Source organism: Cuculus canorus, chromosome 3 (genome assembly GCF_017976375.1).
Source record: "Cuculus canorus isolate bCucCan1 chromosome 3, bCucCan1.pri, whole genome shotgun sequence".
In the NCBI taxonomy this organism is placed as follows: Eukaryota; Metazoa; Chordata; class Aves; order Cuculiformes; family Cuculidae; genus Cuculus; species Cuculus canorus.
Window position 1 is genome coordinate 21,759,577 of NC_071403.1, and position 144,179 is coordinate 21,903,755.

The following is a 144,179-nucleotide window of genomic DNA, read 5'->3' on the forward strand; positions in this document are numbered from 1 at the left end:
GGGTTACAGAAGGAAATAGGACATCATTGTTTGAATGTTTCAGAAATAATCAAAGCTAAGCAAAAAGAGGAAAATTCATGAAACAATAGATGTTTTTGGGGGTTGGTTAGGTACTTGAGAGGTTCATCCTTCCTTCCTTTCACGCAACTTCTCCATTATGGTTCTACACCCCAATAGTAGCTTTCTCCAAGCCTCCCCTAACCAAATATTCTTTTCTATTCATGTCTCCTAACTCTGTCACAGTACAAACAGCCCTTCGCCATTTTTTCTTTGCTTCTGCCATACTTCTTTGCTTCTGCCCTCACTTCTTTGCAGCCTCCACGCCAATACCACCAGCAACCCTAAGGTCCTTGGTCACTGGCAGGAGAGAAGCAGAGGTGAACGTGTCTGGTTGATGGCCCAAACACTGACCCTTGTGGAGGAGGTGGGCCCTTGCAGCTCTCACGGCTGCTGCAGTCCAAGGTGCATGTGGCAGCCAGGAGGCTGCGCAAAGGACTGATGGACGGGTGAAGGACAAGCAGTGGGTTCACAGCACGCCTCACTTCTGTCAGGGAAGGGGCTAAATCGATAAACACACAACAAATCAATGCTGGTAGGTTTTTTTTGGTAATGTGATCTTTTCCATTAGGATGCTCACCACTGCTCCATTAATAGTTCACATTCAGCTGCCAGTGCTGGGTGGTACCCAAGGCCTGAGGAAATTTAAAATTAAAAAAATATGGACTGCGATTGATCCAGCAAGTTGTGTAATCATATGATACAAGTGGGAGATTTTATTTTTGTAAGCCAAGTACCTTATTTTCTGAAGCCTGAGATACATTCACACCGTACAGAAGCATTATATTGCTTATAAAATTATCCAGTCCTTTTTATAATCTAGCATTAGTACAGTCTGTCCCATATAAGTCTTTTTAAGATGCACTCCACATTCGTATTGTGTACATAATTATTTCTCTTTGTTTTTCTCTTCTATTTGTTTCATCTGGTGTCTCCCTCTTTCCAGTGACGGATTGTCTGTACCTGCAGATGTAAACAGCCTAAACAGAGACATTTTGGTGGATGCCTTTTGAGGGTTTTTGGAACCAGGCTGTGCCTGTGGAGGAATGTAGGGGGGATTGGTGGACCCCTTGTCCTCTCTTGTGCAGAAGGAGAGAGGTGGCCAAAGGGCTGCCCGCCATGGCAACAAGGAAGGTCCAGAAAGCCTTTGCAAACACTTATTTTTGCAGGGAATCTGTCTCCAGGGAAAGAAGCTACTTTCTGCTCACAGGGAGTATACCCTTTTCCCAGAAGCAAGGGAAAACGTGACTCCATAGGCTGAGCTTTGTTACATGCTGCTGGTCAGCCAGACTGGCCCTGCCCACTGGTACCTGGCATCTGCTTGGCACCAGGGAGAGAAATCTCGCTGGGGTGACAGGCACATAAGCATGAGCTTTGGGGTCATCTCTTTCCCCTTTCCTCGAAGTGATCACCAAGCACTCCAAAGGTGGCAGCTGGATCTCCGAAGCTGGGTTTTGCAGGAATCCAAACAAGACTGTGGCAACTCCTAGACTAGGGAAGCTCAGAGCCCCGGGGAAGACAAAAACAGAAAGAAAGGCAGTAGAAATCAATGTCCTCTTTCCTGGCCAACCCATCCTTCCCTGCAGTCCTACTGTGAGGCTGTCAACTTTTGGGACCCTCCCGTGTCTCTCATCTACAGGTGAAGTCCCTGACTACCCACCTCCATTCCCTCCTAGCCCACCCGCGCTCTCCACCCCCCACAGGACTTGGTCCCTGTTGTCATTGCCAGACCCTGCTGCCCGCTCTCAGCCATACGTCTTCGCCTTACCTTTCACTCCAGGTGTTTCACCAGCTGAGCTGTTCTCAGAAAAGTCTATTTTTTCCCTTCCTGACTCCAGCTACAACTACCAGAAGAAAAAACCAAGCAGCTTTCTGCTCTGCCACCCAGCTATCCCTTTCAGCATAGAGCATAATAAGCACAGTGAAGTGCAGACAAACGCAATGCAACAGCCGCATCACCCCCCACAGCCAGTATCTGTTTATAGTGCCAAAATGAAACTGTCCTCATGCCTCAGAAAAGGAGGAGGTTGCTGAAAACCTTCAAACTCTGCAGATCTAGGCAAACATCCTTGTGTTGTCAGGTCCATGCTTCATGGACCTGCTCTTATATAGATAGGAAGCATCGAGAAAAATTAGCCTCTAGAAGCAAGGTAGCATCTTCAGAGATGTTCAGGATCACTGGCTTGATCCGAGCCTAGCTAGAACCGATGTGGGCTTGTCCCATGGGTTTATAAATTACTACTACACCTAGTTTTGAGGGAAATATGCAGCCATTCTCCAGAGAAGGCAACTCAGCCTTCAGTGACCTGGTCCTAAATGTTGCAAGGCAGAGAAGGGTCACCTCAACAGAAGGTGATATCCCAGGAAGGAGACTCCTGATTACATTTTGATTATAGTCCAGGGTTTTCTGACCTGGAAGGGAGGGCAGAGGGGACTTTCTAGCTTAAGCACAAGATCAGACTGACTGTTCAGGGTGAGGAAATCGAAGTTAGTGCACCCCTGTTGGTATCTGGGAAAAAGGATATATGATCTTAGCCTTGTGTGTACAGTTTGAATTAGTGAAGTAAGTACACGGTAAACCATCCCCTTCCTTGCAGCACTGTTTTTCTCCAAACAATGGAAAGCAGGAACTGGAAACTTGCTAGAATGATAAGGGGGGTGGAGGAGAGGCAAGGTCAGACATACTCTTGTTGCTGTCTCCCTAGCTCTAGACATACACTCCTTGCTTTTCTAAAAGCCAAGGAAGAACTTAGATACTTTATAAAGCTGTATTAGCTGTGTCACAACCCTGCCCTTTATACCTGGATGCATATGCCACGTAACTAAGGAAACAAAACACGCTGCAGATGCCTTGGTTTGAAATGTCTCTGCTGAGAGCCAGTTGAAACATAGGACTTCTCTTCCACAAGAAATTCTGACATTTGCAAAAGTTTGTTTCAGCAGAAAAATGAGTCATTTTAACCCCGAAAAGGAAAATCTGTGGGGAGGGAGGAAAAGGGAAAAAGATTGCTAGGAAAAATCAAACCATTCCTTTTTTTTCCCCCCCCACAATGATGAACAGAGGAACAGCTGCCTTGGTCTCCTGAGGATCTCCCCAGCCACGAGCTGAGCAGCCTCAAATCCCAGTGAACTGCTGCCTGCACTGGAGCTCCTGTGGATTTGTGCTTCCTGCAGCAGAACTAAGCCCCATCTGGGGCTGGAAGATGCTGTCCTCTCAGCAGCATCACCTCGAGTTGGCAGGGAAGCAACCCTGCCATAACCAGCCTGCTTCCACAGCCCAATTTCAGTTTTATATCCTTCTTGGTTTTTTGGGCAAAAGTTTGTTTTGCTGGAAAATGCCTTGTGAGCCTTCCTTGACACATTTGCATGTTACATAGTCACTTGTAGGTTTGCTATTTAAAAAAAAATTGTTATCTATCTGAAGGGAACGAAACAACCCCATCAATGCAAACTCTCACATGGTTGTGTCAAAGCTCTGAGCCTCACTCCTTGTCCGCGGAAGCAGGCCATGGTGACAGTACTTGTGTACGATGAAAGAAAGGGTACCAAGATGCTGGAAGAAACAACCCGTTAAGTTCACTGGCTCACTGCTCTGCCCAAAACGGCAACAGTTGAACACACAATACACTCAAAGATGATTAAGCTGGGAAGTGTAATGATATGTGAAACCAATTTTTATTAATACCAGATAGAAATGCACAGTCTTGTATGAGGGAGAGAAATCTCCATGCTCCAAGTAATGGAGATCAGAGCCCTAATGATCATTACACTACTAAAACTGTACACTAATACCACAGCAGGTCATGGGGGTCAGAGCAAATGCTTCTTTCTTTGTATTACATGCTTTTATGTCTTCATTTACTCCACCAATTCTCTCATTATTTCCTCCTCATCTACTATTCACAGGCATAATTTCTTTGGCTGACATTCCCCTCCTCTCTCACTAAGAGACAATCGATATTACATCATCTGCCTCACTGCAATGCCTCATACGCCATGAGATATGTTGGAGCAGGTTCCTCCGGGACTTGTTTTCCAGCTCTGCTCTCTCTGAATCAGTAAGGAAATAAGGATGCTCTACAAGGCACAGAGATGCAGCTGGAGTGCAGCCCAGGCAGCACATTGGCTACTGTTTCAACCTCACTGTCTGGGAGGCAGTTCCTGCCCACCAGAAATCCATATGCTGCCATTTGCTCTTATAGCTTGCCTTAATAGGTCATTAATGAGGAAAATAATGTAACAAATTAGTTGAGTCCATCCATTAATTAAAAAAGATCAATGGAGTTACTGGGGATTTACCCCAATCTAGCAAAGCAGAATCATTTCCTATTTGTCCCCCAGAAAATAAATAAATCTAATGATCATGCATGAGCCCTTACAGCCTCAGTACAGGAGCAGCAACACCTGCCCATCTTCGCTTGGTAAGTACATACCATTGGAGCGGCATGACCATTCTCACAGCTCTTTCTCGCACTGCTGTCTTGTAACAGGATTGTATGAAAGAGGGGCCTCTTGTAATTTTGAAATATATTGTCAGCTGGTTCAGGAGGGAGAACTCTACTTTTTTTTTCTGATGTCTTTTTTGCTCTTTTCATTTTATTTCCTGATTCAATACTGCCTACCTTCCCTTGCTCTTAACTAGTCTACATTTCCTACTTCTGGGCTGTCTGCAAAGGAAAGCTCTGAAATTTAATAAAAGCCTCTTAAGTGATTTGGGAGTGCGTAGGAGAAAGAGATATCTTTAAAAGCAAACATTATTGCTTGGGTGTACGTATAGCATAATAGGATTTTCTTCTTTGTGAATCTGAGCTGCTAATAAGACAATCTGAGATTAAGGAAGAATGGGAAGATTTTTATTTAGGTATCCATTTAAACTTGTTTTGGCTGTTTTCAGTGAAAAGTATGTCAAAAGATACCCCACGTCTTAATAAAATTAAGTTGGGGTTGCATTTTTTTTCAACAATTCATTGCAGAACACCTTCTCTCTTCCTTTGCCTGTGATTTTGGTTTTTCCTTCACTGAAGGAAATTTCTTTCATCCCTCTCCCATTTTTTTTTTTTTAATCCTCTAGGACCAGACTGCTTCTTTCTAGAGAATGACTGAGAGGAGTGTGAAAATGAGTCGCCCAAGTCTTACTCACAGTTTCCTCTGTGTTTGCCCTGCATTACTGGGACAGACCGAAGCTGTACAGATGAAAAGATGCCCACAAGCTACCCTGAGTAAGCTCCTGTTTAGGATCCTTTAGTGTGCTATGCTTTTTTCCTAAAACAGGACGCTCTTAGACCAGCAGCCCCTGTAAAAGACAAGCAATTTAATTATAGCAACAAGATAAAAGCAGAAATGGCTCTCAGACAAAACCTCTGACGATTAGATCAGAAGTGATGTGAAAGGACACCCACCGAGGAAGAAGGAATTCAGCACTGATAATGTGGGGCACTACCAGTCAGACCTCAGAATACAATTTCCTTGCGTTTTCCAAAAATAAAAAGCCTGGGAGCTCATATCAAAGGGACTCTTGTCTCTGTGTGGCACGTGTTTCTTCCTGTTTTTAGGCCCTCCCTTGCATCCAAGCCTGATCATGTTCTGATACAGTGAAGATAAAGTGTAAGAGAATAGTAGAAAATGCCATATTTTCAAACAGAGTTACTGCAGCATGTCAAAACTAGGGAGAATTGCGAGGAAGATCAGAAGGGTCTTGACACAGCAAGATAACCAAGCAACATTATGGCGAATGAAATGGAGTGTAAAAACTCCAGGAGGCAATGCAGAATAGAAGGAATAATTGACTGTAGTCACTCTGAGAAAAGAACATTTTGGTGTCTTGAAGGGAAGTGAAATGAAAATACCAGTCAGTGGTGGTTCAAAAAGAAGTTGGAGAGATGCTAAACTGTAAATGGAAATTGTTATTGGGTAATGCTGTTGTGATGATGTAAATAAATGGTGTGATCAGCCTTTAGATGCTGCATATATACGTTGTCATCAGATTTTGGGAATGGTGTAGCAGCAAACAGAAGAGAGCTCAATAAGGCTGCCAGAAAGGAAGGGACAGGGACAGACTTCCAAAGAGATTGAAAATATCAAAACCCCTTGGCACAGAGCAGAGATAACAAGAGAAAAGAAAAGAGAGAAGAGAAACATGAAAGCTCTCACTTATCTCTCCTCAAGCCTAAATACAGGAAGATGGAGAACTTGAAGAATGTAAAACCAAGCTGAAAAACAACTCTAATCCACCACACATATCACCTTGGGAATTCAATTGTCTTGTGGATATCCCAGAGGTTTCCTGCCCTTGGGGAGCATGTGGTCCAGGTGCTAGGCTCTGTAAGAAAGCCACATGTTCAGGGGTTTTCTGTTGTCACCTTACCTATGCAGCAGCATCCATCTCTGTCCTGCACCACTGCAGCTGAGGGCTCTGCATTTGTCCCCTTGCAGCCCAGAGCACAGCTCTGGACCTCTCTTGGAGGAGCAATACCCCGGGCAAACTTTGCCTGCAAGAGATCAGTGAAAGCACGCATCATGCTGGGTCAAGGTGAAGCTCATTGGCACAGAATCTATCAGCACCAGTGTAGGCGGGTGGCACAGGAAAACAGTGGAATGTGACCTTCAGACGGATTTCTTGAACCAGAGCAATTCCAAGGGAAGCACTGAGACCTGCAGAGATACACCAGGAAGCGGCAGCTCTCAGGAGTGCGGGTTTTGCAGTGCCAGCAGGGCTGGCAGGAACAGTGGCCACCCTCACTCCCTTGAAAGGCAGCCCTAGGAAGCACCAGTGACCAGGAGTGCAGTGAACAGGGTGAGCAAAGAGAGTGTGGCACATTAGCCAGGGCGTGTCATGGCAGTTTGTAATGAAGTGCACAAGGAAGGGCATGGAGGGAGAGTACCTCTCCAAATGGGGCATTTCACTGTTTGAGTGTGAGTCCTGAGGTACTCAGAACCTTGTGCCTGGCCACACTCTGTGGTCATTCGCATAGGTCAAGGACGCTCATCCTGGCTTCACCAGGGGCAAGTCTTGTATGACCAACTTAGTGGATTTCTATGATGGGGTAATCACAGCAGTGGACACAGGTAAACCAATGGATGTGTTCTATCTGGATTTCTGTAAAGCCTTTGACACAGTCTGCAACAACATCCTTCTCTCTAAATTGGAGAGACATGGATTTAATGGGTGTTTGATGGATAAGAAACTGACTGGATTGTTGTATTCAGAGAGTAGTGGTCAATGGCTTAAAGTCCAGATAGAAATCTGTGACAAGTGGTGTTGTTCAGGGGTTGTACTGGGACCACAGAATCATCATAGAATCATAGAATCACTGGGTTGGAAGGGACCCACTGGGTCATCGAGTCCAACTATTCCTAACATTCCCTAAACCATGCCCCTCAGCACCTCGTCCACCTGTCCCTTAAACACCTCCAGGGAAGGTGACTCAACCACCTCCCTGGGCAGCCTGTTCCAGTGCCTGATGACCCTTTCTGTGAAAAACTTCTTCCTAATGTCCAGCCTGAACCTTCCCTGTCGGAGCTTGAGGCCATTCCCCCTTGTCCTGTCCTCAGTCACTTAGGAGAAGAGGCCAGCACCCTCCACAACCTCCTTTCAGGTAGTTGTAGAGAGCAATAAGGTCTCCCCTCAGCCTCCTCTTCTCCAGGCTAAACAACCCCAGCTCTGTCAGCTGCTCCTCATAAGACTTGTTCTCCAGCCCCCTCACCAGCTTCGTTGCTCTTCTCTGGACACGCTCCAGAGCCTCGACATCCTTCTTGTGGTGAAGGGCCCAGAACTGAACACAGTACTCAAGGTGCGGTCTCACCAGTGCTGAGTACAGAGGGAGAATCACCTCCCTGGACCTGCTGGTCACACCATTTCTGATACAAGCCAAGATGCCATTGGCCTTCTTGGCCACCTGGGCACACTGCTGGCTCATGTTCAGTCAACTGTCAACCAACACCCCCGAGTCCTTCTCCTCTAGGCAGCTTTCTAGCCAAACTTCTCCTAGTCTGTAACACTGCATAGGGTTGTTGTGCCCCAAGTGCAGGACTCAGCATTTGGCCTTGTTCAACCTCATCCCATTGGTCTCAGCCCAGCGGTCCAGCCTGTTCAGATCCCTTTGCAGAGCCTCCCTACCCTCCAGCAGATCCACACTTCCACCCAGCTTAGTGTCATCTGCAAACTTGCTGAGGGTGCACTCAGTGCCTTCATCCAGGTCATTGATAAAGACACTGAACAGGACTGGACCCAGTACCGAGCCCTGGGGAACCCCAGTTGTAACTGGCCTCCAGCTGGAGTTAACTCCATTGACCACCACTCTCTGGGCCATCCAACCAGTTTTCAACCCAGGAGAGTGTGCGCCTGTCCAGGCCAGAGGCTGACAGTTTCTGAAGCAGAATGTTGTGACAAACTGTGTCGAAGGCTTTACTAAAGTCCAAGAACACTATATCAGTCTGTTTAATATCTTTACTGATGATATAGACAGTGATATTGAGTGCACCCTCAGCGAGTTTGAAGATGACACCAAGCTGAGTGGTGTAGTTGCCACACTGGAAGGACGGGAAGTCATCCAGAGGGACCTGGACAGGCTGGAGAAGTGGGCCTGTGAGAACCTCATGAGGTCCAACAAGGCCAAATACAAGGTCCTACACCTGGTTTGGGGCAAACCCTGATTTCAATACAGGATGGGGTCTGATGTGATTGAGAGCAGCCCTGCAGAGAAGGACTTTGGGGTGCTGGTTGGTGAGAAGCTTGTCCCTTCCAAACCAAACCATTCTGTGATTTTATGCTGTGGGAGAAAGGGGGAGGAAAAAAATCTCTACCACCTTTTTCTTAGCAGACTTTCCATAGTGTAGTTTTCTAAATGCAGTTTTACTGTCTTCCTTTCTCTTAAGGAGCAGGTAACTCACCTACCTGCCTGCTTCCTCCACCACAGATACTCCACTGTTGGAATTAATTTGCTGGTCTCCATTTCTCCAGCTACAGATGCCTTAAGCCTTTGAGCAGTTGTTTTAACTTCAGCAAAACCATTTGCAAAAGTGTGAACCACCGAAGTGAAGAAGAGTTTACCTATGATTTGCAGCAATTGCTCACATTTAAACTCTGGAGTGCATAGCTTTTTGAGCCAAAAAGATTTAGACGTTCTATATGCAGGATTGTTGCATTCTCCTAAAGCAATGAATGATTCATTCCAGTCGTGACTGAAAAGCTTAGGGCTTGCCTACAGTTGGAAATTTACCAAAATAGTTATTCTGGAAGAAGCCTTGGGGTAGCGGCTCTTCTTCTGGAATGAAAATGCCCACACAGCGTTTGATAACAATGTTGTTATTCTGCCACATTTGCTAGTGTTGACTTCCTTGTGTCAGAGGCTGCCGAGTGGGTTATCCTTGCTGTGGGATTTAAAACAGGGGGGTAAGAAAGTGTTTGTTTTGGTGTCTGAGCATAATAGTAGATCTGATCTGCAAATGTGTTTTTGAGACACCCATAAAACTAAATGGGTGGAAACAACATAGCAGATTATTAGCACCAAGGTCCTCTGCTGTACCGGAGGCGTAAAAGTGCAATGGAACTTATTTTATGACCTAATTTCTAGTTTAAGTTTTCCATCAGAGATTGCCTGGGACATAAGGACACATCGCTATAATTTAGTCATATTTCTTCCTGGTTTCATGTTACAGTTGCTACAAGAAAGATTTGGTTTGGCCCGTTCTACTTCTAAACACCCTCATTGAACCACATGCCCCTCAAAACTGATGCAGTACGGGGCCAGAATACGATCAGGCCAATGTACTTCTTCTCTGGGAACAAGAAATTTGGCAAGCCACTCAGATGCTTTATTTCCCAGCTTTTTCCCATAATGCTAGCCACGGAACTGAATCCAAACCCAGCAAGGCTTCTCTTTTCTGCAAATGTAAGGGCCATGTGTGTTGACATGGACCTTCAAGAGGGCTGCTGCCCAGTTGCACCCTGGGCTTTGTGGTACTGGTCTTCATGGGCACTTGGTTTCTCATTTTGGGACTTCCTCCAGGCTAGGTGAGCACCACATGCACGAAATGTTGCTCCAGAAAAAACATCTGTGCAACACCTCCAGGCCCCTGTCTTCCAGCCACATGGAGGCCTGCAAGGCTCGTGGTATTATACACGCCAAAACGTGAGACCTTCAACTCAGTGCAAAGTAATTTTGACCAATTCCGTTGGATGTGAGGCATGTGTGTGTGTATAGCAGTACTTTGTGGTTTTGTTAATGCCTAGCACTGCAGCTGCTAGGCAGTCTCTGCTGTTAAAAGAGCTCTTGCCCTTGGGATGGCTCTTGCCCTGTGGAAGAAAGACCTCCAGCACAACAAAGAAGGTAAGGATCAGCATTCCTGATCTTTCCACATTGAAAATGCATACTAACTAGTAAGACAAAAAAAAAAAAAAGCTTTTTGGTCGTAGAAATATGTGAAGAAAAGTGCCAGAAGGCACAATTCCTGCCTTCCACAGCCCCTTCCAGTTACCTCTGAAAGCCAGCTGCTCTTAGTGGCATGGCCAGATCTAGTCTCCAAGTGTCCCCCTTTCCATTTGGTGGACACACCAGAGCAGACACTGACTGCGGCAGGAATGAGAAATAAATAAAGTGTTTTACTACCTATGCAATAGCCTTTATTGTGTGGTTCGTAAAACATCCCCGTGGCCTAATATATGCCATAAAGGCAGTTTAGGCTCTTAATAGATAAACAAACATAAACAGCAATGCACAAGGCAGGATTTAAGACCATCCACAAACAGTTCATTTTCAGGCATTGTAAACTGGCAGGAACACATTCAAATCTATGCATATTTCTGGAGAAAGTATAACTGGGAAGGGAGCCTAGAACATCTCACATGTTTCTGCCCCAAGACAAATGTATTCTGGGCAAAGATTACCAAGGTAATGACTAAAAATTACATCCAGGCTTGGGAGGACTCTTTTTCCAGGTGGTGACAGGGACAGAAAATCTCTGTGAGCAGAGAAAGGGATGCAATGAAGGACTCAAAACCCTAAAAGTTGAGTACAGTTTTGCCTACATTTTCTGTTCCAAAGATTTTATGCAGGAGACGTAAAAAGGAACAAAAGATCTCCAAGCATGACCACACTTGTGGCTCCAGGCTTCACGTTTCTATGGGGCAGAGAGTGGGGCTGGAAGCAGGGCCAGCTCCATATTCCTGCAGGCAGCAGCTTACAGCAATGCAGCACGTGAGGAAGACAGTAAGGTCTGCACAAAGCATGCCATGGCATTCAAATGAAACAGCAGCAGGTCTGTTCTGCACCTACAGCACAGATACTCAAGTGGAACTGAATCCCATAGTCCCCAAAGCCTTTTGGCAGCACCACATCCTCAGGCATTGTGCACGGTACATTGCTTCGTAACTGCTTGAAGTAGCCCTGACTCTCAACAGCCCTTTCTACAAAGTGTAATTACTTTCTGTCTCCTCTGTCTTGCGAGGGCTGATGGCACAGCTGTAGCATTTGAAATGCAGAGCTGTGACTGGCCTGCTAACAGAGGACCGAATTCAGTCCCGGAATACTCAGGGAAAACTGTATACTTTTTAAAAGAAACACCACAGTTAGATTCGGGCATGGGACTCTTTAATGGCCAAAAGCAGAGACCGTTTATTCCTGCCCTGTTGTAGGGTCTCAGGAGTCACTACCGCGTGCCGTGAGGAAAACATGCCTTCCTCAGGCAGATGAAGGCAAGGAGGGTCTTATTTTCCAGATATATTTCAGCTGATTGGATTTATCTGTAAGCCAGATATGAGCATGATGAGAGAGAACTCGAGAGAGAAAATGAGATGCATTTTGCCAGTAAATTGTGAAAATTGAGATTTAACTTTTTATGCATGTGTTCATTCCAGGAGCCTGTATTATTTGAGTTAGTATTTTCCTAATCACCACTATTCTCTGTGTACCCTCCTTCAGATCATTACATTCCCGGGAATAATGATGCTGGCTCATGAATAGGCAGTTGCTTGTTTCCTCCTTCCTGTCTGGAGGAGGAAAAGGAGGAAGGTGCCTCAAGGATGCCTTTCCACTTCTGGAAAATGGTAGCTGGCAAATGTAGATGATGCTTTTTTTGTATTTATCCTTCAGGACACTCTAGGTAGAAAAGACTTAAAAAAACAACCTAGTACAGGCTTGCCTGCAAAGCTTAGGAGTGAGATGCGCTCAGGCTGAGTCCAGGATTCATCATGTTTCAGGAGCAACCATTTAACCTGAAGGGTGTCCCTGGTGGTACGTTGAGAAAGACTAGCCCATGGCTTACCAGAAGGGTGGGATAGAGGATTAATGGGTGATGAGCATGCTCTGAAGGGCTGGAAGACACAAATTGATTTCTCTCCAGTTAATAACCTGAGTAAAGCACCCGGATCCTGCCTGAGGAAGTCTGTGGGAGAGAGGCGGCAGTGCAGCGGTGGCCAAGAGGGATTTAAAACCACCCACGCCAGGAAGACTTTATTGATGTGTCAAAAAAAAGAAGTCTGCAGGCCCCTGAGCTGAGCTAGCAGTTCGCAGGGTAGCCCATGGCACTAGCATCAAAAAAAAGGCTGGGTGGTCAGCACAGTGGGAGGGCACAGAGGCTTAGTATTAACGGGGGTAATGCCTGGATCCCGAGGACCCCGTACCGTGCTTACTGGCCCGCAAGGACACAGCACCAAGGGCTTACCCTCCTTTCAGGCAGCAGACTGGGGAAAAGGAGCGTCTCTGCTCCTCACCAAGAGCAAGGCTGGACAGGCATTGGCTGATCCTAACCTGCTGCAAAGCATCTTGCCCCGGGAGTTGAGAGATCCCTCACAAAGGGTGATTTTATTTGCATTTGCTGTGCAGCCAGCCAGCCAATATGTGAGAATAATATTTTCTCTTTATTTGCAAGAACTGGTATACCGGGAGGTTTGACTCCAGCTTGCTTTGGTATTCCAATAGCAAGATATTAAAGATGTTATGTTTGTTATGTTAACAAGCTGTGGTGTTTGATATATTTTAAGGCTTACAATTTCTACAGTGCAGCATGAAGCTCTTTGTACTGAATGAAAAAATTAAAAAAAAGCAGTTGTCTCTCAGTGGTCTGTTTATGTATTTTTCTTTCAATCCTTTATTAAAGTGCTATTAAAAATAGGAAGTTACATAAAAGAACTTGTATTTCTTTACTGTAAGTATGCTGAATGGGTTTACCAACTCAATGAATGATTAAAATACATTTACTGACCTGTTTACCTCCCTGAAATTGATGTATGCTTTATATCCAAGCTTAATTTAATTCCCATATTAACATTATTATCTGTAAATACAAAGGGCATGAAGTCTCCCTTTAAGAGAGAGAAATAGATCAAATTGCTTGAAATGGTAGCAGATGTTATTTTTCTCAAAGAAATTCATTTAAATGAATTGCATAAAAACCTGCAGAAAGAATTGGGGAACTGAGCCTATGCTTCATGTAGAAAAATCAGTTTGTAGCAGTTATGTTCTGGAAACATGGTCTATTATAAAATAATTGAAAACTCCAGTTTCTGTAGGAAGGGGCCCATTTTTAAATGCAACTGATTTGCTGGTGGTGTACCCAATGGACTGAAAAACAGTTGAAAGCAAAGTCATTTCCCCAACCTGCAAAGAGTCCTGCCCTGATCTGAGAGACCATTTTCTGCCAGATGACTTTTAAGAATTTTTAAATCTATCCTTGACATTGCAAGGAGAAAATATGACTGCCCCAAGCACTCAGTCACAGCTTTATCAGCAGGTTGAATACTGCATTTCCATAGCAGAATTTCTTTCTCCCTGAACAACTAATATATCTTTCAATGCCATCCGCACAGATACATCCTGTGGTGGTTTTGCCAAGATGTCACCTCTGTTCAGGTGAATATTCAGCAGGCTCTGATTTTCTTATGTTTGTCCAATCTCAAACTGCAGTGATTGTTTTTTATGCCTGAAATGGTTTTGACAATGTTGCGTGCAACCTGGAAGAGTGGCAGGTCTTTGTACAATCAGCTTTTCCCTCTCCCTCTTCGCCAAGTATCTTAAATACGACTGCATCTCCAAGAGTGATTAATGCAATCAGAAATAAAGAAAAAAGAACTGTCTGGTCTGCAGGTTAAAAAAGAGGGGAGAAAGGACAACAAGTCAAAGCCAAACAGGTAAATGTTTTATTTTCCTTTCTATCATTGCTCGTATAATTTAACCTGACATTCAACCTGACAGGGAGGTAAAAGGCAGGAACATTGTGTGGTTGAGGAAAAGAAGACGAAGGAGCAGTTCTTTCTGTTTCCAAGAGACCTGACAATCCATCTCTACACTACCAGAGGAGACACCCCATCATCCTGCTTCCTGCTAGCTGGCTGTTTCAGATCTGTCCCTGTCTTTCTGCCTGGTACGTCTCTGTTTATTTGCTTTAAAAACTCATCACCCTAAGCAGAAGCAGAGTACACTCCAGGAATATCCTCTCTGTCACTGCTAAAACAGACTGATGAGAAATTCACCCCTTCTTGCCTAAGATCACTTTACCATCCCCTTATCATGACAGGCAGATCCAGCTTGTAAGCTCAGCTGTGTCAGTTTAGCAGTTTCTTCTTAACATCGGCACTTGTCAGGGAAATAGAAACCGCAGATTTCCTGGTGCTTACCACAGGAGAGACTCCTCCAGTAACCCAGCGGAGTCCCTCAGAAAAATCTCAGTATGGTAAGTGGGAGGTAGCCCACAGTTATTGCCCTCACTATGGGCAGGAAATGGTGGCAAAGAATCCAGTCCCAGAGAGGTAAGCAGGTATGGAAGATCCTTAAGACCCGACATTCCCAAAAGACAGCAAAGCAGACCTAAATAGCCTGTTCCCTGCAATGAAAAGCACATGCAGAGGGAGAAATCCTCAACAGCAATTCAACAGAGCAACAAAGCTCTGCTGATCTCAGTGAAGCTTCCCAGATCTGGCTCTCTCTTTTTTTTTTTTTTTTTTCCCCAATGTACACTCCTCACTATTTATAAAAGGAGACTTATTCTAGCACTATAAATCACTATAAAAGCCTATAGGAATAATTATTTTTTTTTCAGTAAGTCAGGCCATCATGATTCTGTGGCTGTGCCAAGCCATAGCTGGGTGTGTTTCACAGGACTGTGATGATGCCCCATTTGGAGGCTATTGAAAGGCACATAGGGCCTGCAGGGAAGGAGGGATCACGTCCATGTAGCCTGGTGCAGAGCCAAGCATGGCCATTCTTATTCCCTGCATCTACTCGTGCTGCCCTGGCCTGATGCAGCTCCACAGGGACTTACCTGCCACCCTCCTGAGACACTGTGCTTAATCTGCAAGCGATGGAGATACTTTGAAGGTTTACCCAGTCAAGAAAATACTAATGCCAGCACAGAGACTTACTAACAAAGTCCTCTGGTAAATCTGAGAGGGAGGGAGATGTATGAGGCAGGGGATAGCTGCCTGAGGTGGTTCCCTTTGCTACAACCTGAGACATCTGCAAGTGCCATCAAGTGGAGGTGGTGGAGGGTCAGAACCTCAGCAGTATGGTTTCAGCAGAGCCAGTGTGGAGTAAAGGACAATGGATGAGGAGGTCTTGGAGTTGGAGCCACAGTGAAGAGGTTTTCCACCCTCACCAGCTGTGGATGCCTGGTACCTCCAGTGACCTGAGGAGATCAAAGAGAGCAGGGACTCTATTTTTGTACCCTGGCAGTGATCTTCCCCGAAGATCTGCCCCTCTTCAGCTTTATAGTTATGGCTTTTGGAAATGGTGGGGAAAATTTCTCCCAGGGATAAGAGGGCTGGTGTCTTCTCTGTGTCTCTATGTGGGAGGTGAGGAGCAAGTTCCACCTCTGCAGGAAAGAACACTGGAGAAGCTATCCAGTAAGATCATCACAGGAAGGCGTTGCCTCTATGGTCACCATCAATGGACCTTCCAATAGGGACTGGGGAGGGATTTCCCATTCCTACTTTTGAGATTTGTAAAATCTGCAAGAGCTCGCTATGGGGGAGGAACAGCCAAAAACCTGCCAATCAGACATCCAGCAAATGCGGCTCCCACTCTTCTTGACTCAGCTGCTCAGGAATAGAAAAGGACTGACTACAAGGAGCATCTCTTAGGTCTCACTAAGGGCATATCTGTCAGGGAATATGTTGTCAACCCTAACAGTCTGAAGCACTGGCTGGATCTGGTTGTTGCACAGCAGCAGTAGCATACAATAGGGCAAGAGGTTAGAGAAGCAGTTTCTGTCTTAAAAAAGTGATATAATTTGACGACTCTGTTCAGAAATATGTGGGGTAGCACAAGATTGTGAGCTGTCATTTGTTTTCCCAGTGCATTTCGAACATAATCAATGAAAACAGCTTTGGAGTTCAACAGAGAGTTAAAAGTATTTTATTATATATGGCAATAAAGATACATCTTTAACATCTTGTCACATATTCAGAGGAGATAGCCTCAGCCTTGACTTTCATTCCAACAGCACCTCCCTCCCTAATGGCACATTCTCTTTGTTCACATTTTAAAACTGAAGTGCTTAACAGCAGCCAGAGCCCAGCAGAAGCAGTCGTTCAGCAATGGAGCATTTCAATCATAAGGAGAAAGCAATAAACAGGCTCAAGGATTTGAATAGAGAGAAAGAGACTAAAAGGAAAAAAAAAATAATCTTTTAATATAATTGAAAATAAGTTTACTGCTTTCTTCTCCTTGAAAATGGATTACCATATTTCAGAAAAAAAAATCTCGGACCCATTTCTCATGGTATTTTTCAGTCTTCTGGCTAGGAAATATGCCTCAACTTCAAGGTAGAGACTTGGAGGCAATATTGCATCTCATTCTACAGGACATACAAGTTAATTTGTTTTGTTCTCTAATTCCTGAACCCCAGGTGTGTTAAATAGGAGAGAAAGCAGTATTCCCAACTAATATGGATGCCCTGTATCTATTTTTCAAAAGCTTCTCAGTTCCTTGAAGGCTCAGCTTGAAAGACTTCTTCTAGCAAAGCCTGGATTTGAAGATGTGAGTGGTCTCATTGACTCTAGCAGAACTCCCACAGAATTCATCAGTGACTTTTGTGATTTGTTGGATTAAGGCTTTCATGGGATTACTGGGCTACAGACTTCAATGCCACTACATGTTCCTGAAAATTAGAAATTGCTCTCTTTTCCACTGGAGACAGCAGGACTCAGTATCTGGCAAGACCTGTTATGGAGGAACGTTATGTTCTCAAAGTCAGTGGTGCCACATGGACTCATCAGACTTTTCCCACCGCAGGTTGTTCTGCACATGCGCAACAATGAATTAACTTTTAGCTACAAAAACATAGTGTTTTTAGAAAAAAGAAGACTCTCACCCAGGTTCCCCATCCCCCTTCCCAGTATTCTGAGTCTTCCTTTCTTGGTTTTAGCACTGGCATCAGAACACATTTTTATTACTTTCTGAAAAGCTATGGCTGGCTTGGGTGAAATCTGTTACTTGTGCTGCCTGAGAAGAAATGCTCTGCAAATATTTAGTTTTTTTCTGACTTGCAACCCAACCAGTTCTGTGCTGAGTTTAGGGCTTGGAATAAAAATCTGACAGTGCTCAGTGTGGTCCTCAGTCAAAGGTAATTTTTGCTCCTGATTGGAAAGTGAAAATTCAGTATAGCCTCCACATGAACCTATAAACCACCACAGGCTTAGAAAGGAACTTTATGGACCTTTCAATCCACCTGGCTGCTGAGATAGACAAATATATAATTATACGTTTCCAAACAAGACAAGGCTTGTCTGTTTTGCTTATGAATCTCTTTCACATCTTCAGCTGTAACACAAACTCCTGAACTGGTGGAAGCTGTTGCTGAAGGAATGGCCTTATGCCAGTTTGTACCATCTGAGATGAGCTCCGTCCAGTACACATAATAGCAATTACAGTGCAGGGTGCGCTGTACATCTGACAAACTGAGCTGTGGCATAATCAATAAACTTAATTACCTATCACAGCCTGCCCACATAGTACACAATTTTAATTCAATTATAACTCCCCAAAAATGATACATAGCAGAGCAGATATATTTATCACTGAGGTCTAAATCAGCTGTGCGTGTCAAGGCTGACACTTAAAAATGAAGACGTTTATAGTTTCTGGAGCCCAAAGAAACCCACATAAAAAAGCACATTCTTTTCTTCTCAAAATAACTGAAAATGATCTGTCACTGATGGAGGATTCTCTGCCCAGACAATGAACCCAGAACCACAGTAAGTAGCACATGGCCTCCTCAGAGCCCTGAGCATAAATATCAACTCTCCCTCATACACACAGCAATGGGGGTAACTGCAGAATCATCTCCAATGAAGCAGCCAATAAACTCCCTGTTTCTCTATCTTCCCAGCCTCCAGGACACAGCAAGTAAGTAAGATGCCTCCAACAGGACCAGAAATGGTTCCCACAGCCTGCCTAGTGCAATACTAAAAATCAGAAACCTTGGTTACAGCTACCAAGTGCAAAAACTTTCCCCATGTGTCCTCACCGGAGAAATTCAATTGTTCATCTTTAGGGATCCTATTCATCTGTATGTCTCACCCTGCAGGTAAGCAAGTTTCAAAGAATGCCTTGTTTTTTAATGTTTGTGCAGGTTTTATCTCAAGGTGTGATTTAGGCAGTCCCTTCTCTTTTCTCTCCTAGCTCTCTCTCGCTGAAATCAGGAAGAGCTTTTCCCATCTCCTGCATGACTTGGGATGTGGGCGGGGAGGTGGGTTAGGTACTCTTGCTCTAAATATGTCTTTCCTATGACAAATGAACTGGGATGTTACACCCTGAGGAATAAAAAATGACTAGCTGGCAAGGGGCATAAAGCTAATAGCAGAAAAATTAGTCAGTGGATTTACTGCACAACTTAAAACCAACTGGGCGTCCTGGTCACTAAGGAAAGTCCTTTACTATTGTAGGCACCATGTCCCTTAATCACATTCACAAATGTATTCATGGCCTATTCATACCCTTTTGTTATTGTGCAAGTGCTGTCCGTCAGCTTAACAGCTGTTTTCCTTCCCTGATGTCTACCTCCAATATGTTTATAGGGAGCAATCAGATCCTTTGTTTTGCTTGCTTTCTTCTTCTAAGTGAGGCTGTCTGTTTTCTGTAGCGCATCCTTGGGGATATTCCAGCTGATTTTGTCTTCCATGAATGTGAGATACCAGGTTGGCATGGATGGATTGAGATTTTACTGGTGCCTTCTACACCAACATGGATCTTTCCCTCTCTCTTGTTCAAAATACTTGTCTTCTGAGTTGCTGACTGTTTTTTCGGAATCACACTAGAAGGTTACAATCACTCTTAAGTCAGGTTAGGTAGAAATCAGCCCATGCCATGTCTCCAGACACTTTCCATCTCAACTCCTGCTTAGGTCCTTTCAGAGGCTGTTTGTTTGAGATGCAGTCTTTTAAGGATGGGCCCATGCCCAAATTACAAATTTCAGCTTGCTTCTTTCTTCAGCCTTAGCCAAAGCCTATTTTAAAATCCATTTGGCCTCTCTGATCTGGAATCGGATCTCATTTGCTGATCCCAGTTATGTCTGTCTAGTGCTAGTGACTGCAATGCTGGATACATGGGAGCCTCCATCCGTCCTGGAAGGAGCCATGGCCAACCTACAGCAGGGGGAATCTAACAGGGCCTCTCCAACCTGCTTTGTCCTTTGCTTCTGGTATCTTAAATCAAGGCCACTCTTTGGCCAGATCCTACTCCCATAGAGTAGCTGAGGCTCACACAGTCCTCTTCCTCCATCTGTCCCTGCAGAGAGATGCCTTTTCCATATGGGACAGGCATATCTCATTTTTTCCTACTCCCAGTCTGACTTGGCTGTGGCAACGAGGGAACTCCAGCAGTCGTTTCAGGTGGAGACCTCCAAGCAGCACTTCTAGGAAACCTGGTCCAACACGCCACCAGCTGGGACAGCCAAAGGGCCCCTGAATAAATGAAGTTGAGAGAGGCTCTTTCCCTACAATCTCCATGTCTCCAGGACAGAGGTGCCAAACACCTGCTCTGTGGGCTCACTCCTTCAGGATGGTTTATGTGCTTTTATAAATTGGCTTTTTCTTCATCAAGGGAAAAAACTTTACTCCTGCTATGTATCAGCTGTGGCTGAGGCTTCAAGACTGTTTGTAGTCAAGCCACTAGGGCAAGACACAATTTTCTGCTTCCCCATTCTGCTAATTTTGACAAATAAACAGGCATGAAAGCTACAGATTGTCTTGGCTTCAGCAGGGTTTTACCTCAGCAATACTAGACACAGTGGCTGATGAAAGCAAACAGCATACCTTTCTCTTGCTTGCCAATCCTCTACTTCTGCAGAATCAGAGCTGTCATTAAAAATAAAAAGCAACTTTCTACCCTTTTTGATTACAAATTAACCCCCAAATGTGAGCCGAGCGTAACTGATGCTGTGCAGGCTTCCTGCTGCTCCTGGCAGCCTGAAACAATGGCTCGGAGAGGTGTGAAATCTGCTGCCCTTGTTAGTGCACCAGCAGTGCTAGCTGCGATAAGTCCAAGCCTGCCAGCATTATAATTTCACGTTATTGAGAGGAGTGTGAGTCGACGAGGAGCCAAAGGCCTACGGTGAATAGGGAGCCCTTGCAGGGAAAGAAAGGCAAATGGAAGAAAAAGAGCAGGGGTAGGTATCGGAGGGCTCAGTGTTGCCACCTCTTCTCTCACCCAGCTCCCTCAGGGGTCTCCATCTGTAGAGGGTCTCCTTCTCTTTGGTTACATATGGCCACTGGAGGAGACCTAGGGCTAATGATCGGTTACTATGTGTTTTCTCTGTTACTCTGCCTGCCTGGGGGTTTGCCCTCGCTCCCCAGTTCTTCTGACACCAGCAGCACACCTCCAGGGTTAGGATGAGGATTGATATTTATGGAATACCCCACAGAGAGGGGTCCAAAGACCTTCTGAAAGTGCACCTGTTGGCTCAGGCTCAGTCTTCCTCATTCTTTGTTGCTCAGAACCAATATGATGGGTGCAGACTAAGATCCAAACATAGCCATTGTCCTTTTTATATATTCTAAGAGATAGAAGAAGGAAAGACAGATCATACAGGGAAATCTAGAGAAGACTTCTACGGGTTGAGATTAGGTGATCTTTAAGGTCCCTTTCCGACCCAAACCACTCTATGATTCTATGATTTTATGATTTCTTTCATTTATTCATCTTTCACCTGTAGCAGGTAGTGAGGAAGGAGATGAAATCTAGGGGAAGATCTCTCTGGTGATAGATGAAAAGTAGGGGGGAAGTCCTCCTCTGTATTGCATGCTGCCTCAACAGAGGTACAAAGAAAGGAAATGAAAGGGGCAAGAGATGCTTTGAGGAGTTTATAGGAATTGGAGGAAAGTTGGAAAAAGGGAGATGTTGGAAAAAGGGAAGTGTTGGACTGCTGTGTTTGGAAAGATTTTGTGCTTGGACAATAGCAGGAAGACTTTTAAACAGAGTGAGAGAAACTAGCAGAAAGAGGATAAAGGAAGAGTGCAGATCAAAGTGAAGTTCAATGAAGCGTGTTTTGTCAGAAGGATTTTGGATGACAGGTTATGTGGTAGGGAGGCTGGAGAACATAAGAGACAATGGTGTGGAGCCTGGGATATCTAGTTTGAGATGCTATAAAGCCTGGAGGTATCTCTCACCTGACTTGGGACAGGAAGATTAAAAATCTGACCAATTGCAGAAAAATAAATATATTGGATGTGTGATGGGAGAGGGAAGAGTGAGATCTACCCACAGGCTAGTAGTCTGGTAACAGATGAAATGGTTGGGAGACATTAACCAGGTTTAAAAGAAATAATATGAAGAGATTTCTGCACATAAAACAGCCGGCACTTCTTCTCTCAGACACAAGGATATATTTATGGTGATTATGGTGGATGAGCAATGAATGTTCAGTTTTTATATTTTCTCTCCTGCCATCTATTCTGATTTGCAAATGATAGGCCAGCACTCTACTGATTACAGGATTATATGACTAACTTCCAGCAGAAAAAGAGAAATCTTTCTTTTTTTCTGCTTGAGATGGAAGCAAAATCATCAGCACTGAAGATTTGGCATCAGGGCTCTAGTTTATTTTCAGCTGAATATTGAGAATTCTGGGCAAACTCAGCACAGTACATCACATCCAGATCTTTTCATGTGAGACTCAGCAAGACTCATGCCACTGATGGAATAAAGGAGAACGTGGGAATTATTAATGCCAGCAGTTTTATGTGGTGCTTGGTATGTATCTTCCAGGAATAGTAGGCAACATTGTTGACATGCATTACAGTTTTATTTATTTTTCACTACTCAATCTGTTTTCAGATTTCATGAATCCCACTTGGTAAGACTGAGATGTGAGGCAGGATGATCTAGGGAGTGAAGGGGGAGGAATTCGCCTGTGTGCAGATATTCTGTGTAAGACATGTCTCGGCGTAAGACGTGCCTTGCTGTGATTTTCTGTGTGAGTCCTCATCCCAGGCGGAACTAGCATCTGCTGCTTCATTTGATATGTCTGCATCCTGTCCCAGAAGAATATGCATCATTTGGAAATCCCCCAGAGATCCTGAGGACAGCTTTATCCCTGCCTCTGACCCTGCTGGCCATTAGCCACTCACCTTGCTTTCCTTTTACTTTTCCATAAAACTACTCTTAATAACATTTTGAGCATCACATCTGTGCTATGGGGCTAAGCTTAATGATATCGGGAATATATGCTGAGATAAAATACAATTCCTGTGTGTGTCATGAGCCTGTGTATCATGGTTAGGGTTGGATGCAGGACCACAGCACCAGGCTTTTAGCTAGAAAAGTCTTTGCTCCTGGGTAACACATACAGTCCCAAGAGCATGGGATGAAGGAACTGGGGACAAGTGTGACTGACTCCTCAGGAGGGAGTATAAGTCAGGAGCTCGGGGTCAGAGCAGAAGGGGGAGCTGTCAGCCTTCGCAGTCCTTCTGATACATCGGTGGCAAATATTCAACTCCTTCACAAGTCCGGTGTGGTGATCAGGGTTTGTGCAGCTCCTGGAGAACTAAATGTTCCAGGTAAGTGCTATTATTAGGTGTCCTGCAAGCAGAGGAGCAGAACAAGCAAGCAGACAGATTTGTAACTTATAGATACTGAATTTGAAAAGTCAGGAAGAACAGAAATGACACAGACTGGGAAAAGAAGATGCTCCTGCACACACGGAACCTGCCCTGACAAAGACGTTCATATAGAGTGAGCAGAAACACAGAGTGACAGCAAGGTTTGAGCTTCGGCTTAAGAGGTTTGAATTTGAATCTGCAGAGAGCAGTCTTGCAGGAAAAGAAATGCTTTGGGATGCCACAGATCTGGCTCTTTTCCACCTGGGGAAAGAGTCACACCTAGGAAATCAGAAAAGATGCATGGGCGGCAGTGAATAAGGAGTCATTATTCACTGTTTCTCATAACACAGGATTGACGTTTCCCCTGAAACAAGCAGGCAGTGGATCTATTGCTCACTGTGTGTGTGCATTTTTTCACCCAGCTCATTGCTAAGTCACTGAATAGTCTTTAATAGGCATCACATTTAATACAAAATGATCCAGGTACAATCTGCTGTGGAAATAGATGAAGCAGAGCTCCCTGGAGCCTGGAAACCTTTGTCCGTGGAGGGAGCCCTCTGTGTGCCCTGTTTTGTATTCATAATGGACCTTTTGCAGGATAAACTCTGGTGTTCACCCCTGGCGTGCGTCAGAGTGAGAACGACTGGGAATAAAGAGGCAGAGTGAGCAATTCTGCTGGGCCTTTGGGAACTGTAGCTCCTGTGTGCTTTGAAGTAGCTCCTCTGATGCTCTACGCTCACATCAGATGTTGGCAGAGCTGGAACTAATCCAGGGCCACCTCCTCCCATGCTGCCCAAGCATCCTCAGTCTGCGTGTGTCACTGTAGAGAAACTGGCCTCTGGCAGGAAAAGGAGCAAGGTTACTTCCCTGCCTGAAAAAGACTTTTGGTAAAATAGAACCAAGTGAAGGATCCAGGCATCTGCCCTGCCTCGCAGTGACAAGCTCAGTTCTTAGTATAGTCCTGAGTTTGGACCTAAGTTTGGTCCTGAGCAGTCCTTAGATATCCTCCAGACCCTCACCCTTTTCTCCTGAGCTGCCTGGTGTTGAACATAGCTCCTGCATAAGCCGTTAATTAATCCAGAGGTACAATTTGGCCCCAGAGGAGCACAGCCTTGCGAGTGCGCCACAAATAGGGATAGCCCAAAAGGACTGGAGAAATTAAAGAAATTATCCCCTCCCCCCAGTGAGCCTTACAGCTGCTGCTGCCTGCTCAGCTGCTGCCCAGACAGCAGGCAGCAATGCCTGGGGGAGCTGAGGAGAGGGAGGGGAAGCTCCCCCAGTCCCTGGCTCTGAGAAGCTAGTGTGACTCAGGAGCATGTAGTCCAGCATGTTGTGCTACTCTGACTTGCACGCAAAAGCAGGACAGGGAGGCAGAAGTGCACCTTATGGGTTTGTTTAATGACCTGAAAGGCCTGCTGGCTGTCTAGCCTCTGTTTACGACAGGGATGCTGACTTCCATGCCTCATCAAGTGGGGCTCAGTGTTGTACCCCAAAGAGCTGCTGAAGGATCACAGAACAAAGCAAAAAATCCCGCTGGCCATCTGTAACCCTACAGTGCAATGCTCCCCAGTCCCCAGGCTTGGGGCTGTACGCACACACAGCCAAACCAGAGTCCTCGCAGTGGAGAGCAGAGATCCTCATCTTCTTCCTGCTCTTGGAAAGCTTCCCTAGGGACTGACTAAGGCTAATGGCAGAAAGCAATAATTACTACTGTTTAATCAGGACTGTTTTAGGATAAATTCTATTTAATGAGGATCCATTTTGCATGTAGCAGGTAATTAAAGGTGGCTTAAAGAAGAAAAAGAGGCGTGAGATTCTGAGCACAATGTTCTGAAGGGACAGGTGAAACAAAGACAAAAGCATGTATTTTGCTGAGTGTTTCCGTCACCACCTGGAAGGAAGAAAAATGAGTCCCTCTGCAATCCATGCCACTTCATCTTCCCCAAGATGGTGCTCTGTGTGTGTGTACATGTATGTGTGTGCAGCTACATCAGAGTGCTACACTCAAGCTCTGCAGGAGACCTCACGCCTCACTTGGCATCAAGTGGTGAAAGGCAGCGCAGTGACCAGAAAAACCTGCAGCCCACCATTTGCATACTCCAGGGATCACTGTGTGAATTAGAGAGGGATGAAATAACTGTGAATTGAGGGATTATCTCTATAACAGGACAAATGGATGAAAAAAAGAGAAGCCATTTCCAGTTTCATTATCCTTAATATCCAATGCACTGTTGTGTTTCCTTGCTTTCTTCTCTTTTTGCATTTTCTCCCCAGTTTAGGCTGTGCCAGCAGGTAAGCGATGCTCTGACTTTGGGGTAGGAAGGCAAGCTGTCTCTGGGACAGGCTTCCAAGATTTGTGTGCACAGCATGCCATTTCTGAACAAAAAGATGTCCTTCCTCATCAACAACAACAGTGGTATCTACTGACAGGGGAAGGGAAGAATTTCAGGGAAGACCATGGCTTAAACAATATGTAAATAAAAATGACACATTCAGATTTCACTCACCCTTGGAGCGCCCTCCTCCTGGCCCTGTCCTCCTGAGCCTTCCATATCTCTGGAGGGAACATCTTAAAACCACAAAAATAGACGTGTGAGAATGAGGAATGGCTGAAGTAATTTCAATTTCTCTTAGCTTACATTCTTAAGCAATCCCAGAGTCTTCCACCCCTCAGCAGCAAATAGCTCTGGAGGGTAGCTCATATCAGCTATCTTAGGTGTTTGTAGCTGGGGGAGATGACCAAGATGACCAAGACACCTGGAAGTGACTGTTTCCCTCTGTCAACACGATGAGGGAATGAGAATGACCAATGTAGATTAGACACTCAGGGAGAGATTCATCTGGCCAAACTTTAAAAGCCTGTATCATAACAACAACAGGCTGGACTGTCTTTATAGTTGATGGAGTTAAATCCACCTCTACATGTGATTCGCTGGATCTCTTTTAGATGTATTTTTTAGGATGAGATGTGCTTACGCATCAGAAGTGCCTGTTTCTCTTCATTGCCTATAAAGGAATCAGTATGACTAGCTCAGCTGTTGACGTGTGCACTGTAGGAATCTAAATTTGGTCAGATGAATCCCATTTCCAACTTTCAAATTGCTGAAGTTAGGTAACATGTATTCCACTGTGGGCATGTGCTAAATATTAGAATAGATGCTATTTTTTAATTCACCCTCTCCTTGCAAGACAACCACATCAGTAGGGTTATCTGTGGGAAGAGGAAACTGTGTGTGTCATTAAAATCAGAAGACATCCAAATTCTGTGCTTTTTTTTCTGGCACAGATTACCATGTGAGCTACAGCAGATTCCTTAATCCCTCTGTGTTTTAAGCTTTACCACTTTTCAATTTTCAAATGTTAGCTTACCATTTTGTCACTGAACATGCAGACAATACTTTTTAGCAGTTCGCTGTTCTGCTTTTTCCTCATAGCATTTTTATGTGAACATATAATTTTGTGTCCAGATTCATTACATTGTGATTGTTTGGCTTTTCCTCCTCCTCTGGGAATGGCTACACATTTCTTTCATAAATCTGAACTCTCAATCCTGAAGAATGGCACTAGTCTTTAATATCAGAACAGTACTCCACATTCGCTAGTTGTGAGAAGACTTTCATATTTTCTCTGTCTTCTAATTTTTCTATTTTCCTTGACTCTTCAGTTCATCGCTGATGTGTAGGGCAGTATGTTCTGTTCCAGAAGACGACTTGAGAACAAATGCCTGCCAGAGAAAAGGCTTTTATAATCTATTGTGTGCATGCCATTGTGATACTGACTAGTTTGACATCTATTTCTGCTTGGCTTACAGTTTCTTCAATGAAAGGTTCTTTCACTTTAGAGACTTGAGAGAGAACCATGGAGGGCAACCATTGCTTTCAAAGAGATACACACTCACCTCTTACCCCACATAGTAAAAATGTGACAAGGGATTTTGTGTTAGTGGTAAACATTAATTTAAAAAAAAATTGATGCTGTGTGGGGAGGCTCGTCACCATATTCAGATCATTCTGCCTAAGAGACTATATATTTTAAACAGGAGTAAACATGACCGCAAACACCAGCAAGATGTTTACCATCACTGAACAAAGGTATGGAGAAGCACTAACAGTTTCCTGAGGAGCTCACAACTCGCAGTGCAGCCTAAAGAGTTGCGGTAGCTGCCATGCGGCCAGAGTGAAACAGGTAGGGAGGGCACTGGGGCGTCTTGCTGAGGTCATGGGTGAATGGCTGGAGAGTATCTGAAGAGCTCAAGACAGACTTTGAAATAAATAGGAGTATTTTTCTAAAGAATGCACATGAAAGAGCCACAAACATGGAGAAAGTGTAGAACATGCACCCACAAAGACTAAATTTAAAAGATGTGCTTAGCAGGGAACACATGCATAGCATATGGATGCAGCTGACGGAAGAGCTGTTGGACTCCATTCAAGATACCACTCACATAGCAGATGAACCGTCATAAATTTAAGCTACACATGTCACATCCTTACTGCTAAGGTTCCCTTTAGTCATGTGTGAATGCAGTTTAGTTGTTGGATCCTGGCTCGCAAGCTAACTTAGTTGCTCCCTGAGTGTATAAGTGTGGTGAGCAGAGCACATAATATAGAGAGATCCTCAGCTGTTCACTACCTTTCATGAGTTATTAGCCTGTGGGCTTTTTGCAGCCCCTACCTTGGCATTTGTTAGTCCCGGCACTTGCTGCCTAATGGGTGTCGCATTCTGTCCTTTTGCTCTTCAGCTGCTCACTGACTGACAGGCCAACTTCTTTTACCATTTGCTTTGATACATTTTTTCGTATTAAGCTCCTTGAGCTGATTAAAAGCCTTCCAAGATTATATCATTGCCAAGCTTTCTACACGTGCACACACACGCACAAAGGCAATCGTTTGGAAAAGGAAGACAAATAATAAAACCTATTCTGAATCTCTGCAATTAGGATGCCAGTAGCTGAGCCTCTGTCCTCTGGCCAATTTTTTTATATTACTGAGCCAGTCCATGTTTCTGATGGATATGTAAAGATGCCAGGTTATTATTCTTCGGTGATTACTTTCAGCTATCAATGTCTTTTAATCCAAAACACAATATACTGACAAAGCCGGTAGAACAGGTAAACATTTACAGTGAAAAAAATCAGTCCTTCTTTCACTTCTATGCAGCACTGAAGTTTTTAGAGATTCCTCACAGCTGCTTGCAAGGAATTAAAGTTTTAGATTTGCACTGTCCTTTTGGAACCTAATTTTAAAAGCAGCTGCCAACAGTGCCTTAATTTGAATCCAATATGCCCTCTGAGTTAGATTCACAATAAAGAAAACATTCATTTCAGTTCCAAAACATGCTCTATCACGCATTCCTACTGCCCCTTTTGCATATCCATTTGACTCAAGGCAATAGCAGCATGGTATTTAAGGGCCTATTACAGTTTGGTAATTCACACAATACTTTAACAGGGAGATGAAGACTGAATGACCTTAAACCTTGTTAGGATAAGAAAAATATCCAGTCTTAAGCATTCACTGGAAGAATTTGAAGGGAAGTCTCGCATCTTTCTTGGTAGCAAAGCTTTTTAACATCATGCCTAACACTCAGATTTTGTGGATAAAGAAAATTGGAACTAAATTTTCTGGGCTTTCAGGTTTCTTTTTCTCTAATGCATTCAAAGGAACTAAAAATTCAAATATATTCTCTCTTTTTTTAAAATTAAGGGTTAAGCAGAATACTGATATTTGTCACTAATGAATCTATATTATGGTAGCAGCCGGTGATACAACTCTGTGATGGCAGTTTCTTTTAGATTTGGGGATGTATGGTAGAAACACAGATGCAGAGGCAGTCGTATGATTTGGGGCTGTATAGCAGAAACACAGATGCAGAGGCATCTGTGATATGATTTAGGGGATAACCTACTGTTTGATGACACTTTAGCTTGTGTAGGATTTAGAGGTTTCTTTGGTGGCAGGTTTTGTTGCTGATATTGCTGTAATTGACTTGTGGTAAAGAGGTAATGAAGAGAAATGGCATGAACATGAATGTCAGTTGGAATGGAAAGCATAGGAAAGAAAAATTATTACTGAGCTGAGAAAGAACAGCAGTGTTTTGGGTCTATTTTAATATATTATACAGAGGTGACTATTAATACCTCTGTGAATATGGAGATTTTCCCCAAATCTAAAATGCATCATGGAAAGAACTGCACCTTTCAGAAAGAGAGGGGGACTGATGGGCAGAATAAGCCGGAACCATTCTGCAAGAAATGACATGTTCAGTGTCATAATTTATTCATCTAAACAGAAACAGTGAAGCTAAGAAATGAAAGGTCAAAAATGCAGAAGTTAGATATTTTGACTAAGCCATGCACTTGAAGAGCAGTGGGTTGTGGCCAAAGATAAGTCTGAAAGATGACCTGAACCAGTTAATATTTTAAATTAACTTCAGGGAGCTAAAATTGCTGCAATGAAAGACAATGGGAGAGAGAATGTTGATGTTAAAAGAAAACAAGCTTTTGGACAAGTATTATTATGATGAAAAGGCCAAAATTTAGATGAGATTAGGGAAGATGGAGTCAAAGTAACACACCTGTGATACCAGAGAAAGACAGGAAGAAGGCAGAGTTTCATGTAGAGGGAAACCAAGCAACAGTTTAGGCATCCTCAGTTTAAGATTACAACCGTGCAATAAGGTCAGAAAGAAAATCAAAGGTGTGGTTTTCATTAGAGGTCTGGATTTGCGAGGCACACCTGAAACTTCTCAGTTCAAATGAGCTAAAGGGGCTCGGCACTTGAGACTGCAGGAAATGGGCCAGAAGGTCAGGTGCTTGTTGGACTTTTGTAACCACCAGAAGTACAAGGGGACCATGACAAAGTGAAGGAAAGCTGAAAATTGATAAAGAAATATGTCACAAACCCCTCAAAGTGAAAAGGGTTTCAAGAGCAAAATGACAGAGAAGTTTGAAAAGGAGGTGGAAGATATACCAACATGCTGAGGCATTGTATTTGTCTGCATCTAGCTAGTCATAAACTTGTTTTTGCATCACGTGTAGAAACTCTGCACCTCAATAATTTTTACTTTATTTTAAATTAAATTAACCAAGATGTGCCAGCATAGGATTTATAATATTTCCATCTGCCTGGAATTTCAGACTTGCAAGCCCTTAAAAAGAAGAAAACATCTTGTATTATATTTTCTAAGCAGACAAAATGTTCTTCATTTTTTCCCTGTAGTTTATATTTAAATTTATGTTTCTAAATTTACATATTTGAAAACTTATTCTGAAACCTGTTTGGAATTTGGATGTCTCTTTTTATCACATTTCATTTAATTGCAGCTACTTCTGGAATTGAGGCATCACCCCTCCAGCTATTGGATGTCAAAGGACAAAAAAAATAAATTGCTTGAAAGAAAACTGAAGCCACATTTCTATTCTGCATTTGAGCTGCTGACATTTCCTAGATAACACCAAGAGATGTCAGAATACAGGCTGTTAAAAAAGTCTATGTTTGGAGCCTATTAAGTTGAATTCTGAGATTGAGGGGAAATATGAAGACTTCTGAAGGGACTGACATATACCATCACTTGATTTACTTCATTTTTATAGGGGAGAAAAAAGGTGATTTTTTCCTGCATTTTCCCCCAAGAGTTCCTCTTAAAATATGGGAGGTTGCTGAGAGTCTGCAATTTCACTTTAATTCCACTGTGTGTTAGAAGGCTCCACAATACAGCTACTGCCCTTCTGATGATGAAAGACTGAGAGGAACTCCCATCAGAGCCTCTTACTCTCTCATTACTGTCAAAAGCACTGCTGACCAGTCTTCCTCTTTAGCACCAATAATTCTGCTTGTTTGGTGCTCCCATATTACATTCCTCAAGAGGTGCAATTTGCCTCTTCTTGTTGATAAAACTGTAGTTCCACTGAGGTCTTTAGAGTTACACCAGGGTAGATCATGGAATCATAGAATCACCAGGTTGGAAAAGACTTCTGAGATCATTGAGTCCAACCATATTTGTCTGCCACTAAACCATATCCTAAAGTACCTCATCTATCTGTCTTTTAAAAGATGTTTGGACAGGACATCTGGAAAAGACATCTCGAAGGAGAAGGGAGTCTCTGAATGTCATGTTCAAGTCACTCGTATGTCATGTAAAGCAACCAAAATTATCTTGGTCTTGCTTCCTAAGCAACCTCTTGTTTTCATAGAATCATAGAATCATAAAATCATAGAATCATAGAATGGTTTGGGTTGGGAGTCACCTTAAAGATCACCTAGTTCCAACCCCCTTGCCATGAGCAGGGACACCTCCCACCAGATCAGGCTGCCCAAGGCCCCATCCAACCTGGCTTTGAATACCTTGAGGGATGGGGCAGCCACAACTTCCTTGGGCAACCTCTGCCATTGTTTCACCACCCTCTTTGTGAAGAATTTCTTCCTAATGTCTAGTCTAAATCTTCCCTCCTCCAATTTAAAGCCATTCCCCCTTGTTGTATCACTATGCCCTAGTAAAAAGTCCCTCCTTGTACACCCCCTTCAGGTAGTGGAAGGTCGCTATAAGGTCTCCTCAGAGCCTTCTGTCCTCCAGGCAGAACAACCCCAACTCTCTCGGCCTGTCCTCGTAGGGAAGGTGCTCCAGCCCTCTGATCATCTTCTCTCAACCCGTTCCAACAGCTCCATATCCTTCTTATGCTCAGGATTCCAGAACTGGACACAATACTCCAGGTGGGGTCTCACAAGAGTGGAGTAGAGGGGCAGAATCGCCTCACTCAACCTACTGGCCAAGCTTCTTTTGATGCAGCCCAGGATACAGTTTCTCATACAGTGTTAAATTAAGGGAGGGACTTCCTGTCCATTGAATTTTTCCTGGAGCTCTTTGGCATGTACAGGCAGTTCGGTAGGACATCCCTCCGGAGACCACATTCCTGCTCCTTGGTCCAGTTCCTCTCTCCCATGCACAGAAGGAGGTGTCTCAGCACAGACCTTTCCCCATCCACTCAACAGGGCACTGAGCCTGGGCCTTGCTTAGAAAAAGCATGAAGGAGTGAAAAGATCACAACTGCAAACAGCTAGTGCTTCCAGATCCAAAGTGCTTTTCTGCAATGCTAGTGTATCATGGCTTATAGCCTTGGAAAGGTGCATGGGTTTGGGTAGTGTGCATAGGGCTGAGTAGGGTTGGGTAGACCTGAGTCTTGTCTGGAAGGCCCAGATAGACTCCTTCGAGACCAAGTTGGGATGTTTCTGCCCATGTGCTTACCCTGATCTTAGACTAACAGATAGCTGGTGGCATTTAATCAGAGGCACTGTTCATGTATACCCTCTGCACCAATGAGTCTCCTGAACTATTTTATGTTGGATTCTGCAAGTCTATCAGTTGCTTCCTTCAGCTGTGCTCAGAGCCTTTTGCCAGTTTATAGATTATCTTAAATATTGTTTTTGACTTCAAAGGTAAGTGGATGTCTTCAAAGGCATTTGAACATCCATCACATCTGAGTAAGAAAAATTACAGAACAGCTTCGCTCCCTGTGTAGCAGTTGGCCAGAGGTTTTCTACTGAAGCTCCTGCCTCAGCAGGAGATAGTAACATCTACTAACCTTAGCACAGGTGTTCCTGATTTGCTTCCATTTGCCTGCTCTCCTGCTTTGATTCTTCCTTGAATAGTACTGCTGTTGCCTCGGCAGTAAGGGTATGTGTCAGACTGATTGGGGCTGTTACAGGACCACATAGACCCTTTGCCAAGCTTTGGAAACTTAGAGATGCAATCTGAGCAAGTAGAGCTGCATCAAGCAATGCACATCTCCATCTGGAAGCCTGAATCCAAGCAGAAACAGCCCAAAAAGCTGAAACCCTTTTGCTACCATGTGTAGTAATTTGTAGCTACTTTCACAAAATGTAGCTTTCCAGTGATGCTTTTCAGGAGCTAATCCAGTGTTTCCTCAGTTTGGATCTTTGACTTATGACTTGTAGTGAGAAAGGGTGCAAGTGAGTGGGGGTAGATAGATCTGTCTTTACCAGCATTTACCGTAATTCAGAATCTAAGAAGATGTGAGTGCATTATAAATGGCCCAATACTTACTGCTCTAGGACCCTGATTAGCTAAGTCAACATCAAATTGAAATTGAGTGAAACATGTGCTGCTTCACAGGGAAACAGAAGAGGCTGAATGCTTTTCACCCTAAGCAGTAACGTTTCAGTCTTCCCAAGAGCCAGCAATCATCACCTCATACTGGTAAGCCAGTCAGGAAAACAGTCCACATCCTCTTCCCAGATTGGAATAATGCAGAAGATAGTCCACCAAATTTTGTTCACCTTAGAGGTACAAACGCAATGCACTGAAGAATGTATGGTGCACCCATGTTAAGGTTTTAAATCTTCTCTTAGTTTGAAGGAAAAAGACTGCCTTGAAAATACCAATAGATACTCCAGAGGAGATAAGAGAAACATATGTAAACATCCCAATCAGTACTGAGTGCCTTCTAGAAGGAAAAAGCATTCCACAGAAAGCTGAGATGTTGTTCCACATGACAAAAGAATGAAACAAACCCCTAAATTACCTTCAACCATGTATTCAGGGACATTATTACATTATTTTGCTCAGTCCATACTTTATTTCTAATCAGATTAATAAATATGCCACCAGATAGCATTAATAGTTTGTATATGTGGGAGCTGATTTTATTCGGTATTTTTCAAAATCCTTAAGCCTGCTGTTTATTTTGATTATTTCGCAAAGAGAACACAGGCACCCAGAGCTCAGAAAAAGATCAGAGAGTCCAGCTCTCCTCAGGGCTATTTTTCCTCTTTAAACCTCAGGCAGCTGATCGAATTTTTCTCTGTAAATTATTATTTTATATTTTTTCTCCACGTTCCATTTATTTGTTTTGATTTATAAATTATACCACCATGCTAATGGCAACCACTCTCTGAATCATTCCTCTTGTGCCTGTGACATTTGTGCAAAACTCATGTCTACTTTCCATGTTCCAGCCCTTGTTCCCAAACTACTTTAGGCCACTGCAGTGTTTAATTTTTTTCCTCACTTGGCCAAGCAGCCTGAAACCAACTGCATAATATTCTATTTGACATTAAGCCTCACGTATACTTTACAATCTCCAAGTTCTCTGAGGCAATATCTGTCTTTTTAAATTATGTATAGTGGGGCCAGCATAATGGGGCCTCGGGCCTTGAGATGGCTCCCTCAGGCACTGACACAATGCGGCGTGTATTTCTAACGGCAGAGGAGATGAACCTCCAGAAGAAGTGCCGAATTCTCTGTTCCTTGGTAACTTCGCATCCCTGCTGGAACGCATGCTACAGCTAAACATGAGTTCAGTGCAGGGATAAGTGATGACATTTAAGGGCTCGTGAAGGTCAAAAGAGATGATCTGATGGTCCCTCCCAGCATTCGATCCATGAATCTATGAATACAGATAAGAGCAATTAAAAAGCAACTCTGTGAAAAGGTCTCCAAAGCCACTGCTGCATTGACACTGAGAGTTGTTATGCTGGAAGACTCCTTCAGAGTGGGGCTGTGGAGCAACTCTGCTTTAAATGAACAGCCATCACTGCAGAGAGAGAAAGCATCTGCCTTGGGTGGAAGAAAGAGATGTCTCTAGAATAATGTCATCTTAACTAAGACGGAGGTGTGATGACTCTATTGCTGATTCCAAAGTGGTGCCACAAATAAATGAATCAAATTCTCCACATGTAATTTTTAGGAGTGAGCAACCAGGAACTGTGAGTGGCTTGGAAGACCTTTGAATTGTTCACTGACTGGCTGTTCGCTGACTGGCTTCTGATCCTCCTTTAAATTCCACCAGTTTTGGAGTTGCTCATTTCTGCCGGCTCTAGGTTCACACTCTAACTCAGAATAAGCTGCAGCTAAACGAAAAAAAAATAAAAATAAATCCAGATATTACTTGCAGGTGTGGTCCAGGCAAAAGCAGAACTAGGAATTCCAGACTTCACAGCTACGGAAAGCTTGCTAAGTGAGGTAGAGAACATGCAATATCCTCGGGCACCCAGGAACTGGTCTTTGGGGCAGAACTGAATCTCACCTCATTTGGGCCCAGAAGGAGATTCCCTGTAAAGAAAAGGAGAGAGTGAGTATGTGCCCAGCTGTTAACTTTATGTCCTTGCTATACCTTCACAGACTGCTACCAAAAGACAGTGGATCATTTATGGACATGGAAAAAAGGCGCTGCCTTTTTCAACCAGGCTACTTACTTAAGCAGCAGGCATCAACAGTAATTGGTCATGAGAACAAAAGATAAACTCCGAGTAACCTCACCCTCACACAAAATCCCTTCCCAAACATGTACTGTTTTGCAGGCAGATAATATTTCTAGTAATAAGCCAACAAAGCAAACACAGTTCAGTGCTCTGTAAACACGAATGCATGCAGACCAGTACATGAGCCTCGGAATAAAATTCTTCAAAAAAGCACTTCTTCACATGCTTCCCAGTGACGGAGTACCTGCCAATGAGAAATCATGACTTTTCATCAATTGCTTTATAATGCAAAAGCACTGGAAATCATATTTATGACTTTTCAGCACAAATGGTGTTTAGACTCTTCTTGGTTCAAAGATGCAACAGGAAAGGCTAGAAATGTGAGGCTGCTAGCTGGTGGGTCTTGGCTTTGATTCAGCTCCTAGAATGACCCAGCAACAATTCTTCTTCACTCACCATGCTCAGCATTATTTTGGCACAGAAATATCCCTAGTTCTCTGGCACAATTTCATGAAAAATTGTTTGATCTTTGCCGGCACATTTCTGCAAGGCCTGTCTTGTTTCTCCTGCCACAGCATGACACATTTCTGACTTTTTGTGTTGGTTCTGGTGTTGCTGTTGCTCTGAGAAGCTGATAAAGATATAAGTCTAGGTAACTTCAAGCTGCCCCAGGTAACAGTAAGCCTGCAGGACTCTCATAATACAAATCAACTCCAGACATCTCAGAACTGCTGGCAAGACTGAATTTTGCTGCAGAAGAGCAGTAGCTGAGCCAGGGAAGGGTCCTGGATAGTCACACTTTCCACCTCTGCTATGGCAGCAGTGTCCGGGGAGCAAAGGGTGGATGACAACAGTTTCAGAAGGAAGTCCTAAGGTCTTCACTACTGTCATGAAAAGCCATGGCCCCACATGTCCTGATTCTTCCAGCAACAGCCATCAGGCTGACTCTCCAGGGCACTCTCACTGACAAAGGCCGCTGCAGGAGCCTGAACTCACTTTGGTTTCACCAGCAGTCAGTTGCCATAGGCAACTGCCTATTTTGCCTATACCTAGAACTGGCCCCGAGCAATATACACAGCAGGATTGCTATGATGAGATTAACACTCTTTATTATGCCATCCCTGCTCTTATCACCAATCCCAGCTCTCACAAATTCAAGATAAGGAAATTTCCCTCATGCACTTACCATGGTCTTGAACAGTACTTTAGAGAGCAGCAATGAAGGCCACTGTATTCACATTTACATTGGAAAAATTAAAGAGTCGCGCCTATTCTTGTTTTCAGGTCCTCTGAACCCTTCAGTGTCCCAGTTCTGGTCTGGTTGCTTATCAGTTATCCCAGCTTGAGTAGCTTGAGGGTGTCCTCACTGCACTGGGCTAATGTCAATATGAGACCAAGGCATCATAATCCCCTCAACTGTAGCCCGTAATCTTTTCTATTTGTTAAAAGAAAAAGTATCCTTCCTTGACTCTTCTAAAACACCCAGGAATAGCCTGTTTCTTATGCTGACTTTAGCCCGTACATCACTTCACTTTTGGCAGCTGGGATAGAGAGTTACATCATATAAGCATACCTGTCAGCTTACAGAAAGATAAAACATCTCTAAAAATGCTCCAAGTCTCATTGAAAGCCAAAATAGGACTTATTCTGTAGACACTGAGACATGCAACCAAATTACCATTGCTTAACACATTACCATCCATCAGCTGAGCAGCTCAGTTGCATGGACAGCTGCATTGCACTACCCCGGCCTGCCTTGGAATCAACGGGGAAACAGAGTGGACTCTAAATTAGAAACGGCAAGCATAAACCCTTTCTTGCATACATTTTCCATTTGCATACAATTGCATACAATTTCCTTATTGAAATGCCTTATTGATTCTAGGAAATATCTCATTGAATGTAGCCCAAGTTGTCAAAGATAGTGCTTTTTAATCAGAGTGGGGCACCTAATTTCTTTGAAAATCTTAGGTTTTAGATCCTTCAGTTCTCACATAGCTCTAAAAGTCTGGGTTCTGCAGAAAAATACTTATGCAATGTGAAATCCCATTGTATTAAACTACAAATAAAGGCCTAAATTGACCTGACAGTGACCTTTTTAATAATAGAAAATAATCAAAATAAACAAAGCACAATGCAAATGCAGGTGATTTGGTTACAGTAGATTTGATCAAATAAAACAGACAATCTAATTAACCACTGATTAGATTAAGTAGAAGCCTCTGTACTGAGTGATAGATAATTGACTAGAATTGTATTTACTTATTTTTATTGTACTACAGAAAAAGGCACATCTTTGCCTTTCTTTCCTTTCACTGCAGTCTTTTAATTAAACAAAACTATTATTCTGAATGTTTTACACAGAATCTAGGCCTCTAAGTAAGCGTGGTAAGTTGGAAAGGGAAAGACAGCCCTATACTGAGATTTAGTTGTTGATCAATACTGTTTGGATAAATCTTGTCCAATGGAACAGTTACAACCCTGGCTTTTCAGAGCTGTTTGGCATCTATACCTCCAGCTGAGTGGAATGTGAGCTGCAGGTGCTCAGCCCTGTGGAGAGCCATGCCCTTATTGTTCAAACATAATTTATGCTTGAGAACAAACAAACAAACATATTCAAGGCAACTCCTAATCTCTGCACCTGAGTCATTCAAGATTTATTTTCATCAAGGCAAAAGCACATACGGGAATGGTGCACAGGTGATCAACATCTAAGACAGAAATGAATCTTGCACTTTGGAATCCATATCAGAAATGGTTATAGTGAATTTTAAGTGTAGACTATGTAAGAGATGGTCTTTTAAAGTGATTTAATTCCCTCCTTTTAAGAACTGCAGTCTGGAAGATTGGTTTGGCTCCCTGTCACTACAAGGAAAATCTTATACTACCGAATAAGTGCTTTTAATAGCCCAGCTTATCAAAAATTCATTTTAATTTTTTAAATAGTTTGTTAATTGCGTATTTGCCAGAGGCTCTATGATATCCTATAAAAACTGTCAGAGCAGGCAGTCACTAGGTTCAGAGTACACATGGGCTGCATATTCGCATGTTCCTCTGTTCAGAATACATAGCAGTTAATTTGATGAAATATCTGCTGGCAAAATTTCTCTCCTAGCTGTGGGACTACTGTCTGTCTGTCTGTCTAGACGCTCTTACTACTCTCATTACCATGGTATCTCAGAGCATCCAGACCCACGGATATCTGAGGAGGAGTTAATAAGCATTAGCTCTTGCTAGATCTCTTCAGAGGATGCTTCTGCCAAGCTGCAGGGGACAACAGATGAAACCAGCATGATCCCTGAATGCGATGAGCTGCCTGACGAGGAAAGTTAGCAGGACAGCGTGGAAGCTCTGGCATCTTTTTAGCAGTGCCTTGCAGCCTGCCTCTGGCCAGGTGGCCGGGCATTTGTGTGTTGGCTTATACGCAGGCATTTTTCTCGCTTGTGTTCAGAGACGAGCAAAACTAGAGTTATCGCAAGCTTTGTGCTAGTGAGGATGCCAAAGAACACCATGTGGAGGCGGGTGAATTCTGGATGATAGAGTGGGTAAACAGAAAGGCTGAAGTGCCAGGGGTAGCCTCTGGGGCATTCCCTTAGGGAACAAAAAGCAGTTGAGCTAGAAAGTAAGGCCTCACTACAGCAATTAGCTTCTCAAGCTGATCTAAGGTATCAGCTAGACTTTTAACAGGAAGAGCTGGTTGACTAGGCGATGTTCATGCCTGCAGCTGCTGTATTTTAATATTGGTCCTGAAATGTCAGTCCATAAATTTACCTATTTATCTATAAAACCTGAAATATCTTTTATGGTGCAGACTTTATTTTCACTGCTTCTGAGTGCAAGCCAGAAACAGATAAAACTGCACCTTCTCAGCACTGTTGATGCTCAGGACTTGGGTGCTGATGCCTGTGATGTTATTAAGAAAACTTCAATTGTCTTTCACATGAGGAGGCTATGAACTAATTGGACTGGTGTGCAGTCCCTATTTACATATGAACAACCCGTGGGAGCAAATTGTGACCTCTAGTTTGTACTGTTTCGGCAATGATTCTCCCAGTTCTCAATTTCTCTTCCCTCACATAGAGTTACTGTATCTCTACTCTTTCTCACCAAGGTCTGTTGAGAGTAACAAAAAAATGGACAAAACTATATCAGAAAATCTAAGAATACATCTGATATTTCTGGCACAAAATGTTTAGCAGGTATTGTTGAAAAGGCTGTGTGACAGAAAGGCACGTGTACCTCTTAAATAACATGGGCAACACATATCATCACAGCATGCTGCTGCACGTGGACAGAAATCTCAAAAAGGATTACATACAAGCCACTGGACTTCAGAGTGTTTTCCAGTGTCCAGCAGCCCAGATGCATCCTGAGATTATCCCATGACAAAACCCATGCATGTATTTACTCCTTCTCCGCTTACTCCTCTCTCCTCTTGTCTTCCTTTCAGGAAGGTCAGATGTGTGAATCTAGGCAAGAGGACCTTGCAGCCAGCAAGAAAGAGGAGTTGTAGAAGATAAAGGAAAGCTCCTTCAATTTCAGAAGGGGGAGAATAAGTAGATACGAAATACCAGATATCTGAAAAAATGTCAGCTAAGATGAAATGAAGATGTGCCCAATCTTTTTCTGCTCAGTGGTGATATATGCATGCAGACACCAGCCTAGGAATTGTGGGGGAACTCTAATGAATCTTTCCAAGCTGCATCTATAGTACTGATTGCCGCTGTTCCTGCAGAAACTACTTGTATTTGTGATTTGGAGATGTTTTCAGCTGGCAATGAAATATTAGTCACTATTTAAAAAATGTACCACATAATTGCAGAAGACAACACATTACCATTCTGATTAGAAGTAAACAACTGTAATACCTGAAGGAGCCTTGTGCAGCATCTGTAGATAAATATCACTCTTTGCAAAGGAATCTACGCATAGAAAAATGCATAATAGTCTTGTGGCTTTTAAGGTTTAGATGGCGAAACTACTGAGGTAAAAGAATCACTACCCCATGGAGAAATTCTACGCAGCGTTTGAGATGTTTTTCCTAAACAGGTGTGAAATATATCGCTAGCAAATTGTGCTCTCCTTTATTGCTTGTACATCAATACTGCAAGCAGAACACTTTCTACCTCAGAATAGTTTGTTCTCAGATCTTCATGTTAAATTCACAAAGACTTTTACATATAGCAATGTTTTGTCTTCAATCAAATCCTGTTTTCATACCTTAACATGCTTGCAGCCATTCTCCAACACGGAGGTCAACTAGCATGAACAGGTCATATTGACTCTAAAAGCTCCTACACAGCATGCCTGTTGCAAACTGTTTACTGGGAACGGGACTGTTCCCAGTGAGCATATAAATTAGCACTTTGCAAATGCTGAGATGTGCCCTAACTGCTATGTAATGTAGGGGAAATGTAGGGGCCTCTATTCAAAACATACACAGTCTTTTGACTTGTCTAGAGCAGATGGGCAGATTCTGATGATCTGCATGTTGAAGGTGGTAGCTGAAAGCATCAATGCAGTGACGAAATCCATGCTTTTGTAGATTCATCCCTCAACAATCTAAGGTAAGCTCCCACTTCACTCCCATCCTAGAATTAGTAGCATCTAGCCAGATTGAACCTATGCTGTGGCAATACATCAGGTCCATAGTGTCCACGAGATAGCGCATGAACTTTAAATTAACTGAAAATATCCCACTGATTTGTGAATGGAACTACATTCAGACCCTCAGTAAAAAAATGCAAGCAGTTCTGTGGCTTCTGTTAGTTCCTGCTTTTGGTGAGGTGTTGATAGGCCTACAAGGGCCAAATTCAGTGCTTTGGTTAAGCAAATGCAACTTTACTGTCTAAGCAAAGCTCCACTTGTCCGTTAGAGGCCTGATTCTGACTCAAGATCTTTATACACCACGTTTATATTCTTTGTTCACATAATTCTACAGCGCTGAAACATCTTTGAACATGCTTATTTTATAGAAGGGAATAGAAATATATATGGAGTATGATTGCAGGCTTGCAAACAACAGAAATACCTGAAAAACCCTGTGTTCTGCTATTGATCCAAAGGAGTGCTGGAAACATTACTATGGCAACAATTCTTACCCAGTGGAAGAAGCATGCTATTGTCTGTGCATAGGAACAAAACAAGACGAGGTGTATTTCAAAACTGTTGCCCATCTCCCCTTGACCACTACAGATGTGCTGACCTTCTGGCATGAGTTCCTGCTGCAGGAGCTTTCTATGAGATACGAGTTACAGAATTATTTATTGGCCATGCACAGAGAATAAAGAAATTGTATTGACCAACAAAGTCCTGTCGCAGAAAACAGCACTGCATAGAACTCATGTTTTCTAAGTGTATTGAACATCTTTCTTACCTTGTTAACAAAACGGGCTATCAGTATGAATAAAAGAGATAACGCTCCTCTGGCTCACTGTAGATGCAGCCTATGTAATTTGGCTGCAAACCACTTGAACCTTTCACAAGTATGGTTATTAACTCAGAAAACTACTGAGCTTCGAATCTAACTGTGTTCTTGCTGAGAGTGAGTCCAGGCTAAAGAAAAATATGTTGGCATTGTGGTAACGGTGTTATTTGGTCTATTAATTAGCAACTAGACTAATAAAGTCAGCAAGAAACCATTTTGCATTATATGGCTAAATTGAAAGTTCACATCCCGTGTAGCCTGAAGGCAGAATCGAGAGCTAATCATATTCCAGGTGTTTTTCACACTTCAGGAGCTCTCTCTGCTGCTCCAAGCTGCATCTCTCATTCCCAGCTTCGCGTATGGGTAATTTTAAAGAGTACTGTGACTCTGCCCACTGTTCCTAACCCTGGGAAAGGGAGTGATACTGGCTACAAGTCCAGGCAAACTGTTCTTCCTGTAAACAGCTGAGGAAAATGATTGTGTGGGAGATTGTGCCAAGCAAGAAGAGAAAAGGAGCAGCCTGGAAAAACGCTTCCAAATACACACTCCCACTGCAGAAACACTTTATGGCTGTCCTGAGACTGGAGGGAAGAACAAGCAGCTGTAAGCTCTTTCCAAGCTGTTTGTTTGCCAGACTTCTCTCTGGGCAGCCTGTGGTACAGCCAGCTGTGAGAGCAATATGAGTAGGTGGAACAACCCTGCCCACTTGGGAGCTCAATTCTGCTACACAGAGCCACTTATAAGCATGAGCCAAGTGGATATTACCCATCACCATTAGTATTCTTATCCTATTTAAAAAAAACCCCAAAAAACAGAAAAATAAGAAGGGTCAGAAAAAAACGAGAGTGTCTGAGCAGAAGATAGACAATTGAAAAAGATGAAGACTAACACCAAGTATGTGACATGCAAGGAAGGAACTGAAATGACCTTGCTTCTTGCTTGTCGAGAAAACACACGAAGTGCCATCCAGCCTTTTACTAGGTCCCAGCCTAAGAAGTGGAGTTCCTGCTAATCCTGTAGAGATGGGGAAGATCTATTTCTCCCACAGAAGTACATAGTCTCACTTTTCTGGAAATTGTTAATCTTTCCTTCATGGAAAATGTCTCCTGCATCCCATCACAAACAGCCACAGTGGCACAGAACATATGTGTACCTGTGTGTATATATATAGCTATACACTACACATACATAGAGGTAAGAAAGCGTGTTGAAAATATCTTGATGAAAGAAAAACTAGAACACACTTTTGGATTTAAGCTATTTTGTCAACTTTTTGCCCTTCCCTAAAGACCGCTGGTTGTATTCAATATCGATTTTTTTCCTAGTTCTAGATGACTTTGTGTCCTAAAGATATAGAAGTAGAAGCTATTATTAATAAGGATATAATTATTGTTTTGACAACATCAACTCTGACAACTTTATGAACTTTATTGAATAGATGATGGTTCATTACCCATCAAATAGTATTTTCCCACTTCTCCAGCTTTCTCTGTCTTCAACATATGAGGGACCCCCAAGTATTATATAAAAGTAATAATCTTTCTTCTAGCCTTTAGGGAAGTAGCATGATCAGTTCCAGGAATTTTCTTCCATATTCGCTGTTGCACATGTGAGAGCAGGTGTCCTGGGAAGGAATTATTCTGGCTATGTCAAAGAGATAAGATACATGGGTAATCTCAAATGCAGGGAAAGTTTTGTTCATTTTCAGCTCCCATGAAAGCAGCCCAGGTCCAGCTCTGCACTCACAAGGCAACCGCCCGTGGGCTGTGCTTCTTTATTCTGGGGAAATGTGATGGCTGATGGAAGTCATTCTTGCTGAGGAGGAAGTTCTCGCCCAGATAGCTTGGGGCATCTGCAGAGGCTTTCTGAACATCAAAGTGGTGACTATAACATGGTTTCTGTCTAAAATGTGGGAGCATCACTGTCAAACACTGATTTTGGGTGGTAGGAACACTCATTGCAGGCAGGCTCTTATATTGTCTACCTGCTGGTTTGGCAGCCCACTCACAATCAGAACTGTTGTCCAATGTGTCCATTGTACATGACTGCCAGTTTCTCGCACTGAAGACATGCATAGAACAAAGGGTAATGGTTTTACTGGAAGAGAGGAGATTTAAATTAAATATTTTGAAGAATTTCCTTACTATAAGGGTGATGAGGCACTGGAACAGGTTGTCCAGAGAAGCTGTGGGTGCCTCATCCCTGGGGGTGTTCAAGGCCAGGTTGAATGGGGCTTTGAGCAACCAGAGGAAACTGTTCCTGCCCATGGCAAGTGGATTGCAAATGGATGATCTTTAAGTTCCTTTCCAACCCAAATCATTCTAGGATTTCTTCAGTTTTCACCACCCCCACACACCCAGCCCCACCCCCACCCAGTTTGCACAGGGCTTTGGCATCTGCAGGCTTGAAAGGTGTGGTGGAAATCCTAGGATAGCAGTCTAAGAAAAAGGAGACGGCCACCAAGATTTGAATCTAAATCTGCATTTCTGGGTTTAGGAGCAGCAAAACCTTTATTTGCAAATGCAAATGTTACTACTCAGGACCATCTTTAGCAGGTAGCCACAAAGCTGAAGTGCCACAAAGTTTGCCATCCATTTTATTAGAAAGAGGGACTTGCATTCCAGCATGCGAATGCAGCATTCCCATCACCACAAAACGGCAAACAGAGAGGCTGCAAGCTGTTCTCCCTCTGGTTCCCTGCTGCAGCCTCAGGGTTCCGGAGCAGCCACTCTGGCTGTGGGGTCAAACCATGGAGGTGTGCTGCCATGGTCAGGCATCATGGCTTGGACTTTTTTCCGCAGATCCAGTCCTTCCCACTCCCTGGAGTTTCCCCTTTCCCACCCGTCTTCCCTCTCTGGAGGCAAGGAGTGCAGGGAGAGCAGGGTTTCGCAAGGAAGAGCAGATATTTGCAGGACTGTGCGGAGTTGTGCTTCCAAGCAAAGCTTAATCACTGCCAGGATGGAATGATCTCTCCTCAGTGTCATATGCAGGCGGTGGGAAGATGTCGGAGTGGATTTAGTGCTTTATTAAGCGATGCAGCATCACAGGGGTCCCCCTGAAGGAGGGAAGGCTGGGGAGATGGGGAAAGCTCCAGATCTGCTCATCACTCTCATAGCCAAAAGTGTGGGCTAAGGAGATTCAGATACGTGCAAACCCTTTCCATCTGCTGTGGAGCAATGAACTGCACGGGGTCACAGCTGATGTGCTGTCAAGCACAAAGCCGGTTGCCCATAGAAATATTTCCATCCTGGGAAAGCTGCAGCCCCTCAGCTGCCCCTTGTGGTACCCCTTTGGGGATGGAGCAGTGCTGCTTCCCCCGCTCACTGCACTTTGACCTCCAGGACCTCATAAATACTAAAGCCACAATGCTTGATAAGAATGATATGCCAAGCTCCAAGGTGAGCTTGTTCCCTTGCAGTTCACAACCATGACTTTGATTTCTCTCTGTTGACATTTTTGTTAAGACTTCTGTGGGCTTCTCAAGCATTTGTCAAAATATTCTGCATGTACGCTGTGATGTGGCTTGTAATTAATATGGTGTATAATGGCAAAGATTATCTCTTCTACATAGGTTTTACAAGGCTTCCAAATGTAGAGAGGAATACAGACTGCCTGTGTCGTGCTGGTACTAATTGCAGCCCCCTGACAGGAATGTAAATGCAGTTCCTTAGCACATTCTTATCAACATGTGTGGGATTTACATATGTAACTCCTATTAATGCTAATGGCAGCTATATACATAATTCTTTTTGCACAGGGCTGACACTATATTTTTATCTGAACCTGATGCAACCAGAACCAGCCATCTTACATAAGTGGAAAGATCTGTACTTTCTTATGGGAAGCTTTCTTAACATTTTGGCTCATTTAAAGTGTGTGGAGGAAACACGAGTAAAGGAAGCAATACAAAACTTTGCATTGTGTTATTGGCATGTAAGGTTCATGCTTTTCATTGCTTTTTTTTTTTTAAAAAAAAAATCATTAAGTCAGAAATCAGGGTTAGTGATTCCTGACTAACTTGTTAATCTAGGACCAGCCAGCTTTCAATGTTTAGATATGTTTAAAGGTTTATTTGGAGTATTACTATGCAGAAAATACAGTATCCTTTTTATTTAGAACTATAGTCAGTTCAACGCTATGAAGCTCTGATAAAAGAGTCATGTTGCACATTGTGGTGCCCCTGAAGCCAGAAGCATCCTGAAAGGGTATCACGGTTGATATCTTCACCTATAAATAGCATACGTTTGCTTTCACTCATTGGCAAAGCCCCTCAAACTTTTGTTAGTAATAGCTGAAGTTTGTGTCCCTTCTTGTTTCTAAAGCTTTTTAAAATTATTATTTATTTATTTTTTTATTTAAATAAATATGTCCTGATCAAAAATGTCAGCTTTTCCTTTCAGATACGATGACACACTGCTGTGACTGCACTCACCTTGTCACCTAAAGATTGAGCTACAGTAATGTATACTTTCAGGGTAGGGGTTTGGTGTTTACCGTAAACTGATATGATTTGTGAGAAATCTGTTGAGTTGAGAATTGACATCATCTGGAGATACCCTAGCCCTCTCTTCCTTTCATTGTTGGATGTTTACATTTATTCCGCGCACACGAATGAGTGCAACTCACATAGTACAAGGTGAAAACAGGACCGTATTTAGACTGTAGACAGGATCCTTAAATTCCCCTCCTCCTCTCTGCTGCTGTTGCTAGATAAGACTGCTGAATGACTGCCCCATTAATTTAAAAGAAACTAAGGGAAACATGATAGGATGTCCATGGTGGAAACCATCTTCTAAAGAAGTTGTTATTTTTTAAGTTCCATTACAGATAGGGTTCGAGGATACATTAGATATTTTAAAGGTTGTATCTGTTTTCACAGTATTTTAGTCTTATCATATTTTTCCTTATGTTTTGACTAAGGTTGGATTTTTTATCGTTCAACAGGATAGTTAAGCTATTGTTTAAGGATTGTTGCGCATGCACTAGAAGACTTCTGACAAGCACAGCTTATATGCTGAATTAAATGTCAAAACCATAAAGACAGTTAGAGATAACTGAAGAATAAGACTGATGGCTCATTTATAACTTTGGGAAAAAGTGTTCAGTATCAGTGTATCATTGTGGAGAATGTACTATGCTGCTGTAGTGTAAATCCTTTGCAATGGAGGAATTTGTATATCACTGACTGCAAGAGAAACAGATCTGCTCCTTTCAACCTGAGAAATTTAAAGTTTTGGATACTGTGTGAAAAATGGAAATGTTACTTAGAAATTTAGTAGCAAGAAATGATATATAAACTTGCATTGCTGCACAGAAATAACATTTTGTAAACATAAATCTTGAATATAAAAAACTGAGAGACAGTGAAAGCAAACTTTACTTTGGTAAGTATTTGTTATCCGAAAAAAAATAATCTGAGTAGGCGGGACTGGCAGTGTAGACTTGTAAAAACAGTCATAGTGCTTTCTCTTCGCATTTGGAAGAACTGAAAAGACCTCTTGCTTATTTAATGAATTGTTTCCAAAGAAGCTTCACTAAGTTAGTTTCTCTATAGAACATTTACTGTATTTCAGTATCCTTATAAACAAACATTCAAATTGCATGCCATTAGGAATAAAATATATAATACTTATTTGAATCCCAGATGGAGATGAGAACCTTTTGCTTTTGTACATTCTGTGAAACCCATTTTGTAACCTCAAAGTACTATGAAAAAATGGAAGGAGCCCAATCACAGTGATTAAACCCCAGTACCTAATTAAAATACTGCACCTGGTTGGCTCATCTTTGTGCTAGCTGTCTAAACCTGACCTTGAAGTGTGATGGGGAAAAAATCAAGTGGGAAGGCGTATGTTAGCCAGAAAGAACAAGGAAATTAGTTAACTAAATATTGTTCGATGAAAATTTTTCTTAACTATTTTCAGGGAAGAGCTATAATTTGCATAGAACCTAGACACCACGCTTCCAACAGAATTCAGTAGGCTAGTTTAACACCATAGTCTGGTTTATAAGAAAAGTATATTTTTTCCTTTTAAAGACTCCTCTTAATGTTTAAACATGAATGCTCTTCACACTGGTTTTTATGATAAATTTTTCATAAATGTCTTGTTTTTCCGATTCAGTTAGTGAAAGCAAAAATTTGACAAATAACATTTCAACTAAAAAGTGGTAAAGATTTCAAAGAGTGAGTTTCCTGTTAATTGGGCCTTTCCATCCCTGTCTTAGTATTATAGATGTAACTTCAGACTTTATGTTCAGAATGCCACTGTGTCCACGGAAGTAGAATTCGGAGTATGGAGAGTTACATGTGGTAAGTTGTAAAGCAGATGAATAAAACATATTGTCATTTGTTTTTGAAAATTAAAAAAAAAGTGCTAACTGTAGCAATTTAGCAGTTGTAATTTGCTTGCCCTCGTTCACCTCTCATTGATTTCAATTGCCAATAACTATAATTAACAAAAACAATCAGGCTGATTGTCATTAGGAGTTTAGGTCAGATCTGTTGTTTTATTAATTTCACAGCCTGCAAGCTCCTATTTTAAACCAGTTCCCTACATTTATTGGCACATGAGCTGCCTTCCCCAAAGTAACAATTTTCGTTATTTGTGAACATCTGTGAGATGTTCAGAAGATGAAAGATCTTCTGATGCTTCTCACAGATGTCTTCCCACATACAATACTGCCAAAAAATCACTTGCCTGCAGTAGCCTGTTCTGTATTCCACATTCATACGGTTTCGAAATTGTGCATTGGAGAGGAGAGGTATCATTCTGGAGTAGGAAGGGAGAGAGGAAAAATGAGATGAGCCTTAAGAAGATATCTCTGCATTTGTGGTGATGATAGAAACTGCTGAGAGGTGGTAATTATATTGCTTAGGAAGCAGTCTTGAATAAGAAATGATAATATCTTTTTCTGAACAAATTTGTCTTCTGGTAAGGCCACAGAAAAAAAGAGAGACAAGTTTTTGCCCTTATCGATCTGATGTTTTCTAGAGTATGCCTTTTTATTTCTTCCAGCTACTTTTTCATATTTCCAATGACAGAGGTTGCTTGACTCTCTCCTATTTCTCATCTTAGGACAGGCTTAGGAGATTATTGGTTTTGCTTCTACATACTTAAATATTTGTCTTTCTTCATTTCATCATTTCAAATCTGCTTTTATGTTCTATATACCGATGCTGCAGATGTGTCTCCATACTCTTAATAACCTCACTTGTTCTGATGCATACATTTTCTGGATCTAAGAAACCCTTTCTTATGTCCCATCCCTCTAGGAGATGTCTCAATTGTTCCATATTTCCAGGGAATTTCACTAAATTTTGTCTCCCTTTTATCTTTGGTCAGAGTTAATGTTGTGGTGGGTTAACCTTGTCTGGATGTCAGGTGCCCACCAAGCTGTCCTGTGACTCCTGTTCTCAGTGCTACAGCCGGAGAAAATAAGATGAAAACCTCATGGGTCAAGACAAAGGCAGTTTAATGAAGAAAAGCAACGGCCATGCAAAGGAAACAAACAATTGTTGTCCACTTCCCACCAGCCGGTGACATCCAGCCACTTTCAGGCAAGTAGGGCGTCAGTAAGCATAGCAGTTGCTTTAGCAGACAAACACCTTCATAGAAATGCCCTTTCCCTTCTCTTTAGCTTTTGTTGCTGAGCAGGATGTCATGCGGTATGGAATATCCCTTTGGTCAGTTTGAATCAGCTGCCTCAGCTGTGTTCCTTTCCAGCCTCTTGCCCAGCCTCAGCCTACCCGCCTTTGGGGGGAGTGGGATGTGAGGAGGTAAAGAGACAGCCGTGATGCTGTGGAAGCACTGCTCAGCAGCAGCCATAACTTCGGTGTGTTATCACCACCCTTCCAGCAACCAATACAAGGCACAGCACCATGAGGGCTGCTATGAGCGAAGTTAATTCCATCCCAGTCAGATCCAATACAAATGTTTAATTCCTTTAATACTGAAAAGTATATAGTCTTGCTGAAAATTCAGGAAAGAAAAGCTCTAACAAAAAAGAACAAGGCATATCTGGTGTTGTATCTGGAGTTCAGATCATGTTTGTAGCCTTCATTCTGGTCTAGGCTGTTCAATGCATGGCATGTTTGTCTGTTGAAAGGCTGAAAGGTAGCTTCTTGGTTCCTCTAGTAAAGCTGTAAGCTCTTTGTCTCTTTCATACTCTTTCTTATTCCCTAGATTCATCTATCTAGCCCTTTATATTTCTTGCTTTCTGAACTGACTCCGTTATTTTTTCCCTGTAAAGTCCAGATTTACAGAGGCATTAAAGCGTAATTAAAGCATATATATTAATGATTAATGTCTTGTCATACCTGCCTCAAATTTGCTTTAGTCTCTTTGTGGTCTAGCTGTTTTACCCACTCTTACCTCTAAATTTCTCTAATAACTGCTGGTTTTGTAATGCCAGGTTTTCAGTTCATTGTGGAGCATCCCTTATCACCCTCACCCTCCACCAGTCTATTAATTTCCATTTCTCTGAGGTGAATTTCATTTGGGTAATTTATTTACTGCATTGTGGCCAGTTTTCCATTAGGGTGGCTTATATGACTTGCTGAAGTTAGGACTACATTTGTTAGAGCATCTCAGTAGATTAATTCCTGTAGATAAGACATGGTGAGATTTTTCCTGATGAATGTCACTATGGCTAGCCCAGCACCCAGGTTTTATCAAGCCAGGCTTTTGGGTTTTCATAGGTTTCCTGTCTTTTTGTTAGCTAAAGAAACCTACATGACACTTAAAAAAGATGAATGCCTTTAATAAAAGTGTCAGTTCATTGCCATCTACACCTCTGTCTCTACATCCATGAGATGAGACATTCTCTGGAGTGGAGAACGATCCTCATTTTCTGTCATTTTCAGTAAGTGGTGTTGCCTCCCTCTGTCGCTAGATGTACTGTTTCACGAGTTACATGACATCTCTGAAACATTCTGAAATCCATCGGTTTATATAATACACATTTCAGGAAGGCAGATGCATCACAAATGCAATATTCAAACAAATTTCCTATTTATTATTCTACTGCAAGATGGGGGTTAACTCTCCTCTTTCCATGCCTATTAGTAAACAAAATGCTTCTGGAAAAATGGCAAAACCTTCAGTGTTTACTGGGCCTAAACATATTATTCTTGCCTCCCCCACAATCTATGTCATTCCAATGAACTGTGTACACACTGTTTGGCAAAAACAATTATAGCACTTGTTTTGAATTTGTTTGTAATTGTTAAAATGGGGATGTTCCCGTTGAAATCTTGATAGGGTGAACATTTTTTTTGCATCCTTGAACTTTGTGAGGAATTTTCCTCAACTTTACACAATTATGTTAGGTTATCTCTTGTTCTTTGTCTTCAGTAAGACTCTCCATCATAGAGTCCCAGTGGGCAAGAATTTATTCCATCTGTTCCTCACGGGAAGCCCTATGTTGCTGACCATCAGTTTTCATGCTCAGGGAAGCATCATTTTGGAGGCTGCTGGTGTATCACTCATTGTTGGTCACTGTTAGGTAACTTCAGACTTCCCAGTCCCAGTGCCAGGAGGTCTTTAGAGCCTTCAGTTTCTGTTGACCTTAGTGGGAGTTGAAGGCACTCAGACAGTCAGAAGGCTGCAGGCAGACTGAGTTGTCAGTCTGTACAGGATTCTCTGTGCCACCAGATTTGAGCATTTAAAGGCCAGGAGCCTGAATGCTTTGATATTTAAAGTGAATTAACTGTTTTGCAGAACATATATTAGTGTCACTTCAAACTCTTTTTCCATAAGAAAAGTCTTGAATTCATTTTGAATCCTTTTTCTGACGCATGATGATTCTAAGAATCTGGATCCCTGTGATGCAGAGTCTGACAGAAGTAAATGTTATCTTGAAATCTTAGATACCAACGTGGCATAACTTTAGCAGGCACTCTGTTAAGATCTGGTTTGCCTGGTATTTGGTAGATATATCATATTAACATCCAGGAAAAAGAAAAATAAAAAACAGTTCAAAGGAAATGAAGAAACACAGAGAGAGATTTTTTCTTTTCCCCACAAAGGGATTGGCATTCATGAAGTTCTGTTAACCAGTGAATGCCCTGGGACTGAAGGAAAATGTATTGTCCTTGTGGAGGAGTGCTGGGAGCCAGCAGCCTGGGGATGTAACTGAAACACTGTGATACAGTAATCTACAGTAAATAAATTGATTGAAGCAGACAGCCTTATTCTGTGTTAGTGTGGTGGAAGTGGAATGTGATGATTGCATTCCACCCTCCAAGTACCCTGTTGAGCAATCCAGCAGTTTCAGATCTCATTTCTGTACTGATGTCTGTTTGATTTCAAGTCCCTGTAAAATACAATTTTTCTGCTGCGTGCTTCGTTCCAGATATTAGACCAAGCAAAAAGTATTTCAAATAATTTTAAGGGAAAGGATAATTTCCATGTCCCATTCTGTGGTTTGAAGAATTATGATCTTTATGATCTATACAGAGATATTTCACATGGTTGATGATGCACCTATTAAAAATTCCATCTATAGGGGGAATACAAATTTCTGATGGCCTTGCTGGCGTGAAGATGCCTTGTATTTATATACTTCCTGAAAATTGATTTAAACACATTTGGAAGATGCTAATTCCAAATAAGGTGAGTAATTGAACCGCAGTTTGAGATGAAAAATTGCATAGTTCATCTATTCACCACATGCTTCATCTAAACTATACAGACATCTGAGCGGATTATTTCTTTTGCTGTCATAAGGCAAATAAACCCAGATTTCTGACTGGCAAGTTGGTAATACAAGGACTCCCAAGAGTTTGCTCCTTTATGGAGCTTCAATTTCATGGTTTTGTGAAGGAAACAATAATTTTAGAGAGTAACGTTTCCAGCTATTTCAGAAAAATGGGACGTAGTGGCTGGTGAGTGCATACATCCCAGCAAGTCACAACCACATTGCCCTTCCCAGTTGTTCGAGTAGGAGGTGCTGATGACATATGAGGAATTTTTCCAGGGCCAAGAGGTCTTGACAGGTTGAATGCTGTTGAAGGAGAATAAGCACTTTTATGTGAGTCTGTCACAATGCAACCCATCTTTGCAGATCTATTTGAAAAAATAGACTCCCCTCCTTTTCTTTTCTATATGACTAGACAGCTCACATTCTTCCCAGTGATTCAGCTATTATAGAAGTTTGCAGAGATGCCCGTTCTGTTACTTTCCAGTGTGAAACTCAAGAAGATGGAAATACAATTACCTCTGTAAAATACACAGTCTACACAACAACTGGTGATCTCATAGAGATACTTACAATCTTCCAGTGATATGGCCTTGTGTTTTTTATGTTGTATTCAATCTTCATAAGATTGCATGTCACCAGTAGTATACAGGTAGGACCTTGTGTGCTGTGGTAATAACTGTCATGAAATGCAGGACAATAAAAGAGACACATAAAAGGAAATGACAGGATGGGAATGAAGAGGTTCCTTGTGTTAGGAATGAGTATTTCCTTTGTCCTTTGTAAAAATTCAAGCTAAAATAAGGATGTTTTTCTATTACCTGCTTATTTTTTACTGCACCCAGGTTGGTCAACATAGACATCTTTTTGCCTCACATAGCACCAGCAGCATGAGTTCTGCAGTTAAATCTCTGTTTCACTTCAATATGGAAGCAGGAAAACAACCTTGGGTTTTTAATTTTTGTGGCCATCTGGAATTCACTTATACACAATGGATTTAGCAAAGTTTAACATTAAAAAGAATACATCACGAAGCAGTTTCCCAGTACTGTCTTTCTCACCTTCACCGCTAATGGGATTTTTGCTGAATTCATCAGGAAAGGTAGCAGTGTGCTGATTTTCTCAAACCATGAGAACAGCCATGCGGAAACTCTACCTTTCCTAATCAAAGAAAGGGTGAAAGTGTCTTGCTCATCAAAATTTAAAGCTTTTCCTGAAATAATGTAGATTCAGGTCTTATGCAAAATTATGGCAGACTAGAAAGAAAGAAATCAGTGGAGATACTACTCCTCATGTTTCTCCCCTTCGTGTTGCTTACCTAGGTAAAACTGTCTGGCATGGAATCATGTTTATTCCCCCAGTCTCTTCACTAAGATAGGCTATTTCTGGTATCTCTATTGAGGTCCTTTCTGCCATTGTACAGTAACATGGAATTTGTTTATTCATTTTCTAAATCCATCTGGCAGTCATAAAACATCCGAAGCTTTTTTTTTTTCTCCCACTATTCAGTCTCTACGTTCCTTTTTGTACAGAGGAAGCTTCCCTTTTGAGACCTGAATTAGCAGAACACATAATCTGTGTTAGGTTTAGGCATGCAAATGGTCTCATTGACTGGAGTCAGTGAGTCATCAACAGGAGGACTCACACACTTTTGTTTAAGCTATGCCTGAGTAGTCTTGGTGAAAAGTGGTCAGATGAAACATGCTCAAAAGACATACCCACTGAGAACTTCTTGCAAGGATTGAGATTTATTGGTCTGGAACATATTTATGACCATACAGAAATCTGAATTCTAAAGCTTATTAAGTAGCTTAAAAGGAATGGGTTGAGCTGCTTAATGCCAGATGCCTGTCCTTTAGCTGAGGCTGTACTACGACTTTCATCATACAGATCTAGTTTTGCTCTCTGGTCAGAAATCTAGCCAGATCAGATTGCATTTATTTTTCCAACAGGATCAGGATAAAATTAGAAGGATCCATCTGACAGCATCAGTGGGTGTGGCAAGACTCCTTGTGTTTGGATGTAGATTTTCTTAGCTGCTGCCTTGTACTTTGCAGAATGGCTCCATTCTCTGGGAGCATAGCATGCTATGTTGTTCAGACTCTGGGAATGGATAACATTTCTGCCCATGGTACAGAGCTGCCTTTCCCAGTTCCTTGCTAAAACACTGTTTGAAATGAGGATTATGGAATCTGAGACAAGTTTATCAGCCCTGTCAAGCAAGATGGCTTCTCTCTCTACTTCAGAAAATCTAAGTCTTTCAGTTGGGTGAACATCTTTTTCTTTGCTGTTCATCTATCAGGTCTCCAAGCTACAATGTCAAGTAGGGCAGAATCATAGAATCAGCATCAGAAATAGGACAAAAATCTCCTTTTCTAGGTGATCTACAGGACCGAACTGGAATTTCTTCCAGTATTCAAAACTACCCATGAAGATTTCTATTCAGCACAGTTTGGGTGGCTTTGGTGGACTGCCTTAGCTGGCTGTCATCCCCACCCATTTGGATCAATTCAAGTTGGATGGAGCCAGCTGGAAACAGCTGTGTCCAACACACGGTGGTCCTGTCCGTTCCTCACAAGAGCCGCCCTGCCAGTCCCTCACTGTCTGGGCACCAGCAGCTTGTACAACAGGCTCAGTGGTCTGTAGGAAGAGGTTCTTGTATAGATTTTGGGAGATGTAGTTGAACAGACTGAAAGGGCAAATGGTTCGAGTCAGGAAAAGAATGAGTCTTCCCTATTAACTCCTCAATTACTTATTTTTTTTTTAATCCATCTGAGGCAATTCTGACCATCTCTCTGTCTCACTCAAGGCAATGAGCTTCAATGTCTGTATGATATCTTTCTCATCACCTAGATCATCACTCTTTTCACTATTCCATAGAAGTACATTTCTTCATGCCAGAACTACAGGATCGGGCGGGGGAAGTGGAAATGTGTTTGCTCTGTGACCGGCCTTTCTTCTTGGCACTTTCCTAGAGAGAAAGCCTTGAAGTCATTGACAGAGCTAAAAATTGTCAGTGCAGCACATAAGGGGTGAATATGCTCACTTTTGTCTCATCCTTTCTCCTCTTTCCAGTGTTCTGACGTTTTACCCGCATGAACAGCAGTGGCCAGATTCAGCAACCAGATCTGCAAGCCTGGGCCCAAATCCACCATTTGAAAACACATAGTGTGACACTTATGCTTCAGATTTTGAGGCATGGGAGGTGGGAGGAAGGGAAAATGTTGAAAAAGGGCAGGCAAACCTCACAGGAATTTGTGTATGTTTGCTATCTGGCAAAATTTCATACGAGTTCATTTTAAATCTATGCAGAGAAGATCCATGTGTCCTCTACCAGTGACCACTGTGCTTCTCTGTGACCTTTCAATGAACAGTCATAATGACCTTTTTGCTTTAGTGAGTGGTCTTTAGTTATTTGGCTCTTTCACTTGTTTGTGTAACTGTTGAGACCTACAGGTTGTCTTTGTCTTTTATAGCAAGAGAAACACAAAAGGGAAAAGGTATTTGTCTTCATAAAAAAAAATTGGGATTTCGGCAAGAAAAATCCCATCTTTTAATAACTGTCATTTCTATATGTTGTTCTTACAAAATCACTACCCTGAGACACTGAAGTGTGTTGTTTCACACTCCCGCCTGCTGTGATGTTTGGTGTTTTATGAAGACTTCGGTGCTGGAAGGTGATTTATTCCTATTTGCTAATAATAGTCCTGTGAGGAGGGAGGACTCTGCAAGGGAGGAATGAAAGAGCAGAGAACAGTCCTCATTAGGATGCTATGTGAAAAGTGTCAGTCTACTGACATTCCAGCTCCACACTTCTCATGAGCGAGAGAGCAAGCTGGGTTGTGTGTCTAGTGGCACTACCGTGGAGAAGATGAAGGCAATAGTGTTTCTGCATCTCAAGAGATGTTCTAGCCCCCATCTCTCTTTAGCACATTTCCTGCTGGTGACTCCAGTGGAAGAGCTTCCTTGAGAGAGAGAAGTCACATCTCTGTAACTGACTATTGTATAAACATGTAATCAGCATGGCCACATCGTCCTTGCATTTGCACAGAAATGAAATGCAGAATCTTAGTACCCAAGATTAACAGCCTGGATTTCCTCTGTATGTAATCCTGCTCTGCCATTAGAATATATTAATGCATTTTTAATACACAGGAAAAGTTTATAGCTAACCTAGAAGGGAAACAAAAAACTTCACAACACAATTATATTAAGGGGGAAAAAAGGTAGTCTGTAGATGCAAAAATCTCTTTCCTCTGTGTCAGACTGATACATACTTTCTGGATCTGAATACTGGTGGAAAAAATGCTTATGGCTGCTGGACCGTATAAATAACTGCATCTGCTTGTACACAGAGCACTGCTTTACAGTCAACATCATGGTCTAGGAGGAGCTCCAGCTCAATAAAAACCTAGGGGAAGAAGAGGATAAAGAGGAGCAGTGCAACTGGCCGAAGTAGTGGGTTTCCTTTGGACAGAACTGGTGCTGAAAACAAATGTTCCGCTTTCTCGATGTGTTGGGATATATGTTATTATGAATCTGTTTCTTACTGAAGAAATTGATTAATAGGATGCAGAGACAGAATCTGTATTGCTGATATTTTCTGGAAGGAAATGCTAGCAGTGGCAAGAAATGTTTCTGAATGTATTTGGATTTAAGCAAATTAAAGGAAAGAGTGTTCCATGAAAGCAGAGAACAGTCCAGTGATGTGCTGCACTGCATAGAAATCAAAGCAGCTTTGTTAAACTGGTATACAAGGCAAAAACAGTTGCTGGGCCACACCACCGGAGAGTCTGGGCTGCTATCCTCCTCTGGTGCTTAGTGTGAGGGAGGTATGCAATGTATTTCTTTCAGCCCAAATAAGAAAGCAGTAATTTTCTAAGATCCTATTGTTCTGATGGTGCAAAGATGGTAAAAAAGCTGTCAAGCTTCTTAGCAGATGGTAATAACAGCACAGATAACACTTCAGTTTCCCTTTAATCCAGCCTGTTGTCCCCCAATAGGCATAGAAGATTGGCAGTGGTGTGGAGGATGTTTGCAGTGCTTGGAACATTTGAGCTGTTGAAAAGGCTTCTAGGAGCCATGAGCAGCCTGTTCTCTGGAGTTTCTGCAACAGGGCTGGTCTCAGATCATCCAACTCCGGTGAAAGCTAAATACTAAGTCTGAGCATTCGTTCTTTCCCTTCCTTCCTGTCTTGTTCAGGCTTGCACAAATAAAAGGATCTTCATAGCTTAGATCTAACAGTGCCTACAGTCTGAGTACAGTTGACCGACTAATTTGGGAGTGTTGCCTGGACTTTAGGAATCCAGTCAGGGGCTTAAAAGTGCAGCTGATGTGAATCAGTCTTTATTCGTTGTAGATGAACTTGTAGGGAAGCTTCTTTCCTGTCTGTTTCCTACCTGCATTTTCAACATCTGTATTTACTTGGAAGGCTCCCTCTCTGTACTATCCTGTTGTCTCTTGCTCAGTTCTGGTTCTTGACTAGTGGAAGAATTTCTTGCCTATGAAGAAAACTTCAGTAGATTAGCTGTGGATAACATAAAATTTGCTTTTCTCTTTAGCAGGCTCCTGTTATGGTCTGTAAACAGACATATTCTTAGAGTTTTAAGTTCACATCTTGGCAAGGGGAAAATACATTACATTAATGAAATTGTAAAATAAAAAAAAAAAAAATCATTCCCCACAAATGCATGTAATTCTAAAGTGACACAGTCCAGTCAGGGAAGTGAATTAGTCTAAGAGCAAGTAGCTCTACGTCGTATGAAAACCCCAATATGCAGTCTTACTCTACGTGATATTCTCAGCAAGTTCTCCTTTCGTTCTTACCTGTCCTGTATCTTGCAGAAAGATAAGCAGAATCCTATAGATGAGATGTGTTTTAAGAATATCAGAATGAAAATTCTGTGGTGTAGGAGAATGAAACACAAATTATGTGGTGGAAGAGTTGCTTAGATACTACAGTAAAGACAGTGGCACAGGACCCTATATAGAAGTAGAAATTAAATAGAAATAGAAATTCTGCCAGTGTGTACACAAACTTTGCATGCCAGTCAGCAATGAGATAGCACCTTATTTTTCTGGAAATAATATGAAGGAAAATGAAAGAGTGATTAGGGCTGGCTTGGGTAAAATTGTCAAAGTTTGAGTGATCTGGGAAGATGCCTGATGGTTCATTGTGGCTGAACAAATAAAGTCAACTGAATTTCACAACAAAGTGACTGGGTTTGGTTTCCAGGTGTTTCTTTTTACAGTGTCAAAAAACAGATGAGGGAAGCTGGTGGACCATCTTCAGCATTTTCCACTCTTCCTGGGTTGTTTGTTAGACTCGTCTCCTAATGGTTATGTCTAGTCTTAGAGAAACATCCTAAGTAATCCAGGGCCCTTAGTTTCCTTAGATGAATTGCTGAACAGGCTGCAGCATTACAAAATGTTTTTTTTAAATTTATTTCCTTGTTACATTTTTCATTTCTCAGCTTCATGAGCTGCTCCTCACTATGTGTTTCTGGGCCATGTAGAACAACCCCTTTCCATGCTCAGGGGTTATTTATGTTGAATAAAGGCTTTGCAGGTCTAGACAGAGACAGGGAACTGAAAAGCAGCACTTAAGTCCTTGAATCCAGTCCTTTGTTAGCATACTCTCTTCTGGCTTCATTATTACCATTATTATTCTAGCAATTACCGTTGTTAGAATTCTTCTGTTAGAATGCCTCAGTTCCGGATGATGGAGCACCTGGTACCAAGCACAGAACAAAGAAGTCAGCCTGCCTCGAGTGGCAGACAGCTTGTGGTAATTCTCCTGTCTTTATCGTTCATGTATCTTACATGGATATGTCATTAAATTCTTATATTAAAGTGTTTCTTAAAGCAAAAATGTGTACCAAATAGACACCTTTCCCACTTTAATTTTTCCTTCTCTTTAGAATCATAAAATCATAGAATTGTTAGGGTTGGAAGGGACCTTAAAGATCATCTAGTTCCAACCCCCCTGCCATGAGCAGGGACACCTCCCACTAAATCAGGCTGCCCAGGGCCCCATCCAACCTGGCCTTGAACAACTCCAAGGATGGAGCAGCCACAGCTTCCATGGGCAACGTGTGCCAGTGCGTCACTACTTCCATGGTGAAGAAATTCTTCCTAATGTCTAGTCTAAATCTGCCACTCTCCAGTTTATACCAGTTCCTCCTTGTCCTGTCACCACAAGCCTTTATGAATAGTCCTTCTCCAGGTTTCTTGTAGACCCCTTTCAGGGGCTGAACAATCCCAACTCTCTCAGCCTGTCCTCCTCTGATCATCTTTGTAGCCCTCCTCTGGACCCGTTCCAACAGCTCCGTATCCTTCTTACACTGACAATTCCAGAACTGGACACAATATTCCAGATGAGTTCTCACAGAGAGGAATAGAGAGGCAGAATCCCCTCCCTTGACCTGCTGGCCACGCTTCTTCTGATGCAGCCCAGGACACGGTTAGCCTTCTGGGCTGTGAGCACAGGTTGCTGGCTCTTGTTGAGCTTCTCATCGACCAGCACCCCCAAGTCCTTCTCTGCAGGGCTGCTCAAAATCACATCATCCCCCATCGTGTACAAAAACGGGGATTGCCCCAACCCAGATGCAGGACCTTACACTTGGCCTTGTTGAACCTCATGAGGTTCTCAGAGGCCCACTTCTCCAGCCTGTCCAGGTCCCTCTGGATGACATCCATCCTTCCAGTGTGGCAAATACATCACTCACTTTGGTGTCATCTGCAAACTTGCCGAGGGTGCGCTCAATCTCGCTGTCAATATCATTGATAAAGATACTGAACAGCACTGGTCCCAGTACGGACACCTGAGGGACACCACTCGTCACGGATCTCCATCTGGACTTCGAGCCATTGACCACTACTCTCTGAATATGACCATTCAACCAGTTTCTTATCCACCTTACCGTCCACCCATCAAACCCATATCTCTCCAGTTTAGAGAAAAGGATGTTGTGGGGGACTGTGTTAAAGGCTTTACAGAAATCTAGGTAGATCACATCCGTCGGTTTACCTGTGTCCACTGCTGCAGTTACCCCATCCTAGAAAGCCACTAAGTTGGTCGTATAGGACTTGCCCCTGGTGAAGCCATGCTGGCTGCCATTAATCATCTGCCTGTCCTCAATGTGCTTTAGCATAGCTTCTAGGAGGATCTGTTCCATGATCTTCCCAGGCACAGAGGTTTCATGGCTGGTAAGTATCTCACATGTATCTCACTCCACATACCTTGATCTCCATTTCTTTGCATCTTCCTTGATTAGATATGCCTTTGCAAAGAAGGTATGAAATGTTGCTATTCTAACTTTTGCTGACACAGTAAAGGCCCAAAGGCTGTGAAAGATGTCAGACAGTAAATAACCATGCCCTGCTCCTTTTCAGTCCTGTCCATTGGATTAAATGCCTGATTCATTTGAGAAAATGAACGTTATAATGACCATGTGTTTCTTTTCTTCAGAAATGCAAACAAAAAATCAAGGAGAACAATGATAGGTGCTGTTCTGATCTTTGGCCTGGTAATTGGAATTGTTGTGATAGTTGGTGCGATCTTTGACATGACATTTGTGATTCTTCGGTGGCGGATGGACAGTGTACAATGTGATTTACATTTTCTTTGATCAAAATATGGTTTTACTGATGACAAATATGACCTACAGTGAACTATTTAAGTTTCTCTGTCGTTTAGTATTTGTGTTGCCAACAGATAAAACAGGAACAAGCTTCTGAAGATGGGAAAGAAGTACTTCCTAAAGCAGTTATGGTGACTGTAGGTGGGAAGGAAATGATTCAGAGAAATTTCTGTAAACCTTCTTCAGGGTATGTTTCCATTTTTTTTTTTTTTTTTTTTCCAGGGCTGGTGTAAAATCTATTTGGAAATCAAAATCTGGGGAAGAAAACCAAGATGAGAAGCTGGCCAACAAAAGAGCATTGTATAATGCAGAATAAATAGCCCCCCTCCTCAAGGTCTGAACCGGCCTTTCAAGGAACTGGAGACTCTGCATCTACAGGTACAGTGTTCTCACCATCTGCATTAGCAATAATAGAAGAAGTGGGGGAGTCCTCACTCACAGAGGGTGAATTGTATAAGTCCTTCCATCACTTACATAATCAACAGAATTAGGGGGAAAATGGATTACACAGAAATGCAATATAAAGAAAATTAAAATATGTTCCAAATACTGATCTGAAGAAGAACATTTTACAGTTCATTCACTGTCTTGGATTACTGAGCTTTAAGTGAAATGGGTAAAAATACGTCTCTTTTAAAGTAGATGTCATTCCTCAGGTAATTAATAGTCTGGTTACCTCTGAACTGGAGAACCAAAGAAAGATTTTTGTGAGGATGTTAAAAATTATATGTTTAACCGGTCTTAATTTGTTGAGAATATCAATCTAGACTACATGAAACTAGGCATATAGTCTAAGCGGAGAATATTTTTGTAAAGCGCCTCTTATCTCCCCGATGATCTTCAAACACAGCAGCTACTATGTAATCACTATAATCCAGTTTCTTTTTGACACACGGAAGGATTTGTTTTGGTGGGGAAGATCATTAAAAGTTGCTTCTTAAGTTTCATTAAATTTTACCTAAACATCTGCACATGTAACCGTTTCTGCCATCAAGGGGACCAAAGTATGTGAACAGAATAGTAGCCCCACAGAGTTAGACCAAGGATTTATCTGTCGCTGTAATCAAATCATTGGACAAAAAAAAGCGTGTACAGGAAAAAGTACAAAACTAAGACAAGGCTGTATGATATTTCCCACATATATACCTCCAGCTTCCAGGCGTTTGCAGGTTTTCTAAATCAGATGCAATTTCAAAGCAGTTAGCAATCTTGAATAGATTTCATGGTTTTGTTCAGTATCCTCTTGTACCTATGAAAGCTTCTGTCGCATAAAACAACCTGTGGCAAGGAGATCCAAAGCACAACTGCATCTTTTGTCAAGCTTGAACCCAGTTCCTGCTAACTTCATTTGTCACACTGTACCTGAAAACACAATGAACTGTCAACCCACACTATCGACTCCGTGAAAGGGGCTTATAGACCTCTAGCATACTCCCTGGTTATTTTCTTTCTGGACTGAAAAGTGCAACATTACTTAGCGATTCTTCATTCTGAAACCATACCATACCTCTGACAATCCTTGCTGACCTTCTCTAACCCTCCTCCATTACATGACTGTCTTGTTTATGAAGGTGTTTTCTGTTTGTGGAAATAAACATTGTTTGATGCAAATAAAAGAACTGAGCTGATGACATGTTGAAAAGTGGACTGTAGAACTGATTAAAATGTTTAATAGCTTTTATGATTAAGATTTTCTCTTGAGTATAGTAGAAGCTCTGGAAAGAGGCCAAATATTGAGCACTCCAGGTTACAGAATGCTTCTCAATAAAGAACATTGCGAAAAAATTGCGAAAAAATAGATTGGACGTAGTAACTCATCCTCTCAATGAATTCCTGTTCTCTTCAGATTCTCTCTTGCTGCAGATGTTCTAACTGCACCATCTGCACATCCTTAAAAAAGCATTATCATATTTTTCAGAGATACATTGTGTTGTTTGCTGTTCAGTGAAAAGATCATTTACATTTTTGCAAATAAAACATCATCTTCAAAAATTATGTGCTCTTAATTCTATAAAAATATCTTTTTTAAAAAAGGAAATGATATTTTTGGTAACACCATCATTAGCTATGTCATTTTAAATCATTTGGTGGACAAACCTAAAAGTCTTGCAACTTTAAGAAGAAAATGCATAGAGAAGGAAAAAGCATACAATAATAATTCCGCAGTGTACAAAACTAGCTTATGTATTCAAGGTGAGTCTTTGATCCCATGAAGTCAAATACACTGTGTTGTAGTGAGTCTGAGATTAGGTCTGGAATGCTGGTCTTAAAAATAGACAAAGGTAAGTTGTAATTACTCAGGAAAATGATTCCACTGAAAGTATGGCAAAAATGAAGATCTGCCATTAGCTCTGTGACTGACTTTTGAACTCATGTTTTCATCTTGTAATTAGGTTGTAGCATCACTGAAAGTGAAAGAGAAGGAACTAGAATATTCTTTTCTGTAATGATGCAAAGATGTAATATTATACAACTGTTTGGTGTTTTAATAACATCTGCAAAGAACTTCCAATCTTATTTGGCTTAATATTTTGAAGGTTTTAAATTTCCATGGTCTGCTGGCAAATCCAGCACAAAGTAATAGATACATAAGCAGAGTGGTTCAGAAAATGAAATTCAGAAACAGCTGAACTAATCCGTAATGATGCGTGTGGGGGTCCTTAGGGCAGATCAAGGAGGTTTTGTTCACTAGTGGCTTAGAGTTTGTAAAAAAAGTGCTATCATCTGTCCTTATATTTTTTTTGTCTTCTAACTCCTTAAAGCTTCCTACAAAATAGAGAAAAAATCTCTGGAAAATTTTGTATAAAAACTGTGGCGTAAAATATGGAAGCATGCCTTGCTGCTCAACAGATAGGGTAAAGAGGCTGTTCTGTTGTTGAAGCTACAATCAGAAACTCCAAGAAGTGAGGCAATTCCTGAAGTTAAGATTACTCTGTCCAAGCAGCCATCGCACAAACACTGTATTATCACTCTCTCACCCTAAATATAAACTCGAATGAATTGCTCTTTGTACTAGATACAGTATGAAACACATAGAAAGTGCAAAATTATTATCTTAACACAACCCACAGCAATTTTCCCTGACTTTTGATCCCATTTTCTGAATAATCTACTTATTAGTTTGGTAACGGGGTGGGCAGCCATGACAGAAAGAGGACATCTGGAAACAAGTGTTTTAACTTTGAGCCAGCAGTGTGCCCAGGTGGTCAAGAAAGCCAATAGCATCTTGGCTTGCATCAGAAACCCTGTGGTCAGCAGGACCAGGGAAGTCATTCTCCTCTCATGCTCAGCACTGCTGAGGCTGCACCTTGAATCCTGTGTTGGGTTTTGGGCCCCTCACTACAAGAAAGACATCGAGGTCCTAGAGTGCATCCAGAGAAGAGCGACAAAACTGTTGAAGGGGCTGGAAAACAAGTCTTATGGGGATTGGCTGAGGGAATTGGGGTTGTCCAGCCTGGAGAAGAGGAGGCTTAGGAGAGACCTTATTGCTCTCTATAACTACCTAAAAGGAGGTTGTAGAGAGGTGGGTGTTGGTCTCTTCTCCTAAGTGATGTGTGATAGGATGAGGGGGAATGGCCTCAAGTTGTGCCAGGGGAGGTTCAGATTGGGAAAAATTTCTTCACTGAAAGGGTTATCAAGCATTGGCAGAGGCTGCCCAGGGAGGTGGTTGAGTCACCATGCTTGGAGGTAGTTAAAAGACGGATAGATGAAGTGCTTAGGGATATAATTTAGTAATGGACAAGCGCGGTTGGACTTGATGATCTCAAAAGTCTTTTCCAGCCGAGTGATTCAATGATTCTATGATTGAAGATTGTTACTTTCAGGTAGTGGGTTAATTAAGAGAACCAACAGAGTTTCTCCTTTTCCATAGATTTCAATGTAATATTTCTGTCTTCTTCTGTTTGCTGACTGCAGTGGAAACATTATCTTTAATAATCACCCCAAGGTATGAAATTATTCTTATTCTCAAGCCTTAGGCATGTGCCCAGCTCCTGTTTAAATCTGTGGTATTTAAGCTCTTGAAGTGAGATTCTGATGAATTTCTAAGGGAAGAAACACAGAAGAACTAGAAGCAGAAGGGACAAAAGTCACATAAAAATATCTTCACAATCTTGGGAATTTGTGCTGCCTACAAGTGCTTTTGACTGATGCATATCAGGCAGCCTCCCTAGTCTGCTCTATAGACTGTGATCTGTACAGAAATCCCAGTGTTCTGGGAACTGTAGTTTTGCCCTCAGTCAGATACCGCCCATAAACCACACCTTAGAGGGCCATCAAGCTCAGTTCATCTGCCAGGGGAACTTCTCACCTGCCTTTGCTGTACAGAGGACTTCTGGTATCTCCTCCCAGTACTCCAGCTGCTGGATCCAGGATATAGGGGGCAAAGCAAAGGTGAAAGTCTAATCATGCTTAAATTTAAGCTTATACCTTCATTCTTTCCTGAACTAATATGTCCTCATACATGTTTAATCAGTCTCCTAATCAAGGCCAAAATGACTGTGTCATCCCTTCTTGCTTTCATTTGCTTTGCATTGTCTAATATAGCAGCATAATCTTGTGGAGTTTGTTTTAATTTAATAATATTGTAAACATTTCCCCACTATTCTTTCATATTTCGTTTCTAATTCTTCTTAAAGAAAAATCTTTTGAAAATGCATATCTTGTCTGTGCGTGATCCACCATTCCACCATCTGTCTGAGGAAATTTAGGATGCATTTATATAGTTATTTAAGTCTTGATGTATATGCAGTTTGATTTATGTATTGTCTAATAGTATATACCATAGAAATGAATTTTTTTCTTTGACAGCTTTACTGGCTCTTTCTGGAAATGAAATTTTTATGGTGAATTGCAGAGATTTTCATTATTTTTTATAACTTCATTTAGTCAGACACACTTAACAAAATAAGTATGCACGTTTTTTCTTTCTTTGCAGTTATGCATACAGGAGAGAGATTGTCTCAGAAATATGGGTCATTTTTTAACCTGATGCTCTGTAAAATAAAATAAAGAAATGCTAGCTGAAAACTGATTCAGTGCTCCATGATTGGTGGCAAAATTTCAGCACTGTGCAGCTATTATAGGGCGAAAATAAGCAAATAATTTGATTTATGATTTTATAAATCACAAAGTTACAGCTAAATGTTAAGTCAAATGTACAGCATTTTATATGGGGTTTGGAAATAGAGCTTTGCAGTTTCCTGTTATTTGCCTGTGAAGTGTAGAAGTGGATTTTTCAGGAGCTGAGTTTTCAGCTTCTACTCCATTATGAGAATCTTGTTATATTAGACCAATATTGTTCACTTACGATTCACTAAGTTTTTGGCTTAGCTTTACAGAAAAACTTTTGACTTAGAACTGGGTCAGAGTGCTCAGACTGGAGAATTCATTATGGTGAATTCTCAGGACAATGCTACTTTAATAGGAAATTGTATTTCTGGGCTGTGAAAAGATAACTGAAGAAAAAGCTTGCATGTCTGAAGCAATTAAAACCCAAATCCAGCATGGCTGGACATGGATAATTGGTTATTTAAAATTACTAAAATTACTTAACCTACATGTGTTTTGCACTCTATCCTCATGTTCCTATAATCAGAAAGTTACTGGGAAAATCAGAAGACTTGAGCTGATTAAATCTTCATTTTGGACCATAAGCTCTTTCCTAAAGCGATACATGCTGTACGACATGTGCCTATGAAGTCTTATAACATGATGTCCTGGCCCTTACTGAGAGTATCACGTATTATCACAACATAAGAATTAAATAATATTATGAAGTTGTCATGCAGATGAAGCAGATACTGTTTTGGGATAACATGTTGTATCACACCCAGAATAATGGCAAATTGTTAATTGAAATCCCTTGATATTTTCAATGATCCAATTTTCTGCTACTTACCAGTGCCAGTCTTTAAGGCAGAAATATTCCATGATCCCCAGGCTACTATCTTTCTTTCTGGGTATGCAGGAAGTGCAGTCAAACGCTTTATTTTTCCTGGGAACTCACTCAGTGGAAAAATAGGCTGCTAATCCTATCCTGACCATTTCTCTCACATTCTTAGTTTCTGTTCCCATCCCAGTTTCTCTTCTCCCAGCCTATTCTTCCATCATTATCTCTTCCTTAGTGTAGTAAGACTAAGACTGAACAAGAAAGGAATAACACTGTGACTTGAAGATGATGGAGAAGTAGGAAAGAGCAAGAGTAAGACAGGCTGGAAGGGGGGAAACTGGGAAGGAAGCAGAGACTAAGAGTCCTGGAGAAGTAGTCGTGGAAGGAAGGCTGAGAAGAAAAAACGAAATTAAGCAGCATCCTGAGATTAGTGGGACAAAGAAGCTGTGCTTAGAAACCTGGTGGGAGTGTGGAGAAGGAGCAGATACTGTAAAAAGAGAGATGCCTGTGAGCAAGGTCTTCGCTAAGGGGAAGAACTGGCTGGATAGAAAGCCAGAGAGGAATTGTGAGGACTGTGGGGAAAGAGACTGGGACTTTGAGACCCTAGGAGGCAGAGATATCAAACAGGGAGCTAAGCATGCTGTACATGAATATGGAAAGAGGAAAGACAGGATGAAGACATTGAAACTGGGGAAAGGGAAACAACCTGAGACTGAATGCTGGAACAAAAGGGCCGAGGGACAAGGGTGATGAAGGACAAGGCTGGACCAAAAGACTAGGACTGAATGGATAAGAAAACAGAAACTGGGGTGAGAAAACTGAAGAGTGAAGACTGGAACTCACTGGCAAGAAGAAACTAGAAGAATGGGAAGGGAGGCATTTGATTAAACAGGGCAGTTTTGGAAGGGACAAAACAGAAGAGATCAGAACAAGGAATTTATTTGGAGGCACCTGTGTCCACTGGCATACTCTTCCATCATGAGTTTGTATTAGGGGCAGTTTGTCTGTGCTTCTTTGTATCTCTGCTGCTAGCAAACATCTGTAAGTCCCACTAGCAAATTATGTCTCTTTCTGTCTGCATTTGCAGTTAACTTGGGGTGTGAATATGTTACTGCATTAGCTCAAATATCCAGAGCTGAAAGTTCTGGAGCTGAAAGTCCCGACCCTGTTGATGGTATATGTTGCTACCTAGCAGAACATCTGAATTGTTAGTTCAGAAATTAAGAAATCATGGAAAACCGTAAAGCAATTGCAAGTTTGAGTGTTAAGAATGTCATTCCTCTATGTGGGCTGTACAGGAGTGGTCCAGTCCCTGTCTCTGGTGTGCAACTGAAGACAGAGTGGGGTGCAGGCTTGTTTCTGCAACACACCCAGATAGAAGGAGCAGAAGAACTGAGGAGCAGATGACCAGCTCTGTCAGGATTGGCAGGGCTGGTTAAGCAAACCTGAGGGACATATCCAAGCAGATTAGTAAGAAGACATTTGAAAGGCAAAATAGAGGCTGAAAGACTTCCCCCTCTCCCATTCTCCCCATTAAGTTTGGCCATCGACTGATGTGAAGTTAGGACTTCATCCAAACAACTGAAAAAGGAGAAAGAGAAGGCCACTGAGGAATTTGATGGGACAGGATGCTGAGAGACAAACCTTATAAACTGGTAGATTAGTGTGTGTATTTACTTCACTGTAAATGGTTGTGAAAAGGCAGCGAAGTTATTTCACCTGTTTTCAATTTTAAAGCCTGCAGACTTTTATCTTTGCAGATAAATGGATAAAGTTGAATTCCTTGTCTTGTAAAAAGTTCATCAGGTGAATGATGTAGCTTTTTCAAAACGTCATTACTCTTCCTAGTCCAAGTGGTATTCACAGTAGGTTCTCAGCCAGTGGAAGTCAAAATGCCTGCTCTCTTTGAATAACATAGAGGCAAGTTATGTATAATTGAATCTCTTATTTTTATTGTTGAACCACTGATTTTATCCAGGCTTCCTTTGTGCTGCACTTGCTAACCTCAGGGGAAGACATCTGTAATTTTCAAAGAAAGATTTAAAGACCTTAAGTTCCTCTGTCCACAAACTGTACATCCAGAAGGACCCAACAGATTATCTGATCTGATCTTCTGTCTTCTGTCTGTCTATTACTCTTCTGCTGATTCTGGTAACTTGACTGAGGTTGAAGCAACACCTGCAAGAAAAGCACTAGGCCTTACTTTGGGGACACTGAAGGCCTGGAAGTCCAGTGCTTCCCTTGGCAATCGACTTCCATGCTAAACAATATGAACACATCTGGTTTCATCTTTCAGTCACTGGTTTCTGGCTATGCTAAAATCACCAGTCTTTTACTGCTTCATATTTTTTCTTCATGGAAAAGTTTTTCCTCACCGACACACACTAGACAATCACTTTCAGTCTTCTCTTATGACTAAGCTTCACAAAGGTCTCCTCAAAAGCTTTTATCTGTCATGTTGGGGTACTTTTTCTAACTCCTTTTGACAGCTTCTAATTTTTCAGCATTATCTATTCAGGCAAGAACCATACCTGCCCTATGACACTGATGTCTGTATTCAGCTGATTGCTATCCCTACATCCTAAATCCTTTGCAGACACGGTTTCTCATTTGGTAGATGCAAACTACATTCTTTGTTCCTGAAGCAGCTTCTCATTTGGCCCTGGCACAGGGATAAAATTTGTTCCTGTGTGTTCCCTGTGCCATATCCTTCTTCTAACTTCATTTACTACTTCATCCATCTTCATGTCCTCCACCCACTTCGTCTTCACCAGGAGCACAGCCACTATTCAGAGGAGAATTCAAGATTCATTGGCTGGATGTATAGAGGTGCTAGCAGGAACACGGCTCTGAATTTTGTTCAGTTTGGAGAGGATGCCCGTGTCTGCATTTTACATTAAACAGTTTTATGCTAAAATAACAGAAGATGCCTGGACTACCATTTCACTATTCATAGACTCCTAGCAGTGATTCCCTTCATGCCCTACCTCTGGAATCTTTCATGTTTCCACACACTGGTACAACTTGATTAGAGAGGGTAGAGTGGTGGGTGCAGGGAGAAATCCTGCATGTTAGCCTCTAGTTTGGTAGTTGAGGTGCTTTCCTCAGAGATGTAGCTCTACCTTCCATTCCGGTGAGAAAATGGATCTGGGCTGGGATATTTGGTTGCTGCACAATTAAGAAGAACAGGAAGTTATTTTATAGAGGAGAGACAATTAAATTGCACTCAATTAGAAGTGCTTTTGGGTGCTTTGTCATTGCCTCTTCTCTTTGCTAGAGCTCTCTCTTACTTCCTTGCCACCTGTATCATATGGAATATTGCATGATGCATACATCCAGGGAAGCTCTCCTTTGCTGCTGCCTGGGGCTAGTGCTGAACCAAACTGGATAGATGCCTCATACTGTTTCTTATCCTAAAGAGTATGAAATTTTTGTTTCAACATTTTGAATAATGAAAAATCCATTTTTTTTCCTACAAAGGTGGAACTCCATCTCTCTGTCTTTTTCCCTTCAGGTGAATAAAGTGAATAATGATCCAAGGCTGTGCCAAAACCCACCTCCCCTTCCTGAGTCTTTCTTTGTTTTTCCTTCTCTTTTTGTTCAAGCTTTTTTAAATGGAGAGGTGACAATGTGGCAAAAGAAAGGTCAGAGACCGCTAAAGTTTCGAAAGTTAAAATGGCAAATTTCTATTTTGTTTTCACAGATTTTTTTTCCTCAAAGTTTCCAAAAGGCACATCATGGTGGGGCTGTATTCAGACATCACTTACAGCACCCCTACACCAAGAGCTTTGGTGGGTTTCATTCCTAACTCTTAACCCTTGTGATGTAACTTCCTTGCAGATTCTGGGAAGGACTTACCATACCCTTCTGATGGGTAGGTGTGCTCCTGGGGCTTTGGATATGGGCAGCCTCAGGGGACTAATGCCATCTGGCCAGAGGGGAGCTGACTGCGCCTCTTTGCACCATCCCACATGTCCCACTGTCCCACTTGTGTGTTTCTCCAGATGAACTTCTCTGCACAGGAGCTGCCCACAGCATTGAAACATCCTGTTAATTAGATCATTACCTTGTGCCTCAAAAGATCTCACACTGCAACTGAACATGCTGAGAGATTCAGGTACCAGCAGCCCTGGTGAGTACTTTGGAGTACAAAAGAGGGTAGGGTGAGATCGCGAAGTTTTTCTCCTGCCATTCATAGTCATTTCACAGGAAATAATGCACTGTAGATGATTGCAGTTGTGTCAGAACACTACCAAAGAACTACATGACCTGAATTCTGGTATGATAAACGCTTGTCAGATAGCTGACACTAATCAATAAGTGTCATCTAATAACAACAGGCTGCCATCAGACTTGAACTCTCTCCATGAGACTTTCACCTTGGATTTACAGAAAAAAACTTGTGAGATCGGCAGCTGGGCTTGTAACATTTCTTGTGAACTACAGCTTTGAAATTCTTGGCTTACCTCTTTCTGCATGTCAAGGCAATTAATGCATATTTTTTTTTATTTCAATTTGGGCCAGTACACACATACATAGCAATGAAAATGATGCCAATAGAGTCACATGGCAGGAAATATAACGTTAACTTGATCCTGGCTGTGCTTTTTATGCTTAAGAAGAGAAAATCAGGAAATAAGGAGAGTGTTGGATTTAATTTTGAATTTCCTGGCCCCTTGCCGTTTGTTGTCTTGAAGATAACACCATCTAAACATACAGGGTCTTAAAAATTTAATTTCCTTTTTCTATTTCCTAGTTCCTATTGCTCAGGCTTTCAGGCTTCAATTGTAGCTCCTCTTGAAGTAGAGACTTTTTATAATTCTGAATGTGTTTTCTGATTCACACTGCATTTACATTCCTCTTGTTCCTTTCCACTTTTCTCCCAAGCAAAACCTCTGTGTTCCTGCACATGGCGTCAGCCTGTGGTGCCAGAGGGAAGGTACAGAAAGGAGAATTTGTTGATACTGCCAATGCTTTTGTATTTTCCTTTTCACTTTTCTTGCCATGTCACTGAAGATGGCTGTCGCTCAACAGGGCACATCAACAGACCTTACATAGGGCTTGTTTGATCTCAGTGTCCAAAATGTTTTGCCAGAGGGAGAAAGCCTCTTTCTAGAGGCCAAAAATAAACCAGACCTTGTCATTACACCTTAAGACCATTAGGCACAAGCACTGATGTTTTGTTGTGATGTGACTGAGCTCACCTGTGTCATTTCCAACTGTTGCCACCTCAGTGGAGGAAGGACCTCTGTCAGGATTTTGTCCACAGTTGTGTCCTGGCTGCCCTTGCTGTCAGTGAGCTGGCAGTCACCCATGGGACAGGAAGCTCCCTTCTCATCTCATAGTGGGTTCTCCACAAAGAAAGACCAGCACATTCAAAGGGATTCTGGCAAGAGACATGGTTGCCCCATTCAAGGCTCTTTGAATTTTAGAATTCACCCTTGTTTGGTTAAAATAGAGAGTTCACAGACAGAAAAGTGTCTGCTGTCTTCACACATTTGTCTCACAGTCTGTGCTATGTTGCGCTGACTTCTTCAGTAATTTAAATCTGCACAATGCTTCTAATTACTAGATTTTTTCTATATAAGACATTCTTTTTAACCCTGCTAGAAAGTATCACCTATTTTTCTAGTGTGGCCTGGCAAATAGCACTCTGCAGAAATGGAAATAAGGCTGCATTTTCATAACAGAGGGTCTTCTGTTAATCCTAGACAGGCACAGTACATTTAAAATCTAAACCAAGTCAAAGTCTTTGTACGTGTGGAAATTATTTTCTAATAATAGTTAGATATTCTTGTTTATTATTTATGTGCATAAAGTTCTGGTAGCAATTAACATCTTAATGAAATCTTTATACAGAATAATTTTTTAAATGAAAATACAATTGTGAATATGATTTGCTGCTCCTAGCAAACCAAGCATAATTAGATTCAGTTTAATAATATGCAAAACTATTAACATATGAAGAATGTACCCTGAAAACACTCCTGTGATGACACAGAATCATCAGAAGAAGCTGAATGTACTTTTCCGAAGGTTTTGCCACACAGATGAGGCTGAGATGCTGTTGCAGTTACATCACACTGGCCCATTGGTGAGATAGTTGGTCATTTATTCGCAGAAATCCTATGCACTGTGGACCTTTATTTGCCTTTTCTCACCAGAGGATTTTACCTCTTGAGCAAGAGATGAAATCTCTTTCAAGTTTAGATTTCAGGAAATTCAAAACTCAGTGAGAAATTAAGGTCTTGTTTGGTTTGGGGATTTTGCTATATTATACCCACTGGTGACAGCCACTGATAGGGCTTTGACAGCCTTTTCCCCAAGTGCATACATGCAAGGCTGCTGCTATTTACACTAGTGGAGATTAGCCGTCCCTCAAACAGGAATAAATTGCACAAATGCAAATCGCAGCTTGCTGTGCCTTGCTGACTTGCATAAAGGGTTTCACAGGTGTCAATATGTTGGCTCTTCAAGTGGAGCATTTCTCCAGGGCAACTAAAGGCTAGTGTCTGGTAGGTATTTGGGTGCTATATATCACATAAAAAGCAGAGAAGTGGAATGGACAGGCAAGCCATGAAACGTGCTTCAGGGTGGCTTGATGCACACATGGGCCGGGCGACTGATGGCCCACCAGAGTACACAGAAACCTCTGCAAAGCAACTGATAAATCTGTGCCCGAGATCTGAGCTTATAGAAAAGATTTCATGATTTTTGTCCAGGTTTCTGTTTGATCTTTTTTTGTAATGAAATAATCATCCTGTTCTTCTCGAACTTACACTGGGCAGACCAAGAAAGGACTGAGGTGGGAATCCTTGCTGGATGCCGTAAGAGCTTAGAGGCCATTAGAGGCACTTTAGCAGGCTTCGGCCAAAGTTGGATCCAGATGGACTTTCTCTTGCTGAGATCTGTTTTGCCGTGGTCTCACAATTATTTATACATCAGAACTCATATTTTCCAGTGTGGCTGTGTACAGCAATTTTTACACACCTAATTAAGCCCAGAAATGCATATTTAGTGTTCTAGTGATGACAGAACCACCCAATAATCTTTAGCACTTATGTACATATGAAATGGCGCATACAACATCAAAGCCATGTACACACATTAAATAATTCATGCTTATAATAACTGCTGGAGGCTTAGGGAGAGGCATTGGCTAAATAGCTCATCCTCATACTTGCAGTAAGTTACTGGCAGAATCAGGGTTAAACACTGTGAGTGTTCGGTGCCAAGCTTGTGCTTTATCTATTAGCTCTCACTCCTCTGAGGTGGATGCACATAGCAGCTCATACGTTACTTATAACATTTCCTGCTCCAAGACGTTCTCCTGTGGGAAGCAGCTACGAGTCCACATGAACTAAATATTCCACAGAAATAAACTAGTTATCCCTGGGTTGGAGTGGCTGGTGCTGTCGAGAAGAGGCAACACTACACAGATCAGTGATGCTGCTTGAATCGCTTGTGATGCTAACACCCACGAATGTGTTTTGATGCCGGCAGGCCATGCACCCACCTACTCTAGTGGTGGGCAGGGGCAGCTGGGTGCAAGAGCGTTGGAAAGTGCAGCGCAGATGAGAGCTGGGTGCTGGGCAGTGGAGAAAACCCCAAAAGAAGATAAGAGTGGCAGCTGTGTCAGTGGCTTTCTGCTCTGCTGTGCTCACATACGTGGCACAGCCCTACTTTGGTCGCCCTCCTACTCCCTGTCATGGTCAAATTCAATCAGTTGTCACCAAAAGTGACATAAAAAGCAACCCCCAAATCCATTTCAAAATATGAGAGTTTGGAGACTAGTGGAGGCTCTTTTCCTCCCTCTGCCTTCAGCTGAAGTGAGCGAACAGAGCACTACTGGAAAACTGTATTTCTCTCCTGATATCCTGTAGCTTTATGATTAGGATATATTATCTTGCATTACATTATTTGCATGGTACAGTTCTGTGCCACATGTGTTGGCTTCTTTTTGGCTATTCCACTGAGCAGTGAGGTGTACCACACATCTGAAAAAAGCCTATCTGCAGATAAAGTTCGGTAGAGGTGATACCCAATGCTCTGTGAAACAGCCGTCTCAGATGCAATAATAATTTGGTGTTTCACTGGCTGAGGATAGTAACTCTTGCTATTCTACTGGCAATTTGCAGGGATATGGTTCTTCATATTGTGTGTTTCTGATAGATATGGCTTTTTCCAAGAAGCCTTTGGACTTCAGACACTGTAATTGTGTTGCTGTCTTATTTTAATCTAGGTTGCCATTTGCTGTAGTTATCTTTCTACTCAATGCAAGTTTACTTGTGAAGTTTATATTGCCATTTGAGATGTTTGCACCAAGTCCACATATTCTTTAAAAAGCCACTTTATCTTCAAAGATAACACCCTACAAGTCCTATATGTTTTCCAGAGCTTTGTAGAATATAAAATAAGCTCCTCAGAGACCTAGATAATGGGGACCATTTTCTATCTAGATATGTTTGGACGTTCCTTTATAGAGCATGTGGAAATATATTCCAATTTCAAACAGATACACCCTCCTTCTGTAACATGAGTCAAGAGGAGAAAGCCTACACAGTTGTTTTCGTTACTTAGGAACTTCCATGCCTGATTAATCAGTTTCTCTTCTCTGCTTTGAGGAAGGTAATTGAACTTGTCATTTTATTCTTCTGAAATGTAGTCATAGACTAAAAAAATTCTGGTATTTCTAATATTTATTTTCCCCACTGCAGTTGCCAAATGCACCTCCCTTAAGGATAATATAGATTAGCTTCCATATTAGCTAAGGTCATCCTGTATGTTTTCTGGTCCTTGCCTATGGGGAATGGAGCATCTTTTGCCCTTTTGGTGCAGTTTGGCAGGAACTGAGCCTGTTTCTATATCATGGAGTCTTCTGTATGAGCAGTACACCTCTTTCTCTTGCTCCCACCATATCTTCTCCCTCCAGCATCTTCCAATTACAGTATTCCTTCCATTACCATTAAATTTAATATAATACATCAAGTAGTCCCAGAGGGGATATCTTTCACTTTGGATTTATCTGCTAATAGACACATGGTAGCAGATGATCTCTCTCTCTGTTTTCTGGGAGATTATTAATTACTAACGCAATTTTATCGCAGAAACCTGACAGTCTCCAAACAGTCTCTTATCTTCCTGTTTATTTGAATTTCTCCAGTGTATATTACTGCCTGACAGTCCTGGTTTCTATAGGTGCTTACTGCATTCCACTATAATTCATAAAAAAAGAGAAATGAATTATTTTATGGGTGTGTTCCTTCTTCCTTAGCTCCCCATTCACGGATTCCATTCACTTTGGCACATTTATACACTCATTTTTCACAGGTTTATTGATGTGGCAGTGGGGGCCTTGGATCAAACGCTCAGCTACAGGCACAGGGCTCCCATCTAGATGAACAGCTTCTTAGGTTTAAGGCCAGAAAGCAGCATTAGATCATCTGTTCTTACTTCCAGTACAGCACAGGACATTACATTTCACAGTTACCCATGTATTGAACCTAACAGCTTCTTTGGCTAAAGTACATCTTCTAGAAAGGCATACAGCCATGATTTGAAACTCCTCAGAGATAAGAATATACAGCCTTCTTTGAGGATTTGTTCCAGTGGCTTAGTACCCCCCTCCTTAAAAATATATGTCTTATTTCCCATTTTAATTTGTCTGGCTTCAGCTTCCAGCCACTGTTTCTTGTTATTGTTATGCATTTTTCTGCTGGTTAAAGAGCCTTTTAGTAGCTTGTGTTTCTTCCCATGGGAATTCTTCACATGCTACAAGAGAGCCATCCTTCAGTCTTCTCTTTGAACAAAACCCAAATGTTATGAGCTAGGTCTCAGAAAAATGGATTCTCAAGCCATCAAATAAATTCTGTGGCTTTTTTTTTTGGCACCTTCTCCAGTTTTACCTCATAAGAAATGACATTCATGTCACACACAAACACAACCCTTGGGTCCAGTCCTGGAAAGTGATGAGCTTTCTCAATCAGTTCAGCACAGCCTGAAAACTAAGTCTTGTCCTTCCTGTGACAAGGAGGTTCAGGACAGTAACACAGTGTGTATTCTCCTTCCTGCCATTCCAAAGCATTGTGAGGTTGGCAAGAAGGACCATGCTGCTATGTACCTCCTTGGCCGATCTGGCTGAAAAACCCAATGCACCTAGAAATGTGCCTCTTCAGGGGCAGGTTCACACCTCAGATGATTCTCCTGGCTTCTGCTGTTCTTGTTCAGAAACAAACCTCCCATAATGGGGTACAAAGCATGAGGTGATGGATGAACAAGCACATTGTGGTGTGGTAGATGGACTTCCTGGGCATGGTCCTTTGGGATGCACCACGGAGAATCTCTTTTGGGTTTTTGTGTTGTGCTTTCCTTGCCCAAGAATTAGCAGCGTCTCTGGAAATAAGGGTACTTCCAGAGAAGAGGCTCTGGAGTGGCCATTCCCATCTGGTAAGTCAGGCATTGAAGAAGAAACTACTGAAAAAGTGCACTGATGTCCGTAGCCTGACCAGACCTAATGTTTATTTTTATTAGCGATAAGTAGCTGTGAGTGTCTTCGAATGTTTCTTCTACATAATGAAAGCTTTACTTCAAAAAATGAGCAGCAAATAGCTTTAAGGAAATTTTATGGCCTAACTGGGAAGCACTGTTGTTTTTGTGGCTTGTGGACCCCAAGGGGAAGCAAGGACTGAAATCACTTTGCATCAGGCTCAGGCTGCTTCAGTTCCATCTGTGTTCAATTAAACCCTGGCCAGCTAGCAAAACTCATCGCTGAGCTTACTGCTGAACTCGGCGCTGCTTACTGCTGCAAGAGGTTAGGTGCCGCTGGAGCCTAAGGCCCAGGGTAGACGGCTGAGGCAGCCAGCCCTTGCCCATCTATTCACACCAGGATCAGGGGGCTGTCCCAGAGCTCCTATTTAGGTGAGTATAAACCTCTGTGCTCCAGAATGGAGATGGCAATGGTGGTCGCTAATGATTTTCAGTGCCTTTAGATATCAGATGCTGAATTAATGAGTTTTTGGGTGCCTGAAGTTGGCATATGGTGGAATTTATATTTGCTTATGACTTGTTGCAGTATAGGACAGGGAAGACATTGAGCAGAGTTGTCTGCACAGGGATGCACAACCCAAACCCTGTGCCTGTCCTTGCTGAACAGTGTTTCGTGGCATTGTCTTCTAGCATGCATGCAGGGATGGTGACAGGTTTCAGGCAGTTTCCTTCCACCTGTGCCAGCCAGCACTGAGAAAGTGCTTTGACTCTGCTCTTTGAGCTTCATTAGCAGGCTCCAAGCACATATCCCCAGCCAGGAAATCAAAGGCAATAAATACATCCAGATTTTCAAAGCAAGGTTAGATACTGTGAGGTGCACTGGAAAATATTGTGTTTGCAGGCTGCTGAAGGCAGCGGGGGAAGGAAGAGGCGATGGTGAGTGTTCTGCAAGATCTGCCCCCGGCTGACAAGTCATCAGCCTCAAAGCTGTTTTTTTATCTTGGAGCCCCACCAGAGATGTAGTTTGCTGTGTCACTCACAAGTTCCCCCTTGGTTCCTGAGCTCATGGATGTAGTAGAGAGACAATATATGTGCTAATGGATAGTCCTTAGATCTTGGTCTTCTGCAAACCTTGTGTCCATGTAATGTCCTCTGTTTGGGCATTTGGAGAAGGGAAAGATGAGGCAGGCAAAAAGCTTTCTTTCATGTTGAAACATTTTACTTTTCAGGGAGAGGGGATAGCTATTTATTTACTTTTGATGGAGCCAGGGCAAACCATTTGTTTGATGGATTAGGCAGTTAGTTTTAATTTGTCAGGTTGCCTAGGGTACAGGACAGGCAGGTTGGCTGGAGCAATTGTCTTTATACAAATGGAAAGAATAATGTCTTGAAAAGACGGCATTAAGGGGACTGCTCTCTCCTCTGCAGGCTGTTCTACAATTCTTACCCTTTAAATCCCAGTCAAGTCTCTTGAGGAGACCTGAGTTAGCAGTTAGAAATAAAGGCTTGTGTGGCCTTTTAGCTGCAGACCAAATACTGCTCTAATAACACAGCCTTTGGTATATGTTTTTTAAACAATGCTGTTTTTTTCCCCTCATAGGAATGGTTTGATAAAGGCTTTTTATTTTTTGTGCTGTTTTTAACACCTCAAGCCTCTCTTAATGTGAGCTGCCAGGTATAACAGCAATATATGTAAAAATAGACCGTTAGTTCAGTGTCTTGCAAAGGATAATATCATAAGTCCTCTCCTCTTTGGCCAGACAGCTTAAACATTACTAGTAATGTCTGGCTTGTTTGGGTTAGAGTGACTTAAGGGTGCATAAGGTACACACATATGTTACTGTGAGGGAAGGTACAGTCTGGACTGTAAGGGAGGATGATGTCTACTAGCTTCCCATGTGCATCTTTGCAGCCCAGGGAAAATGTGGGGTGCTTTGCCCTCCTGTGAAAGGATATGATTGTGATTACTTTTGCGGAGTAAACACATCCACACTCAGCAGCGTGACCAACTGATGTATGACCGGCCTCTATGGTTTGCGAATGTGGTAGAGCCCTTCTAATCTACAGCGGCTTCTCCTCTTGATTTATTTACCAATCCAGCCTCCAGAGAAGATTGATTTTTTTAATACAGAACCAGACCATTTCCTTTTTTAATAATACAGGCCTGTAACATCAAAGTTTGACTTATTTTTTTCTAAGAATGGACATTTCCCAAGCGCTCATTTTGTCATTGGTAGAGATTCAAACAAAATTTGAGGAGCAAAAAGGCACCAAGGGGTCATGCTGCTGAAGAGATTGCAGTGGTGGTCCTGCCCGAGTGCTGCAGATGCACCTGAGATGTAGTTTGCTTCCACAATTGCCTACCAGTTGGTCAGCAACTTCTGCAAAGCATCTCCATGCCTCTCTGCAATGACGAGAAACTAACTGCTTCAGTTCCCACTGAAGTTCCCTCTTTGGTACCGCTTTGATTCTCAACAGTAACGATGCAGAAACAGATGCAGCTGTACAGACAGGGGCAACGTGAAGCAGGCAGTGAGAGAAGGTTGCCCCGTAGGTGATGGCACCTGTGCCAAGGGGTACTCACACTGCAGTATGAGGGCCACTGCAGCACCAAGCTTGCCCTGCCTGCCCTGGGACATTTTGTACCAGTGCGGAGAGGCATTCACCGTGGCACACCCAGCACAAGGTGTGCCCACAGGAAAATGACTCTGAGGCTGATAGGCACAGGGATGACAGGCACAGGGATGATTTGCGTGCTGTACGCATCTACCTGAACATGGGCGTTTCCAAAGACTCAACATGAGTGTAGGTATTTTTCAAGAGAAGGAAACGACAAAGGGAGTTTTCCAACCCAATAGTTACTTTTGTTGCTGAAAGAAACATATACATTTTTTCTCAACAAGGTCTCTTACTTTTGATTGACACAAACGCAGCCCTTGCAGTTTTGGTGCTTCTTCAATGAAGCTCTAAAACCCAAGCTTCCCTCAGTGCTCCTGTTTGGAAATGCAGAACACTTTTAGACTGTTCTGATAATGAACAATGAGACCCTGAAAGTCCCATTACATGCTTCGCCCAGCAGGAACCTGGTTTGATGGAGCTGTTGAGTTGCCCATGTGACAAATCCTGTGCCAGTTCCCAGCTCTGAAACCCAGGTCATGCAGTCTGAAAATGTTCTGGCAGACATACCATGTCCAAAAAAGAAAAAAATGTTACTTTTTAGCTGGAGCAGTTCAGCTGGTTCTGACTCACCAGGCAGCCATGCAAGTGCTTATGTTGGCACTCTGGAGGAGGCAGCATAGAGAGGAGAAGGAACAAACTGACAGAGGGCAAGGGACCACAAAAAATGTACATCAGCATGTTCTCATGCTTTCCCATTGTTCACTTTCCTGCAAGAAATATTTCTGTATTCATTCCCACCTCCACACTCCGTTCTCTAGAAGACAAGTACCCTGTTCCTTTTTGAGGCTTCAGTCTACACTTTCATAGTCAGCAGAAGGATTTAAACCTCAGCAGGGGCCAGCTGACACAGCAGCTAAGATTAGATCCCAAACAACTATTTAAAAATCTCATGTAATCATCAAGAAAAGTCAAAGAGCAAAAGCATAGGAATAGAGCAGCACTGAGTCTGAAGGCCCCACTGTCCTTTCTTATGATAGCAGGTATCTTCATCACGTGTGCAATAATAAAATAAACCACCTGCAGGGCCCAGTGGCAGTTTGAATGGGATTAAAAAGAATTGAAATGATGGCCACTCTCACTTCATATCAGGGCTGAATGTCTTGAATGAGAGAACTCAAAGATCTCAGCTCAGATATCTGTTTAGGAGGTCAGCTGCCAGTGGTCCTTTCCAGCAATGCTGGAAACTACAGCTGCTGATTGCATCGCCATTGAGTGAGACAACTCAGTCCTTTAACTAAGCTAAACTAGATCCTCAGTTTCCCCAGGTGAAAATGAGGTTAAATGGTTTACCTGCAGATATTGCTTGTGCACTGTTTGTAGATGGATAAAGTGGTCTTTTTTGAGTCTTTCATGACATTTTATTATTTAGCTACTCTTCCAGTAATCTGTCTACAAGGACTGTAAATGTGTAGGTTTTTATCATCTGCACATAGCCACATTTCGGTCAGCTCCAGATTCCTGAGTGAGGAACAATAAGGCTGAAAGTGGAAGTTTTTCTTAAAGAACAATTTGGAGTAAAGAAAGCAAAAGTTCGAGCTATGCACAATCCGTACTTGTGACTGATGAAGAACAGGCAGGAAGAAGCCAGCTCCCTTTTCAAGTGCCTTGCCATAGGCACTAACCCTTGGATGCAACAGTTTTGGCCATGTCTCTGCCAAGGCCCATCATCAGGTGCTGAGGTGGGAGTCAGGGGATTCAACATTAAGATAGCCTCCTCCTGCAGCAGCATCCAGATAGCACCTTCCAGGGTTTAAGGGGATGTAGGACATCCCTGCAGAAGGAGCTGTGCCCTGGAAGGCCTTGCTCTTTTCTCTACTGGGTTTGCTATGAATAAGTAAATACTCTCTTTGCCTCCTTGTCCAGATCAGCATTGCACAGCTCGCGGGTGCCCTGGCCCTGCTGCAGGCAACTCATCAACACCACCAGCCGCATGCAGAGAGATGGTCCCTGCCAGGCCTGTCAGGCTTTGCAAGTACTATAATAAGAATAAATAAAAGCCCTCAAATAAATAGGAAAAGATAACGAGGCAGATAACTGTAATTCTCATGACCGATAGTATTATTCAATTTAGACATTAACATTCTAGCTAAAGCTTTAAGCCTTGGATTGGATGAGCATGCCTGTTATTAATTTTGCCTACTCAGACTGCACTGGTAGCAAGTAGGTGTATAATTTAAAAATGACTTTGAATTAAGTTACAAGTTAAGCATTGCAGAGACGATGATTATATATCTTTTCCCAGGCTGCTGCTGAAAGGCCTTAAAGGATTTATTATTACCCGTGTGAAGGTTTGGGCGGAGTGTTTACTGGATGGATCCCTAGCCTATATAATTCCCCACATTCCTCTTAAATTGATATCCCTAATCCTTGTTCCTTAACTAAGAAATGTTGCAGAGCTGGTCCCCACCTTTGCATTATTCCTATGCTACATCTTAAATCCCTTCTTTACAGAGTTTCAACCAGAAATCATTACTCTTCAGGCCTCTTGATGAGGTTTCTGCTCTCATCCAGGTTACAGTAGCCATCAAGCTGTGCCTTGGAGGACAGGGATAACACAGGGGAGTCCCCAGAGACCCTCACAGCATTACACAAGCATCCGCTCTAGGAACAGCCTGTCACCAACAAGAACTGAGGCATTTCCAGCTCCCTTCCCTTCTCCTTCTCCTTCTCTTCAGTTTGGTGGAAAGTGGGGTAACCCTGTGGCTCTGGGCCCTGGAGGGACTTTCAGTAAGATCCATGGAGAAAAAAAAATAGCAATGGCAGGGCTTGATCCATCCAGTTATGGCTATAAATGGCACATTTTGCTTTGTGAAATCAGTGTTTGTGAAATTGTTTCACATTATTATTATTATTGTTAGTAGTAGCACTAGAACTACTACTAGTAGTAGTGAAGAGACATTTATTTTGGGGAAAGATTCTAAATATATGTGTGGCCCCTGTTTGCACCATGCACACACATTTATGCTTATATAGGGAGAGAAGGAAAGAAATGTCAAAACAGCAATAGCACGAACAGTCAGGAAATTACTCTGTCAGCATTACTGTAAGAGCAGTTTTGTCCTCTACCCCATCTGCACACATATGGATAAATAAATTGCTTCACTCCTATGACAAGTCCATTGAACTCTTGCCAGACTTTATGATTCTGCATTGACCCACCAGAATTCCAAATAGATTATCTTGGAGGTAAAAAAATCCTGATGAACATAGAGGCTGTTATTTATTCTGTCTCATCTTTGTTTTGATGCCAGTGAAAATGAAAATACAATGGAACACACAATTGCGTTTTGCAAATGCAAGCGCATCGTCTGAAAATCTAGGATAAGATATAATTTCTGCTAAAGTAAATGAAAAATTCTTAGTGGCTTTATCAAGACAAGATTCCATCCCTTAAAATGCTTTAACATTAAACTGAACACTGCTCTGAATACCAAAGATGATTTATTGGAAAGCAATACCAGGGGCATGTCATACCTAGTCATTAAGATTGCCTTGGCCACATTATCAGTCTTTCTCCTAACAGAATTTTAAAGTTTAGTATTAGATGACCGTTCATATTAAGGAGCCCTGTTAAAGGCAATCATGGGCATCATACATTGTGCTGCTATTTAAAGAAAATTCTGCTGATACTCTTTATATCCATTACATAAAAAGACCAATGGGCAAAGGGCAAAAGCAGAAAATAGTCATGTATACTGCACTGTCAAATAGAATTGTCCGTCCTATGTTTTCTTAAACAGAGACAAAATGATTTTTTTATCTTCTTTCATGATCTGTTACCAGATATTATGATTTAATTTTCAAAGAAGCCAGAGTTGGACTTTCACTGAAGACAAAACATTTTTTTTTTAAAATAACAAGAAAATGCAAATGTTTTATTGATGATGTGCATGCATAATGATATTGTGACTTCTTAAAACAACGGTCAGAAGAGTGGAAATAAATAATGGATGTTAATGTGAAAGGCTGAAACGATGGCAGTGTATTTCCCAGCACACTTCCTGAGCTGGTACAGTGTAGGAAAGCAGTCGTTTGAAAAGCTGTCATTATTTCCTCTTGTGTTGTTTAGAATACACTTACAGCTGCAGTTAGGTGTTACCATCAAGAGCAACTGTTGATTTGTGGCAGTATAGCTCTTATTTTCCAATGAACATGTGAATGTAGTGGGAATTGCCTCCTGACTGCTCTAGAAGTGACAGCTTTGAACAGAAATATTCAAACTTCTTCATTTAAATGTGGTATGCAGCTAAGGATTAAAATCTAATCTTTCATTTCTAGTTGCTTTTGTTTTGCCAAGATTTCTTCGATTCTTCAGTGACCTAATTTTTAGAAACACAAATGCTGTGGCACAACCATGATCCAAGGCCTTGGGACATGCTCACTTCATCCCCTAAGGACCTTCACTGTTTTCAATGCATGAATGTGAAGATGGAAAATTGCCTAAGTAACATGAATCCAAGATTAAGTCATTTGGCAAACCGATCCTTCGAAATAGGCAGGGACCTTTCTACAGCATTTAGAAAGGGATCAGGCACGTGGGATCACAAGAGAGCAGAATTGTTTTCAACCCCTCCTTTCATTTGTGGATGAGAAGTGGTGGGAGTGCTTTAGTGTTCTTCAGTGCACGGCTGAACTTGCTCTCACTGTACAGCCTTTGTGCATCCCTGTTGGATTGACACCTATCAGCCACCTGTCCTCCCCCAACTCCGTCCCTGCTGGCACTGGCCAAAACTAGACTAACTTGTTGCTTGTCTCAGTTCTTTGACTACATTTACCACCACCACTAACTAATTTAGGACACTGTTGCTGTTGGCGGCACTATTTTAGTATGTATTCCTTTCTTCTGCTCTTTTGTGTTTTGTGTTTCTGAAATATATGGGTTTGTCTTAATGTGACATCTCTGTGGAAACATATGCATCTGAGGAAGGCAAAAGTGATTTATTGCATTTTCGCTAATACAGAGGAAAGGGGAAATAGCCTACATAATGAAACAGGAGATTCAGTTTTAACTGTATAATTTCTCTCATCTCCATAGTACTGAATACACAAATATAAAATATATAATCTACCTCCTCCTTCAAACGCATCAACGTACAATTAAAACCCACAAAGCTTGACAACCTGTTGTCAAGTTGTTTAAGCAGTTGTTTCAAAATCTGACAGACAAACTTATAAACAAAACGTAGAGCACCAGATTGTGGGATGAGGCAGCAGCATCACGTGTCTTCCTCAGTTATCTCAAAATTTGGAAAACAAAAAAAGTAGAGGAATACTTTTTCTCCTTGAATAAATAACAGTTTAATTACATTATAGAAATAAAATATGATGTGGTAGGAATACACTGGGAATCTTACAGAAATACTATTCTGCTACTGGTAGGTCAATGGTCAAAGCTACTTTTCATGACAATCTGAACAGTACTTGTGTACAAACTATTATACAGGTTGCTAATGAAAAATATTGCAGCAGTTGCAAGGATGTTACCAGCTCAAACGAACATCTAATGATACAATATTCTTCTAAGAGGAAGTAATAATGTTAGATTTACAGACAATAAAGAGTTATGTTCTCCACTTTGAAACACTGGAAATAAAAAGCTCAGGTAATCCATTTTCTTTACCTCATATTATCACAAGGAAAGATTTTCCTATCACTATGAAAGAGCATTCCAAGAGACCCTGTAAACAGTTTATTCAAAGGTAGTATTTGAGATGTCACGGCAACTTCAACAATTGTCCTAGTCTACAATTACAGACTTTTTAGGCCACTGCTTGTACAGATGACTTTTTTAAATTTTTTTCACTTATTTACATACATTCAGCCCAATAACAGCAGGTAAAATGCGCTGTCTATCTCACAACAGACACACTAAAATTTTCATTGAAAGGCCAGTGCAAGAAGATGTGGATAGTGATTGCACAGCATCGAGATTATATTATACAAATATACAATTAGACTGTTGAGACTAACTCTGCACACGTGTGACATAGATGGTCTCAGTAGATACATGACATTCGGAGTTGGTGTGTATATGTAACAGCAAGTATTGATGGTTGGTTGATGATGATAGTGTGGATGGCCATGGAACACAGTATTGTTTAGCTGTGCTATCACTAAGTGAAGGTAGGCAACTGCAAATTAGGTATACCTAAAGCTAAAGTTTAAGTACAGATTATCCTGGAATGGCAGCAGATTTTTCTAATGACCGTAGTTTTGCTTTGCGTGCAAGATGTAGGGAAATTGTTGCCACCTCTTTAATAAATGGTTCTAAGTGAACCGACACAGTTCCTAGAGCTTTAGAAAAACTCATTATGCAAATGAAGATACTGATGATAGACGGTAACATTTCACAGAATGCTATTTCTTATTATATCAGTAAGCACCAAGTTAAGTGCCAAGACAGCCCCATTGTCCCATGATTTATCATGTAAAATTTAGAACTTGAAAGCACAAAGAAAGTCCACAAAGTTTGCATTTAATTCACAAGAAGAGTTTAAAAAATGGCTCTTAAAATACCTTTACATTTCAAATGGCCTTTCCCCCTCCTCCTCCAAGAGGACTGCTTTAGGATGGACTAGGCCTAGATATGAGAAAGACCTTTCAGGAGGAGGATTTGCAAATCCTCTGGGAATGCTATGCGATCTGCTGGTTCCATCTGACCATCTGACCACTGCAGCCCCCTCAAGAGCATGGTGCCCAGTCTTAACACCCAGCTAGGCTGCAGAGGAGAGGGGTGGGAGGAAAGTACTCCTGTGTCTTCCACCTGCTGCTCATCACTTCACCTGATGAGACCTTTACTCAGCCCCTCACCAAACCTGAACTTGGAGTCATGCCTCTGCAGAGCCACTGGCTGAAATTTGCTGGGCCATTTGCGCTACCAGCTGCTAGGTCTGCACCGCAGTATTAAAAACACCATGGGGACACCATGGTGGCCAGAGATTCCAGGGCTGCCGCCCTGCTCTTTCCCTACATAACCCTGAAGACGGGCAACATGTATTTAGCTTCAGGCAGCTAATGAGCTAAGCCATCTTTGCAGCTATTTTAGCAGAAATCAGACAGGAGAAGGGTGAGGAAATGGTCCAAAAAGGAAGGCAGCAGAGGACCCCATACCTTCTGATTCAGAGTGGAATTACAGAATATCCATGCCTCAAAGACTATCTGGTAACATGCTCTTTGCTTGCTCCCAGGGTGCAGAAACAATACCACCAGGGAACAGAGGTGCCATTTTCCCTCAATAACTTCTCCTTCCCTAAAGCTGATGGTGTCAAACTTTGTCATCTGTATCCTGATTTCACAGTGAGACTCACCTCACTTCAAGCAATCAGATGCAAATATTGATGGCCTTAAAACAGATTATCATTTATTTCTGGATTTCTCAGATTTCAGGAACACTCTTGATAGCCATTGCAGTTGTCACTGCAAGCTCACACCACGCTTCACCTCGTTTCCCCTTATTCTCAAGTACAAGTGAAAGGTTGCTTTCTCTAGCGCATGGACACACCTCTTGGAGTTGATCAGGATGTTGTTAATACGGTACTTTCACCAGGAATCAGTTGGAAGAACTAAATTTTAGAAACAGAATTTGTGTGCAAAGCGTGCAACAAGAAATACAGTTTACATTTGGTCATAGTGACCTGTCTTAGTTATGCTACCATGACTCACACTGATTAGTATACTTACACACACGCACACGCACACACGTACACACACATATATATTTATTTATATACACGCTCACACAATAAGAAAATGTCCAAGTCTGACAATATTTCCTCCTCTTTTAGTGAAGATGGGAGTTTGGCATCTCAGGCTCTGAATCTGTTTAAACCTGGGATATAGGAATGAGACATACTTCAAGTATACATCGACTGCACAGAGATAACATCACACATTGAGTCTGACACATGCTGTCTTCAGCGGTGCAGCACCAGCACGTGACTTAAAACTGGTTGCCCATTAAAGTAGCCAATATCCAGGACTCTCGCCTTTCAGTGTTCATATTCACTCAACACCCAAGAGCAGGGCAATAATCGGTACAACCATAAATGTCCTTCTGTATAAACACAGTCGTATTTAAAAGTCTGAACCAGTGCATTCTTCTCTTACATTCCTCCTCTATTCCTCTGTTGCGTTACTCTCATATGCATGTGGAAGTAAAAGGTAGTGGGGAAACAAATTTAGTAGAAGAACACAAAGCCTCTCCTCTAAGTCCACAGAAGACCACTAAAAGTGTAAAATTTCCAAAATAGCTCATAGGAATTCTTCAAATACAGTAAGTGTTTTCAATGGGATTTACATATCACATTTCACATTATTTCCACAGAAGTCTACCTTATCACTTTGTTTAATCAGACAAATATCAATAACACATAATAAACAGCATACAATTCACGGGACACGACACATTTTACAAAACCCCTAAAACTCAGCACTGCCGCTTGTGGAAAAATCAAAAACTCCTATTACTTACAGACATGAAATACATTTCACATTGAAATGAACAGCATGATTACAAGACTTTTATTTCTTATTTGATGCTATTGGTTTAGGATGCATTAGTTTTCAATTAGGTTTCACAATTTTACTTCACAACCCCAAAAGGAACCATTGTTAATCTGATATTTTCTCTGTGCTCTTTCAGGAAACTTACTATTATTCAGTAAACACTTTTTGAGAAAAAAACTTTTGAAAATTTAGCTTGAACTCCTAATTGTAAAACCTGAAGAACAGGCTGATGTCAATGCTTGTAACACAATCATTGCTCAGCATACAATGATGGACCAAAAAAATATCACAGGAAGGTACAAACACATTAAGCCACAGGTTTGGTTTTCTCTGTTGTTGATTTATTTTTTTTTAATTAACTCCTTTTCTCACAACAATGCTGAGAAGTCTCTGACTTACAATGCTTCAGCAGTCGTGTCTGTGGAGACAGACATGGTAACTTTGGCAATCTTAACTGTGCTCTTAATGCAGCTCTCAGCAGCCCTGTGCACATTCCCCGCATTGTTGGCGTGTTTGTGCTGGCAGTCAGACTCCATGCTGTTATCGAGGGGCTGTGCGGTTCCTTCGCAGGTTGGGAACATGCTGCGGAAGGCGTGTCGCAAGTCCTTGCTCCTCAGAGCGTAGATGATGGGATTCACTGTTGAATTCAGCAAACAGAGCATGCTACAGAAGGCAAAGACAGTCTTGATGAGCTTGTTCATTTTCCCAAAGACATCGTACACCATGATGGCGAGGAGAGGGCCCCAGCATATGATTAAAACGACTAGGATAAGGACCAAAGTTTTGGCTAACCTGATGTCCATACGGGTTTGATCAGGTCTAGTGATCTGCACCTTACCATCCTCCGTAGACTGAATGATTATGCTTTTCTGCGTACCCCGCTGAATCATGCGAACAGCATGGCTGTGAGCCTTCCACAGTATGTACATGTAGGCATACACAATGAAGAGCAAGAGGATGCTGGTGACCCCGATCCAGAACATCAGGTATGTCTCATCGATGAGAGGGAATATGTCCGAACAAACGGAATTGAGCTTTTTGCAGTTCCAGCCGAGCAGAGGAAGAACGGCTATTACAATAGCAATGGTCCACATCACACAAAACGCTACGACAGCCTTTGGTCGGGTAACAATCCTTTTGTAAGCTAGTGGCCTGTGTATAGATATGTACCTGTCTATTGCCGTGAGGAAAAGGCTACCTACAGAGGCAGTGAAGGAGGCTGTAACTCCACCCAGTTTGAACAAGAAGACATTAGGGCTGTCCTTCCGGTGGAAAACATGGAAATCCACAAAACTGTAGACAAAAATCACGCTGCCCAGCAGGTCAGCCACAGCCAGGCTGCCAATGAAATGGTAGGAGGGTCTACACCGGAGGCTTCGAGAGTGGAGGATGACACACAGGACAAGGAGGTTCTCTAGGACCGTGAAGGTGCCCAGGGTGAGTGACAGCACGGCAATAGCCAGCTGCTGGCTAGGGTTCAGGATCATAAAGCACTCCATATCCATGAAGTTCTCCCCACATTGTATGTTCTCCTCGTTATCCTTAAACGTGGATAGGGACTTGTTGTAAAATTCTGTGATGTTGACTTGATCTGAGGGAATAATGCTCAGAAGGGGATCATCTCCTGCAGTCATTTTTTCTTGGAAAGGATCACCCCTGAAGGAAGAGAGAGGGAACTTCTGTGGGTAGTAACCCAGCTTAGATGCCATGTCGCCTTTCATGTCTTCGTACTGGATATCGTTGGAGCCCACGTAAAGGAGATCTGTTGTGATTGTTCGGAAAGTTGTATCTGCGAGGCCATCTAGGATTGACTTCATAACCCCAGTCTTGTTGCTTTCAGAGAGACTTGGAGGAGCGAGAAATGCATCGGAGGAAACCCTAGAAGGGGAAAAGATCAGACTCCATTAAGATAAACAGGGAGACAAACTCCATAAACAACTTAGTTGAATTTTGTCAAACAAAATCTACCTTCTTTTTTATTCAGTGCAGGTCTAGCCTTTGCCACCTGCAGGAATCAGGGTGAACTGAGCACTTAGGAAGAAATCACCTGGATTTCACAAAAACTGAATTACACTAGGAAGTGACGTGAAAACCAGAGACACAAAGAATTGAGTATTCCACAAGAAAGCAATTTCCATTTCTCATCAAAACCTTCTGAGCTGCCGCACCAGAAAGACATTTTTCTCTAGATCTAACTTGGCTTCTGATTGCAAAGTACCTTGCAGACCAGTATTCCTTGGGCTTGCTTCATTTAGATAATATCAAGTGCCACTGCAGGAGCAGCATTAAACTAAATCATCACCGTCATTGCTTTTCTTTCAAAACACACCAAGGGTTTTGAAAACTTGATAACAGAGAGGGAACAGGGAAAGAACCACGCACTCTAAGTTTCACAGTTCACCCAGTATGCCTGTATATTCACATTACTCTGTTACAGCAATCTGAGGTCTACTAACATCCCAAATTTGGAATTGCAAATTTATCAGCAAGGTGTTTAATCTACAAATATAGGGATTTGGCTATAGGTTCATTATTCTATGTCTTCCTTCTGCTAAGCACACTAAGGCAACTAGAATGTTTGGACTCTAAAGGGGAGATGGGCTGTTACCCAGGCAAGTCCACAGTTTCAGGAGAGGTGACAAGCACTGCTATGTCAGTGAGCACATCAGTGATCCATTCTGTGTGGGCCAGAAGCTTCAATCAGAGCAGTTCACATTTGCCTAGAAAAACACGGCAACAAGTTTGGGACAGAGCGCAGCTCTGGCCAAATCTCAAAGCAAAAGGGACCAGGAGCTGCTGCTCCTGCGAGAAGCACAGAAATGTAACCAATCCCATTGAGGACGCCCTCAAAAACATTCTGTCCCACCACAAATGAGGAGCCCAGCAGAATGTCCGCAGGTAGCCAGTGGTCTCTGAGACCTGTCGCGCCCAGCTTTTGCTTTGGATGGTGATGAATTGCAGAGTGTAACTCAAAGTCAGGGCACGCCTGGGAGAGTACCCTCACCAGCATCTGAGCTTCTTACATGCATCAACATGTAAGACAAGTCTTACAGCTCTTATGCTGTGCTCCTTACAGAACTTTGACCCTACCACATATCTTGAATATGCATTGAACATCTGCTTTAGGCACCCCTTCCACCGCTAGAGTAGCTGAGAGGGGTCTGAATGTAAATAAGAGCCAGAATCATTGCTTCAGCGTGCTGCAGCTATTCTGCATCTGCTGTGGGATATCTTGATGATTATATCAGCAACAGGAGCAAACCCAAGATTTTTTTATGGAGGAAACCCAAGATTTTTTATGGAGGAAATTGTTTGTGACAATCAAGAAATCCCAGATGTGATATATAGGCTTGTACTGGCTTAACCTGTTCGCTTTACACAACTGATAATAATCAGCCAGAAAGGCCACAAGAGATTATATGCCAAAACCCGGAGCACTAATCACTTCAAGCCCTAAAGTGACTTGAAAGTACCACAGCTGAGTTCTCCCATGAAAACTAAAAGAAAGAAGAAAAGGATTCTTCTCTACAGTAATACCAATACTTGTAAACATGACTATTTCCAGAAAGAAACAGAAATCATTTGGCTGATGAGATATTTATTCTGCACTTACGCATAGCACCTGTACACTCAGCACTTTTCCCATAGTTCTTTAAAGTTTCGCATTCAATTCAGCAGGCCTGGACATTGAGTGGTAAAACGGAATATATGAATCTAGACCTCCAGAAGATACTGCAACTCTGGTGCTGCAAACAAGGATACAAAACTCTTACCGGGCCAGTCTAACACACAACACAGACAGGCTGTGTCAGCTTTTGCAGGCATTGTTTGCTCAGCAAATAACAACACATTTATTAGACAGACAGACAATATTAAGGAATTTAATTTTGAGGGTGTGGGAAGTGAGGGAGGGAGATGTCACTGAAGCACATATTAAAAATGAAAAGCAATAATCTAATAGGTGAGGCACTTTTATTCTAGAAGTTATTTTACAGCTGTTCCTTATAAAATTTGCAGATGTTACATGTTGCAAAGATGAGTCTGCTGTCAACCCACAAATCTCCTTTGGGTAAAGTCTGACAACTTTAAACTTGGCATTAGAATATCAGTTAAAAACAAGATGTGAAGAATGCACTATTCATTTGAAAACTACCCCAAAACCACTAGATCAATCAAGTAGTTCTATAAACATGTAAAGGTGGCTGTGGTATTCTGTTATTACAGTTTATTTCTGACAGAAGAAAGGCAACCGTTTGAATGACTAAAGCCACAGCCCCTGTCAAGAAGATTATGTTTGAGTAAAGTTTCAAAAATTGTATGCAACCAAGCACTTCTGCTAGACAGACAAACAAATTGGTACGAGGTGGCTGGTCCCTGCTGGAGTCATGTTAAATACAGACCTCGTCAGAATAAGGTGCAAGAGGTCATGCAGTCCCTACCTTTGTTTGAAATACAAATGAAAGAACACGAATTCCTGTGTGCTCTTCTGAAGGTGGCAGTGAGTTATGCGACAATATCACTATGCATGCATATGCTATGCTAACAACATGGTTAATGGGATCAGGAGAGGCAAGTCTTGCTCTGAATTTCAATGATTTTTTTTTCTCTCTGTATTTTTACATTGAGACTATTACAGTAATTTCCACCTTATTGTCTCTGCAAAGAGAGTTTTCTTTGAGAGTACTTGGGAATTCATTAGTGGTGTAGTTTAGGCTTTGGGGGATGCAGCTGACATTAATTTTGTTTTTGTTTGCTGCTGGGAATATCATAATTGGAAATTTCTAGCAGTATGTGTGCATGCACCTATTCAAGTAGCAGATGATTTCTATTAAAGTTGCAGTAAAACAGCCATTCACCTGATCTGGAATTGCACTTTTCTGGAATTTCATTTGTTTTAATTTAAATACTAGCTTGTCCCGGTATAAGATATGCTACTGAAATGCACTGAAGCGATCAGTGAAGTTTTCAATGGCTGTCCAGTGACAACAAGATACTTGGGCACTGCGGTCAGCAGCAGAGTCCATGTCACAGTTTGTTGCATGATTTGACGTAGACTGACAGACCAATGGCAGAAACAGTGGTCTGGTTCTTGGTCTTTTTGTTTGGTCAGGTGCGCATGTCAGTGCCACACAAATTTTGGCTCTGAGGTCTTCTGTCCAAACCTGGAGTGGCAAACAACTCAAGGCAACCCAAACCCATACTGACCAAGACCCATGACCATCTCTATGTGAAACACCGTGGGAGCTTCTGAGGCTTCTCACAGCCTCCTTAGAGGACAAGGCTCCCCTGCAGATCCCTCCTCCCTGGATGGGGCTCAGGTGGCGGCCATGTGCCACAACAAGGGCCTCTCACAGGCAGGGTAGCAGTGAGGGAGAGACTCCCTGCCTGGCTGTAATCCACTCTTCTAACAGAGCATTTGAGTCTCCAAAGGTCTTAGCTTCGTCCCTTCATTAAATGAGTTCTACTACCTTGCTCATTTTAGAACAGATCTAAAAAGAACTGAAACATTGATTAAAAGCGGGGAAGAGCCCACGCTAATGCTGGCATTCAAAATTTTCAATGTATTTCCATGTCTGCATGGAACAATTCACAGTAAGCAATGAATTATTAATACAGGTAAAGATTAAACAATGGACAAAAATTTCAATCATCTTTTATCTTTAAGACCAAAACCAGAAACTCTATAGCTGAACACCATTTTAGACTTTTCTCCCCTCAGCCGCCAGCTGTTGACAGACACTTGCTAGACCAGCTGTACGAAGTGATTGCCACTAGATGGAGCGGCTTTTACAAACACACATTTAGCTCTCTGCAAAGACCAGGATTTATCTTCCTCTAGTCCTTCCTTCCAGCGTGCTTTACGAAGGTTCAAACATACAAGGTGTTGTCAACGTCAGTTGAGGGTTAAGGACACAAGGCTTTGCCCTCAAAGCAAAAGAATCAGTGAAGAGTTGAAGGGGTAAGTCTTACTACTGCCCTCCACTGTGTGGTTCCATATAGTTTTAAAAGAAGTTTGGATCCCATCAGAGTATAAAGACCTCTTAGGTAAAATATAAAATATATAACACATAAAAGACTGGCGAGTCATCTTGGACAACAAGGGAGAATTATACCTCCTCTGCATTTCTTGTTGGTCCACAGCATCAGTTCACTTGGGGAACAAGAACATGACTTCATTAAAATGCTATTCCCTATCTTTTCCTTCTGTTCTGGGGGAGAGGGAAGGCTAGAAAGTTTTTATCATTGTCTAAAGAAAAGGGCTCGATTTATTATTATTTTCAAATCAGGATGATTGATTGAGCAAATCTAATAGCCTGAATAGAAATAGTGAATATTTGCGTTCTTCCTCAGAAAGTAATTATGAGCAATATGATGATGCTACTGATAACTGCAAAAATGTTGATGTGGCAAGAAAAGAAATCAAAAACAAAAAAGGGAAATCCACAATCAAACCTTTCTAGCTTCTGTTTTAGAAAGTATTTTGATCTCCATGTCTATGCATTTCTTCTATGATACCCACAGCTAATTAATAACAGGCTAAAGGACAAGTAGGTATAATTGAAATATACTTTTTGAATGTGCGATAATATGTAAATGCGTTCTCCTTGCTGACACATTATAAGGCTTGCAAGTCCTTCAGAGAAGGGCTTCTCCTGGTAAGTTTACATAGTGCCCGATACACTGAGACTTCTACCAAACTGGGTCCACCAGTACCACCACAGGACTAAAGTACTACCACAGGAGAAACAGCAGTAATATATACTTGTGTGCAGTCAGCTAAAAAAGTGTAAGAGAAATGAGATCTACCATAGTAACTGCTGGCCTCCAGGAATTAGAACTGTCCTATAAAATGAAAATTTATATGGCTAATAATTACCTTATCGCATATGGCGATGAACAACACTGCTTTGAGGACAAAACAAGGTTTCTATGCCTTGGAGAAAGAAATGTGCAGTCTGAGAAATGGCACTCTGAGACTCAGTAACACTGAGCAAGAAAAAAACATGTTGATGAGAATGTAAAAGCAATGTTACTCCTATTCTATTTACTGCTTTACTACTCCATCTCCAACATTGTGCTACTCTAGGCTATAAATGGCAAATACGCTGTCACTCCTAATTCAGGAAAACTTGCATTTACTTAAATGAATTTTCCCCGTGTGAGAGATTGGGAAAGAGCACAGACACTAGGAAAGGAGCAAATGAGGGATGTTATCTTCTAGTTACAGCAAGGCACTATCAGCTGTGGGGTAAATTAGGGCATGCAAGTACTGAACAAAATGTTGTTCTTAAGTAACATGATGATATCTTTGGCAAGTTGAAGCTGAATTAGCAAAAAGCCACAGCTACATAGTTATTTATGTTAATTAACATACCGTTTGCACACTAGCAGGGTAGCGGCTGGATTGTTCTAATTTGGGGGTAAATTGCCCCTACATGACACCAGACAGGATCCAGCAGCTGACAATCTGAACAACAAAACCAAAACAATGGCAAAAACAGAGCATAAATCAGTGACCAACAAAGTTTTCAAATGAAATAACATTATTTCCTCCCTCCAAAGCTTGGTCGGTGACTTGTGTGTACCAGTTTTAGCACAAGTGACTTGCAGGCACAGAGAAAAAGAGGCTGTGTCTTACCTCTCCATCAGCCCGGGCATAGGTGTGTGTCTAAGACCAGAGAGCTTCAAAAGCGAGGTTGAAGTCCTGCTCTGTTTGGTGCAGGTGAAGTACCCAAACTTTGCTCTCCTGGGAACCAATCTCTCCATTCTGCTACCCATCTCTAAACTGCCTGAGTTGTTCCACATTGAATGAAGAGTTAAACATCAGGAAATAAAAGCACCAGGGTGCACACCTGGCAGGTGAGAAGCTTAGATTGAAGATCTGTCTCTAAATTGAGGGAACCAAGGATGTCACTCCCACATCCCTCAGCGGCAGGGAGAAGAGCAGAGGGATAGATGCCTCATCTGGCTGTGGCTCCCGAGTTCATTCAAAATCGCTCAGCTTCTGAAATACAACCCCCTACAAACACGTTTCCTGCCAGGTTGGAGACAAGACAAAGTACATAAGGCACAGATCAGCAAGGGGACTGCCAGGGTCACGTTAATGGGAAACTAGAGCTACGTGGTCTGCCTGGCTTTTGGGAGAAAGGAGGGAAGGCAGGAGTGACTTTCTTAAAACAACTAAAAGATGGACTGAACATGGAATTTAATATCTTTCACAGTTTACTTTATACCTCTTAATTTCATTTAAATACATACTTTTAGTAGAGAATGAAGAGGCTTGCTGAAGCAAGAAAGGTTCAGATGAAAGGGAAATGGTGAAGCAAAAATGAGCTAGTATTTGCTTAAAATCAGCTCCCTTTTCCCAATAAAGCAGAATGAGCAGGTAATAAGAAAAGTTTCATGCAATGTTTTGGTATTTACATTTTAAAGAAAATGGAGGAGAACTAATTAAGCTGGTCCATTTTAAACTCTTAAATTAACTTTTTCACAAAAAGGTTTATCTTGGATTTCAATATTCCAATAGAAATTGCTTCATTTCCAACCTCTTTTCTAGCCTTTCTCTAACACCAAAAGGTGCCGGCACTTATTACTGCTGAGCAGAATTGACATAAATATTAAATGGAGATAGAGAAGCCCAGTCAGGTGCAAAAGAGACGGGGGCTGAACACCCAGTCTCCTTGGAAGTACCTAGAAGAGACAGCAGCTTAACACACAACATGTAGTTGGATGGAGAGAAGACATTTGAAAGAGCAGAGCAGGACATAAAAGAGCCAGGCTCCACTGGATGCTAAATGCTGAAGGTCCTCAGAAGGATGCAATGTCTAGAGGATGAAACTAGGGGGAAAACACATTTATTAAAGGAGGGAGAAATAACCACTCCAAGAAAACAGCTTCCGTGTAATGGCCAGGACAGAATAAAAAGGCTAAAAATTTGTTGCAGCAGAAAAGATTAGTGAACTTTATTAAAAAAGTAAGGATTAAAGACAGAAAGGTAACAAAAACATTAGGCTCCAGGGAGAACTCTCATAAACTGCACAGAGTGCATGTCTGCCTCCTTCTCCCCTGCAACAGACTGTGGACCCTACAAGTTTTAATTAAAAACTTTGTGAGATAGCAAGGAGATGCTGAGAGCAAAGGTAACGTGGGTTAAGTGATTGGTGTGAAGGGGACTGGAAAGAGAGAGGAGATAAAGCTGCTGTCCTCATACAAGGAATAGGATGTCTCCAGGTGAGATGAGAGCATACTCGGGAAAGGTAAGAGAGGAAGACCCAGGTGGAAGGAGACTCTGGGAGACAGGGGATGCAGATTTTAGGGAAAGAGAAGATGCCTTTGTGATCGGCTTGGGGAAAGCAGATCAGGTGAAAGAGAAAACTCACAAGATCTTCCTGCTCTTCTGAGCTATGTGAACTTCCTCTGTAAGCTGAAGGATATACCTAGTGGGATTTTCAGATCCCACCGTAAAGAACAGAATCATTGCTCTGCAGGCAATGACTTGCTCTTTTGAAAGTCCATTTCTGGTCTGTATTCAGACAGAAAAGGAAGGTGCAGAGGGCTCCGAGAAGCCATCCTTGATAAGGTCATAGAAAAAGACAGTGCTGTATGCACTGACACATGGGACAGAGCTGGGGACACTTGGGAGAGATCAGCTGAGCAAATCTGGACAGGAATATTAATAAAAATCAAACTATTTAAGGAAAACAAAGTACAGGATATGGACCTCAGAGGTGGAAAGGAAGGATACGAGAGTTCAAATGGAGCCACTGAGTAACCCAGCAGATAAACACACCAAAAGGGGAAAAGGGTGATGCAGGTGATGACAGAAAATTAGCGCACAGAAGGGCAGCAACACAGTGCAGAGCAAGATCCCTTCTGCTTCAGTCCTCAGGAGTCAGCTTCTCCTGAAAATTGTTAGGCCACCAAGTATTGGCAGTGCTCAGAAGCTAGGACAGAAAGGCTTTTGGTAAATGTGATGTCCCACGCCATCACAAGTAGCGAAGGATGAAAATATGCACTCCAATTAAAACATGTAAAACATTCTTTCATTTCTGGAACTGTCTGGCCTTTCTTAAAATTTAAATAAGCTCAGATAAGTCTCCTCATAGCCACATTCAGAATATAATGACATTCAAATATACTGCCTTCACACACACAAACAACTTGTGAAATTATTTGCCAGCATATTAAGCCACTACAGCAGATTGCTTGGCAATGGTGCGTGTCTTCTAAATATGCAGATGCTTTTCTTTTTTAAATAAAGGAGACAGGGAGAGAAGAGGAGAAGTGAGAAAGAATCACAGTAGAATCTGATACCCAACTAGCCAGAACGACAAATTGCGGAGAGACTCCAACCAATATTACATCGGATTTGGAGAAACAGTTACAAGATCCTAAGCAATGAGTTATTACTTTTTATTTGCTTTTGTGTGTATATATATTTCTATGCATAAACTTACAGATAGACACACACACACATATACATGCCTAGAGAAACAACTATGCAAAGTCTCACAGATGCTGCAGTAGTATTTGTCATACATAAACTCAAATTCCCAGAGCCAGAGGACGTGAAGACAAGCTAGAAGCGTAGATATAAAAAATAAGGCAAGATGAGTGCTGAGTATTTTTTTTTAATTCCCCCATACACAGCTTTCCTGGGGAAAAGCAAGACTCTAAAATTAGTACATCTATCACAGTGATCCTGTAGAAATCATTGTGCATGTATATATACATATAGGTACCTATATACGCACTCCAAACCTATTTCACCTAATTTTCCAGGCACATGCACAGTCTGGACTCCAGTACTGTCCTGTTGTAAACAGAGGCAGAATTGGCTAAATCAAATGATTTTAAAGAGCATATTTCACATATTCACCACAACAGAAAGGTGGGAGCCCCTCAAGCTCCTAAGCACAAACTTTGAAAGTCTTCCTAAAATGCAGAAATATGAAAAGGACTTCAGTGAGGGCTGAAAGGGAATTGACAGTATTCCCTATGGATTTGCTCCTGCTCAGTACTTTGCAGTGAGTACACACATCTTTTTTAAGAAGAATATACAACTACCACAGAACAGGTTAACAGAAGATGAGGTACAGTTTGATGCCATTTAGCCTCAATCTACACAAACAACACAACGTCTGAAACGTATAAACCATCCAGTTTCATCAACAGTCCAGCCAAAATATAATGACTGACATTATAGTAACACACACAGTAGTGAAATACCTATTTTATCTGTAATTTGGATATCGGTAGCTTGATTAAAAAAGGATGTACCTACTGAAGAGAGACAGAACTGGGCTTGGTTTGTGCATCATCACAATGCCCCTGCACGAGGCACAAAAGGCAGAATAAAATGTGCTCCAACCTTATGTTGCAAACCCAATCATTTTTCATGGGCAACAATGGTACCTTGGGGAAAAAGAAGAAAAAAAAGTTCTTTCTAACGAGAAATTGATTTATAAGTCATTATAACCATTTCAAAAGGACAGGTTGTGGCTGGTTTCAGTGATCATTAACGAAGCCACACACTTTCAAAGAGCCTGAGTTCTGGTGGGGGGGCAAATACTTATCCCACTGACAGCAATCGGACATGCACTTTTTGCAGCAGTACAGCGTCCGTCTAGAAATGGAGATGTAAAGAGCAGTACTGAGAAGACAGGTTGTCACATTTTTAACTTTGCATTAATAACAAATGCTGTTGCCGTCTATTCTGGCACGTTTGCAAGCTTGCTTTTAAGTACGAGGGGCTGGCATGCATTTCCACTATAGATAGGAAAACAAGAGCAGCCTTGTTATGATTAAAAGGATCTATTTCCCTCTGCCTTCTGTCTTCTGTGTCCATCTGCACAGCTGCTTTGAACTTGGCCAAATCCCAGTGTTAGGGTCGCTTGCAGTACATATTTTAAATCAGCAGCAGACTGTGCAAATTTGCTTCTACAGAAGAGAAAAATCTGCAAATTCTCACTTACACATTTGACGAGTGGTTTTGTGGAATATTCATCATTTTACATAGCCTAAACTATTCGGGAAATTGCAGCAAAACCCACATAAAATAATTTACTGTTTCAACAGGAGATTCTGATAAAGCCAATATAGGCATCTGCAACGAAATGAAGAGCAGTTGCTACTGAGAGAAACGAATTCTGCAGATGCTTATGTAGCTGACTGCACGACTACAGAGAGGTCACAAAGTTTGCATCAGAGAAGCTACAGTAATTTCTCACAAAATGTGCAGAAGCAGAGAAAGTAGGTGAGTGGAAGACACTACATGAGTCCTGCAGAACCACGAATGGCAACGTATTCACAAAAATCTTGGGCAATACTAAATGAATATATTGGTATGGGTTCTCCCTTGTCTCTTATTAATCTCCTCACCTCCCTCTAATCAACAGAAAGGAAAGCCAGCCTAGCTTTCCCCTAGTGTGTAACACATTCAGCATCAAAGCCCCCAGTGGGATAACAGTCTGCAAGCATTTTGGGATGGCTACATTAGAGACTGAAAGTCAGAAATTACTAAAAAAGAAAAGTTATTTCATTTCTAAAGTTCTGTTGCCCAATCAGAAACCCGTGAAAAGAGAAAAGGAAAGAAAGGCTTGCATTGGCCAAGACCTGCTATTCCTACAGTCGAGCATGAAAGCCCTTAATGGAGTCCTTTATGCAACCGAGCTAACATAATTCACCAAAGAACAACAGCCAACATCAAAGGTGCCCACCAGCTCATCCTCATGATACCACAACCTGCTTCTATCTTCACCTTAAGTTTTGTCAGTATTTTGATTTGGTTACTGTGGGTTTAGTTGTTATCAAATGGTCGATGAGGTACATTCACAGCAAATAGTCGATTTCTTTACTTAGCCAACTTTCAACCCCCCCATCTCCCTCGGCAATAGATGCCTGCTGGCTCTGTCAAGCAATTATTGCTTTTATCAATTCTGCTTTAAAATGTTTTTATTCAAATGGTTCTGCTTCTCATTCCCAAGACCAACAGATAATAAAGCAAAGATGTTCCTGGTTGCTACAAAACTAATTTTAACCTCAAGCAAATCAGAAATTACACATTCATCTTCTAAACTGTTTAAAGATGTTATGTTCATTTCTTTTACAGATGATTTAATAAACTCAGCCTGCATAATGAAGATTACTACAACAGTCACAGGGTTTTTTTTCCTTTCTTGAGAAGGGAAAACCTAGAGTGGCAGTTGATATGAGGCATAATCCAAAAAAGAATTACGCACACCCAAGAAATGTTTGCAATGTTGCACATTTTGTTATTAAATAACAAATATCACTCTGATCCTTCATGATCTTGGTACATGTGAACAGCTATGCCGCCTCCAGCAGAGAATGCTATATTCCTTTAAGAAAAGGTGAACAATAACAGTGATAACAAGATGATACATCTAAGGTGGGGGAAAAAAAAGGAAACATTGCTACACCTTTAACAGGTCAAAAAAGCCACACTACGGGGGTTTTAAAAAAACTTGTACTCCAGAAGGGATATTTTGCTGTCTGGCTCTGTTATATACGTCCCTTTATCTTCTGAAAGAACACATACACTGCAACTGTTAATATGATCTTCTGCTGCCATGCAGAAAATAACACTAACGATAATTTTAGAGGAAGAAAGAAAAGTATGGACTTCATCTTCTGACACCATTTTACTTATTCAAACTGAAATCACAGTAACGAGCTCTCTCCTACCAAAGGCTTGGTACATACCTCATCCAGGGGTGTTCTCAATGGAGATTAGCCGACGTCTTTGAGACAAAAAGATGCTCATTTAAAATAAGCCCATCTGGTTACTCAGAATAATTTCTCAACAGCTGAAGATCTCACATGACGAACACCACGTGAAGTTTAAAAATCTCACTCTTTTTCTGCTGTTTGCCCCTGCCCCAGACCTCCGAATTTCAGACAAAAACAAACCAACCAACCTAACACCCTACTGGGATGTTCTGAAGATGCTGGATGCCTAAGTGACATCGTTTAAGGCAACACCGTTGCGCACAAAAATCACGAACCGCCTTTTATTTTCGCTTATAGCCTCAACGGCGGAGTTTTGGGAGAAGTGCAGGGGAAAAACCGGGCTGAACGCCACCCGCCGCACATCACTGGGTGGGTGAGGACGACAGGAGAAACCTCTGATGTCAGATAAGGTCCTGCGGGGACCCGGGAGGCTGCGGGCTCCGCGCACAGAAGAATAGACCCGTGTGAACCGCAACGCCGCCAGCCTCCCGCACACCCGGGCGCCCGGAGCACCAAACCCAACCACGCACCTCGTCGCGCTTCTTTTTCCCCGGGGCACCCTCCGAGCACCGTACCCGGGGCGGGGGCGAGACCCACGGTGCCCTCGCTCCGCGGAACCCGGGCACGGATGCTCCCGAGCGGGGATGCTCCCGATCAGGGATGCTCCCGGGCGGGGATGCTCCCGGTCAGGGATGCTCCCGGGCGGGGATGCTCCCGATCAGGGATGCTCCCCGGGCGGGGATGCTCCCGGTCAGGGATGCTCCCCGGCGGGGATGCTCCCGGATGGGGATGCCCTGGGGCAGAGATGCTCTCGGGCAGAAATGCTCCCGGGCGGGGATGCTCCCGGGCGGGGATGCTCCCGCTGCAGCCGGGCGCTCCGCCGTCGGGGGCAGGCGGTGTCACCCTCCGTTCCCCGCTTCCCCACGCTGCCAACAAACTTTGGATGGGGATGCCGGCCGCCTGGCCCCCGGCTGGGAGCGGGGGCACCCTCTGCAGCCTCCCTCCCCCACCCCATCCCCGCGCCCTCCTTACCCTCCGCACGGCACCGGCTGGGAGCGCCGCCCCGCCCGGGCACCCCGGCACTGGGGAGCGCCGAGGAGGCGGTGCCGGCGAGGGGAAGGAGGAGGTGGGAGACTTCTTCCCCCCCCACCTTTTTTCTTCCCTTCGTGCCCTCCCCTCTCCGGCCACCGCCGCCCTCTCTCAGCCGCGCCGGGCTCCGCCGCCTCGCTCCATGTGCCGCCCGCCCCCGAGGCCGCCCCCTCCTCCTCTTCCTCCTCCTCCTCCGGGCGCGGGGAGGCAGCGGGGGAGCCGCGGGGCTCCGGCACACGGCGCCGCGTCCCCCCCCCCCCCCGGCTGCCGCCCCGCTCCGGTCCCATTTATGACTCCCGGCTCCCATCACGTGTCCGTGCGCCTTTTGTCCCGGCGCTGGCAGCGGGGGAGGCGGCGGCGGCCAAACTTCGCCCCGCGGGGGAGGAGGGACCGCGGGGCGGCGGGGATGCTGCGGGTGCTCCGGCGAGGCGGCGGGCAGCGCCTCCCCGCGCGGGGGTCCCGCACCCCGCGGGGCGCATGGGCATCGCTCCAGGGCGAGACCCTCCCCTCTGCCCGTGTTTGCTGTGAATCGGTTGTTTCGCTTCTTCCCGCTATCCTTAAATCCTGCCTTGGGTATTTTGGGGCTTACACCGCAGGGAGTTCATCATTGCGGAGAGACCGAGTGGCTCCAAAAGCGGATGGGCGACTGGCAAAAGTGGAAAGCTGGGCTTTAATAGATTTAGCCTAGACATTAGGAAGAAATCCTTCACGATGAGGGTGGTGAGGCACTGGCACAGGTTGCCCAGGGAAGCTGTGGCTGCCCCATCCCTGGAGGTGTTCCAGGCCAGGTTGGAAGGGGCTTCCAGCAGCCTGGTCTGGTGGGAATTGTCCCTGCCCATGGAACTGGATGACCTTTAAGGTCCCCTCCAACCCAAACCATGACTCTATAAGGTATTAAAAACCAGGTTGGATGAGGCTTTGAGCAACCCGACCCAGTGGAAGGTGCCCGTTCCCATGGCAGGGGGGTCAGAACTGAATGACCATTAAGGTCCCTTCCAACCCAAACCATTCCATGATTCAATAAAGTGTTCAAAACAAGGTTGCATGAGGCTTCAAGCAACATGATCCAGTGAGAGGTATCCCTGCCCATGGCAAAGGGGTTGAAACTGGATGTTCAAGGTCCCTTCCAACTCGAAGCATTATATGATTCTATGATTCTATTTGACAGCCAGTTTCTAGAGACTGTAATATCCACCTGGATGTACTCTGTGTGCTTCTGCCTCTGCAGTGTCATAAATATGTATTTGCCTTCACACATATTAATACCGAAACGTGATAAATATTTATCATTTGACATAATGTCTAAAGACATTAACTGGTCCATCTACCATATCTACCCATGGAGGAGGAATATGCCATATTCCTCTTTGCTCAGGATAAAAAGCTTTCAACTCTTCATGAGTAAGGGTTAAAGGTTCTGGATGGCTATGTTTTTTAGAGGTGCCCAATTTGAGGTGTTCCTACTCTCTTGACAGTGAGACTTCCTCGTGAAGTTTTCTCAAGATGTGTCCCCAAGGCATGAAGCACTCAGAATCTCAGGGCTCCATCCCAGGAAGCGCATTTGCCAAAGAATCATTCTCACAATCCAGTATTTTTCACGTGTCTAGTCCGACATCAAGTCTGCAAGATCATAATTACTGCCTGTATTTTTTTCCACCACTGGCTCTTTCCAACGGTAATTGTTAAATTAACTAGAAAGGAGATAATTTCAAATGGCATTCCTGTGAAAAGTGGGAAAGAAAAAAAAGCCAACTCATTTGTGCCCAGCTCGAGTTTCTGATATTAGTCAGTCTGTCTGTTTGGTCATTCAGAAGTGGTGGTGTGTAAAAAGAACTTTATTAACACTGCAGTAAATCAGAACAGATTTCTTTTTGGCTGTGCATTTCAGAACATACTGCTTTCTCCTCCACAGAGGACTGAGACTTCTCATTTAATTCTTTGAAAGAGTTGGGCACTTTTGCTTTTGGTGTGAACCTACCAGATTAAGCTTCTTTTGCATCTTCATGGAGGGACACACCTCCTTGGTAAAGGCAAGTCACATACAGTGGATATCACCAGACTAAAATCAGCCCGCAGAGAGCATTTAAGGACATGGGTTACTGCTCATCCCACTTCCACATTCACAGCTTGCTAAAGATCCCCATCCTGAGCTGGGAGTTACTCCAGTCTCAGGGTAATCCTTCTTTCTGTCACTTCTAGACTCCGATTGTAGAGAGGGAGATTGCAGTGTTGAGCATGGCTGGACACTGAGGTTTTTATTCCCCCTAAAATCCCCAAAGTTGCTACTGCCAGTTCAGCCCACAGGCAGAGCAGTTCCACAGAAGACAAGATGTGTGTAGGCAGAGGCGATTCAAGCACCAGGTTCTTGACCTACTTCATAGTGGGGCATCCCGTGACCTCTCATGCCTTGTACACTTTTCGAGGATCTTGCTTTAAATTTAGAAGTGTAGCAAAGGGAAGGTTGTTGTGATCCTGTGACACCTGTTCCTAGTGGAACTCGTTGGAAAACCTCTGAAAGAACAACTTTCCACTGGAAAATGCAACTCTGTCAAAATCCAAATGCTTTGCAAACTTGTGTTGGTTGCGCTGAAAATGTCACTTAAAAAAGAGTAAGCGGTGGAGGGGTGTTCCAACAGTGTAATAACACCTTGTTTTGACATTTCCAAGCTAAACATTTCAATTTCTTCCTTCAAAATGAGTTTTGGTTTCAAAATATTTCATTTTATTTTATATATCACTAAATAATAGAAAATTGGAAAAGCTGAATCACATATTTCCATCAGCCTGGAATCAAGTTTCTCAAGGCAAAGAATCCAGCTGCTCTGATTTGGAGCAAAATTATAAACCCCAAACACCTAGGGGAAGTAGAATATCTGAATTTTGTTCAGCTCTCAACTACATGATGGAATTCCAGAACACATCCACAGCCCCCTTTTCGAAGTGTATGATTAAAAAATAATTGAAATAGTGAAAGGCTATTTGCAGTCTTGTCCTTACTCACACTTTAAGCCCTGCTACCTAACCGTTCACTTACAGAGATTAGGTCTGAGGGGAAAGATGGGGGTTGACATAAACTCTGAGAGCAGAAGTTCTCACTTTTATTTTGTTTGCTCTTAGTTAATGTATTTCAAAGCAATGCATCAAACAGGTACCTAGCTACCCCTAGTACAATTGCACGTGGAATTTCTTTCAGTTCTGATTTCAGGAAGAAGAGGAAAGAGAGTAAAAGATGAGATAATCCAGCTGATTCTATGCTCTTTCTAAATCATAAATTCTACCATTTCTTTGTGATTTCAGATTTTCTTTTGCAAATACTTGTATTCATATTTTTATGAAAAGTAAACTTCGTCTGTTACTCTATGCAAGTTGTCTTCCAACTATGAAGCATTTAATTTATAATATCTACTTAGGTTGATCGGAGGTGCCTAATAAGTAAGCTTGATGATTAACGTAGGAAAACTCCATACAACAAGCTTGTTAGATGCTTCTGTTACCTCAGAAAGTTTGCTTGCTTTCTGGTTTTACAGACCCTGGAGTTCCTTGGCTGCTCTCAAGACTTCTCTGTCTTTTCAGGAGTGTTTCCTGCTGCTGCCTCATTATAAGCTTGGAGGTTTTGCTCACTTTTATCCCTTCATCCATAGGTAGATACAACTATGAAACAAGACATAAATGATATCCCAGGAGGCACTTGGAAGTACGTTGGCTCTTAACACATTTATCCCATGTCCTGCACACAGGAAAATGGGCTTTTGCAAGGTTTATGTGGCAGTTTCTTATATCATTTTCAAATAAGAGACAAGATGTGAACTTATGTCCTGTTCCTAATTTAGAAGACTGGTTGCTTTTCTCAAAGGCTCATCTTTATCTGTCCAGTTTAGGAGACTTTGCTGCTACAGTAGCAATGAGAACCATGGGTGCACACAAGCCTTTCCACCATTTCATATGTCATAAAACTTGAAGAGGATCTTCGCCATAAATACAGTTCTGCTTCTGTGTATTTTGAAGGTCAGAACAGAAATTCCTTTGGACAAGGAAAAGGATATGTTGAAAAACTACATTAAACCTTGACCGTTTCCTGCACTAGCCTTCTCTTCCTAAACCACGCAGCCTGAGGACCTGATGTGTTCGGGTTCTGCTGCAGTACATGAAAGGACAAGTGCTCTTGAGGCAACATGATTTTTCAGCTTTTCTACATTTTCTCTGCAAGCTATCAAACAAGCAAGGTCGGGCTGGGACCTACCAAGTCCTGATTCTGTCCATCACTTGTTGTGTGATGTTGACCTCTTTTTTTTCAGTTGTGTTGAACACCCGCAACTTTTACTGAATTCAGTAAGAGCTCTGGAGCTCAGCACCTCTGGAAGTACTGCTGCTCATCTTTCTGTGCTGGTTCTTCTGAACTGTAAACGAGGATAACAGTGTCTCCTTTATTTCACTTCTCTTGGACTTTTCTCTCTAAACTACAAAGTCATCAAAACAAGAACCGTCTCTTACTAGTAGTTTGTAAGCATCTGTCACAGCAAAGTCATAATCCTGGCTGTGACCTGAAGGCACTAACACATTGCAAATAATAACAATAAAAACCCAATCAGAGATGTTATTGTCTAGGAGTAGCTTTACTGCCATCCAGCAAATTAAAAAAGAAAAACAAAAACCCACCTAGGAAATGACAGAATCCATGAAAGGATGTTACCCAGGGGCTTTGCTAATTATCAGGCTCCATAGTTAGTCAAATGTTGGTCTCTTTTGAAAGGCTTGAGCTGCCAGTGGGCAGTCACTGCTCATGCCACTGGTGAGGCATGGCAGTGTTCTTGTTTTGGGCTGTCCTCGCAAAACAGTTCAGGCTGTTGCTGAGACAGCACAGTAGTCTGTCCCTTCACCAAGCCTGACCTTGCCTTTTGACTCCACTGGCCACTAAAAGTGGGAAATACACTGCTGGATTTCCTAGCACAGATGTTAGCCAGCCAGGAACAGACCAAGACCACCAAGCCTTCTCACACAGGAAAACAAACAGCTCTCGTACAGTAATGACTTTGTGTCACTACTGCCCCCGAACCAAATTAAAACCAGCGATGCAGGCATTCAGGTCTCTCTATCCTGTCATTAACTGTCCCCTGAAGCTATGCAGTTCCCCAAATATTATTCTCTTCAGCTTCTTGCTTTGTCCTTTTAAATTGGAGTTGAGCAATGATGAACCAATTTAGCCACTGTTCTATGTAATTTAGGTTGTGAACTCAATGAATTAAGAAGAGGAGAGAGACGTGTAACACAGTTAAGAATGCATATTTTTTAAAAAAAAATTCTCCATTTACTTGTGAGGGGTGATAGAAGCCCTACCAGACAGAATACATTTGAGCTTAATCTTCTGCTATATTGATTTTTTGTAATGTTTTGTCTGTTCTGTTGTGGGTGGCACTGCAGGGTACTAACAAGGTTTTTTCTTTTGCTCTGATGACAGCAATACTGTGCTGTATCACGTTTCTTCCACCAGCTCCTGACAAAGACAACAGAAAAGAAGAAGAGTCAGAAGATCGGTGAGCACTTGCTACGGAGAAACTTCTGTTTTAAAACAAAGGCTTCCCCAGATTCAGGGGCGGGGAATTGCTTATCTGACATCTGTTGCCTGTCACATGTTTGCTGATGCTGGGGGAAGGACTCTTAGAGATGTTCCTTTGGGCTGAAGTACACCATCCCCTCCTCCTTCCTTTCTCATTCTCTCTCTGATACTCAAGTCTCAGCTCTGGCACACTGGAAAGAAGCTGCTGTGTTCAGTGTGAAGCCATGACACGGCGCTCCTGTTCAGAGCAGCGCCTTCTGGCTTCAGCGACTCTAATTGGCTCTGTGCTTTGAACCATTCAACACCGTGTGCTCCGCTCAGTGTGGCTTGATATTGACTCACTCTTCATTACGAGTCTCCAGAGCAAATGGCAGGCATCTCATGAGCTTAAAGATCATATTTCTGGAGTCTCTTTTTCTGTGGAGTTTTAATCTGTGACTGTAGCTCTAGGTAAGGGTTCATGAGCTGCTTTGCTAATGGTGCATGCAGCTTTGGGTCTCTGCTACGGCATTTCTGCGAGTTCCTTCAGAGCTGAAAGGGGGCTGAGGCACATAAGTTTCTTTTCTCTCCACCATCTGAAAATTACAAAATGCTGGTCCTGGAGAAAAAGGATGTTATTAGGGTGGAGAGTGAGTATACTGTGTTAGAGAGGATGGGCCTCTTTGACCTTGGGGATGCTGCATTTGAACTTTATTTTTATATTTTTCTAACACAAAGGAAATCACTGCTGCTTCTAAGTGATCTTTCAATGCAGAGAAACACCCTTATTAGTTTTTTTTTCACCTTCTCACCTTCTTTCATTAAACCATACTCTTTACAGTCCCAGTTGAACAGCAGGGAACATTATGAGCTTACTGAAAAGCATTTTCCTTTGTTAACGTGTTTTTTTCATCACCGAGCAATAGAACAGTAATGAGGACACAGATCATCTTTTCATTATAAATATGCATAGCAAAGTATTAAAAAGAAGAAGTGGGTTCCTAAAATAAATAAATAAACAAAGCATCTGTGTGGTGAAGGGAAGGAATTGAGAAAAACAAGATGACAAAGCTTTTTCCTGATGCTCTACCTTTGCTGGTGTACAGAGGCATCAAAGTCAGGAAAGTCTCCAAGTGATGTTGGGTGCTTTGAATGTTGCATTTAATGGAAATAAGCATAGGATTGTATCTGCAATTTCTGTGCGATGCAAATCGATACCATTCATCAGTATGGCAAAAGAAACCAACAAGTAAACAAACAAAACCCAACTGAAAACACAGCCGAAGATGACTCTAAAAGAGATTGGTTCTTTCATGGAAATATACAGATTTGTTTTCTCTCTTGACTTTTGCTCGCATTTTCCTTGTTCCTTCTAGATACAAAAACAATGCATCATGTCATTTTTTAAACAGGGACAGTATATATCAGTTGTGTGGCATACATGTTCAGTTCCAGAAAAGAGAAACAATTGTGAGTTTGGATGAGAACTACACATTTTCCAGCTCAAGTTCCTTCAGAGATGTAGCCATGCGGAGGAGGCACTGCTTCTGTGTATGTGTTTGTACGGCACTTAATAACATGAGGCCGTTACTGGAGGGTGAGGGAAAGAGCTCAACTGCTATTGTAATAGCTATAAAACTCAGCTATGATAAAATGCTCTGAAAGCAGCAGTGAGTAAGTGCTATCCCAGGGAAAGGTGCACTGCTGCAGAAGGAAAAGGGACTTGATAGCTCATGATCTGCTTTCCTCATCTCATAGGTTGCAGAAGACTTCAGTGGGTCTTTTTGCTGTTGTAGCTCTGCTTGCTGCACTGGTGCAGTTGGGCTCGAGGGTAGCCTTGAGTGTGCATGCATGAGGCTCACCTCAGCCTTTGCTCCATCCCCAGGCTGCATCTTCCCATCAGTCTGTCAAGCACATGGAAATGTAAGGAGTCTGGAGAACCTGATTCCTGTTGCATTGCAGGAGAAACATGCAGCGACTCAAAAGGAGTAAGAAACACAAATTACCCTCTCTTCTTTTGTGCCAGCCCTCAGGCTGTATCACAGTCTGCTCCTCAAGAGGCAGTCTGGCTATTTCTTTTGCCTCTGCCAGTTTTTCTATGACTTTCCACAATTATTAGAATTATTGCAGATATATTTGCTCATATGGTCAAAATGGCTAATGCTATCCCTTTCCACCCCTCAAATTATTCATTATATTGTCATATAGTACTCAGCATAAAACGTACACTTGCGTGCTCATTTTCATTTAATAAAACACGTTGTTCACAGAAGCACTGTCATCTCAGGTTTTGTTATTTCAGACTGTTTACCTTTAATCTTGTGGCACCTGTGTGATTGGGAGGTCATCTAACATTTTCAGCTCTAAAAAGCAGAGGGAAGGGGGATATATGTGTTCTGCAGGTTTAAACAACAAAACCTAAATCACAAAGATCGATTCTACTCAACATTTTCTCTTCTAGGACAAGGGGGAACTGGATGCTGACAGCTGGTCACTTCACAGCCCTGCACCATCCCTGGATCCACTGGAAAATAAATCCACCTGAATGGCAGTGAGGTTCTGGGCATAGATCAGGCTGGGATAAGCCCATGCAGCTCGCCTTCCTGCATTAATTTAAGGACAAGAACAGGATAACAGGATAAACAGCTGGTGGGACGGGTTCTTCAGTGGAAGTCCTCCTGTGACAGTGTTTTGGCATGACCCCATGTTGAAGCCCTGGTGAAAATAGGTTTTGTCACATCATTTTGTGGTTTGGAAGGGCTTTTTGTCTTCCAGGTTCAATTTAGTTTATGAAGAAAACACTGAAAAAAATAAGGGCCAGAAGATGTATTTTGTCTCAACAACATGACAGCTCTCTGAGACAGCACTGTCTTGGAAGCGTCCTTTATGGTTGGCTAGGGAAAGATGACTTCTGAACTCCAACCAGGAGAGCAGATTCAGAAATAAAATATGCTTTTTTCATAGCTACTTCTCTACAATATTTAGATTCACAGCTCATATTGCAGAATATTAAAAAAACAACAGGATCATTCAAGGACTAGAAAATGGAATTATTATTATCTGCATTCCAATGCCCCTTTCCTGTTCCTGAGGCCTGAGCTTAGCTTCTGCTCATCTGTATTGGCTTCAACTCAAAGGCTCATATAACTGTCTGAGTCAATAGCAGAGCTTTTAGCACCAGCACTAGGAGCCATCTTGGACAAATGGAATTGAGGGTAAATACTTCCATTTCCTCCCCCACCTCAGTCATTTATAAAAGCTATTTTTATTAAAACCTCCTTGGGTACTTCTTCTGCTGCAGCTGGGAGACCATGTGATGAGCATTTTCTATTAAACCATAGAAGAAAGAGGCAGAAGAGCTTTGTTTACTTCAGTGTTGGCTTTCCTTTGTTTCTGCAATGCTTGTTTTCTTTAGGGTGACCAAGAATACTAGAATGCAGCAGAAAAGCCCTGACAGATGTTGCAGCAGCAGACTTTCTCTGTTCAGAGGGAATTTTTAGATGAAAAGTTGTAATACACATTTAGCCTGTTTGTCAGGAAATTTTTATTTGGTTAACTCTTTTTAAGAGCAACACAGACAATCACTCTGTTTTAGATATTCAGGTTTTTAGGAGGCTAGCCTGCTCCTGCTGGACCACACTTGTCTATTGTACTGAGTAAGAAATGAAATGGAGTGGCGAGGTGTAATATTCTGCCACAACAAACAAGGGATGTCTTCTGTCATTAACAGCGGTGCAGTCATGGTTAAGTTATTCAAGACAGAAGAGTGACAAAAGACATAAAGCTCTCCCACGTATTTACATTGTCTAAAATGTGAAAGAGTCTTAGCCTGCACACTTGGCTAAGTCAGTTTTCTGCTGGATTCTGTCCAATAGGATGACCTTAAAAGAGGAATTTCTATAGCAAGGATCGTAGAATCAAGTTCTGTTGTGCCTGATTTTTGTCCTTTATGCAAGACTCTGTAACCTGTGCCTTCCACTTGCTTTGTACTCTCCCCCCAACACACACACCTTCACCCCTTTGGAATGGGTATTACTATGGAAACAATTGTGTCCTTGCTATTGTTCAGGGCAGCTGAGTGACATCCAGAAATCCCATATACCCACAGAAAATTGTAATAGTAAATCATCTGACCAGCTATTCTTAGCTGTTCTCTTTCTCATGTAAGAGAAGGGTGATATATAAAGGGAGATTATATGAAGGAGTTTTTTTGCTTGTAGAAATTTATGACTGCTCAGCTGAAGCATAGGAGTAAAGGTAAAAATACACAAAGCATTTCATGAGCAGCAGAACTAATGAAGCCTAGTTCCTTATGGATTTGTATCCCATACCTGGATTCTCTGATCACTAATACAGTGCTAGTGGTCTGACCACATCTTTTCTTTCAGGCGGGGCACTCAGAATGCCTTAGTGTCATGGATCCTCAGGTATCTAAAAACAATTGAATTCAAATTGCAGCTTTTTTTAGCGAGGGTACTGACAGTGGTCTGTCTCATGTACTCACACATTGGTTTTCATTAAACTTGTACAAATCTAACATCTGAGATTGCTATACTTCCATCATACTTGATTGGAATAAACTATGACGTTCACAAAGTATTAGTAGGGAACAAACAGACGCAGATATGTGATCTTGTCATCACTGAATATGTGATCTCTTTTCCTTGTGAAATCAGCCTAAAATTTTGCTTGAATTCTTGTTCCTTGCAAAATTGTTTCTGTGTCCACATTCTTCAGGCTAGCAGGTGCATAATCCTCCTCTACTTCATAAGAGATGATGGAAAGACTTTGCAGTCTTTTGTAACAAATGTTTAGAAAAGGTAAAGGTACAGCTAAGTGAAAGCAATGTTAAATATTAGCTTTATTTTTTTCGTGGTGAAGGTGGTGAAACTATGGAGCAGACTGCCCAGAGAGCATGTAGGGTCTGTCTCTGGAGATACTTGTAGGTGGCTGGGAAAAGCCCAGAGCTACCTCCTGTGACTTCTGCTTTGAATGGGGACTGGACCAGTTGACCTCTGGTGGTCCCTTTTGATCTAGAATTTCTGTGGTTTTGTATTACTTATTGCTTTAGATGTCATTTCTATAGGCCTCTGTTACCCAGGAAGAAGCACAGTCAAGGTCAAATTTGTCAGGAACGTGATGTTCTGATAAACGTGATGTTCTGAAACAATTTAGAGCTTTTATATTGAGTCTTCAGTATTTTCTGAATATTAGTTTCTTCATCAGTTCATTTTAGCTGTGTGTAAAGTCACTATGAAGCTTCATGTTCTATAGAAAGCTCCAGCTTTTGCCACCCCTCTCTCGGATAAACTGGAGGGTGCAATGCAGAGAGCAAGACTACTGGAATCAGTGACTCTTGCAGATAAGAGATAATTTGTAAATTCACTACTTTTCTTGTATAATTCTGGATAGTATGCTCTGGAAAACTTGGCTGAAGTAGGAGAAGAAAGGGAAGTATTATTTTTAAGAAACATAACACTTTTAGTAATGTGATTGCCTGTCCGAAGAGCGATCAATCTGCCCATTGAGCTGGCAGTGTTTAGAAGCAGATGAAAGTCTCTATAGATCGCATGACGCCGAATGTTCTGAAATCCCATATCTGGAATATATGGATACAGGAACATAAAAAAAAATACATAAAACCCCATCACAAATGTGAGTATTTTTCCTACTGTTTTTTCTTTCCATCAACATTAGTGTGGTGAGAGATGGTGAAATAGTATGTCAGTAATGAGCCAAATGGCCAAAAAAAATCATGTCTAGTGATAACAGTAGCCTTAATTCTTCCTCCATTTCCTACCCCTGCAAATTTATCTATGCCTTCTCCCACGATATACCATACACTTAGAGCAAATTACCCAGTCTTTCCACCAGAAATCCAACTTTGCTTAGCTTAAACCTTTTCACCACCAGCCCGTCCTCTCAGCAGTATCATTACTTAAATAATTGGGTGCTTCATTAATTATTACTTACCTTGCAATAGCACATGGTCGCCCTTGGCAAGGCTGGAGGGAGCACAATGGAAAGCAACAGCCCTTGTAACACAAGGTTTAGGAGCTCAGACTAAAGACAACAGGTGGATAACACAAGCAGCCAGAGGCAGCTCAAGGTATCAATGATGCAATTATGAATGGCATGACAAGCAGCTGTCACAGCACACCAGCTGTGTAGCCACTGTTGTCTCATATTGAAGAAAGGAAAGAAAGAAACCAAGCCATCAATAACTGATCCCCCTCTCTGAGCCTCAAGGACAGAGATGAGTCTAATTGGAGCTGCTACATCATTGTTTTTTAGTTACTCACGTCCTTTTTCACCTCTGCCCACTTCCCAGTGGATGTGGTACCCTCATTTGTCTGTCATCTCTTGTCTTTAGGGATAGGCTGTTCCACATGAGAGGCACAAAGCAAAACTTTCCTGACCTCATCAGGAAGGAAAGGAAGATTTTAGATATTGGCAGGTGAAGGATGGGTAATGACATATTAAGGGCAGAGATAAGGGAGTAATTTCTTTCTGTAGTACATTGTGGAACTACGTGAGCATTTGCAAAGGTGAAGTTGATAAAGATCTTGGTGGGGGCAATTTGAGGGGGAAGGAGGGGAGAAGAGTGGAGTTCCCTTATTTGTGTACTGAGACAGTGCTGTGCATCAGAATGGGAAGTCACCATGCCCTGGTCCCTCAGTACAGGCTGAAGCCTGCATCCAATCTTTAGGGTCACCATAGCTGCAAACATGCTTATTAGTATGCTGTATTCCATAATCAAACACTGGGAGTGGCAGCCATCTGTCTATTAAGCCACCTAAATGTAAGTGACTGTCTGCATATGGGGTATCTGGACTCTGTGGTAGTCTGTGAAACATCCAGTCAATACAGCCAAAAGAACATGACAAGTGGCTCAGGTGGGCCACTACTGAGCGTACATATCTACACACCTCAGGTACAATCCAGTCCTCTTTAGAGCATTCTATTTTTCCTATAGCTGCCCTTCTGGAACTGCATGGATCTCCTGTATGTCCTTATCATTCCTGCTGTTCCAGGGTAGACATCTCAGATATTCAGGCACTTCAGATGCACCTGGTTTTGGAAACTCGGTCAAGTTCCAGGTTTATAAGTTGGAGCTAATTGAATAACTCTGCAAATTCTACTGTCTGCACTGGCTAGCTCTCCGTTGACTTACCTTGGGGCTTGGAGAGTTGTAGTTAACATCAAAACACCTGCACTCTACGTACCGAAACATACGTCTCTTAATCTACAGTTGATTCCACTTTGGCCTCTCTTGTAGTGAGACTCTAGAATCTAAACAACAGATAAAAATCATAGCAATTACTGCAAGGACACAGCTGTTAATTGAGAAGCAACTTAAATTAGCACATTTAGAGCTCTGTGCCACTGCAGTAAATCAGCTTCCTGGACCTGAGCTAATGTGTTGAAACCCATCTGATATCCTCATACTGCATTGCTGCCTGCAGTGGAAGCGCACTTGAAGATTACTGGTCCTTAGGCCAAGGTTGTTATTAAACCACTGTCTCCAGGATCGTGGGGTTACCACCCTTTGCTGGAGAAGTGAAGGTTAACTTGGTGATGTAATCTTGTGGGTTTTTAACGGGTACCAAAAATACCAAACACATAAGTTAGGATTCAAAACAAAATATCCTATTTTTTCCCCTGCAGTTTCTCTGAGCAGGATGAGGGTAGGAAAAGTGCTAAATTGGCAATGTTAGCGATCACTTGAGTAGCATTGCTACTAGAATGGAAGATGACCCCAGCCAGAGGCTGTTACCAGCTTTAAGAATAGCTTCAGACTTAAACTAATTTCAAAAATATATTCACAAGGAGAGAAGATGAGCATTTGATTATTTTGTGCCAGAGGAGGGGTTAGTTCAGAACTGAAGACCTGGGGGAAGGTAGAAACCTAGGTCTTAAATGTTGGGCTTTTTAATAAGGCTTATTGTTCTCTTGTTTTTTTTTTTTTTTTTTCGGCAGAAATAAGGTAACAAATCCTTCAACACTACCTGTAGATTAATGAAGGAGAAGCCTAGCCCTGCAAGGGAGTACGATATGATCTGCCCATACTAATACTTGCACTGGATCCAGAAGCAATACAGTATAGCAATAAAGCATGGAGCCAGAACTCAGTGCACATGGGCTTTGTTAGGCACAATGGTGCCCTGGGTGGCTGCTTGGTGGGTTTGACCCCAGCTAGTGTCTTTGCTGTGTAGGAAGAACTGCTTCAGGTATCTTCATCATTGATTTTGAAGGAGTTTCTGCTATGGACTCCAATGTAGGCATAGCCAAAACCCTCACATGCAAGTGATAATATATGGCACACATACTAATGAAAAGCACTATATCATGCTTTCTTGGTGTATCTCAAAGTATACACACAACACACAATCAGTCACACAGAGACATGAGTAAATGTGGTTTTGGGGGAGGAAAGAATACTGACTGCAGGCTAGAAGGGTGTTTGCAAATGACTTGCAAATGTCAGCCAGGCTTTATTTGCATTAACTAATTTTCAAATCAGTAATAAATGGATTTTTGATTGGTTAAATTAAACAAGACTTGGGAAAGGAATAAGAGAAAGGAGAAGCATTTGAAAAAAAGTAACTGCACACTAAAAAATCTATGAACTTTGTGTAAGGATTTATTATACAAATCAGCCTTGAATTACTGGGTAGTGGGGACAAACAGTTTGAATTGTTTTGCTAAAACCCTCATAAAGCTTGAAAATAATTTAAAAAGGGTAATGGTGGTCTCAAAAACTATGATGGAAATGCAGCCTCGTATTTCAGTTTATAAGGAGCCTCTTAAAAATAATTCCCCATCTTATTATTGTTATTTGAACTAGAGGAAACAAAAGGAAATCTCTCTTACAATTCAGGTAGGTGAAATTACAAGCAGAAGTTTAAAGTTTGAAGATCAGGCCCTCCAAATGTCTGTCTTAGCAATTGAGCTCTCATCAAAACTCCTGCTATCTGCTGAAGGAGGTTTGGCTGATGGAAAAAAACCTCACCCAGTTCAGAGGAACTTCTGTTCTGTAGTTAAAGATCCAGATTACCTTCTGATGTCTGAAATAGATGCACTCTCAACAATTATACTCTCTTGTTAAGCGGTGGGTCTTTTACTTTGAAACACAGGCTCTTTGTATTCAGTTCATAGCTTTCCTTTGGCTGCTTCCTCTGTTCTCCTTTTGTACTTATCTCATTGACGTCTCCCTTCTTGTAACTGGATGTAATCCCAGCTCCAGTTCATAATAACAGTGGTAAGTGTTGGTGAGCGATTTTCCAGGGGGAATCCATTATCTGAGGCATTTATAATTGGGCTGGACAAAATGGTCAAAAATGTATATGAGGGAGAGGGAACAATTCTGCCGTGCCAAGGGTTGGGCTGTATGACTGAAGGGGTCCTTTCTGTCTTGGATTTCTATGCTGATCATGGAAGCACACACTCTAATGAGCCAGATATTCAAACATCTTCGGGCAAACCATTTTGGCCAGGAAGAATGTACATTGGATGCTGAACTTGATGATGCATCTGAAAGAAAATCAATAGTTTTCCAAAGGCCATAATAGGACAGAAATAGTGCTGGCAGTTCTGGATATTTCTCTGTGAAAATTTGTACCATCAGTTATATAAGCAACCAAGTATTTTTTGCATCAAAGGCTGTAGTAAGCAATGACCCTTCAAATCTTAGTCTTGCTGTCTTTACATGGATGTCATTAGCATATCAACACTCCAAAGTCTTTTTTTTTTAAAAGTTGCTTGGTTTCCCACCCAGTGGATTGCACTATGAATTGCCTGTATTGCAGAATGTCAAAGGACCCCCTGTATTGGAAACGATCAAAATGTGTATGTGGGACAATCTGTTTGAAGACCTAGCTCCTTTTACCATGACTGACTTCATACAGTATTAAATATCTTGACTGAAGAGCAGTCTTGGAGAAAATTCTGCCCTATCTGCGGGGAGATGTGATGTTCAGATAATAGCTCAGGAGGGGGTGTTTCAGAGCAGGATAACGAGGAAATGCTCCTCTGGGAACCATGCCCAGAAGGCATGCAGGTGAGTACTGTTGGGGCTGAGGTTCAGCAGGATCAGCTCAGCCAGCAGACTGATCCCCTGCCTTGTGATCCTGAACATGCCAAGTCATCTTAGTAAGAGGAGACACCTCACCCATTGCCTCTGTTAACTCATCCTTGGTTCAATAACATTTAGAGCTTTCTTCAGAGGCAGCTATGCTGGTGCCATGGGGATACAAGTGGTCTAAGTGGCTACAAAACTGTCTGTGTACCTGAAGAGATGCTTCACCCTGCTGTGTTATCCCACGGGGTCACAGGCAGGTGACAGACCATCTCTGTAGAAGATCTGGGTGTTGATCCTGCAGGATAGTACAGTTAAGCCAGTCAGAAATTCTCCAGGAGAAAACTTACTTAATGGAAAATAACTGCTTGCTGAAATTGAACCTATGAAATGATCTTGTTCATGTCCACAAATTTCCATTTTAAAAACATCCTTGAAATTAGGATCTTTTTTCCTTAAAATTAGACATTTTAATAACGTTGAAGTTTTTTTTTTGAAACACTGGATTGTTGGTTTCATAAACCAGCTTTCATTTCAAAATGTTATATATTTTATATTTTTAATAAATCAATGTGTTCTGATTACTTAATTTTACTCACTACGATGTCAACTGCTAAATCAATTACCAAACCAATTATCTATTACAAACCACTTTGTTCTGTTACCAATGAGAAAACCAAATATGAATTACCAAACCAATTAGAATACCAATTAACAATTTCCATTGTAATTGCCAATCACTGGTAAGAATTGCCCCAATGGCCATTTGGAATAGCAATTGCTAATTAAAATACCAATTACCAAAGCAAATACCAGTTACAGTTACACTTACCAATTAGAATACTAATGAATTATGTCATTACCATATCTGATATTGTTTATAATTAAAATAATTATTATGCTCTATTCATATATAAAAATTAAATTTCAAAATTGAAAAAGCTCTCCCAATCAAAACAGAAACAAAACCTTTCAGCTGAGAGCAATCATTTTTCCTCACAGGGATCTGGAGTATGAGAAGTTTAAATCTGGGGGCTTTTCATGCCAAAGATGAATAAGGAATGTTGCAATTCCCCATAGACTGGAAAGTTGAGGTTACCATTTGTAACAGCAAACTCCAGATCCATCAGAAAGCTCACCTGCTCCTATGTGTTACAGAATGAAACTTTGGCCGCCTTAGTCCTGAATCCCTGGGGAAGGAACCAGGCTACTTACTCATGCTCCATGAGAGATCCAGACGGTCGGTCACAGGTGACACAGCTGTCACTCTGTCCATGCGGGATGCGGAGGTGGGTGTTGTCTTCTCAGCATGAGCCACCCACAGAGGAACACTCCTTTAGAAAAACAGCCAAGAGAGACACTGCTGCTCACTGTCACTGCTTTTCTCTGCCAAGACGGGGCTGCAGACATGAGGTTAGGCCACATTTAGCTGATTGTGGCTGGTGGACCCTACCTGGATGCCAGGTGTCCACTGAAGCTGCTGTATCACTGTCCTCCTCAGCTGGGCAGAGGAGAGAAAGTATAATGTAAGGCTTGTGGGTCGAGATAAGGACAGGGAGAGATCATTCACAAGTTACCATAATGGGCAAACCAAACTCAACTCCAGGGAATTAATTTAATTTATTGCAAATCAAACCAAAGTAGGATAACAAGAATCAAAGTAAACTTTAAACTATCTCACTCCCCTCTTCCTGGGCACAACTTGGCTCCCAATTTTCTCTGCCTCCTTCCCACCAGTGGCACAGGGGAACAGGGAATGGGTCTTGTGATCAGTCACATTATCGCTGCCGTTCCTTTATCCTCAGGGAGAGGGCTCTTTGCACTCCTCCCCTGCTCCAGTGTGGGGTCCTTCGCATGGGAGACAGTTCTCCATGAACTCCTTCAATGTGGGTCCCTTCCATGGGGTGCAGTTCTTCAGAGTGCTCCAGCCTGGGCTTCGCACAGGGTCACAGGTCCTGCCAACAAACCTGCTTCAGTTTGGACTCCTCTCTTCCTGGGTTCACAGGTCTTGTCAGGAGTCTGCTCCAATGTGGGCTTTCCACAGGGTCACAGCCTCCTTCGGGCATCCTCCTGCTCCAACATGATGTCCTCCATGGGCTGTAGGTGGATATCTGCTCCACTGTGGACCTCCATGACTGCAAAGGGACAGCCTGCCTTACCATGGTCTTCACCACAGGCTGTAGAGGAATCTCTGCTCTAACACCTTAAGCACCTCCTCCCCCTCCTTTGTCACCGTCCTTGGTATCAGCAGAGTGGTTTCTCTCATGTATTCTCACTCCTCTCTCCAGATGCAGTTGGTGTTGCACAGTCTTTTCCCCGCTCTTCTTAAGTATGTTATCACAAAGGTGCTACCACCATCACTGATGGGCTCAGCCTTGGTCAGCACTGGGTCCATCTTGGAGACAGCTGGCATTTGCTCTATCAGAAACAGAAGAAGCTTCTAGCAGCTTCTCAGAGAAGCCAACCCACTGCTAAAACCTTGCCATGCAAACCAAATACACTGGTGGTGTGTGTGTTTGAGCCCAGAAATCATCTGTTCCAGGAAAATTTTGTAGCCATTGGGATGTAAGGGAAGTGAGGCAATGTCTTCAGGCTTGCTACTGAAGCAGCCTGGCCTGGGGCGGTGGGGCTTAGCAGGGGGACATGTAGAGATGAAGGAGCTCCAGGGCTGAGCTGAGCTAATACTCCCAGCTTTGGACTTACGTGTGTTGAATGCCAGGGTCATAAAGCATAGTAATGAAATCTTTTGCCCTCATGGTGCTCAGCCACGAGAGTGCTCTGGCTTTGGCAACCACTGACCCTGGCCCCGGCTACTGTCTGGAAAAGCACTATTCCATCCACACCAAAACATTTCCAGGGCGCATGCTAACCATTTGACAGTGGGGAGAAAAGTACACAACTCCTTGCGTCTGGGTCCTGGGCCTGTTTCACTAGAGGAGGAATAGCCAGTGCCAGTTTTTGGTAAGATACCCTGCAGAGCTGGGGGTTAGCACTGCCATTTCTAGAAAGGACTGAGGGATTTGATGCACATAAACCTAAAACTGGTGGTTTCTTTTAAGGGTCTATTTCTGAACAGTCTCACATCCAGAAGCATCACAGAATCACAGATTCACTACAGGGCTGAGGCAGTTCCTCTATTTTTGTGGGGACATGTAAGCTGAAGGACTGCCATATCACACTATATGAATATATGAATTACTCCCCAAGCTGTATGAGATCCCAGCAACGCACAGACTATTGCTCACTACATAGAATCTGTGAGTCCATATGTTCAAGTGGTGATGTGTGATACATTATTCACCCTTACAGTTACTTTATAATTACATGTATTTGACTCGCTGGGGTACATAACAGCTCTTAGGTACCAGTCAGTGTGCTGGAAGCTTCTCTAAGAAGTCCAAAATATGACAGAGTAGTGTTTTTTTTTATGTAACCACACTGCTCCTGATCAGTACAGAATATAAGCCCTGGAGAAACTTTATTGGTGGTCCGTTCTCAGGGGGCTTCTTGGCAGATGCCAGAGATGACAATTAAAACCATCCATGGCAGAGCTTATGAAATTATAGACGTCTGTCTATTTGACTGGAGGATTCAAGTATTTCAAAAGTGCCTGAGGATAATGTCACTTTGCATGAACACAGATCCTAGCGGGGTGCATGCAGGAGGTGAGGGGGTGGCGTGGGAGGGAAGGGACCAACATGGTTACAGATTGCTGTTGTGCCCTCTGGGTCCTTGGCTGATCTGGAGAGCCTTAAGATCCTTGGCAATGTTTTAGCACTCCTGCAGGGGAAAATGTGGCATCTCCTCCAGGCTTTGCTCTGGCCTCAGCTCTGGCCTGAATGCTCAGAGCATCTCAGCAGAGGTATTCAGTGCTTGGCACAGGCATCTTCTGTTGGTTTATGCAGTTCCTGAGCTTGGGGACTGATCCAAGAGGAGGGCAAACAATTTCTAGAGCTCTGTAGCACCTCTGTAAAAAAATGGAAAAGGGCAGGAGCAGAGCAGACACCTTCCATCTAAGTGTCACAAAGTTCGGCAACTCCTAGAAGAAAAGTATGTGAGAAAGGAAATATTTATTTGGATTAGGAGTGAATGTGTGGCTGAAAAAAACCCATAAAATTATCAATGTCCTGCTACAGTTCTGGCTTTCAAACACTTAATTCTCTTTCCTAGACAGGGTTTAAATAACCTTTGTCTCTTTCAAAAAGTGTTAGTATTATTCTTTTTTTCACATTTCCTCTTTCAAAAACTGACGTTTAAGACTAAACACTGGGACTCCTGAAGTTCAGCAGAATTTTAATTTTGCCTGTACGAGTTCTGTTTGTGACCAGAAGCCATCAAAGGATTTTCCTATACACATTCTACCAGGGAGAAACATACCACCACTTTTTGCTCCCACAGTAACTTTCATCTGACACCAACAACTTACAGTAGTAAACTGGCAGTATTATCCACGTACTCTTCATTGAAGATGGAGATTAATTGTTGGGTCCAAACTCCCACTAGAGATTAAAATGTATCCTTATGCAATATTTTTTCAACTGAGCTAACCTGGAATGTACTTTCCCTGGTCTCCTTAAACTGAGGGATGGATGATCATATTGTACCCATGCAATATCAGTGCATGGTCAGTTAATACAGCTGTTTGCAGTGCTCTAGTATTTCCTTCCCAGTTTATGAAAATGGGAAGGGAACTACAGAGCAGTTGGCCAGCTCAACAAAGTCATTCCATAGTATTTCTTGGTGCCTATTAGTCTGCTTCCACTCTCAGTTATTTTTGAACTATAATATTTAGGCAAATGTTCTTGCTGCTAATGGGTCTGTTCTGGTCTACTTATTGTTATCATGTCTCTGAAAGATTGATCTTGTTTGTTGTATTTGCAACTACAGCGCTGCCTATGTTCTTTCTGAGGTCTGTAATTAAGCACTTTTTTTATTTTGGAAAAGCAAAGAAACCCCCAAACCTTTGCTCATCTCTTGTTTGGAGAAATATGGGATTCTCTTCTATATATTTATAGACTTCCAGATGAGTTACAGGACTGAAAAGAAAATATTTTGCTCTTGGAAGGACAATGTGGGCTTACCAGCTTACAACATAAGCATTCATTATACCATAGTGGCTTTGGAGGTAAAATTTAATTCAGCAACTTCAGGAGACTGAATAAAACTAATTGATGGTGGAACGCTGTTACTGTACTATGAATAGGGCAAGGCTCAAGTTTGGACAAGGATATGGGAAAATTCTGGTAATCTGGTACAGGAGTAAGAGCGTATAAACCTGTGCTTGCCCCTGTGGCTGCCTGAAATCTTTAGCTACATTTCTGACAGCTATATTCTCTAGGATCCTTAAGTACCTGAGTACTCTGTTACAGCTTAGCGAGCCCTTATCACAGGCTTAAGCCTAGTGACATCCACAAAATATGTATTTTCCAGGTGGTCCAGTCTGGAAAATCGAACTTAGCACAAAGTGGGGATAGAGAAAACAGGGACAAATTATTTACCTCCTAGCAGTGTGGTGAAGGCACTCACCCTACCTGTGGAAAATACAGGTTCAGTTTTCTCTCCAGCCTGCAGAAGTTCAAATTCATATTTCCCCACCTTTTGGGGGGCCTACTCTGCTCCTGAGTTTTGCCTGAAAAAAGAGAGTCTTGGAACATGGACTGGCACCCACATGTCCTGTGCCAGGACAAAGTAAAATTTAACAGATTTCATATCTAGTTCTGAAGAATGACAAGTTTTAAGAGGAGAGAGTGGGAAAAAGGGACTTTTACTTGGGATCTCTACCATCCCAAGTAAAAGTCACAAGGATACTATACAAAAGGAGAGGAGGTAGGAAGAAGGGAATCCCAAATGCATTCAGCTCTTCAAGCTTCAATTGCAAATCAGCTCTTTCTTGCAGCATGCATACATCCAAGTCCTATGAGGAGGGGAAGCGATGCTGTTATGTTACTCAGCCATTGTCAGCATTTCGAATGAGGCAACTTTCACTAAGCTGTATGCTCAGCCCACTGACTCTTCTGACTTTTATTTGGAGGTGCAGGGAGCTTAGCACCTAGTCTCTAGCTCTGGGCTCCACCCTGAGGACCAGACACCTCGAAGTCCAGCATCAGTATTCATAAATTATCTCCATCCCTAAATCCTTGCCCTACCTCTATCAGGGTATGCAGCCTTTAACTCAACACCCAGGTTCGTGCCTGCGAGGGGTTTTGGCTTGCAGGATTCACAGCAGATGAGAAACCAAACATGGGGCTCAGCCCTAGCACCTCCAGGAACTCAGCTGTCCCTTGCGTTTCCCTCCTAGTGCCTGGTTCTCTACCCGGAGAACTAATTCCTTTTCCCCCACTATCCAGGGAGGATTTAACAAGCTGAACCTGGAGCAGCTGCTGGCAGGGTTTGAACCTGTGCTAAGAATATGGGTCAGCAGAAAAGCAAGATTACACAAATGCTATTTAAGGCATTTTGATAAAATATTAAGGCCATGAAAGAAAGGAAAGGGATCAGCTGGGTCAAGCCAGGAGCTATCTGTCCATCCAAGGCATAAAAAAATCTGTTAGAGTTCACAGCTGGTGTCAGTAGCCGAAAGGCGAGATGCCAGGTGGGAGTGGTGTGTGTGGCCCCGTCCTGTGTGGATCTGAGCACTTCCCGGGAGGTGACGAGAGCTGTCAGTACCCGTGAGCTCCCACAGCACTTTGCAGTGCTGTGTTGGGTGTAGGGTGCCTGGTGCCATAAACTCCCACTGACTGCAGCTGCAATTGAGGAACTGTGAAGCGTAGGACTGACTGTGCCACACATACACCCCCTCATTTCGCCACTACCCACCAGGTGCCCTGCATCCAAACCTGCAGAGCGCTGTGTGTTCACAGGCAGGATCTCCAGGATCAGGCCCCACATCAGCAGGCTGCTTTTCCCCGCCTGCCTTTGTCTTCCTCGCTGATGGCCTCTCAGAACAACAAATGCCACTAATTTTGTACTAATTTCTTACGGGGACCCTGCCAAGGTCCACAGGCCTAATATTTCACACACGTGTGCTACCCTAAAAACATTTAATTTGGTGTTGGTTCTTTTTTTCACATCTCTATTATTAAGGGGGAAAAATACCACTTTCCAAAAGGAGGGATGTAGCAGTATTAAAATCCCAGCTGGGTGAACTGCATACAACAGATTCAGCAGATGCGGGCGTGCTGATAGCAGAGTTTTGCGTGCCAGCTGTGCCCTCTCTTGCCTCTCTGTGTCAGCTCTGTCACTGATAGCTGGCAAGGGGCACAGGCTGTTAGGATCCTGCGTGCAGAGTTCAAGAGACTTGTCTCCAGGCAAGTTTCTGCTGGCTTGTATTGAGTGCCATGAGGGAGAGAACCTGCCTACTATGGAGGCAGCGTAACCCTGATAACAGCAAACCCTGTGTGCTGCGTTAAGTCTTCAGCACCAAGCTGTTGAGCTGAGGGTTTTTTATCCTCCTGCAGCCTTGGTCTCACTGCATCCTTCAGCCCAAAAAAAGATTCTTTCTCCTGCTGCCTCAGCATGCACTCAGAAAAACCTAGCCAGCTGAAGGAGGATCAATTTTGGTTTTGTCAACCTTGAAAATGTTCCTTTAGCTTCTCACCACCCACACGTGTTGCATGTATTCATACGCATATGTAAATAAGAAAATGTAGTCATATGTGAGTGCGTACACACAGAAGCACATATACTTGCACCTGCACGGGGTTTTGCATAGTAAGCATAACATTAAAGTAAAAACGACCATAAGGATGTATAAAACAAGAACTCTTTAGGATAAATGCAAGAGCTTTAAGCCCACCAGCTTGCTTTTTGTCATCTTAATTCTCCAAATCTTGTCAGCAACTGTACTGCCATCTTCATTCTTTTTTTCCAAAGGCCCTGTTGTTACCTGTGGGATGGACAGATAATTACAAATATTGACTGACTTTAAGGCAGAGACCGATAAAACATTGCCTAGGGGATAAAAAAACACTTCTCTTCAAGTTGTCATTTGTTGCCTGAAGGCAAAGAGCCAGCAGAAAATACACAATCAAAAGGAACTATTTTTATCCAAAGACAATTTCATTTCCCACTCTTATCCACAGGGACAGTCACTGTTTGTTGTTATTACCTGTAGGTCTGGTGTGCCCAAAGGCCCAGTCAGATCAGGGATACACTGTGCAAAGAACTGTACAAAATGTAGTGATACTGTTGATTTTCTTTTCTCTGAAGATTTCCTCCTAGAGAAGACTCCATTGATGAGGGCAAACTATGGGGTCTTATCCACTGCCAGGAACATCCGATGAGAAGAAGAGGCAACACTGTCCTCTCACTCCTTTCCCATGTGCATGAAGAATCTCTAAGGTTGCAAGTTTCCCTGAGGAAGAGGGTTCAGAGTTTTTGTACGAGTCTGAGAAAGGGCAGCTCCATCACTCCTGCTGCCACCATTCTGTGCTCCATCACTCTAGGGTGAAAAGAGCGAAGTGAGCTGATGAGATGGCAAAGAAAACATGTCTTCAGTTGTCAGCAGCTCTTTCTGTTCCCAATTCTGCTCTTCCCCAGACAGCTGATACTTTGCAGTCCCAGAGAGCTGGTATTTCTTAGCAGCATCTTCTTGCTGCTGGCACCTGCACTTTATGTTCTGAGTCAGACATCCATGCTATATTGGCACACACAGTACCATTCTCTATGGCCAATAAAAATGTGTTTGTGCCTGTGTTCTTGGAAATGAGTCCCCATCTCTCCTCGACAGCATTTAGCTTCTGAGTTAGTGTTCAGATGGGAGGTAATTAGGTCCTACCAGGGGTCTGGATTTACTGCTAGCTCTGAAACCAAACAAATGCATGACACATCACTCATGTTTTCTATTCCTGAAATCTGTCTTTAGCATTTACCTATTTGGTCTCTGCTCTTCTCCCCTTGTAGCAGGTACCACCAGGCTTTGTGTCTCAGCTGTAGTTAAGACACCTGGGAGAGCAAATCAGGAGGATGTTGGCATAGATCTAACATATGTTGTTAGCGCAACACACAAGCATATCCCTCAGGCTACTTCACTGCCATGTCTGATGCATACAGTGAAATCTTTTATAACAGAAACATTGTGCTTGTGCCCTTCGCCAGACCAGAGTTTGCTCTTTCATCTCCCCGTACAGATTAAACAGAGACCCCACCATATGCCTGTGATCCCAGAGCATGGTCCTAGGGATCAGAAAAGTGACAATATTATGGTAAACATTCAGGGGCTGTAAACCATACTACTGAGATATCAATGGATTCCTGCAGTGAGATCGCAGATGTCTCAGTGATGAGTTTAAATGGCCTAAGAGCTTGATAGATGAAGATCACCAGCCAGCCAGCTATTGTGTAATATTTCATACTTTAACCTAAAGATTGCTACAATATCTAGGCACGACTAACAGAATTAAGGTTGGAATGGAAGATGAATCTCAGAGGATTATTGTACATGGTTTAAGACAAAGAATATTACTGATTTTTAGGAAGTAGAACTAATGGGGAAGGGTATTTCTATGTAGATGTCGAACAGGTAAGGATGCCCTTGCTTCATACCTCCATACATGTGTGCACAGATGTGCATTCACACACAGACACACACACACACTTGTGCTTATATGCTGTTAACAGAGAACATTTATCTGTATTTTTTAGCCTATTGTATTTACAGCTGTATTTTTTAGTACCATCATGCATGCATCAAAAAACTGTTAGCTTATTTTTTAGAGCTATTGTGCATGCATCAAAAATGTCTTCTTAATGGTCATTTACAGACTCTTTTCCCCCAATCCTTCCAGTAAAACAACTTCACCTAGTTCTGAACGTTTCCTATGAGGATACGAGGATCACTAAATTATTACTTGCATGGCATAACCCAGTGTTATACTTTAGTGTTCAGTTTGATTTCTGAATACTTAGGAGCAGGCCAGGTACAATGTCAAAGGACGGAATCTCCATAACCTATGTCTATCAGAGAGTTCTCATAGTGGCCATAATGCCCTATATATTTTGCAGTGTAGCATTTCTTACTAATTTCAATCATTTCACCTTTCACCATTTGATAATGATGCTTAATATCACACTCAAACCATTAACCAGCAAACCAAGAATGAAAATAAACATCTTGGGCCACATCATTTAAATTTGGGAAACTGGTCACACTTAAAGAATTAAGAGAGAGACTCATTTAGCTATTCAGCTAGTCCAGTGTTGGCAAATTGCGTGACTAGTGCTGGAGCAAAAAGATCCTCTAGAATCTACATCTTGCCAAAAATGCAAATATCTTGATTTTTTTTTTTAATACTGCAATGAGACAGAAAGTTTCCCCTAGAATGTGCTGATTGAGAAATATTAAAGGTTAACCTTCCCCATGCTGCAGAAGGTGAAATGTACCCCCTTCCTGGGGATTAGCTCTCTGGTAATTCGAGCCACAACAAAACATATGCGTTCGCCTCGCTTCTCCCCCAACCCTGGCTCTTCTTAGGGTTTCCTGCAGGACTCCCATCTGTTAGACCAGTCATTTTCCTGGTGTGTATATAGCAAGAGCTATAATTATCTGATATAGATATGTAAAAGATAGATGATATGCATAAATGATACAGATACGTAAATTCATACACACGTACCTAGTCATTTGTAATTCTGGATTCTTTGAAGCCTCTGACAGAATTACTGCTGATTTCAACAGAGCCCAGATGTGTGAGTTTATTTGCAGGTGCAAGTAAGTAGTGCATTAATAGTAGCGTCAATCTGAAATTTTCTAGCAGAATTTTCCAGCAGAATTTTCCTATTAAAAAATGCCAGTTTGTCCAAAGGGAAATATTCTACGAAATGTACTAATTATGATGACATTTCTCTTGCAGGCAGAAATTAAAAAAGCATATTGATTAGGTCAAGGTGTCATCCTCTTTGGACATTTTTGGAACAGAATATACTGATACTTTTCCCCCAAACTATTTTGCATTTAGAAAAGTTTATGGAGAGTTTGGTACCTTTTTTCTTAATGAAAATAGCAGAACGAAACATTGTGAGTTTATAAAAATAAAACTTCTTATTCAACATAAAATATATCTTTTTCGTGGAGAAATGTTTTTCTGAAAAATTTGAGAGAGGGTTTTTTTGAAATTTGGCTACATCTTAACAGATTCTGTCTTTTTTAATGGTGCAATTCCTACTGAAACTCAGTCCCAAAGAAACTAATTCAATCACAACCACACCTTATGTGAATTTTCCATGAGGGCAGGCTTGAAATATCTGATCTGAAAGGGAAAGCTGAAGAGAGGTCCATGGTCATGCTTTCCTTAGTGCTGCCTGGGACACTGTAGAGACATCCTGGCTTTATGCTCTACGGAGCCCCTGGATGCTCTAGGAGTTCTCTCCAGAGGACTACTGACACTAAAAGGAGCTGGCTTGGGGTCTCCTATCTAAACATATTGGCTCAGAGTTTCTCTCCGCTTGTAATTTGTAAAACCTTCAGCTTATTTTCAGCGTTTAGCCAATACCAACAAGGGAGAAAGAAACTGCTTGCAGTGGGGTTTTTTTTTTTTTTAAATGGCACAATAAAGCAGTGGTCTCTTCTGAGACACTTGCCAGTAAGAGGCTATTAAGTATTTTTTTTCCTTTATCCTTTAGAAACCTTGTGAATAGATTTATTAAATCTCATTTGCTCTTAAATGTGCTACATGACACTTTGGAAGTGGGTTGTGTTTGGTACTGAATAAAAGAACAGTATGTCATGAACCTCTCATTACTTTAATTTTGATATCTATAGTTGGCATTTCAAGTCGATGAAAGACATGTACTATTCATAACAAAATGCTATTGTTTTATTTGATTTTGAAACATTTTCACAGTGAAAAAAATGACCGTATTTGGGTCCTCAATTTTCCATTGCAGACAGACAATTTTATTGTCAGGCTGATAGTTATGGGATTATGTCTTTTCTGAAACTGTTAAAAAACCTGTCACATCATAGATAAATTTAAATCTTACTAGCAGCAAAATTCCAAAATACAATTCAGGTCGTGCTGTTATGAAGAGCAGAAAAAAATCCAGTAGTTCAGAAGGACTTAGCATTAGGGAAAAAGTTTACAAAACAAATAGCACTGCTCACATGTGGAAATTAAAACAATCACTGATGACTCCACAAAGAGACAGCTCAAATTATCCTCACAATTATCAGGTAGAAGACTGCAAATTATACTCCCAGTTCACAAAGAAAAAGCAATCTAGAGGAAAAGTCCTGATTTACATAATCAATAGAATACAAATTCAGGGAGGCCACTTTTCAGCACACATAAAAAAGAAAGCAGAGCAGGAGACAGATTTTCACCAGGCAGATAATGGAAGAAGAACCCTGCTGGGAGAAAACTGAGATAAAAGAAAAAGGACTTCAGAGGAAGGAGGCAGGACAGCACCACCTTGCCTGCGTGCCAGCCCAAGTGCCAGCTCTAGGAAAGCTAGAGTGGGGCAGATGATTTAAGGCATATTTTAAGTTTTATAATATCATCCAAAATGGAGAGGAAGCTCTTGAACTAGCTTTTTGCACTCTACAATGTTCTTTGCTGGAAGTCACAAGCATCTGACTGTTTCTGGGAGTTATAGGTAGACCTTGAATATGTCTTTTAATTGCAATATTCAAATTCTAAATTATAATGTTCAATTATAATAGTCAATGACAATTACAATATTCCAGGTGCCTTTGAACTGTGATGATCCAATGAATCAGATCTCTTCATTCCCCATCTCATCTCTTTTTATGGTGTACAGACTCCAGGAGATGGGTTAACAGCTCAAGAAATTGAGAAGTACACCACAAACTCAGTCACACTGGAAGAGTCCTTCCCCTGAGCATCAGATAGGCCTGAAGGAGCAAATGGCTCACAGTTATTCTCATATGGATGTTTCTACCCACAACATCTTGCTGCTGGAGAGAAGCTGAGCATTCCCAGACGTCACTGGAGCCAATAGTTTGTTAGCAGATGCGATGCAAAAAGTTGATGAAAGTGTTTGTTTGGACTCACAGCTGAAATTACAAAACCTATAAATGAGAATGGGCTCCATTATACCAGTCTCGATCACACTTGGTCTAAAGGCAGGAGGTGATTCCCATGGGATCGTGAGCATTGATTAACAGGGAATTGGTCCTGCCAGACGGGCTTTGGACTCTGTCCGTGGTCTAAAAAGGCTTGGACACATTTGTAACGTAAAGATTTCCGTAGCTGAGTGGAGTTGCTGGGACTCAGTGAGTTTAAGGTTGGTACCAGATCAGATGAACCTCGGGAAAGAACAGTGAATGGAAAAGGTGTGTTGAAGAGCAGTGCAAGCCTCAGGGCTCATCACATTTTTACTATGTGTGCCTGGCCAGACTTTTGCCCATGCACAGATTCCCCCCACCCCCACCCCGAATATGTTGCAGGACTATGCATGTAAATGTGCAGACACAACACTGAAATGCAAGTGGCCAAGTGCGGGTCATCCTGCTCTGTGCGACTGTAAGGACATCATTTTCGTTTGGCTTCCTTCTTTGCTCAAAAGCAGTTGAAATGCAGTGCTGCAGCCAATGGCTGGGCTGTGAAAACAGATTTTGGTGCCCTGGCAGAAACTCCCTCCAGCTTCTATTGGCAAAATTCCTTCTGACTCTCGTCAGAGGGGTCCCAGCCCGAGCATGGTGTCTGTTGTCCTCTGAACTGTTGAAGTGGGACCAAGGCAGGCTGAAATGAGCCATGAGAAAGCTGACCACAGCCCGCTGATGCTCCAGACCATGGTGAATAATGCAATGGTCACAGCCTTGTAAGGAAGCTAAAAATAAATTGACAGGGAAATAATACATTCTTTCTAATCTGAGTCAAACCTAAAAATTAAACAGCTATAATTATCAAACCTAATTTAATTAAAACTAGCTACTCACCATCTGGTGTTATTTGTATAAATTTGGAAATCTACTATTTCATATTAAATTCCTCCATTTCAAAAATCATGTTAGAGAATATATTTCTCCACTATAATCATTATGTAATTGATCGTTTTACAAATTATATTTCCTTCCACTTGATAGAAATATATTTTGTATAATAACAGGGCAGATGATATGCCACTTTTTTCATCAAAACTGGATTTAAAACTGAGACTTGCAACATCAATAAAAAATAACTCAGTGAAGTAGAAAAATGTATGATGAGGCAAGATTTTTTATTTCTCAGCTTGGTCATTGACAGTATAAATGAGAAATCCATGGGATGTTTTTCTGCATATGTAGCTATATATGCAGATATAGAATGCTATATATGCAGATATAGAATACTATATATTCGTGTCTGTTATGTGTATACACAGATTCTGTCATAGTTAGCAAAGAACAAGAGTTTGGTTTGAAAACACTGTACTTTTACTAATTCTGTGTGGAAATGTACAGTGGTAGATATTTATAAACATATTGTCAAAAATGTATTTTTCTTTCTCTCCATAGAGATGTAATGATCATTTTTACAGTGATATGTAAAACCGAGGCTAAAATAATGAAAAGAACATCATGAGAAGACTGCAAATTGTTTACAACATAAACAAGAATGTGTGACACAGCTAGCATGGAAGTCATGGATTTCTCAATGACTTCTTTAAAAATTTCCATATTTTTTGACATGTAGGTATTTTTGTAGGAAAGTAGAGCAATGTCTAAGCATCATAAAAATGATTCCATTACAGTAGGCTCAAGCAGGTGTGCTCACAGAGGGGTATGCACACTAGAGCATTCATAGGAGGATGTAGAAAGGAGAGACATCACAGCGAAGTGTTGAGACAGCAGTGGTTGCAGGTCAGGACACAGGCTACCTAAATCATATTTGGAGACACAGGGTTTACTCCAGCTTGACTGGTGATCTGCTATATGAATTTGAGTTAATCTCTTCATGTGTTCCTGTCAATGCAGATTGTAAGCATTTCTGGGTAGTGGATGGTTTTCCAGTTGCACTCAGCACTCAGCTGAGTTGCACGCAGTGCTTGTGTCGAGAGACAGGAGCTCTTGACAGTGGACTGAAGGCAGCACTGTAGAAATAAATAACGACAAAACACAAAATACCAAAAGTACAGGCTGAATGGCAAGAGAAAGGAAAGCAACCAATAGAAAGAAAGTGAAGGAAAAAAAATCCTCCCTAAATCTTAAAAAGACACATTTTTTTTTTTTTCAAAAATATGTTTCCTCCTACGGTTTTGGCATGCCGTCACCTGTGGCTGCAAAACATGAGTTAGTCTGTAAGTCACTTATTTGCAATTCCCTAAAAATAAATGCAGGGAATTCCCTAAAAATAAACACAGGGACACTTCTGAGACATCCACAGTGACCAGAGACTTTTTCAGAGTCAAGCATTTATTGGTAACAACAGCATTTAGAAACGATAAGGAAAAGAGTGTTCCTGTTTAGCTTGTTTGATGTACAGTTGTCTTCTATGTAGGAATCTTGGCTGGTCTAAGTTTCCTGGGACCTTGTAGCAGGCAAGGTGCTTTCACCTCTCTTTCCCTTGTGCAGCATCCAGGCTTTTCTCTCACCAGCCCAGTCTCTGCCCTGGAGCTCCCTTGTTGCAGTGGGCTACTCTGTTCTACAGTAGCTCTGTTTCACTGACAAACAACTTGCAAAGATTCACCTCCTCTTTACTCATTGGTATTTATAGATTAGCACACAGCAGCATCCAGTTCACCACGTTTGGTACTTTGCTATTTAACAAGCAAATGAATCTGGCACGTATGAGTTTTGTTGTTCATCTGCCTTTATTTGATTGACTCTGCCCCAACGGGAATCTAAAACTGATACTCTTTGGGCATAAGCCTCTTCACAACACGAGGGGCAGAGAAGCAGAAAGGAGCCCAAATGCAAGATGCTCAGATAAATGCAGAGAATGCGACATGACAAACCGCTAAGTTTGGTTAAATTAGGACTGTTAATTATAGCAGTTTAAATTGGGTTCTGACTCAGATTTGAATTCGTAGTGGCAAGATGACAGCCTGGAGAAGGTGTTCGCAAATGGCTGACTCAGAGGATGATGATCAGCACAACGGTGCCTTCTGCCTGTGCTTGCTAGTACTATGTGTTTATAGGAGCGATGTTATAAGGTGACAGTTGCCAGTTCAGCTCCACCCCTTGATCTGTTCACTAGAGATTGTGAAGCCTGGAAAGACAAAGTGAGCAAATGGAAGAAGGAGCATATTCATTGGGTGAGTACAAAATGGCAATCCGACATCTCTCTTAGTGTTCTGTCCTCTGCTTTCCACATGTAATGCTGGTTTTCCAGATTTTTCTGTAGGCATCCAGCTGCTTCTGACTTGAGTTGATTAAATGGCTTCTGAGGGAAGAACAACTGTTTCCTAAATCCTCTCTGCGAGACAGCACCGCAGAATTTCCACACGGTTCTCCAAATTATGAAGCTGAGGATGGGGAGGGCCACAGCCTCTGGTCCCTGCTGTGATACCCTGGTTGCCCAGCGCCTGTCGTGGGGCTGCAGAAGCCCAAGGCTTCTGGGACCCTTCCAGCAGCTGAGAGTGCTGGAGCCCAGAAGTCCTGTGCCTCCCCACTGGGGCTGCCAAAGGCATGGAAACTTTGGGGCAAAGCTGGGCTGCAAAATCTGGCTTAATTTCTTACCAAATTCTTTAAAAAATTAATATTGATCATGGAAATAGCAGCTTCTGGCAGATCTCCAGTGTTATCTCTCCTCTCCCAAAAGTGCTTTTCCTTTTTTCTACCTCAAAGTCCTTTCATTCTTGCTTTTATGCAAAATGAAAGTGTCCAAGATTTCCTTGCCTGTGTACTTACAGTACAAATAAGCTCAACTGTGCAAATGGTTGAAGAAATTAATTTGCAAATGTTGTAGGTGACTAAGTTTCCTAACTGTAATTTGTAAGTTACAAGCAGGGGTCAAAAATCTAATACCACATGAATAATGTAGCTAATTCTTGCTTTGATCTTAGAAATCCTTATACCTGTGCTTGGCTGAGTACGCTGTCAGCCAGCCACTGAACAGCAAGTGGGGAGGATTTGTTACGAACTACTTGTGACTGAGCCAGAAGCCAAGGAGTACATACAGTAGCATCACTTATCAGTTGCTCGTAGAAATAATGTATAGCTCCTGAAATTATTGTTTTCAAATCTCTGACTCAGCTGCAATAATTACTAGAATTGAGAGACTAATATATTCGATGAATTACTGGGTTTCATCCATTGAATAGCTGAGAACAGATTGTGATTCCCCTGTCTATTTCTTATTCAAATGAATTCAACAGATACCTTTCCTAATCTTTAACTCTGTGAACTGAAAATAAATATCCACACTATGTAGTTGCTCTGATAAATCATTTGCATCATTTCTGTTTCCTGACAGGAACACTGTGCAAATACCTACCTTGAATCTTTGTTTTTGCAAACATACAGCTGAGGTTTCACAAGAATTACATATGTACCTTTAAAACCTGTTTTCTCGTGTTGTTTTGTTTTAAGAAAGGTCTATTTCCCAAAGTGTCACAGAAAATGAACAAAAACGGAATTTAAGTGGCACCAAAGCAAACTTATTTACCTTTTTTTCCCATGGAATATCTATGAACAGACTATGATTGAGGCCCTGATGCAGAAAGGTGATTTATGATAGGCTTAGCTTTAAATGTGCTGCCCTGCTCCCATCGAATTGTGACCATGCAAGCAAAAAATAAAATATGAGTATTGTCTTGGGAAGATCAGGGCCTAAGTTAAGATTATCCAAAAACTTTCTGAATTATTCAGCTGTAATAATCAGTGTTTGGACAATACTTCTGAAAGAACTAAGTCTGCCATCACTGCTTTCTTCTCCTCTAAACGACTTGAACCATGGAATATTGACACTGCTGCCCTGTGCAAATAAAACAACAAAGATAACAGTGAGCACCCACAAACATATGCACTCAGTGAGGGAACATGCCTGAGAGACACAAAGCCTAGAGAAAGGAACAGTCATTGTGGATTTCCTGGAGATGGCCAATGGTATTTTTCACAACATAACTTTTTTCACCAACAAATTCTTCTTTTTTTTTAACTTCAGAATGTTTTTTTATTTTTTTTCAGAAGTAAGCAAGAACCTTTCTCAAGGGTTTCCAGCAGGATTTGACAGAGTTTTGACTGCCTGTAGGTGAGAGGAGGAGGGTGGGCAGAGGCATACCTGTCAGAGATCATGTCATCCTATTTATTAATCCACAGCAGAATTCCTGCAGGTGATAACAGGGAGCTTGACCCCTGGCAGAGAGAAGAAACTGATACTCATATGTTAACTAAGCTGTAATTATAATTTCCACAGCAACAACCCACAATTTTCTGGAAAATGTTCTCGTGTTGGGAGGACTCTTCTTTGGTGGCTTTTTAATAAATCTTCTGAAGGTGGAGAGACACCCTCAAGCAAAAGCATAAAATCAGAGTGAAGTGTCTTTTCCCAGCTACAAACTTATGGTTAGACATGCAACAAATGTTGTAACACACATTTGGGCCTGAAAAAAGCTCAGTGAATGAAAGGAACTGAGCTTAATTATGGAGATTCACCATTTCGATGTTCTCTGGTATAGAGAGGTAATGATGGATTTACTGGTGAGGGAGAAGGCCAGGAGAGAAAAGAAGACAAAGCAGAGTGTTAGCATCTCAAGTTCAGCTTGCAGTGTGGATAAGCAGTTCTGTCAGTGTCTATGACCATTTTTTTTTCTCCTACTCGTATTAGCCATCTGGCTAAGATATATCCGAATGCTTATTATGTTATATCACCTTTGCCTTTCCTCTCGCTTCCTTGAGTTGTGCATTTCTGGCTGTGTTTGCCCCACAGAAGACACTCTTAGTGAATTTAAACCATGTATAGCCAAGTCCTTCCTCAGGGAATCTACAGTCAACATTGCCGAACTCCAAAATGCTGCCACTACGGTCAGCGATGTGAACAGAGCCGGAATGGTTCCCCACGCCTGCCACAGGCAGGGCTGCTCCTGTCCAAATCTTTACTGCAGTGGAGGGGTTCAACATGAGAGAAACCAGTTTCTGACCCCTGGCTGTGATGAGATTGTGCAGTGGTTGGAGGACGCTAGGGGACTCCAGGAGCTGAACACTGCTCCAAAGAATATAAAAAGACAGGTGGTCAGGAGGCAAATACAAAATAAAATAAAAAGGCAGGTGGGTGGGAGGCAAGTGGGGTATGAGGGACAAGAAAGGCTGGCAGGTGCTGGGGATGGTGTGAGGATGCTGGAGGGCACATGCTCAGCTCTTTGTGATTATTGCACCTTTTCAGGGCTGATGGCCTGCAGCAAAGCAGCCATAAAAGCAAGCATTATTTCAAAGCACTTACCTAGTCATGCTTAAAGGGTTTGTACATGTTTATTGGAAGTTGGAAACAAAAATGTGATTAAAAACTTAAGGCAAGCCCTCAGGGTAGACATACTCTGTGAGACAGAGTAATCTAGTCCCACTGCTTACCAGCTTTGCACCTGGTTAACTTTAGGTCAGAATGAAGCTATTGAGAAAGAAATGATTATTTGTGACCCAAGACAGGAATATAACTTTTCTATCTTTAGATTTCATGGAAATGACCATACCCTGATTATGGAATATTTTTGTGCTAATTAGGAATGCAGGCTCTATAGGTCACTGGAAGTTCATACTATTCCCTTGGCATAAGCAGATGTGTTCAGGATAAACCTGTACTAAACACGTCAATAGTTCCACACTATCTTGTATGCTTGGGGAAAAAAAAAGACAAGGGAAGGAGAGACAGCAGTTTGCCAAAGGCTGAAGAGCCAGATGAATGACTCCAGGAGCTGGATATTAATTTATGAACATTAAGTAAATAATAGCCTTTCAGACTCCTGGGCTCTGTAGCATGTGGCTACTAATCTATAAGCAGGCCTTACTGGTGGGTCAAGGAAGATGTGCCACACAGCCTGTAAGTCCCGCGGGTCTGTGCTGGCTTCTTGCAAGGTCTACATGGGCATCTGTGCCGTGCCCCCAGCCTGGAGGATGTGGGGAGCACAGCACATAGCACGCTGGTAACCATCCTTACAAGACCCTGTGCAAACTTGCTACAGAAACATCTTTGCTCCTGTTTCTTCCTGTCCTCTATTTCGCTCCTTTTTCTTTACTTATTTCCACCCCAAAGTACAGTCTTTCTGCTTGCCTTCTAGCTGCTGCCCAAATTCTCAGCCCCCTTTATATCTTCTTCATCTTTCCTTGCCTACCTTAAGCAAACCTAAACTTTTTTCTTTCTTGCTCTGCTCTTTTCCGGATCTATTTTCCCATTTCTCACTCAACAGTATGCCTTATTCTAGTTGTAGTTTAGCCAGGATCCTATTCTACTCATTGTTCTTGTAATTTTCTCTTCTGTAGCAAAGGTCTCACTCCCAAAGGCAATCAGTCACGTTTCCTGGTGAAGTTACCTCCCTCTGCCCTTCCATCCATCTTCTCTGTACCAGCTGCTGGGATTTAGCTGCCAAGGACTGTGCGCTTAGTGCAGCCTATGACCTTCCCCAAATACTTGTTCATGGGAGGAGAGAGTTCTTGGCATTGTGGTGCCAGTGGAGAAGCAGGGTCATGGGTTCTACTTCTCTGAGCAGCTGCAATGAATATACGAGTCCAGAACAATGTCCTTACCATCCCCAAAAAATAGCAAGTATTTTATTTTGTTGGCCAAGTGGGAAAGCTGAATTGTTCACATCCTTGTAGCTTATAAATCTTCATCTGACAGGTCACGATGGTGAAGGCATCTGCCATGCTTTGCTCTTTGGGAAGCAACTGGCTGAGTTTCAACTGCTATAATATAGAGTGCTGTTTAACACGAAGACAGCCTACCTCAGAGCTTGCCATTTTCTAGAAGTATGACATACTGTCTAGCTGCATCTACCCTGAACAATGAACACCATAACCATAGTCCTTATTTGTTTCTGTCCTAAAGCATTTGCTGCTCATACAGATTCAGAACAGCATCATCTATTCTTCAAGTGCTGAGACGGAATTTTGTCCGCACTGCCTGCATAGACATTTTTACATGAAGTGATAAATAACAACCCTTTATGTGTTGCTGTCTGGGGATTCATGGATGAATCCTCCCCAAATGCCTGTGACATAGGCAAGTCTTAGATACACAGGAGGATACATGAAAAGCCCTAGAAGGGTAAGGGTTCTACCCAAAGTCAGTGTCAGTTGTGTATGGTGTGCATGTGAAGTGGGAAAGGAATTGCCAAAATGTCAAGGATTAACATTCTGCCTGAGCTGTAAAGAAGCCAGTGCCATAACAGCGCTGACAATACCTTTGGTGCCGGGGGAGCTGGCAGCAGAGGGCAGGGGCCTGCAGGGAGCCACACACTGCCACCGCAGGCAAGCTCAAGCAGGTCTCTATGAGCTGGTCACCCGAGGATGGACACATGCCCTGTCCTTTCCCATGCAGAAAAGCAGGCTCCTCTGTCACCATGCCTCTTTTCCAGCCCAGCAGAAATATCTGCACACACCTCGCAGGAAGACAGGAGGGGCACCCAGGGACCTGCTGTGGTACCTGCATTTTTCTTTTTGTTAGAGGAAGCATCATCTCCTATTCCTCCTTAATTGTCTGGGTTTCTTAATAGCCTTGCTTGCATGAATGATAACATTGTAATACCAGCAGTATTGAGGCACTGCTGTAAATAGGAGCATTTTTATCTCTGACCCCTTTTTCTGTCTTTAGTAAGACAGTTTATGTATTTTTCAAAACAGGAAAAATAAAAAGACAGGAAGCCTATTTCTCAGTGGCACCTGTGATGTCTGTCAAAAATGTGTATGTTACTGAAGGGGAAGCATCTTCTCATCTACCATATAAAAGAAATTAAGAGATAACATCTGCTGACAAATATGACCCTGGAACTGAATAGGTCTTGTTTCATATCCTCAGATATTTACAGAATACAATGTACTGCCAGGATTCTTTACCGATGTTATACCTATATACACTATCTTTTAAAACATAAATAAATACCTTTTTACAGAAGATGGGTATCCTTCTCCTTTACTATTAACAAAGGTATTTTGACTGGTGGAGACATTCTGGTGGGAAGGGACCCCAGGATGCACCATGATGGTCTGCTTTCAGGTAGTGGGTGGCTGTTAGGTGCCCCCAAACTCATCTCTTCTCCAAGCTGAATAAGCCCAGCTTGCTCAGCACCTCCTCATGGGGCCAATGATCCTGCCCCTGACTGTTTTGCTGGCCCTCTGCTGAATTTGTTTCTATTTATTGATGCTTTTCCTGTGTATCAGGGAGCTCAAAACCGGATGCAGTATCCTAACTGATATAACTTATAAAGGGGGTTAATGCCTACCTCAATCAACTACCTCCTCTGAAACAGGCAGTCATCCACTACAGCACCAGCACCACATAGAAATATATTTCTGATACATGCAAGCACCAGGCACCTGCAGTTTCAATAGAGTGTGTGTGGGGGTGATGTGATTGAGAGCAGCTCTGTGGAGAATGACTTGAGGGTGCTCATCGATGAGAAGCTTGACCTGTGCTCACAGCCCAGAAAGCCAACCGTATCCTGGGCTGCAACAGAAGACGTGTGGCCAGCAGGTCAAAAGACGGGATTCTGCCCCTCTATTCCTCTCTTGTGGGGCCCTCAATTGGAGTATTGTGTCCAGTTCTGGAATCCTTAATGTAAGAAGGATATGGAAATGCTGGAATGGGTCCAGAGGAGGCTACAAAGATGATCTGAGGGCTGGAGGACCTCTGCTATGAGGACAGGCTGAGAGAGTTGGGCTGGTTCAGCCTGGAGAGGAGAAGGCTCTGAGGAGACCTTATAGCGACCATCCAGTACCTGAAGGGGATACAAGAAAGCTGGGGAGGGACTTTTTACAAATTCTTGCAGTGATAGGACTTGAGGAAGTGGGGGGAGAAAGATTTAGACTAGACAGTAGGAGGAAATTCTTCACACTGAGAGTGGTGAGGCACTGGCACAGATTTCCCAGGGAAGCTGTGGCTGCCCCATCCCTGGAGGTGTTCAAGGCCAGGTTGGATGGGGCTGTGAGCAGCCTGGTCTGATGGGAGGTGTCCCTGCCCATGGCAGGGGGTTTGGAACTGGATGATCTTTAAAGTCCCTTCCAACTGCAATCATTCTATGATTCTGTGATTCATTCTAATTAGATAGTGATTTGTTTGTTCCAGTTGGGGTTTCAATGGATTTCCACTTTTCCAGGCCTCTGCATGTTTTGGCTTAAAGCACAAATGGTTTTTTTCCAGTGCCACATTGGTCTCTAAAGGCTGACATCACTGTCTGCTCTTCATCTGCCACAAAGGAAAACTGAGTATAAAATTTCCCTCCTTTTCTCTTTGGCACTTAAATAGCCTCTGGTATCGCAGTACTAGAGTAGGTTACACTATTTAATATAATTTACCTTTCATAGTGGTCCTGTGAGACAGGAAACTAGTTTCATTTTGAATTTATAAATATGTAAATGAAGCACAGAGAAACTAATAGACTTGCCCGCAGAAAGATTGTCACAGAGTAGGAGCCTGAACCCATACCTGCTCAGTGAACATGCTCTATGTTATGGCTATTTGTTCTTTCCTCCTTCTGTTTTGGTGTCCTGTTGCATTGGGGGATGAGCTGATCTGTATCACTGCACTCTGTTAAGATGTGCTGCAGGCTGCAATCAGACCCCATGCACCTATGGAAGCGGGAAAGCGCTTGGGCTGATCTGTCAGCTCATCAAAACTGAGAACCCCAAGGGAAGCTGAACTTTGGCATCTCCTTTTTTTTCTTACACTACCTCAAAATGAGGTATTTTCTTGTATTGTAACGTGACCATATAGAATACTGCAGAAAGTTAATTCTTTGAATACTAAACAAGGAATACCAGTGGAATAAACACGATCTTCCTTATAGTATTCTTTTATTTTTGTTTATGGTGTACAACCTGCTCTGTTTCTCTTTGGCTTTTTTCAGCACACAAATTATACATGTGTCTCTCTAGCCTCCACTCCCCATATCATCAAAAAGTGGAATATGAAAGGTCTGCCGAAGCCCTGGAGGGAAGTGACACAATCCCAGATGTTGTAGGATCTATGTCCCAGCTGCAGCAAACCTGCATGCGGCAGTTGCTTTTGCACAGCCATCAACAATAGCAGCTGGAGGGGCTCTGCTGTTAATGGCTTATCCCCTAGGAAGGAAGTAGTGCGAGGAAAAACAGCAGGCATTACATAGAAGATATCATATTGCCATACTTTATGTTTCCTGTTGTTATAAAGCAAGCAGGAAAGCAGTGAAAAAGAAAGCAAAATTAGACATGTTCCCTTGCATCGCCCCTTCCCTAGAAGCACCATCAGATACCGCCTCTTCCCAAATTATGCTCTTTCCTTTCTGTTGAGTCCATAGAGGATCAAAGTATTTGCTATTTTTGACCTATTCTAAACACCCTTCTTAAAGTGCTGAAAAAGAAAAGTGGCCTATAAGCAAAATAAAAATGAAAAAATAATCACAAGCTCTGGAGCCCGTCCAGTGAATGCATATTCCTAGTGATTTTTTTTCTCATCACCTGAGAAAAAGACATACATTAGAAGAAATAAAACAAAATAGAAGTTTATACCCTCACTGAAGAAAAAGCAGTTTCTACATTTATTGTGTCTGAGTTTTGATATATGTTTAGTTGTATTATGTCCTAGCATCATCTAATTTCCATATAAAGTGTAGCTACTTCCAGTTTTACTATATAGTGTTCAGGGAAGACTTTGATTTGTGTGCCCTAGGGTAGATCTGAGAAATGCATAATTTTCTTTAAGTCCCTTCTGTCATGCACCATCAGTAAATTCCTGTACAGATTACAACATGGATGTTTAGTCAGAGGTCTGCACTCCCACGGAGTAGAATGGGAAGGAATAAAAAATATGTGGACCAAAATGGGGAAAAAAAAGGGTAGAAGAAAAGACAGGAAGAGAGAAAGAAATTCCATTAAGAAAGATTACTGAATCAAAAAGAATTTATCAAAAGTAGACTGGTGAGAGTGGCTCTTGAATTTTTATGAATTTGTGGGGCATACAAGTCAGTCTGCTTTGGACTGTAATTTCAGGTAGTAGCAGAATGGGGACCATTGGGGCATACTCTGTCACTGT

The 144,179-nt window shown here is 42.3% G+C and overlaps 2 protein-coding genes across 7 annotated transcripts; one reads left to right on the forward strand and one right to left on the reverse strand.

Moving 5' to 3' along the window:
- The first annotated feature begins 45,027 nt into the window (after positions 1-45,027).
- Positions 45,028-61,387, forward strand: SPACA1 (sperm acrosome associated 1). Its single transcript, XM_054061320.1, is given in 7 exon segments — positions 45,028-45,129; positions 47,957-48,041; positions 51,759-51,860; positions 52,238-52,344; positions 52,845-53,011; positions 60,900-61,019; positions 61,294-61,387. Coding segments are annotated over 7 exon segments (777 nt in total).
- A 23,640-nt stretch (positions 61,388-85,027) lies between these two features.
- Positions 85,028-103,644, reverse strand: CNR1 (cannabinoid receptor 1). 6 transcript variants are annotated; one of them, XM_054063705.1, is made up of 3 exons: positions 103,415-103,429; positions 102,356-102,393; positions 85,028-90,508 (listed from the first exon to the last, which is right to left on the reverse strand). In XM_054063705.1, the coding sequence occupies exons 2-3, from the start codon at positions 102,358-102,360 to the stop codon at positions 89,026-89,028; spliced, it is 1,488 nt and encodes a 495-aa protein (XP_053919680.1). In that variant the 5' UTR covers positions 102,361-102,393; positions 103,415-103,429; the 3' UTR covers positions 85,028-89,025. The 6 variants fall into 6 exon arrangements, with proteins under 6 accessions (XP_053919680.1, XP_053919682.1, XP_053919684.1 ...); XM_054063707.1 differs by lacking the exons at positions 102,356-102,393; positions 103,415-103,429 and adding an exon at positions 103,533-103,585; XM_054063709.1 differs by lacking the exons at positions 102,356-102,393; positions 103,415-103,429 and adding an exon at positions 102,913-103,070.
- Between the last annotated feature and the right edge of the window lie 40,535 nt (positions 103,645-144,179).